This window comes from Monodon monoceros, unplaced genomic scaffold (assembly GCF_005190385.1).
Source record: "Monodon monoceros isolate NGI ecotype Baffin Bay Population unplaced genomic scaffold, NGI_Narwhal_1 Super_Scaffold_11, whole genome shotgun sequence".
Classification (NCBI taxonomy): domain Eukaryota; kingdom Metazoa; phylum Chordata; class Mammalia; order Artiodactyla; family Monodontidae; genus Monodon; species Monodon monoceros.
Window position 1 is genome coordinate 70,788,491 of NW_021703767.1, and position 110,966 is coordinate 70,899,456.

Consider the following 110,966-nt stretch of genomic DNA (forward strand, 5'->3'; position numbering starts at 1 on the left):
AGTTCCCCCACCAGGGATTGAACCCGGGTCCTTGGCAGTGAGAGTACAGAGTCCTAACCACTGGACAACCAGGGAATTCCCAGGAACCATTTTTAAATCAGAAGACTATTTTATTAATTTATTATAGGAGAAATAGGTATCTTCTTTCCAGGGTCAGATATGTATCTGTTATCCTGTGCCCTTTTCCCAGTTTTGAGATACCCAGGAAACTAAGTCCTAGAGCCATTGGGATAAGTGCTCTGTGCTGGTGACTTGAGCATCTCACTCTGCAGTGAGTAGTGTTAGAAAACAATATTCAACTGAGTAAACTTTGAAGATCTTGTTGGCTTTATTCAACAATTCATGGAGCAGGCAGCATCCCATGTTGCAGATAGGCATTCCAATGAGCTGTACAAAATGAAAAACTTTTATAGGAGGGAATGGGGGCAAGGAAGTTATACTAGCAAAAAGTGGATTGGCTGTGGCAAGGACACTTTCCTTTAGGGGACGGCAGGGCTCTAACGAACAGATTACCTCACTAGTGCTGACCAAGTAGTTCCTGGTTGACTGGTTTAAGATTCCATTTCGGGGAGAGCTGAAACTATAATTAAGTTAAATATTAAGTCCCGGTTTGGTGATGTGTGGTTAGCATAAGTGACTCCATTTGGGGCCTGTTGTCTTGTTTTAAACAACTGGAACAAGGAAGAGGACTCGGGACTTTACAAAGCAATCACCTGAGGGGAGGCCACAGTGCTATCTGTGGTTTCTAAAAAAAACCAAACGAACAATAATACTAAAACAGAGTAGGAACATCTGTTTCCCCTTCATTCACACCTCTTTTTTTGTGTGAAAAAAAAAATTCAAGACTGCCTTTGAGAGGCCTCCCTGGTGGCGCAGTGGTTAAGAATCCACCTGCCAATGCAGGGGACACGGGTTCGAGCCCTGGTCCGGGAAGATCCCACATGCCGCAGAGCAACTAAGCCCATGTGCCACAACTGCTGAGACTGCACCCTAGAGCCCTCGAGCCACAACTACTGAAGGCTGCATGCCTAGAGCCCGTGCTCTGCAACAAGAGAAGCCACTTCAATGAGAAGCCCATGCACCACAACGAATAGCCCCTGCTCGCCACAACTAGAGAAAGCCCGCATGCAGCAACAAAGACCCAACACAGCCAAAAATAAATAAGTAAATAAGTTTAAAAAAAAAAAAAATACAGGGCTTCCCTGGTGGCGCAGTGGTTGAGAGTCCACCGGCTGATGCAGGGAATATGGGTTCGTGTCCTGGTCCGGGAAGATCCCACATGCCGCGGAGCGGCCAGGCCCGTGAGCCATGGCCGCTGAGCCTGCGCGTCCGGAGCCTGTGCTCCGCAACGGGAGAGGCCACAACGGTGAGAGGCCTGCGTACCGCAAAAAAAACAAACCAATATCTAACAAGATATTTTTAAAAAAAGACTGCCTTTGATATCCATTTTAAGTCGTTCACCTAGATATAACTTTGTTCCTGTATCTTCTTAAGAATGGCCTTGAAGAGACCAAATTTGAAAAATCAAAAGGGTGTTGAAGTGTCTAAAATAAGGATAAAAAGGATTGCATGTTCATTTTCCCTTATCTCATATACATATAATACATATTCATTGTGGGAAAATTAGAAGACAGTTATGCATAAAAATAAAAGCTATCCATGCTCCCACACCCAGAGATAAACACTTCACATTTAACATATATCCATTCAAATATCATGCACATATATAATAAAAATGGAACCACACTACAATGCTAATTTATAATTTATTTTATTCACTTAGTACAGTAAGAACACCTTTCCATGCAATTAAATATATTTCTACAGAATCTTCTTAAAGGTTACACTTTTGTAAAAAATTGTAAAAAATTTTGTATTGTAAAAAATTACTATAACTTATTTTATCTTATAATCCTCAATAGTTATAATTTGATTCTAAGCTTGACTTTTACAAACAACACTGCAGTGACCATCCTTTTATATAACATCTTTGAGTACCCAACCAGTTATTTCCTTAGGCTAAACAGGCATTGGAAGATTTACAGAAAATTTCATTTAAGCTCTGATAGTACCTGAGGAATTATCTCTGCTCTATTACAAAATAATATATTTCTTAAAAATTGACATTTGTGGGACTTCCCTCGTGGCCCAGTGGTTGGGACTCCTCGCTCCCAATGCAGGGGGACCAGGTTCGATCCCTGGTCAGGGAACTAGATCATGCATGCTGCAACTAAAAAAAAGAGATCCCAAACGCAGCAGCAAGGATCCCACATGCCGCAGCTAAGACCTGGCATAGCCAAATATTTTTTTTAATTATTAAAAAAATTGATATTTGTATCCACTAGATAATACAGCTTACCCTTGGGGCTGCCTATAAGCTAACATTTTTTTTTTTTTTTCTGGCCGGCTGCTCTGCCCAGCTTGCAGGATCTTAGTCCTCTGACCAGGGACTGAACCCGGGGCCCTGGCAGTGAGAGAACCAAGTCCTAATCACTGGACCACCATGGAATTCCCAAGAAATTCTTTTTAATAAAGAGACAAAACTAGTGTTTATGTTAAGAGCCTGGGGTGGGAGAAGAAACGGTATCTCGAGCTTTTTAATGGGTCCATCTTTTGGACACCCTATCTTGAAGTTTTTATGTGCTTGGCACTTTACATACATTTTCATGAAATGTCCCTGCAAAGCAGGCATTATTTTCCCCACTTCACAGAGGAAGAAGCAGGCTTGGGTAATATTTGACAAGGTCACATAGCCAGCAAATAAGGGGAAGACCTGAGATTCAAACCCAGATTTATAGGATACCCAGTATCCAAGCTCTTGGGCCATGCTGCTCTGGATGGGGGAGAGGAAGAAGAGAGATTCTTCTGGAAAAGGAGGCAATTGGCAGAAATCGAGGGTTCATTCCTCACCTGAAAACCCAGAGAGAAGAACATTTCCTTGGATTATGAAGGAAAAGTCACTTCACTGGCTAAAGTCTGGGAAAGCCCAAAGCCAACTCCATGGAGATTTACAACACAGATGCTCTCTGTTCTTCTGATTCAGACAGGAGGAGGATACCCACTCCAGCATCCCCCTGGGGGAGGGCCTCAATGGGAAAAGTCTCAGGAGCAGGGGTGACCGGCCAGGGCGGCTCTAAGGCTGAGTCGCCTTCTGGGTGGACACTTTCCCCACCTCATCCAGCCAGAGGAACTTCAGTCTCTTATATCTGAATAGCATGATTTAGGCTTCCATTTTGTCATGAGTTTAACGAATATTTACTGAGCTCCTGTGTTAGCCTAGAAACTCCATGTAACACCCATTCTCTGCTCCCCATCACCCAGGTTCTGTCTCCCCTCCCCAGGATTCTCCTCCTGTGTCTGGCTGGCCCCCCAGGGTCTGGGAAGGTCACGTTCTTGCTCTGAAACTACACCCTTCGCCTTGACCAGCAACCAGCCCCAACCCCACCCCGTCTCTCATTTTAGTGTCAGTGTGGGTGACATCTGCTTCATGTATTTTGAAGATGTATATTAGGTACATACACACTCATGACTGTTATGACTTTCTAATGGAATTGGTATTTTATCATTGTGAAGCATCTCCGTCTGTCTGCTGCTACTCTTTTTCTTAAAGCCCATTTTGTCTGATATCAATATGGCCACACCAGCTATATAGTGCTTATTGTTTTGTTCGCATGGTAGATCTTTTTCCATTTTGTTATCTTCAACCTATCTGTGTCTTTATTTAAAGTTTCTCTTATAGACAGTATAAGTGGAAGGGGGAGAGGAAGGCTGCATTTGTGAGAAAATTTAAATTACCATCAATCAGTTTAAAACATTTATGTCTTGCGTGGAATCTTCTACTTGGAACTTCTGGTATCATTTGCCCCATGCTGTGTGGACTGCCATACGGGAACGCTTCGCTGTCATTTATCAGCGGCACAGCCCTCCTAAGGGGGACCTTATTCTTCTTCAGCCAACTGGCCAACCCCTCCTCAGCGGTTGAGCAGGGTAGCAAAGCAAGGGGAGGGGCATGGCTGTGAATGCGGACACTCAGGAGCAGAATTAAGGGAGGGCAGGACACAGGAGACAGGGAGCAGCATCTGGGATCTTCCCTCTGCCTGAGAAGCATCCTGTCCAACACACGTTCAGAAAGGTGAGCAAGAAACAGGCAAGGGATGTAAGCTTTTGTGACTGATGACCTTTGGGTAGCTTTTAAATTGTTTCTCCCTAAACTATTTTGCCCTTTTAATTGAATCTATAGAATAAAGGACTTTCCAAAAATGAGAAATAATTGTAAGTAAGTAAATTTATACTGAATGTACTTTGCCCTGTGTTTAGACTGGTTGTTTTCTCGACTTGGGATTTTTCCATGACCTCCTTCCCACATACTCATTAACCCTCTTCATTGAAGGCTGTCTTTTTTCTGTTCTGGTACTTCTCATCTTGTTTACTAGCTCTGTCTGTCTCCTCTTCTGGGCTAATGAACTCAGCAGTAAGAATGGGGTGGGACATGCCTCACGTCTCTGTGTCCCCTGCACTCAGCATATAGGTCTGCTGAACTAGTGAATGAGTGGGAGGGGCGCAGCATACAAGGCAAAACAAGCAAACAAATAATAGCCAACCACACTTTTACTTATGAAAGCCAGCCAGGCCTGCTTACCCTAGCTCTCACTGTACCAAGCAGGCCAAAAGAAAGCCCATCCAGCTTCTGCAGGCAACTCCTCACACAGGAATTCTCCCTGAAACTGCGAGGAAGGGGGAAGGTAAGAATGGTAGAATGGTTACGGGTGGAATGCTGGCCAGTGCTGTCTCCTCTTGCATCCCTTCCCCAATCCCAAGGTGGGCCCTCCTCCCTAGCCCCTTCCCCACGGGCTTGGTCCTGTGAGGACCCCAGCTTGGACCCTGAGAATCATTTCCTTGAGATTGAGAGGCAAGCAGCAGGAGTCACTGTGTCCCTGTCTGCAGCTGGGCCCTAATCAGTCAGATCTCTGCTTCTACCAGGAGTGTCTCTGAGCCGCCCTACCATCCTCACCTCTCCCCTTTGTTAGGAAGGAAAAGCGCTGACACTGCAGAGATCTGAGTCCACTGATTAATCCCAGAAACCACCAACTTCAGCCCTGAGGGGAATGGCAGAGGAGGGTTTTTTTTTTTTTTCTTTTTTTCCTGTGTAAATAACCCAAACTGGAGATCATAGGTAAGATATCATCTCAGAGATCCTCTAATCCAACCCCTTCATTTTTCTGATGAGGACAGAAAAGCCCAGAGAGGCAGTTCAAGTTGCCCACAGTCACTGCTAACAACCAGTTAGTAGCAGAAGGTGGTTGGGACACAGCTCTGGTCCCAAACTCTGATTGAGGGGCAGAGAGTGCCTGATTCAGCTTCTTCTGAAGGCCAGGTGAACTCTCTCACGGGAACAGCCATTTCCTTGCCTGGAGGGGTGGAGGAGGGGGGAGTTTTTTCTTTTCCACTTGAGGAGGGATGAGGTGCTGGGGACACAGCCACAGGTATCTATCAGCCAGTGAATGAATGAACAAATTGTGGTATATTCCAAACAATGAATTCCTATTCAGCAATACAAAAGAATAAACTATTGATACACGAATCAACATGGATAAATCGCAGAATAATTGTATTGAATGGAATAAGCCAGACGCCCTCCCAAAAGACCATATTGTTTGATTGTTTATATAAAATTCTAGAAAACTCGAACTAATTTATGTGACATAAAGCAGATTAGTGAGGTAGTGGGTTGAATGGTGATCTCCAAAAATCACCACTGGTGATTGGTGACGTCCTGATTTCTGGAACCTGTGAATGTTACTTTACTTAGAAAAAGCGTCTTTGCAAATGTAATTAAGGATATTGAGATGAGATCATTGTCTTGGATTATCCTGGTGGGCCTTAAATCCAGTGTCAAGTGTCCTTATAAGAGGATACCAATACAAGTAGTCCCTGGAAATGGGAAAGAGGTGGAGAGAGGGGAGAGGTGGGAAGGAGAGATTACAAAGGTGTAAAGAGTAAACTTTTGGGAATGATAAATATTTTCATTATCATGATTGTGATGATGTTTCATGGATGGAGACATATGTCAAAACTTGTCAAATTGTATACTTTAAGTCCATTATACATTAACAAAACTGTTAAAAAGATGAAAGATCCGTGGGTCTAAAACAAGATTCCACTCGCAATATTCTGGCTTTTTGGAAGTAGTCCGCATAACATTGATATGTGGTGCGTTCTCAGAAAACTGATCATGAGATGAAACACCAACATATGAAGAACAGCTGAATAACCCCAGAATATTAAAATTCGGATAACTGATATATATATTAATATATAAAGTAATCAAATATATTAAGTATTGCAATGTACAAAACATTCTCATCTTATATGAACTTCATTAGAACTGAGACCAATGACATCCTTGTAGTGAGATAGATTTTGATGACCCTCTTTGACTTCTTCTGTTGGATCTTCTGTTTTTCATGATCTCTTATCTTCTCCAATTCCTGTTGTTGTTGCTTTTTTTCCCCCTCTTCTTATGTTTTGCTGGAGCATGTACTTTAATAGCTTCCAGAAAAGGAAATGCTGGCATAAACGTTTTTTGAAATCTTGCATGTCAGATTTGTCTTTTGGCTGGGGACAAAATGCTAGGCAAAATTGCTCTTTTGTCTTTTAGCTTTCAGGGATATTATTGAGAAGGCTGATGCCATTCTCTTTTTAGAATCTTCTCTTTATCTTTAGTGTTATGAAATTTCACCATGATGTGCTTTGGCTTGGGCTTTTATTTTTTCTCTATTGTGCAGGGTATTCATGGCATTTCAAATGGATTCCCATCATTTACTCTGGGAAATTTTCATAAATATATACATACACATCATACACACATATACATATATCAAAATAGTATCATCCCTTCCATTGGTTTTCTTTCCCTGGAATCCCCACTAGTTACATGTTAGACTTCCTGGATTGCTTCTCTCATTTCCGTATCATTTCTCTCCTATTGTCCATTGTTCATTCTTTTGTTCTATTTGCTGAGAGCTTTTTCTCACTTAACTTCTAGACCATGTATTGAGTATTTAATTTGAACTATCATATTTTAAATTTCCAAGACCTGTGCTTGTTCTCTGAACAGTCCATTTTAAAAATAGCATTTTGTTAATGTTTCGTGAAAACAATATCATCTCATCTGCCTGAAGATTTAATTTTTTCTGAAGTTACTTCCCCTGACTTCCTGAATTATCTGCTTCCTCTAATTTCTTTTCTCCTGTTTGTTTTGATCTCTCTTTTATTCATGTTGGAAGCTTTCCTCAAACGTCTGCTGATCCTTAGCTATTAAAACAAGTCATGATATGTTGTCTATATATACAGTGTGGTGGACGATGGATATGTGTAATGTATTGGTGAGAGGGTGGAGGGTTATGTTGGAGGAACTGCTGACTTGGCTTTACTGTAAAGTACTTAACAGGGCTGTCAGCTGAGCTTTTTGCTGGTGGACCCTTCAAATATATTGTAGGACTTTTTTTTTTCTGGAGTTGTTCTCCTAAAAGGGATCTTTTAATCTCTCACCGAAGGGTATAAGCCTGACTGTCAATATTTTGGGAATGGGATAGGGGAAAGGGCTGAAAGATCTGAATTGGTTCAATCAGAACCAATTTGTTCTGGTTCAATCTCTCCAGAGTCTCTTGTAGGGTGGAACAAGGGTTAGTCACCTGGATGCATTGTTTGGGGCTTCTTATGCAGACTTTGAACCAACCCTGTTGTTTTCAGCTCACTGCTCAACTCTGCCTTCCACATTACTTAGGTATCACTGATGCTTTTCTGGGATTTGGAAAGACCAATAGCCTTGCCTGTGTCAACATCCCATTCTCAGGAATTAAGTTTTAGCTTCTTCCCTCATCCAAGTCTCTGAGGATAGGGAGAGTATTTGCCACATCAGAGTCCAATGCACCACCCAGCCCCAAAGGAATACTCAGCAGATATCTGTTGAATGAACGAAGGTCTAGCTAAGTGACTTGAAGTGAGCACTAAACTTTCTGAGCAATAATTTCTTCATCTGTAAAGTTTGAACAGCCATCCCTGACTTTCCAATTTCACAGGGCTGTTGTGGAGTGAAGGGACTCAATACTTTTCTTCTTCTTCTTCTTATTTTTGGCAACAAGTAGGTATTAGAGGTGATGTTGGTTACAACTTGCAGAATTCAGTGAATCAATATGTAGATGCCATACCTTTCCCAAAACACAATCTAAAGGCCAGAATTTTCTTTTCTTTTCACTTCTAGTCTTGGACTTCTTAACATACAATTCCTAATAGCCAGAAGGAAAGTGTACATTTAAAACTTTGGCCCAAAAGAGAGAGATACAATTGCTACAAAGACTTGTTTCCCTGGCCAAATATTAACAAGGTGTAGATTAAAAAACAAAACAAAACAAAAACAAAAACAAAAACCAGAAAAGGCCTGTACCTTTTGTTAAGTGAATAAGCTGCAGCAGATGTCAAGAAGACAAGGACAAGGTAAAACAGTTACCCTAAAGTGGTATTATTTCACTCCTGTCAAGGGGAGGAGATTTCAATTACTCATAAATGTACTTTTAATAAGAGTTTTAAAAAATCATATTTCAGTAATTCTTAAAATGGTTCAAAAATTCAAAGAAATAAATGGGCATTCAAACGGTTCAAAGAACAAAACAAAAACCTCTAGTTTCACTTTATATTCTTGCTCTATTTCCAGTTTATTTAAAAGTCATAAAATTATAACATTTTAATTTTAAAAAATTGTTATTAAATTTACTCCCTTATTTCCCTAAGAGATTCCTGAAGGTAAGGATTTAAAATCAATGTCCTTCTCGAATGAACAGGGCAATAACTCCGCTAAATATAAACTTTCTATTTCTCTCCATTCATAAAACAGACAAAGGCATCATTGTTCTCTAGTTTTATTATTTTTTAATCTTCCCAACACATGAAATATAACTCATTTTGAGATTTTTTCAGTGCATTTCACAGCAAAAATGAACAAGGGAATCATTAAAATGGTTGTACATTAACCAATTATCTTCTTATAATTTACAATTTGTTGAAAAAAATTATTATTTTGCTGTTTTCATCCTATTAGCCCCCTTCAATAAAACACAATTTATCAGAGCACAAAGCTTAAGCTTCTTATGATGATGCAACAGATACAGCCACTCACAATGGCTGATGAATAACAGGTGTATGTTACACACACTGATTGGAAGACCACATCAGAAGAAACAGAGTAAGGCACCACTCTTGGAAAATTAAGGTAGCTTGAAGTAACAAGTGTTGAGCACCATAAGTAGGTGCTAAATAAATACTTGAATGAATGACGAAAGCCATAATTAGCACTATTCTTTTAATTGCCAGCAATTCTTCAACCTCAATAAAATACTTATTAAAAAAAAAGACTGTACCTGAATATAACTTCCTGATATCTTTTTTCCTGATACCTTTTTATTTCATACTGTTTCTTCAGCATTTGCGTTTCCTTGAAAAAACAAAACATACCATACATGCACTTAGTCACATATATAACTTCTGAATTACTGACAAATATGAATAGTTGTTTTAAATTTTGAGTGAACAGAGGTAAGATAAAGCATACTTATCCAGAGGGATAGCACGTAATATTGGATATTAACCTACAAGTGAAAAAAAGGTAAGGAAAACAGTAAGTCTTATTTTTTAATATTTGCTTGTTCTTTAATGCCTCAGTTCTTGAGAAGGGCCAAAATCTCATCATACTGACATGACCACATTTAAAAAACTGTCTCTCAAGTATAATATTTAATAAAACTAGGTATTGAAAAATGCTCTGAAATTTTTCAAGTCAATGTTGTTTTCAAGTATATTAAAATGCTCAGAAGAAAAAATTCTCCATGGTTATAATTCTAATCAATTTATAAATATACTTTTTAAAAGAGAGTTCTAACAGAGGTGGATAATGGATAAGTTCCTCAGACACAGGCACACAGTCTCTTTGAAGGAACAGAATGCCTTGTTATGACAACCTGGTTGACTTTTTTTTTTAACACTGATTTCAGGCACAATGGCTGAAGCCACTTCTGGGTCATCTTCTTCCTCCTCTTGATTTGTTGTAAGAGTAGTGAATACTTCAGTTACTGACAGAAAGCAAAGCACAAACTCTGAAAGAGACTTCAATTTTCACTACAAAGAAATCAAAATCACTGAGTTCTCACTGTTGTGTTTATCTGCTGCCCCCATGCAAAAAGAGGGGATTCAAACTTAGCTTTTGGAGCAGGAACTGGATAAAAGATTAATCGTCTAATAATTCAGGTGAAAGGGCTTCAGATGATATTGCTCACATCACATGAACGGTTTGGTGAGAGGTCCATCGTGCTTCTTCAACACTTTGGTCTTGCTGCAGTTCTATGGTGCCCTAATTGGTACATTCGTGTGTAGTTAGTTTCAGTCTGTGCAATCAGGAAGCAGGTCACTCAGTGCAATGACTCCATTCTGAGAGAGTTTAGGGTAAATAGAGAAGTTCATTTGGTCGAGTCTTAGACAGTGTGTGTCACTCTGCGGGTTGTACTGTTGGAACTATTTTCCAAAGGGGTCTGTGATAAACCCAGGCATCTCCCTGAAACAAGTAGAAAAATAAATTAAAGAACCATTCCTTTATTATTTTCAGAATCAGTAACCAAAACTAGATGCAATGCCTTCATTGAAATGGAATTCTGTTCTCACATTTAAAAACAAGAGTTTGTGAAGAAAAAGCCTCGGTGCTTAAGACACCAAAAAATATGTGTGGTTTAGCTAGGATTAGGTGAGAAGTTCCGGTCTGGGAAGACCTAGTTTGTGCTCCACGAATATTTTACTTTGCAGAAGTCATTTGTAGCAATTCTGCCAATTTTGCCAAGAGGCTGCAGATTGAGCCCCACTGATGGAGTGACAGGCAGCAGGTGGAGCATAGGGAATGGTCACCAAGGTACGAACTGTTCTCTGCATCTCAGCTGGCACCTCTAGGATCTGAGTATTGTCTCCTAGTTCTTCTCTGACTCTACCCTATTAGTTTTCCCTGGTTCCTGTGAATAGAAGGATACCAAAAGGAGATAAAGTTAGTCAAAGAGTGAAAGAAAGACAGGAGAAGACCGAGTGAGGAAAAAAGTGCTGCAGCAAATGCATGAAGCAGCATACTGGGGTGAGAGCTTGGCAGAGCTGAGGTCACAGTAGCTAAGACTGTAGTTCAGTGTTTATGTGACTAGGTGAAGGAAGTCAGATTTGAACCTCTGTCCGTAACCCCTATATCGCCCTCAATTTATTTGCATTAAAAAAATTTTTTTAGGGACTTCCCTGGTGGTCCAGTGGTTAAGACTTCACCTTCCAATGTAGGGGGTGTGGGTTCAATCCCTGGTCAGGGAGCTAAGATCCCACATGCTTCATGGCCAAAAAACCAAAACATAAAGCAGAAGCAATATTGTAACAAATTCAATAAAGACTTTAAAAATGGTCCACATCAAAAAAAAAATCTTCAAAAAAATATTTAAAAATATATATTTACCCTACCTTACTCCAAAAATGGCTTACACCCAGCAATTACGTGGGTCATAGTGACGAGGACTCTCTCCTTGACCAAACTTTAAAAGTTAGACTCCTCTGTCTCTCTTCTTGACTAAGCCTCATCCTAGGCCTGCTAAACTCAGTTTCAGCAAAACAAAATCCTGATGAACTAGTTTATCAAGAATTCTCTCATCTTCGATATCCAATGAAACTCTTCTCCTCACACTTTTGATCTAATCATGTGCCTCCCCCGACCCACCATCCTTGACACCTGACCACGTTCCTCTTCGTAATCTTCCATCTACTCCCTCATCCTGCCCATTGGCTATAAATTCCCACTTATCAACACATTCAGAGTTGAATTCAACCTTTTTCCTCTACTGCAATATTCTTGAATAAAGTCTTCCTTTTCATTTTTAATAAGTGTCAGAATAATTTCTCTTTAACAACAGAAACCATTATGTTGTTTAACTTAAATCACCTGGTTGATAATTATCACAAAACACAAAAGATGTCTCCTAACCACATTACAGAATGCTAGGTTTAGAAGTTAAGACGTGCCACCTGACCATCTCACTTCACAGATGAAGAAACTGAGGCTCCGAGAAGTGAAATGAGTTGTCCAACTTCACCCAGGAAGGGGCAGAGTTCTTTTCATTGCACCTTCTATATAATTACCTACATTTTACAGATGAGGAAACCGAAGTTAGAAGTGGTAAATAAACTATCCAAGGTATGACTGACGTTCGAGCTTAGCACATCTGACTCCAATGTGGTCCACTATTCTGCAAAAGCCTTCTTGCTTGCATTTATATACATCTTAAGCAATTTTAAACATCCACTCAAGAGGATATGACCAATAGATCCTGATGGACCAATTATCCTGATGGATAATCGCAAAAGGGAGGAAATGGAAGATCTAATAAATTAAACGTCAATGAGAAATGGTCAGGAAAAGAAGGTAGGTATTATCAAATGATACTAGAAACACTTTAAGTTCACCTATACTTTCTCAGGTTACTCTACCTCCTCTTTTTGTATCAAGTGACTCTACTCCTCCATCTAACTAAAGCCAACTCCAAACTGGTCTGTTGGTTTGACAGCAATAATGAAAGTACGAAACAAGTGGAAAAGCTCTTGTCACTCATAACAATAAGTACGAAATATCTACTAAGTGCCCAGCACTGTGTTTAGGACCACAGGGGAGACAAAATTGACTTTTCAATAACGTATGATTCTTCTTAGCAAAGAGCCATACCTGATGGCAACAGCGCCAAAGTTGTTATGAACTTCGTGGTACCAGTGTCAGCTAACTACCATCCTCATCAGCCTCACCTCTACTCTGTAGTGCTTCTTACAGCACAGTCCACGGTCCTGTCACACACAGGATGTGACGTGACGGCCCCATGGGCTTAGGCAATCAGTATATGACACAAATCTAACCCATCTATCATTGTACCACTGTGTCATGGCACACCATTTAGAAAGCCATCTTACATCTTACCAACTAAAAAGGCCCAAACCTGAGCCAGCATCTCCAATCTACTGTTTCATCAGGCAGTTAGTGAAGACTATCTAGGCAGAAAGAAATTCACTACTTTATTAGACAACTGCCCTATCTTGCTATCACTTTCTACATCTGTCTATCCAACATCACAAAGTATAATAAAGGGACTAAGTGGTAGGTTCTTAATAATATCTGTCAAATAAAGAATACATGACAAGTAGCACGTTTACATGTCATGTTAGTTGCAAGAACCAGGAGGCCTATCTTTTAAAATCAGTTGCATCTTTTACCCCTTACAGCTTCTTGCTCTCAGCCCCTAGAGTTCATTTTTAATGATTTATAGAAGCCTTCCCTTAGAAAAATTCTCCTCTTTAGAATCTGCTTCTGGTATGCTATCTTAATGAGCTTGAAATGAAAAAAAATCTAAGGTTACAAGACTATAATTTTGCATAGTAGTTACAAAGGTTTATCTTTTCATATAAAAATGAAGAGATGTAAAGTACTTTTCCTTGAATTCCTATCCATGTAAACATTTGGGGGACTTCCCTGGTGGTGCAGTGGTTAAAAATCCACCTGCCAATGCAGGCGATACGTGTTTAAGCCGTGGTCCGGGAAGATCCCACATGCTGTGGAGCAACTAAACCCGTGCGCCACAACTACTGAGCCTGTGCTCCAGAGCCTGTGAGCCACAACTACTGAGCCCATGTGCCACAACTACTGAAGCCCGTGCGCCTAGAGCCCATGCTCCACAACAAGAGAAGCCATCGCAATGAGAAGCCCATGCACCACAACAAAGAGTAGCCCCCGCTCACTACAACTAGAGAAAGCCCGCAAGCAGCAACGAAGACCCAATGCAGCCAAAATGAAAGAAAGAAAGAAAAAGAAAGAAAGAAAGGAGGGAGGGAGGGAGGGAGGGAAGGAAGGAAGGAAGAAAGAAAACAGTTGGCATTTATATTTCATACCCAAAGATGAGAAAAATTAAAGCAATGAAACTACTACAATAAACTGTGGGCTTTTAAGGGTAATAACTATGCAAAATTCACAAACTGTTTTTCTAGATTCTTCCTGACAGACCAATATTAAAATTCAATGAGTTTCCTTAGACTTGGCTATGGACAAGAAAACTTTTCTTGGCATCAGCTCTGGTCCATTATTCACCTTACTCTGAGTTCTACCAGAAATTAATAAACAAAATAAAACAAAACCTTTAAATTTAGAAAAGACTTTTAGTAATCATTCTGTCTTACCTGCAAAACTAGTGAATTAAACACTTCTACATAAGCCATGGTCTCTTACATGAGTCTAGCGATGGGGAACACATTACTATAAAATGTACACTTGTCATTATTGGATTTTTAAAAAATTTTTATTGTTTTATTTATTTATTTTTTTTGCAGTACGCAGGCCTCTCACTGTTGTGGCTCTTCTGTTGCAGAGCACAGGCTCCGGACGCGCAGGCTCAGCGGCCATGGCTCACGGGCCTAGCCGCTCTGTGGCATGTGGGATATTCCCGGACCGGGACACGAACCCAAATATTTTTTATTGTTATACATTCCTTCTTATGTTAAGCTCAAAATGCTTCCTGGTAGTCTGGGCCTAGCTCAAGTCTGCTATTGGAGCTGATAAGAAACTTCTACATGATAAGCCTAACCTATATTTGAAGAAAGTTATAATGAATGGCTCCAATGATCTGTTTTCCAGCCTAAGTACCCCCCAAATCACTCTTTTTTCCTTAAACAATGCAAAGATTCTAGTCACTTCTCACTATCCTCTGTGTAGCCATTTAAGTTTTTCATGCATCCTTAAAATGTGGTCTCTGGAAGTGAACAAAGAGTTTCACTGTGGTACAAAAGGCAACAAATTGTCAATTGCATATTCTGTTATTGAGATTAAAGATTAATGTCGGTATTTTGTGGCCAATCTAAATCCCCAAATCTATTTCATCTGAACTGCTGGTAAACTATTCTACTTTGACAAACTGAAAAGCTCATGGTTAAGCTGGACTATTTTCAGAAATAAAGCTATATAAGTGATAATTCAAGAAAGCCTACTAAGCTAAAGTTCTCACTAAGTAGATAATGAGTTTTAGTCTGAAGACACGTAGGACATGTACCTCTTTAATAAAATATTTGGTTTTCCAAGGTGTGCCTGTTTCAGTACGATGCCTTTCTTCAGTCCTCTGGCGTTCTTCCAGGGTACGTTTATGCTCTGTGGCCTTATCAATATCAGATTCCCTCAGAGAGTCTGTCACATTTCTCCACAATCGCCTGAAATCCGAAAACCACACATTTTACATTCTTCAAAAAAGATAATTAAACAGAACTGATACCCTCAAAATTAACAGTAATTTTAATAAATTACATTTCCTGAATCAGATCTAGAATTTCATGCCTATGAGTTACAAGAATGCTGACACTATGTTGCTGATGTTAATGTCCAAGATGCTGCTGCTTCTGCTTCTTTTTAAATTAAAAGTAATTTATATTTTCCCAAGTTATATAACCAAGATTTTTATTTTTAAGAAACTTAGGAAACAATAAGCAAAAGGAGAAATAAATTTTTTTAAAATAAATTGTTTATTTTTGGCTGTGCTGGGTCTTCGTTTCTGTGCGAGGGCTTTCTCCAGTTGCGGCGAGCGGGGGCCACTCTTAATCGCAGTGAGCGGGGCTCTCACTGTCGCGGCCTCTCCCGTTGCGGAGCACAGTCTCCAGACGCGCAGGCTCAGTAGTTGTGGCTCATGGGTTTAGTGGTTCCGCGGCATGTGGGATCTTCCCAGACCAGGGCTCAAACCTGTGTCCCCTGCATTGGCAGGCAGATTACCAACCACTGCGCCACCAGGGAAGCCCGAGAAATAAATTTTTAAAAAGCTGAAATAGAAGAGACCACTTGTGCTTCTGGACGTGATTAAATAATGGGCACCAGATTTACCCTCCTGCTTTTAATCAACTATAGAGCCAGACAAAATATAATGAAACAATGGTTTTCAGATGTCGAACAAAAGGCAGCAGAGGACAGTGACTCCTGAGAGCAGGCAAACAAATGAGGGGGTCCTATGAGTGCTCCAACTGATGAGTTAGAGAGCTTGCAGGCACAGCATGGGGGCAGGGCGGGGGGAGCTCAACAAACTCCAAGCCAAAGAAATCTGCCAAGACAATTCTCTGGGGAAAGTATAGTCTGTCCAACAAATGGTGCTGGGACAGCTGGATATCCACATGCAAAAAGGTGACTTTAGGCTCTCACCTCACAATAAAACTTAGAAGATAAGAAAACACTGATAATCTCACCTCATCAAATAAAAACTGATTACTGAAATAAACACCATTAAGAAAATGAAAAGATGAGCAAGAGACCAGGAGATAATATTTACGAAACACATACCCAATAAAGGATCTGTGTCCAGAATTTACAAAGAACTCCTATAACACAATAAGACAACAAACAATTCAATTTAAAAAATGGGTGAAATTTATAAGCAAACATTTTAACAAAGAAGATATACAAATGGCTAATTAGAACATAAAAACATGCTCAACATCATTAGCCATTAGGGAAATGCAAATTAAAATCACAATGAGATACTATATCACACCAGCTAGAATGGGCATACTAAATAAGACAGGCAATAACAAATGTTGATGAAGATGAAGAGAACTGGAACCTTCATAGGTTTCTGGCAGGAATGTAAAATGGTGCAGCCAGTTTTGAAAATAGTTTGGCACTTTCTTGAAAAGTTAGACAAAACTACCACCAACCAGGAATTCCACTCGTAGGTATTTACCCAAGAGAAGTGAAAACATGTCCACACAAAGATCTGCACAAGAATGTTCACTGCAGTATTAATCATCATAGTCCAATACTGCAAATGTCCATCAGTTGGTGAAGGGATATAGACAAAATGTAGTATCACATAATGGAGTACTATTCAGTAATAAAAAGGAATGAAATATTGATACATGTTGTACCATGAATGAACCTCAAAAACGTGCTAAGTGAAAAAAGCTAGGCATAAGAGATCACATACTGTATGATTCCATTTATCTGAAATGTCCAGACAAAGTAAAATTATAGAGATAGAAAGTAGGTTCCCTGGGACTGGGGGCAGGAACAGGGATTAACTATCAATGGGCATGAAGGATCTTATAGGAGGATCAAAGGATTCTAAAACTAATTAACGGTAAAAACTGTACCACTAAAGAAAGCTACCAAAATCACTGAATTGTACACTTAAAACAGGTGAATTTTATGATATGTAAAATATATCTCAATAATATTTTTAAGTGGCAATTTTAATATTAAAGTAGAATTCAAAGCAAGAACTATGACCACGGATGGAGGATCATCTCATAATGGCCAAGGGCTGGGGGCAATGCAGCAAGAGGATGTGCAATCTTTTCAGGGTCAGCATTCTGGAGAAACAGAGTGTGGTTCCTATTTACCAGGAAGCTTGAGGATGTTTCCAACAACTGTGTTACCATTCCTGAGAAAAGGACATATAATCTTAAATGTGTATGGCCCAAACAACAGAGGTCCAAATAACATGACACAAAAACTTATCGAACTATAAAGAGAAATATTCCATTAAAATTGGTAATTTCAGTAACTGATCTCAATACCTCTTCTCAACTGATAGAGTGCACAGAAAATCAGTAAAGATACAGAGGACTAGAAAAATACGATTAATCCACTTGATCTAATTGACATTTACAGAATAGTCTCACCTAACATCAACAGAATACACATTCCTGTCGAGTGCACACAAAACATTTACCAAGATAGAATGCATTCAGTGCTATAAAACAAATCTCAATAAATTTAAAGTATTAAAACCACACAAAGCACATTCTTTTACCAAAATGAAATTAAATTAGAAATGAATCCTGAGAAGATATCTGGAAAAGCTCCAAATATTTGGAAATTAAACAACACATTACTAAATAAGTTCAAGTCCAAAAAAAAAAAAAAGAGAAAGAAAAACCCACAAGGGAAATCAGAAAACACATATCAAAAAGTTCAAAAGGTAGAGGCCAGATCAAGATGGCAGAATAGAAGGACATGGAGGTCACCCCCCCCGACAAAGACATCAAAAATACACCTATATGTGGAAAAATTCTCACAAAATACCTGCTGAATGCTGGCAGAGATCTCATACAACCAAAGCTGCAAAAAAAGATCACTAAGTAGTTGGGATTGACATGTATGCACTGATGTGTATAAAACTGATGACTAATAAGAACCTGCTGTATAAAAAAATAAAATTAAATTTAAAAATTAAAAAAAAAAAGATCACTAAGTAACTGGGCAGGACGAAAGAAGAAAAAAAAAAAAAAGGAATCAGGACAAGACCTGTGCCCCTGGGAGGGAGTTGTGAAAGAGGAAATGTTCCCTCACCCTGGGAAACTTCTTCACTGGCAGGGAGATCAGCCGGGATGGAAAGAGAGTTTCAGAGGCTTGAAGGAGAGTGCAGTAGCCAGCTTGTGGCATGCAGAACAGAGAGAGACCTGCACAGAAGGTCCTGGCCAACTCCATGCACTCCCTAGCCCAAGACGCATGTCTGCTGGTGTGTGCAGGGGCTGGGTGCTGAAACTCAGGCTTCAGAGGACAGACCGGGGGAGCGGATTGGGGATGGCTACACAGAGACAGCGTGAAGGGGCAGGAGTGAGGCCCAAGCCACAACCAGGGGTGTGCAGAGGAAAGAGCCTGGGTCTGCCACTGAAGCCCCATTGTTAACATATGCGTGCAAAGGAAGGGGTGGGGCCTGTCATAGCAGCCTCATCCTCAGTGTGCTCACAGCAGGATGGATCTGCCTCTATGAGTTCTGGGAGCACATAACCACACAAGGAGGTGGGGCTGAAATCCGAGCCAATCCCCAGGGACTGCATGACTTTAGAAGCAGGGCTGAGATCTGAGCGTCCCAGCAGCTGTGCGATCTGCAGATTTACGTGCTATGGGTGGCTTTGTAAACTCAGTGCCTGTGGGACATCTGAGAAGATTACTGGTGCATCCATGGCCAGGGTGGGTCTGGTGGCAGCAGCTGCAGGCTCTGCAGGTACACACCAGGGGTGGGGCCAGGGATCTGGGCTGACTCAGTAGCTCCCATGGTGGGTCTAGGTGTGCGACTATGGCAGTGCTGGTGCCTGACTTCAGCAGTTCTGCACCAATGGATCTGTGCTAGTGGCTTTGTGAGCACAGAGCCTGAGGGACCGACTGGCCTAGATGGCCGACTGCCTGAATTCCCATGGTTGAGGCAGGGCTTGAGGGCAGTGCCAAAAACAGTGTACTCTGTGAGCCTGCACAATGGGTGACAGGCAACACCACAGAGCTCACTTCCTAGGGGACAGCTCCAATGGAGGAATACTCAGTGGCTCCTCTCCCAGAGGACGCGCTCCAGTCCTTCCTACCTCATACCACAGATCAGAAACAGATCTGGGGGTGTCTGCTCCACCTATTGGGGAGCAGGCCCTGCCCCCAACAGGGCTGTGACAAAGAGGAGACCCTGCTCAACATCCATTGCAGGCTCTGGTCACCACAACAATCACACACCCCATCAATGGGAAACAGCCAACACACGCTGAGGAAAGATGTGGCAGTCATACATACTAAAGACAGCCCTTATCCCAAAAATATTAGACTCACAGAGGCTACACCAGGACACTCCCACAGAAAAACAGCCCTTCAAGACCACAGTTGATTAACTGTTTCTCCTAAACTCACAGTCAGAGAAATACAAGTAAAATGAAGAAGCAGAGGAACCACTCTCAATTAAAAGATCAAGGGAATTCCCCTAAAGATGACCGACATCTCCAGTATACCCGATTCTGAGTTCAAAAAGGAGAGAATGAAAATACTGAAGGAATTAAGAAAGGCTATAGATAGAAGTGCAGATTACTGTAAAAAGGAACTAGAAACTATTAAAGAGGTACCAATTAAAATTAGAAAACTCAAAAAAAAAATTAGAAAACTCATTTGCCAAGACAAAAGCTGAGCTTAAAGGCAATAAATAGCAAACTGGATAACTCAGAAGAACGAATAAGTGATCTGGAGGGTAGAATAATGGAAATCACCCAATCAGAACAGCAGACAGAAAGACAAATTAAAAAAAAAAAATGAAAGCAATATACGAGACCTAAGGGATAATATAAATCATGCCAATCTACGTGTAATAAGGATCCCAGAAGGAGAAGAAAGAGAAAAGGGGATCAAAAATGTACTTGAAGAAATTATGGGACTTCCCTGTTGGCGCAGTGGTTGAGAGTCTGCCTGCCGATGCAGGGGACGTGGGTTCGTGCCCCGATCTGGGAAGATCCCACATGCTGTGAAGCGGCTGGGCCCGTGAGCCATGGCCGCTGAGCCTGCGCGTCCAGAGCCTGTGCTCCGCAACGGGAGAGGCCACAACAGTGAGAGGCCTGCGTACAGCAAAAAAAAAAAAGAAATTATGGCTGAAAACTTCCCTAATCTAAAGAAGGAAACAGTTGTTGAGGTACAGGAAGCACAGAGGGTCCCAAACAAGATGAACCCAATCAGACCTACACCAAGACATATTATAATTAAAATGGGAAAAGTTAAAGAGAGGATTCTAAAGGCAGCAAGAGAAAAACAAACAGTTAATTAACAAGGGAACCTCCATAAGGCTATCAGCTGATTTCTTTACAGAAACACTGTGCGCCAGAAGACAGTAGCAAGATATATTCAAAGTCTTGAAAGGGAACAAGGTGCAACCTAGGATACTCTACCCAGAAAGATTATCATTTAGAATAGAAGGAGAGATAAAGAATTTCTTAGACAATCAAAAACAAAAAGAATACAGTAATACTAAACCTATCCTAAAAGAACTATTGACAGATCGTCTCCAAATAGAAAAGCAGCAAGAATCTACAGTAAAGAGAAAATCACAATTGGAAAGTAAATCACTTAAATAAGCCAGTACACAGATTAAAAAGATTTTTTTTTGGAAAGCGATGATAACTACAATGAACAGCAAAAGGATAAACATGAAGATGTAAAAGAGGACATCAAAATCATAATATATGGGAGAGGAGAGTAAGAAAATGCAGATTTTTTATTTTTAAGGACTGTGTTTGGGCCTATATGACTACCAGTCTAAAGCAAGTAGATATAGTAATAGGCTAACATACTTCAAAACCAGGGTAACCACAGATCAAAAACATACAATATATTCACAAAAGCCAAAAAGAACACAAGCATAATACAAAAGAAAACCACGAAACCACAAAAATAAAAAGGAACAAAGAAGAAATACAACATCAACTGGAACACAAGGTTCAAAATGGCAATAAATACATATCTATCAATACTTATCTTGAATGTTAATGGACTAAATGCTCCAATTAAAAGACACAATGCGGATTTTGCTGTTGATCCAGTGGTTAAGACTCCGCACTCCCACTGCAGAGTGTGCGGGTTCAATCCCTGGTTAGGGAACTAATATCCCACAGGCTGCACAGTGCAGGAAAAATTTTAAAAAAAGGACAGAGTGGGAAAAAAAAAAAGACAGAGTGGCAGACTGAATAAAAAAACAAGAGCCTATAATATGCTGCCTACAAGAGACCCCCTTTAGGGCAAAGGACACACATAGATTGAAAGTGAGGGGATGGAAAAAATAATTCATGCAAATGGAAATGACAAGAAAGCGGGGAGAGCAATACTCAGACAAAAAAGACTTGGACTTCCCTGGTGGCGCAGTGGTTAAGAATCCGCCTGCCAATGCAGGGAACATGGGTTCAAGCCCTGGTCCAGGAAGATCCCACATGCCGCGGAGCAACTAAGCCTGTGAACCACAACTACTGAGCCTACGCTCTACAGCCTGCGAGCCACAACTACTGAGCCCATGGGCCACAACTACTGAAGCCCATGTGCCTAGAGCCCATGCTCCACAGCAAGAGAAGCCACCACAATGAGAAGCCTGCACACCACAATGAAGAGTAGCCCCCGCTCACCACAACTAGAGAAAGCCCACACACAGCAACGGAGACCCAATGCAACCAAAAATAAATAAATAGATAAGTAAATTTATTTTAAAAAAAAGAAGACTTTAAAACAAAGGCCATAAAAAAACAAAAAGAAGGACACTACATAATGGTAAAATGATCAATACAAGAAGAGGATATTAAACTTGTTAACATATATGCACGCGATATAGGAGCACCTAAATACAAAAAACAAATATTAACAGAAATAAAGGGAGAAACTGATGGGAATACAATAATAGTAGGAGACTTTAACACCTCACTCACATCAGTGGACAGATCTTCCAGACAGAAAATTAATAACATAACAGAGATCCTAAATGATACAATAGAACAGTTAGACTTAATTGATATTTTCATCCAAAAAAACCCAGAATACATATTCTTTTCAAGTGCACATGGAACATTCTCTAGGATTGACCACATACTAGGAAACAAAACAAACCTCAACAAATTTGAGTAAAGAAATTATTTGAAGGACTTCCCTTGTGGCACAGTGGTTAAGAATCTGCCTACGAATGCAGAGGACATGGGTTCGAGCCCTGGTCCGGGAAGATCCCACATGCCGCAGAGCAACTAAGCCTGTGTGCCACAACTACTGAGCCTGCGCTCTAGAACCCATGAGCCACAACTACGGAGCCCATGGGCCAGAACTACTGAAGCCCATGCACCTAGAGCCTGTGCTGTGCAACAAGAGAAGCCTGCACACTGCAACAAAGAGTAGCCCCAGCTTGCCGTAACTAGAGAAAGCCCACGTGCAGCAAGGAAGATCCAACGCAGCCAAAAAATAAATAAATAAATAAATTTACAAGCAAATAAATAAATAATTTCAAGCATGTTTTCTCACCACAACATCATGAAACTAGAAATCAACCACAGAAAGAGAAATGAGAAAAAACAAGAGGTTACATGGAGATTAAATAACATGCTACTAAGAAACCAGTAAGTCAGGGCAGAGTCAAAGATGGTGGCAGGGGAGGATGCAGAGTTCGCATCTCCCCACAACTAGGGTGCCTGGCAGATGCTGGTGGGGGACCTCAACACCCAAGGACACGGGAGGAACCCGAGTGACCAGGTAGGATGAGGGGAGGAGTAAGGGGGGAGGAAAAGTAGAGTCTAGACAGCACCAGGCACCTGAGGGGTGGCTGGGATTGTGGAGGGGTTCCCACTCCTGAAAGGACACTCGGGGGCTCGGAGGATCAGTCAGGGGAGCATGCCTAGCATGCTGCCCAATCAGGCCCTGGGAAGCCTGCAGGGCTCCCAGGCCTGGTCCTCTGCCCTCCAAGGCCCCTTCTGGCTGTGGGGGTCCTAGGGGCGTAGGAGAGAGGGAGGAGGGGGGAAGAGGAGAGGCAGATGTGGGGGACCATCTGGGGCCAGGGGATTAGGGGAGGGGCCATGGGAGTTTCCCTGCCCACTTGGCCCTGGGAAGCCTGTTGGGCTTCTGGGTCTGGTCCCCTGCCTTCCAGAGTCCCCTCTGGCTGCGTGGGTCGCAGGGATATAGGAGGGAGGGAGGGGGGAGAAGAAGAAGAGATGCCAATGAGAAGGGGGCCACTGGGATTGGAGGATCGGGGGAAACACGCCTAGCATTTCCCCCACCCACTCGGGCCCAGTGAGCCTGCTGGGATCCTAGACCTGGTCCTCTGTCCTCCAAGGCCAGAGGCACGCCTAAGCCCCACCCCCATCCCCTCAGGGCCTTTTCCTAAGCACAGGTGCCACCTACCACCTAAACCCCACCCCTGCCTAAGCCCCACCCCCCACCCCCCACCCCCCGCCCAGCCAAGGCCTTCTTAGGCTTTTTTTTCTCCTCTATTTTTTTTTTTACTATTGTGGTTCTTTTTTACATTCAGTTCATTGTTTCATCTATATTTTTATTTTTTTATTCTTTCTAACATCTGTTAGTTTTCTAATCTAATTTTATTTTTTACTCTTTGTTATTGTTCTGCTCCATTTTTTCTTTTCTGTTTTTTTCTTTTCTTTTTCTTTTTTTTTTTTTTGGCACCCCACATGGCTTGCAGGATCTTGGTTCATGAGCCGGGGGTTGGGACAGAGCTCCTGTGGTGGGAGCTCCGAGTCCAAACCACTGGAATAACAAAGAACCTCAGACCCCAGGGAATATGCATCGGAGTGAGGTCCCCCAGAGGTCCTCATCTCGACACCAAGACACAGCTGTACCCAACAGCATACAAACTCCAGTGCTGGAAGCCTCAGACCAAACAACCAGTAAGACAGGAACACAATCCCACCCATCAAAAACAACAACAAAAAAAGAAAAGAGACAACAAAAAAATATGTCACAGATGAAGGAGCAAGGTAAAAACCTACAAGACCAAATAAATGAAGAGGAAATAGGCAACCTACCTGAAAAAGAATTCAGAGTAATGATAGTAAAGATGATCCAGATCTCGGAAATAGAATGGAGGCACAGACTGAGAAAGTACAAGAAATGTTTAACAAAGATCTAGAAGAACTAAAGAACAAACAAACAGAAATGAACAACACAATAACTGAAATGAAAAATACACTAGAAGAAGACAATAACAGAATAACTAAGGCAGAAGAATGAATAAGTGAGCTGGAAGACAGAAGGGTGGAAATAACTGCCGAGGAGCAGAAAAAAAGAAAAAAGAATGAAAAGAATTGAAGACAATCTCAGAGACCTCTGGGACAACACTAAACGCACCAACATTCGAAATATAGGGGTCCCAGAAGAAGAAAAGATAAAGAAAGGGTCTGAGAAAATATTTGAAGAGATTATAGTGGAAAACTTCCCTAACATGGCAAAGGAAATAGTCACCCAAGTTCAGGAAGCGCAGAGAGTCCCACACACCAAGTCACATATTAATCAAACTAACAAAAATTAAATTCAAAGAAAAAATATTAAAAGCAGCAAGGGAAAAGCAAAAAATAACATACAAAGGAACCCCATAAGGTTATCAGCTGATTTTTCAGCAGAAACTCTGCAGGCCAGAAGGGAGGGGCAAGATATAATTAAAGTGAGGAAAGAGGGGCTTCCCTGGTGGCACAGTGGTTAAGAATCCGCCTGCCAATACAAGGGACACAGGATCGAGCTCTGGTCCAGGAAGATCCCACATGCCGTGGTGCAACTAAGCCCATGCGCCACAACTACTAAGCTTGCGCTCTAGAGCCTGCAAGCCACAACTACTGAAGCCTGCACACCTAGAGACCATGCTCCACAACAAGAGAAGGCACCACAATGAGAAGCCTGCACACTGCAATGAAGAGTAGCCCCTACTCACTGCAACTAGAGAAAGCCCGCGCGGAGCAACAAAGACCCAACTCAGCCATAGACAAACAAACAAACAAACAAACAAATAAATAAATAAAACTAAAAACTGATGAAAGAGAAAAACATACAAGCAAGATTACTCTACCCAGCAAGGATCTCATTCAGATTCAACAGAGAAATCAAAAGCTTTTCAGACAAGCAAAAGCTAAGAGAATTCAGCACCACCAAAACAGCTTTACAACAAATGTTAAAGGAAATTCTCTAGGCAAGAAACACAAGAGAAGAAAAAGACCCATAAAAGCAAACCCAAAACAATTAAGAAAATGACAATAGGAACATACATGTCAATTATAACCTTGAATGTAAAAAGATTAAGTGCTCAAACCAAGACACAGACTGGCTAAATGGATATAAAAACAAGACCCATATACATGCTGTCTACAATAGACATGCTTCAGACCTAGGGACACATACAGACTGAAAGCAAAGGAATAGAAAAAGGTATTCCATGCAAATGGAAATCAAAATAAAGGGGGAATAGCGATACTCATATCAGATAAAATAGACTTGAAAATAAAGACAGCTACAAGAGATAAGGAAGGACACTACATAATGATCAAGGGATCAATCCAAGAAGAAGATTATATAATTATAATAATAAATATTTATATTATAAATAATATTTATGCACCCAACAAAGGAGCACCTCAATACATAAGGCAAATGCTAACAACCATAAAAGGGGAAATCAACAGTAACACAATAAGAGTAGGTGACTTTAACACCCCACTTACACCAATGGACAGATCATCCAAACAGAAAATAAATAAGGAAACACAAGCTTTAAATGACATAATAGACCAGATAGATTTAATGTATATTTATAGGACACTTCACCTAAAAGTGGCAGAATACACTTTCTTCTCAAGTGCACACAGAACATTCTCCAGGCTAGATCACATCATGGGTCATAACTCAAGCCTTGGAAAATTTAAGAAAACTGAAATCATTCCAAGCATCTTTTCTGACCACAATGCTATGAGATTGGAAATCAATTACAGGAAAAAAAACTGTAAAAAACACAAATACATGGAGGCTAAACAGTGTACTACTACATAACCAAGAGATCACTGAAGAAATCAAAGAAGAAATTAAAACATACATAGAAACAAATGACAATGAAAACAGGACGACCCAAAACCTATGAAACACAGCAAAAGCAGTTCTAAGAGGGAAGTTTATAGCAATTCAATCTCATCTCAATAAGCAAGAAAAATCTCAAATAAACAATCTAACCTTACACCTAAAACAACTGGAGAAAGAAGGACAAAGAAAACCCAAAGTCAGTAGAAGGAATGATATCATAAAGATCAGAGTAGAAATAAATGAAATAGAAATGAAGAAAACAATAGCAAAGATCAATACAACTAAAAGTTGGTTCTTTGAGAAGATAAACAAAATTGATAAACCTTTAGCCAGACTCATCAAGAAAAAAAGAGAGTGGATGCAAATTGATAGAATTAGAAAGGAAAAAGGAGAAATCACAAGAGACACCACAGAAATACAAAGGATTATAAGAGACTACTACAAACAACTATATGCCAATAAAATGGACAACCACGAAGAAATGGACAAATTCTTAGAAAGGTACAATTTTCTAAGACTGAACCAGGAAGAATTAGAAATGTAAACAGACCAATCACAAGTAATGAAATTGAAACTGTATTAAAAATCTTCCAACAAACAAAAGTCCAGGACCAGATGGCTTCACAGGCGAATTCTATCAAACATTTAGAGAAGAGCTAACAGCAATCCTTCTCAAGCTCTTCCAAAAAACTGAAGAAGGAGGAACACTCCCAAATTCGTTCTATGAAGCCACCATCACCCTCATAGCAAAACCAGACAAAGATATTACAAAAAAAGAAAATTACAGACCAATATCACTGATGAACATAGATGCAAAAATTCTCAACAAAATACTAGCAAACAGAATCCAACAACACATTAAAAGGATCATACACCATGATCAAGTGGGATTTATCCCAGGAATGCAAGGATTCTTCAGTATACGCAAATCAATCAATGTGAAACACCATATTAACAAATTAAGGAATAAAAACCATATGATCACCTCAATAGATGCAGAAAAAGCTTTTCACACAAGTCAACACCAATTTACGATAAAAACTCTCCAGAAAATGGGCATAGAGGGAACCTACCTCAACATAATAAGGGCCATATATGACAAACCCACAGCAAACACCATACTCAATGGTGAAAAACCAAAACCATTTCCACTAAGATCAGGAACAGGACAAGGATGTCCACTCTCACAACTCTTATTCAACATAGTTTTGGAAGTCCTAGCCACGGCAATCAGAGAAGAAAAAGAAATAAAAGGAATACAAATTGGAAAAGAAGAAGTAAAACTGTCACTGTTTGCAGATGACATGATACTATGCATAGAAAATCCTAAGGATGCCACCAGAAAACTACTAGAACTAATCAATGAACTTGGTACGGTTGCAGGATGCAAAATTAATGCACAGAAATCTCTGGCATTCCTATACACTAACAATGAAAAATCAGAAAGAGAAATTAAGGAAACAATCCCATTTACCACTGCAAAAAGAATAAAATATTGAGGAATAAACCTACCTATGGAGGCAAAAGACTTGTACTTAGGAAACTATAAAACACTGATGAAAGAAATCAAAGGTGACATAAACAGATGGAGAAATATACCATGTCCTTGGATTGGAAGAATCAATATTGTGAAAATGACTATACTACCCAAAGCAAACTACAGATTCAGTGCAATCCCTATCAAACTACCAATGGCATTTTTCACAGAACTAGAACAAAAAACTTTACAATTCGTATGGAAACACAAAAGACCCCAAATAGCCAAAGCAATTTTGAGAAAGAAAAACGGAGCTGGAGGAATCAGGCTACCTGACTTCAAACTATATTACAAAGCTACAGTAATCAAGACAATATGATATTGGCACAAAAACAGAAATATAGATCAATGGCACAGGATAGAAAGCCCAGAGATAAACCCATGCACATATGGTCACCTAATTTATGGCAATGAGGCAAGAACATACAATGGAGAAAAGACAGCCTCTTCAGTAAGTGATGTTGGGGGGACTTCCCTGGTGGCACAGTAGTTAAGAATCCGCCTGCCTATGCAGGGGACATGGGTTTGAGCCTTGGTCCGGGAGGATCCCACATGTCACGGAGCAACTAAGCCCGTGAGCCACAACTACTGAGCCTGCGTTCTAGAGCCCACGAGCCACAAGTACTGGGCCTGTGTGCTGCACCTACTGAAACCCGTGCGCCCAGAGCCCGTGCTCCACAACAAGACAAGCCACCACAATGAGAAGCCCGTGCACTGCAATGAAGAGTAGGCCCTGCTTGCCACAACTAGATAAAGCCCATGCACATAAACGAAGCCCCAACGCAGCCAAAAAAAAAAAAGTGGTGCTGGACAAGCTGGGCAGCTACATGTAAAAGAATGAAATTAGAACACCACTTAACACCACACACAAAAATAAACTCCAAATGGATTAAAAACCTAAATGTAAGACTGGACACTATAAAACTCTTAGAGGAAAACTACTCATTGACATAAACCACAGCAAGATCTTTTTTGACCCACCTCCTAATGAAAATAAAACCAAAAATAAACAAATGGGATCTAATTAAGCTTAAAAGCTTTTGCAGAGCAAAGGAAACCATAAACAAGATGAAAAGACAGCCCTCAGAGTGGGAGAAAATATTTGCAAATAAAGCAATTGACAAAGGATTAATCTCCAAAATATACAAACAGCTCATGGAGCACAATATCAAAATAACAAACAACCCAATTAAAAAATGGGCAGAAGACCTAAATAGACATTTCACCAAAGAAGAAATACAGATGGCTAAGAAGCACATGGAAAGATGCTCAGCATCACTAATTATTAGAGAACTGTAAATCAAAACTACAACGAGGTATCACCTCACACTGGTCAGAATGCCCATCAAGAAAAAAATCTACAAACAGGACTTCCCTGGTGGAGCAGTGGTTAAAAATCTGCTTGCCAATGCAGGGGACATGGGTTCGATCCCTGGTCCGGGAATATCCCACATGCTGTGGAGCAATCAAGCCTGTGCACCACAACTACTGCACCTGAGCTCTAGAGCCCACAAGCCAAAACCACTGAGGGCACATGTCACAACTACTGAAGCCCGCGCACCTAGAGCCCATGCTCCGCAACAAGAGAAGCCACTGCAATGAGAAGCCCGCACACTGCAACAAAGAGTAGCCCTTGCTCACCGCAACTAGAGGAAGCCCGCATGCAGCAACGAAGACCAAACGCAGCCAAAAATAAATAAATAAATTTCTTTTAAAAAAATCTACAAACAATAAATGCTGGAGAGGGTGTGGAGGAAAGTGAACCATTCTGCACTGTTGGTGGGATTATAAATTGATACAGCCATTATGGAGAACAGTATGGACGTTCCTTAAAAAACTAAAAATAGAACTACCATATGACCCAGCAATCCCACTACTGGACATATACCCATAGAAAACCATAATTCAAAGGGACACATGTACCCCAATGTTAACTGCAGCACTATTTACAATAACCAGGACATGGAAACAACCTAAATGTCCAACAGTAGATGAATGGATAAAGAAGATGTGCTACATATATACAGTAGAGTATTACTCAGCCATAAAGAGGAATGAAATTGGGTCATTTGTAGAGATGTGGGTGGACAAAGAGTCTGTCATAGAGAGTGAAGTAAGCCAGAAAGAAAAACAAATGTTGTATATTAACACATATATGTGGAATCTAGAAAAATGGTACAGATGAACCTATTTTTAGGGCAGGAATAGAGACGGAGCTGTAGAGAATGGACATGTGGACACAGTGGGGGAAGGGGAGGGTAGGATGAACTGGGAGATTAGGTTTGACATAAATACACTACCATGTGCAAAATAGATAGCTAGTGGGAACCTGCTGTAAAGCACAGGGAGCTCAGCTCGGTGCTCTGTGATGACCTAGATGTGGAGGAAGGGGGGGACGGAGGTCCAAGAGGGAGGGGATATAGGTGTACATATAGCTGATTCACTTCATTGTACAGCAGAAACTAACAACATTGTAAAGCAATTTTACTCCAATAAAAAAGAAAAAGGAAAATGAAACCAATGGGTCAAAGATGAAATCAGAGAGGAAATTTAAAAACACCTTGAGACAAATGACAATAAAAAGTCAACCATACAAAATCTATGGGACGCAGCAAAAGCAGTTCTTAGAGGGAAGTTCACAGTAATAGAGGCCTTCCTCAAAAAACAAGAAAAATCTCAAATAAATAACCTAATCTACTATCTAAAAGAATTAGAAAAAGAACAAACAAAACCTAAAATCAGCAGAAGGAAGGAAATAATAAAGGTCAGAGCAGAAATAAATAAAATAGAGATTAAAAAAACAATAGAGAAAAATCAATAAAACCAAGAGCTGGGTCTTTGAAAGGGCAAACAAAATCGACAATCCTCTGGCCAGGCTCACCAAGAAGAAAAGAGAGAGGACCCAAATAAACAAAATAAGAAATGAAAGAGGAGAAATAACAACTGATACCACAGAAATAAAAAAAACCATAAGAGAATACCATAAATAATTATATGCCAACAAATTGGACAACCTAGAAAAAACAGAGAAGTTTCTTTTTTTTTTTTATTCAAACAGAAAGTCACAAAAATTATAATCATCCTCATCAGTTCACTCAGTCCCATGTAATTAATTTTTTTTCATCTTGATCTTTTGTTAGCACTTTTATGAATTCATCAGTTTTCCATTAGAGTTCTGAAAATGCTTATTCATTCAGTTCAGCAGTATCAAATTTCTAAAAACATTCAGCCCACCAAAACTGAATTGAGAAACAGATAATTTGAACACAGCAATCACTAGAAGTAAAATAGAGTCTGTAATTTTTTAAAAAAATCCCAGCAAACGAAAGTCCAGGGCCAGATGGCTTCACTGGGAAATTCCACCAAACATACAAAGAAGAACTTATACTGATCCTTCTCAAACTCTTCCAAAAGATGGAAGAGGAGGGAACACTCCCAGTCATTCTATGAAGCCACCATCACCCTGATACCAAAACCAGACAAAAATAACAAAAAAGAAAATTACAAGCCAGGCCAGTATCTTTGATGAAGACCTAAACAGACATTTCTCCAAAGACAAACAGATGGCCAATAGGGACATGAAAAGATGCTCAACATCACTAATTATTAGAGAAATGAAAATCAAAACTACAATGAGGTATCACCTCACACCGGTCAGAATGGCCATCATCAAAAAGTCTACAAATAATAAATGTTGGAGAGGGTGTAGAGAAAAGGGAACCCTCTTATACTGTTGGTGGGAATGTAAACTGGTGCTGCAACTATGGAAAACAATATGAAGTTTTTTTTTTATGTGGACCATTTTTGAAGTCTTTATTGAATTTGTTACAATATTGCTTCTGTTTTATGTTTTGGTTTTTTGGCCCCAAGGCACATGGGATATTAGCTCCCTGACCAGGGATTGAACCTGTGCCCCCTGCATTGGAATGTGAAGTTTTACCACTAGACCACCAGGGAAGTCCCCTGAGATCTTAAAAAACAAAAAATAGAGTTGTCATATGTTCCAGCAATCTCACTCCTGGGCATATATCCAGAGAAAACTATAATTCAAAAATTGGATGCACTCCAGTGTTCATAGCAGCACTATATACAGTAGCCAAGACATGGAAGCAGGGGACTTCCCTGGCGGTCCAGTGGTTAAGACTCCATGCTCCCAGTGCAGGGGGCACGGGTTCAATTCCTGGTTGGGGATCTAAGATCCCGCATGCTGCAGGGCATGGCCAAAAATAAAAAAACCCACAAGTGTGAATAAATAAAAAAAAAAAGGCATGGAAGCAACTTAAATGTACATCTACAGATGAATGGATAAAGAAGATGTGGTATGTATATACAATGGAATACTACTTAGCCATAAAAAAGAATGAAATAATGCCATTTGCAACAACATGGATGGGCCTAGAGATTATCATACTAAGTGAAACAAGTCAGAAAGAGAAAGACAAATATCACATGGTATCACTTATACATGGAATCTAAATAAAAAATGATACAAATGAACTTATTTACAAAACAGAAACAGACTCACAAACTTAGAGAACTACTTATGGTTACCAAAGGGGAAAAGGAATGGAGGAGGGATAAATTAAGAGTTTGGGATTAGCAGATAAAACTAATATATAGGGCTTCCCTGGTGGCGCAGTGGTTGGGAGTCCGCCTGCCGATGCAGGGGACGCGGGTTTGTGCCCCGGTCCGGGAGGATCCCACATGCCGTGGAGCGAGCCATGGCCACTGGGCCTGTGCGTCCGGAGCCTGTGCTCCGCAGCGGGGGAGGCCGCAGCGGGGGAGGCCACAGCGGTGAGAGGCCCGCGTACCGCAAAAAAAAAAAATAAATAAAAAAAACAAAAAAAACCTAATATATATAAGATAGATACAAGGTCCTACTGTCTAGCACAGGGAACTATATTTGATATCCTGTAATAATCCATAATGGAAAAAAATATGAAAAACAATATGTATATACAATATGTATAAACTGAATCACTCTGCTGTACACCAGAAACTAACACAACACTGTATATCAACTATACTTCAATAAACAAATAAATAAATAAATGTTCAAAAGTTGCAGGATATAGATAAAGCAGACCTAGAGGGAAATATATAGCATTAAACATTTATATTATGAAAGAAGAAAAATCAGTGATGTAAACCAGGGGTCAAACTATGGTCCGATGCTCATTTTTGTAAATAGGCTTTTATTTTAATATAGCAACATCTATCCGTTTCCTGTCTGGCTGTTTTCACATTACAAAGGCTGAATTGAGTAGCTGTGGTAGAAACTATCTGGCCCATTAAGCTTAAGATATTTATTCTCTGACCTTTTACAAGAAGAAGTTTGCTGACCCTGACCTAACTTCTATTTTAAATTTATTTATTTATTTATTTTGGGCTGTGTTGAGTCTTTGCTGCTGAGCGTGGGCTTTCTCTAGTTGAGGTTAGCAGGGGCTACTCTTCATTGTGTTGCACAGGCTTCTCATTGTGGTGGCTTCTCTTGTTGCGGAGCACGGGCTCTAGGTATGCAGGCTTCAGTAGTTGTGGCACGCAGGCTCAAGAGCACAGGCTCAGTAGTTGTGGCGCACAGGCTTAGTTGTTCTGCGGCATGTGGGATCTTCCCGGACCAGGGATCAAACCCATGTCCCTGCATTGGCAGGCGGATTCTTAACCACTGTGCCACCAGGGAAGTCCCTAACTTCTATTTTAAGAAACTAGAAGAAGGAATAGCAAATGATGCAAAAAATAAGCAGAAAAAAGGAATTAAGAGCAGAAATCAATGGAAAACAGAAATATAGAGAAAAGTCAATGAAACCAAAAACTAGTTCTTTAAGTAAAATTAATAAACCTTTAATCACGCTGATCAAGAAAAGAAGTTATCACCAATACAAGGAATGAGTGTGGGGCCACTACAGATCCTACACATATTAAAAGAATAAGGAAATATTATGAAATACACACCAATAAATTTGAAAAATTAAAGGAACCAACTCCTTGAAAGACACAAACTACCAAAACTTGCTCAAGAAGAAACCGATAGGGCTTCCCTGGTGGCACAGTGGTTAAGAATCTGCCTGCCAATGCAGGGGACACGGGTTCGAGCCCTGGTCCGGGAAGATCCCACATGCCGCGGAGCAATTAAGCCCGTGCGCCACAACTACTGTGTCTGTGTTCTAGAGCCTGCGAGCCACAACTACTGAGCCCGCGTGCCACAACTACTGAAGCCCGCGTGCCTAGAGCCCACACACCACAACGAAGAGTAGCCCCCGCTCGCCGCAACTAGAGAAAGCCCGCGTGCAGCAACGAAGACCCAACGCAGCCAAAAATAAATAAATAAAATAAAAAAATTTATTAAAAAAAAAAAAGAAACTGATAACATCAATAGCCCTAGGTACTACAGATACTAAATTTGTGGTTAAAAACTTTCTTCCAAAGAAAACAAAAGACCAATAACCCCCAGGAATGTAGACCAAAATCTATAATAAAAGTTTAGCAAAGAGAATACAGCAGCATCTCTTAAACATCTGGCTCAATAATAGCCAGATTCTTATATCTGCTTCTACATTCAATCTATTGTGATACATATTGTTTTAGTTAAAGTATATAAGGAAAATATGGCTTCACACAGACATATAGCTGGAAAATGGAAGAATATTTTAATAGATATTTCAAATAACTCAGTTCTTTGATACCATATTAAAACTCAGCAGTTTTTAAAAGATTAGCTGCAATGTGGAAACTGAAAAATGTCAATGAATTTTTCATGCTCTGTGACATGGAAATCCATTGGTCTAATTTGCACCTTGAATGGAATTTTTACCCATGCATAATTTTGTAATAACATGCATTGGTCATCTGAAAAATGATCTTCCAGATTTTGACATATTTTATCATATTTTAAAGATCACATTCATTAGTTTCACCACCAATTTCATCAGAAAACTCTTTACTAGGGAAGTTTTCAGTTTATTGTGACAGATACAAGTTTTCCAAACTTTTGATTTCTGTCTTTAAACCTCCACTTTTTTCTCCAGTTTTGTTTTTTTTTTTTTGGCCGCGTCAGGTGGCACTTGAGATCTTAGCTTCCCAACCAGGGATTGAACCCGCACCCCTCTGCATTGGAAGCGCAGAGTCCTAACCTCTGAACCACCAGCGAAGTCTCTTTTTCTCCAGTTTTACTGAGATATAATCGACATACAGCTCTGTATAAGTTTCAGGTGTACAGCATAATGACCTGACTTACATATATTGTGAAATGATTACCACAGTAAGTTTAGTTAATCATCATTCATCCTCTCATATAGATGCAAAATTAAAGAAATAGAAAAAAAACTTCTTTTCCTTGTGATGAGAACTCTTAAGATCTACTCCCTCAACAAATTTCAAATATACCATACAGTAGTGTTAACTACAATCATCATGTTGTACATTACAACCCCAGTACTTATTTATCTTATAACTGGAAGTTCATTCAATTCCTTCACTCCTTACCCCACACTTCTGGTAACCACAGTCCGATCTCCTTTTCTGTGAATTTTTTAAATTATTTTTTTTGTTAAGGTATAGTTGACATGTAACATTATATTAGTTTCAGGTGTACAACATAATGATTTAATATTTGTATTACTGTGAAATGTTCATCACAATAAGACTAGTCAACATCCATCACCGTACATAATTACCAAAAAAGTTCTTTTTCTTGTGATGAGGAATTTTAAGAACTACTCTCTGAGCAACTTTCAATTATGCAATACAGTATTATTAACTATAGCCACCATGCTGTACATTACATCCCCATGACATTTATTTTAAAACTGGAAGTCTGCACCTTTTGACCTACTTCATTCATTTCACCCACTCCCCAGCTGCCCACCTCTGGCATTTCAGAAATACACCAATCTCTGTTCTCTGTATCTATGAGCTGTTTGGTTTTGGTTTTTGTTTTTTTGAGATTCCACATATAAGTGAGGTCATACAGTATTTGTCTTTATCTGTCTGACTTAATTCACTTGGCATAATGCTCTCAAGGTCCATTCATGTTGTCTCAAATGGAAAGATTGCATTCTTTTTATGGCTGAGTAATATTCCATTGTGTGTGTGTGTATATATATATATATGACATTTCCTTTATTCATTAATCCATTTATGGACACTTAGGTTGTTTCCATATCTTGGCTATTATAAATAATGCTGCAGTGAACATAGGAGTACATAGTTTTTTGAGGAACCTCCATACTATTTTCCATAGCAGCTGCACCAATTTATACTCCCATCAACAGTGCAGTGTTTTTTATTTTTCCCTTGGATTCCATATGTAAATGAGATCATACAGTATTTGTTCTTTCTCTGAGACTTGACTTCACATAAAGCATCCATCCATATTATCACAAATGGCAGGATTTCCATCTTTTTTTTTTTTTTTTTTGTGGTATGCGGGCCTCTCACTGTTGTGGCCTTTCCCTTTGCGGAGCACAGGCTCCGGACGTGCAGGCCCAGCGGCCATGGCTCACGGGCCTAGCTGCTCCGCAGCATGTGGGATCTTCCCAGACCAGGGCACGAACCTGTGTCCCCTGCATTGGCAGGCGGACTCTCAACCACTGTGCCACCAGGGAAGCCCAGGATTTCCATCTTTTTAAGGACTGGATAATAGTCCATTATACATATACATATATATATATATATATATATATAAAATATATACCTCACAACTTCCTTATCCATTTATCTGTGAATGGGCACTTAGGTTGTTTCCGTTTAAATTTTATTATTAGCAAAAAATACTGCCAGGCTTCCCTGGTGGCGCAGTGGTTGAGAATCTGCCTGCTAATGCAGGGGACACGGGTTCGAGCCCTGGTCTGGGAGGATCCCACATGCCGCGGAGCAACTAAGCCCGTGAGCCACAACGACTGAGCCTGCGCGTCTGGAGCCTGTGCTCTGCAACAAGAGAGGCCGCGATAGTGAGAGGCCCACGCACCGCGATGAAGAGTGGTCCCCGCTTGCCACAACTAGAGAAAGCACTTGCCCAGAAACGAAAGACGCAGCACAGCAAAAATAAATAAATTAATTAATAAACTCCTACCCCCAACATCTTAGAAAAAAAAAATACTGCCAATTGTTTTCCTTGAAGTGCCATGTTCCCATCGTTCATTTATAAGGAAAACGTCTGCCCAATATTAAAATTAGAACAGCCTTAGTTTGTCTGTCGATCATTTAAGTAAAAATAGTGTTTTCAAGAAAGGGTAATTTGCTTGTAACTCAAACAACTGAACAAGTGCTCTTCCTCCAGATAACCACTGTACTTCTTTATAATCTAACACAAGTGCTTTATGTACACTTCAAATTTGTCATGCAGAATATTAAAAAAGACAGGTGATCAATGTTCCAGATTTAATAAAACTAATAATCTGTACTGCTTTTCAAGCAGATTTTAAAAAGAAAATGGTATTTAAAAAAATTGCAAGGCTGAAAAGAAAAAAATTGCATGGCAGTGAGGAATACCATGACTACTTGTACAGTTTGGTGCCACTGCTTGATTGGTGCTAAGGCCCAGCAGTGCTACCCACCATTGCTTTTGTATCACCAATGCACGTGCAAACAGACAGAAAAAGGCAAATAATATCTTAGCATTATTATGAAAGTTTTTTCAACTTGAAGACCCCCTGTACAGGTCTCAAGGGCCCCAGGGGTCCACATACCAAACCTTGACAAACTCTCCTAAATAAATCCTAAATACACCCGTAGAAGAATTTTTTTCAATCATTGCTGTTTTATTTTTTGACCGAATCTGAGTTTTTGGTTAAAAGGTATTAAATCCCTTTACACATCTACTTATAAATTGTTTGGTTTCATTTATGTGATCTTAAGATGTTTAATGCTTCCTTGTATTTGATACAGTAATACTTCCGTGTGACATAAAATTTAAACAGTACAAAAGGGCATTCTGTGAAGAGTAAGTTTTTTTGTGTTTTTTTTGCGGTACGCAGGCCTCTCGCTGTTGTGGCCTCTCCCGTTGCGGAGCACAGGCTCCGGACGCGCAGGCTCAGCGGCCATGGCTCACGGGCCCAGCTGCTCTGCGGCATGTGGGATCTTCCCGGACCGGGGCACGAACCCGTGTGCCCTGCATCGGCAGGCGGACTCTTAACCACTGCGCCACCAGGGAAGCCCGTTAAGTCTCTTTCTTATCCCGGACCCCAGTATTCCTCTCTGGAAGCAACCACTGCCAATACATTTTGGAGACTACCTTGTTAACACATATAGATCCACTTCATTTACTTTTAAAGGCCTATGACATATATTGACAAAATACCCTCTAGGAAGGCTGTAGCAATTTACCTCTCTAACCAGCAATGTGAAAATGTCTATTCGCTCATACTTTTTCCAAAAGAGATACCATTTTAAAAAATGAATTTGTCTTATTGTTTAATTTATATTTCTTTAAATTCTAATTACACTAAACAATTTTTCATTTTCTTATTGGGCATTTTTTTTTTCTATTTTTGTGAACTACCTCTTTGTGTCTTTGCCCATTTTTCTACTGGGGTACCCATCTTTTTGTTAATAATTTGGAAGAGTTTTTATGATAAGGATAGTAATCCTTTGACTACTAAATGTTAATATTTTTGCCCAGTTAATGTTTTATTTTTACTAAAATGTGACTATGTATCACATAATGTCATAGCTGGTACGGGGTTTAAGAGCATCAGATCAGACCAATACTTTCAATGTATAGATGAGGAAGCTGATGCAAAGCCGTGAAGTGACTTGCCCAGGGCTGGAAGTTAGTGAAAAGGCTTAGATCAAGATCCAGAGTTTCTGACTCTTTCCTGGATGGATGCAAGGATGACATACCTGGATTCAAATGGGTCCTGCTTCTCCAGAGGTCTTACTCTTTTCTTTGTCACTGCCAATTTAGTCAAGTCCACGTACTTTGTCTCTCCATTGCTGTAAGTGAACTCAAGAACACTATTCCATTCCCCTTGTACTCTGCATACAACAGTGTTGGTGATGTTGTGCTTTACTTCACCTGTAACCCTAGAAGCAGACAGAAAAAAAAAAAAAGATATGCTCTAGTAAGTAATATTGCTTATTTCTTAGGAATTCTGAAACCCAGAATGTACTTTGTGAATTCTGTTTAAATTAGTTACACATATCACTTCAATTTGTCAGCGCCAAATTCAGTTACAATTACAAGTCAATTTGTCAGTTACAAAGTCTTTGTAAATCCGTGGTAGTTTCCTAGATAATTTTTTCAAATAACATCAATTTAATTTGAGAAAGAATACTAGGAATCAAACTGGAGACTTAGTTACCATAAATCATCACAAAGTGTGGTATTTTAAATGCTTGCTATAAACAACCATTATAATATTAAAACTAGGAATATGAAAAACATTAACATTTCTTTTTTATTACAGAATAAAAATGTTACAACACTACAGTCTATTCAACTTTTTTTCAAACTAGTCCTATTTAAAAGTTTAGAGTCCCTATATTTTAAATTCTGGATATACAGATTCTGTATAAAACCACATAAGCTTAATTTTAAATTAAATATAGAAACCAGACAAATCAGTAAGAGGTAGAAAAAAATAAAAGATACATTAAACATTTGTTAATTCTCTTGACAGAAAGAGCACTGGTATACAAAACTGATCACTATCTACACAAAACTCAGAGAACTCAAGCAGTAATGTTGTTGAAAGTTTAATGAAGAGTTATCTGGCTGGATTATCAACAGACAGACAGGATCCAGCTCAAATGAAGGCTGGAATAGAAACAGGTCTAATTATTTTTAATGAAGTACTTTATGTTCACTGTCGGACACAAACAACAACAGGGTCAGATTCGACAGAGGTTCAGAACTCAAAGAATAGTGGGCAAATGTTAGGTTCTGGTCAGTGTGCCAGGGATTACGGTTTATGTGGATTCAAAAGAGAATCCAGGGACTTCCCTGGTAGTCCAGTGGGTAAGACTCCATGCTCTCAATGCAAGGGACCCAGGTTCGATACTTGGTCAGGGAACTAGGTCCCACCCACATGCATGCCGCAACTAAGAAGTCCGCATGCCACAACTAAAACCAGGCTCAGCCAAAATATAAAATGAATGAATATTAAAAAAAGCTGTGTGTGGGGGAATCCAAAGGACCAAAGCCCAGGTTCAGGTGACAGCTCAGGAACCATAAATAGCATTTGCCAGATATAAGCCAAGGGCCTGGGAACCAGAAGGTTGTAGTTGAATTTAGGGAGTCCATAGTTTTTAAGCAGGAGAAGTGAATGGTCTACAAATTCAGAGCTCAAGGCAGAGGTGTAGGAGCCAATAAGCAAATGAGCCAGATCTTAGAGATCAAGGTGTACGAGGGTTTGGAATCAAGAGCACACCAAACATCCAAAATTAAACGTTAGGCATAATTGTAGCTCACTGGACACAAAGAACACCGTGACTACAAGTCTGCTTGATTACAGCAGGAGTGGGAACTCTAGGTTATACCTCAAAGCGTTTGAACTTAAATAACTACACTGCTAAGGGTTTTTGCCTGACTGAATGTTTTTTGTGACATCCATGTCTCCTCTCTGATCCCACTTGCCAACATTGTTTCCTTCCTTGAAAATTTATCTGTAACCAAACATGATATGAAGAGATGACACTGAACACTTACCTCTTCCATCTTCCAACCACATATACCCAGAACTATATTCTGTGAACTGAGGAATAATAATCCGTTTCTCACTTGATCTTTCTTTTACTGCCACAATCTCTCAAGTTATCATTATCTCCTTCACAAGCCTTTCCACTTAAAAAGTAACAAACCCTAGGTCCCTGTCCATGCGTGCTGGGTTACACGGGGTCTTTGCTGCTTAGTGCAGCTACACACAGCAAGAGCATCGTGATGAGAACTGGGGCAGGAACAAGAATTGCACATGCTAGAGGCAGGCCATGAGGAACTTGCAAAAGGAGCATAAGGAGGAAGAAGGGCCTTGCCTCATTTTGCTTATAACAATTCTTCTTAACAGTCTAATGCAGAGTTAGTGAACGTCTATAAAGGACCAGAAAGTAAATATCTTAGGATTCGTGGGCCAGGCTGTCTCTGTCACAACTTGACTCTGTCACTGTAGCAGGAAAGCAATCACAGACAATATGTAAATGAATATCTAAATATCTAAAGCATATAAATCTAGGTCTTGTATCAAATAATGATATGAAATACGCTGCCTTTAAAATACTTACCAAAGAGTTAAATTTTAAGTTGCCATCCTACTCATCTCTAAAGTGAGGATAACTGATAACCGATAAGGCATTTACTGTCTCACTTTCTAAGAACGACATCAAGTTGTTGTTTTTTTCCATATTTACTTATTTATTTGGCTACGCAAAGTAAGTCTTAGTTGCAGCATGCAGGATCTTTGTTGCTGTGTGCAGGATCTTCGTTTCGACACGCAGGATCTGTTCCCTGACTAGGGATCGAACCTGGGCCCACTGCATAGGGAGCGTGGAGTCTATCCACTGGACCACCAGGGAAGTCCTCAAGTTGATGTTTTAGATTATCTAGACCCTGTCTCTATAGCTATTTAGAATACCAGAAAATCACTGGATATATTAACTTGGCTTCATACAGAAAAATTTTACTTAAAGATTGAAAGTTAAGACTTCAGCTTTGGGTTTTACTGATGTATATGTAAGAAATACCACATGAAGGGAATTACATCTTATGCAGAACTAAAGACATTGTTCTATTATGTTACTCAATGCCACTACATAAGAATACTTGATACAAATCCCTTCAAAATTTAATACCAGGAAAGTAGTTTATCTCTCCTGAAAAAAGTGATAGGCGTCCTTTATCAGACAATAAGAAGTACGTTGAGCATCATGTTGCTCTTTTTACTTTAGCAGAAGAGTATTTTCGGGTACAATAATTACCTAATCCCAGGTTCACAGCATTATTGTCCTTTTCCATCACTATGGTTACTATAATAACAGACTTTATTTTTAATTGTCTATTATACATGAGTTTTTCCTAAAAGCCTTATAAATGCTTTCCAAAGATAGGGTCCTGCATTCTAATATTAGACTAAAACCTTAGGCAGAGATCGTCTTTTTACTTTTCTATATCTTCAGTGTGCAGAAAAGTATGCCACTTAGCAGTTAGTTAACATAAATCTTAATGACATTATACTGTTACATATATTTAAAAAATCACCATCCTAAAGTGAGTGTGGAAAATGGGATCAGGAGATGGACAAGGACATGAGGAATAGTTAACTAGGCCTGTTTGGCTCCATCAGAGAGAGTTGCGGAAAATGAGGGAGTAAGGAAAGACAAGTGGAAGATAATATATTTATATCAAATGCAGACAGCAGATAATGTGTCTGCTTGATTGCAGACAGCAGTGGAAAAACTAGGCTATGTCTGAGGAGGGAGGCATGGTTATTAATAAAGACATGAAAGAGAGTCTTAGTTAAAATATTCTATAAAATTGAAGAAGAAAAGATATCAAAATAGAGAAGTCTGTTTCAAATATGAATCTTTTAAATGAGAAATTAGGTAAAACCATTGGTCTTAAGGGAAATCAGAGTGGAAAAAATGAGGAAACTTTGGAGTCAGCCAAAAGTATACTTCCAAGTAACAAAAAGATCCAATACTTGTGGCCTTGTGGATAGGTAAAAAAGTATGAAGGGAGAAAAGAAGCCAATTTAAATAAGAAATTCAAAGAAATAAGATGGCAAATATAATGACTGATCACTAACAAACCAAGGATATCTATCTAAAATTATCAGGAGTCTTAAAAAAGTCAAAGTATGAAAACCAAGAGAAAATTTCTATGCAGGATATTTGCAGCAAGGAACCATCTAAATGTCATGGCAATGGTAAGATTTGGGGGATGAATTTTGATTCTCTAAATTAAGGTAGTCCTGGCAGTATGATAAATTATAGCTTATATTTATTATTATAATTTAAGGCAAGATAAAGCACTGATTCAGGACAAAGGTTTGGATATTTTGCATTTGACAAAAAAATTAACCTGAGCTCAAAACTATAATGAGTTTTTATAAAAGGACATTTGAAACTTAATCAAGACTTAAAAATTAATCAGAATAGCTATCATATAGTTGAGCTGTTACAAAATTTGAAGAAAATTCTGAACATGCAAGTGAGGTAACATTATGTGTACTAGATACGAAATAGGTGTTAACTGAAAACTATCAGAAAACTCATATGTAGAAATACAAATGAATGTTATGTGGGAAAGCCTTTAACAGCCTCTTATTTCCTTCTTGGTAGCAGAGATTTAATAATGGAAAGGAACCCACTGAATCATAATAAATATGGGAAAGTTCCCACTCATGGCTCAACATGTGATAACGCATATGGATAGAATAAATATGGGAAATCCTTAAAAGGGATTTTATCTCTTAATCAACCCAAGAAAGTTCACAGAGGAGAGGAACCTTATGATGAATAATAATGATTTCAAAAAAGTCCACAGTCGTGGACTTCCCTGGTGGCCCAGTGGGTAAGACTCCACGCTCCCAGTGCAGGGGGCCAAGGTTTGATCCCTGGTTGGGGAACTAGATCCCACGTGCATGCTGCAACTAAGAGTTTGCATGCCACAACTAAGAGTCTGCATGACGCAACGAAGATCCCACATGCCGCAACTAAGACCCGGAGCAGCCAAATAAATAAATAAATAAATAAATATATATATATATATATATATATATTTTTTTTTTTAAAAAAGATGTGATATATATCTTAAAAAAACAGAATATTACTCAGCCATAAAAAAGAATGAAATATTTCCATTTGCAACAACATGGATGGACCTAGAGAATATTACGCTTAGTGAAGTAAGTCAGATAGAGAAAGACAAATACTATATGATATCACTTATATGTGGAATCTAAGAAATAATATAAATGAATGTATATGCAAAACAGAAACAAGACTCACAGATATAGAAAACAAACTTGTAGTTAAAAGGGAGAAGGAGCGGGGAGGGGCAAATTAGGGGTATGGGATTAACAAACTATTGATACTACATATAAAATAGATAAGCAACAAAGATATATTATATAGCACAGGGAATTATACCCATTATCTTGTAATAACCTATAACGGAATATAATCTGCAAAAATACTGAATTACTACGCTATATAGCTGAAACACAATATTGTAAATCAAATATACTTCAATTAAAAAAAAGAAAAGAAATTCATCAATATCATTGTCAATAAAAAGTGCTGGACTTGGAAAATTTTTCACTGTAGTTGTGTCCCCTAAGCATTTGACTCAATTATATACTTTGAAGAATGGGTTCACCAATGCAGGAATGTTACAGGGATATAGATTTCAACTTTAACTTCATATAAATAAGGGGTGTCTGAAAATGGAATAGGCTGCCTCATGCATTATGAGTTCTGTACTAATGATAAGGTACCAACACAATGAACAAATCAGTTATCGGGTATGATGCAAAAGGATTTAGACACCTAGCAAATGTTGGTGTAGTGACTTCTAAAGTCCCTTCTAAATGTAAAGTTTGAATCCTGTGATCACTATGGTGAGAGAAGTAAGTAGAAGCACATATAACAAAGTGTGAACCATATTAAAACCTTCTCTAAGGATAAAAGGCGACTATTCTGACAATCTCCAGTGATTTTGTTTGGGTGATCTGTAATTTTTTTTTTTAATTCTCTGCTTCAGTGTTTTTGAAATCTGTGTTTTTTAAGGCCATTCAATGCCTGGGAGCCAATAAATCTTTCTTTCCACTTCTAAGATTGCTGAGTACCAGTTGTCCGGTGAAGAAGTAAAATAGCTATATGCACTGAAAGTCTCATACGTGACTGAAGAGAGTGCATTTTGGTATAACCACGTAAGAAAACTGTTTGGCAGTAATAAAGTTAAAGTTTCATTCCCTACAGCCCAGCAATTCCACTCCTAGGTATCTACCAAACAGAAATTCATACATACATTCACAATGTTCTAGCAGCACTATTTGAAATGGCCCCAAATCAACTTCTATACTTTTGTATGTATGTTATTCTTCAATAAAAGCTCTGTAGAAAAAGAAAACTATCCCTACTTAAGGACAGACAGAATAGACATCAAAAGCTTAAGGAAAGAGTCAGTATCCTTTTGAGGATCCTATTAGAAAACTTATCTTCATGGAGTTGGGTGATCTGGACGAGTGCTGAAAAGACCAACAAGCCACTAAAGGGGTATAATAACTGGCCGATTCATAGATGGAATTAGAACAAAGCCACATTCAATACTGGTGCCTAAAGATATTGGCTTCCATCTTGTGCTTCTTGAACTATTTCTTATGATTAGATGTATTTTCATCCTAACTTGTAGTGACACTACCTCTACTGAGGTCTGGATCCAAGTCTGAGTCCCTTTAAAGGCAGAAATTGGGCCAGAAGCTACATGTCCATTTGTTAGGGTTCTAGTTTACAAGAGAAGATAGATCTGTCACTATTTTAAAACCAGATCGTGATTTCCAGAATGCCTTCAAAGATCAAATATATTAAACAAAAAATAAACATGAATAAAAATCCAATCCCATTTCACATAAAACAAAGCAGAAAAAGAATAAAGAGTTATAATACAAGATCAAACTGATAGAATAAGAGCCAGGTATCACTAAAATATTCTTACCGGTGCAGTTTGCCACCATAAAATGGCTTAGTATGAAAAGTGATGCTGGCTGAATACCCAGTTTTTGCACAGTTGACACTGACTTTGCCACCCAGTTCTACCCAAGGAACAGTTAAAATTGACCGGGCATATGCACAAGGTAGAGAAAACGTATACTCTTCTCCATGCTCTAGTAGACTGAGGATTCCTGAATGTGAAAACATAAAAGTGGTTAATATCTTTAAAAAAAAAAAAAAAAGACAGCTATGAAAAATCCATATTAAGTTTTTCTCCTGCCTGGTAAATGAACATCATAATTTTGCTTAATTTTCTTTTAGCTTTGGATGAAATTGGCTTCATTTACAATTGTATTTGACAACAATTCCTGGTAATAGTGAATCGAGGTTACTTTCATTATGACTTTTTTATCCCTTTGGGGTTCATGGGACCAGGAAATGTTGCAGTGGAAACTGTTTAAGAGTTCTCTCTAATGCTCCTAAAAGTAAAATAAAACCTTAAGTCAGAATTTAAGTCCATGCTATACTGTATCATTATAAGATCTGATCATTAGTTAGTACTAATAATTTAAGCAGTTTTTGGAATAACTAAATATCTAACATTATAGAGTCACAGACCTTAATCTCAGATGGTATGATGGGGGGGGCGAGGGTGGGGAGAAAGTGTTCTTCATTCTATTCTATGCATATTAAGAAAGAAAAAAAGTAATTTTATGATATAAACTAAGGTCCTCATAATAATTTTGTTTGCCAAATTCTGAAGTATTTAAGGTGAAGCTACAAGAGTTAGAAGTGGTAGTTTTCAAACAAATATTATTCTAATGGGGCTTGTTCCATATTAAGTGATGCTATAAAGACGGCTTTAAAAAACATATAAAAAAGGGAATTATAAAAAAAGGGGAATTACATAAATGAATAATCAATCTATCCTAGATAATTAAGAGACATTAAGGAGACTTGAGCTACATTACTAACCTAAGCTCATTACCTAGTTCACCATAAAAACAAATACCAAACTGGATGTGTACTACTAGTCTGAACTATGATGGCATGTCTCTCTTAAAGAATGCTCATTAACTACTGTGTTCTTAATGTTCACAAATAAGGGCAAAAATTATGATAAATATTTTAATATAGTCTATTTTTAGGATAAACAAATAGACAGACTGAGATTCTAAAGTAGTCTACTTTACATAAAGCAACGCCAACTATTAATTTGTATTGCCCTTAACAGTTTTCACAATGGGCAACAATTAATATTGAGCCATTTGAAAAGGAACATGGCTCTGTATGTGATATATTTATATATAATGGGAGCTGTCAGAAGACATACATAACATACTTGGTTATATTTCAAGTATTTAATAATAACTGTTGATTAATTCTAAGTTGGAAAGGATATCACATACTTTTCTAAAAACATTTGGCCTTATAAACTAGATTCATGATCTTTGATTTCTAGGAATATAGTTAACATAAGTAATATTCACTACGGAATTTAACATCTAATAAATATATAATCAGTTTCTACTGAATGGGAAAATAAGACTAGTTAGGATAACTGAGATTCAAAGTATTCTAAACTCTCATTTATCTGATAATTAAACAGAATTTTCCCCTACTTTTCAATAAAAACATGGCTGCTGACAGAAGCAAAATAAACTGTCAGAAGTTCCATTCTCTGATTTAATTTACTTTCTGTTGAGAGTGTCAATAGCAATTTAATTTAAAAAAGACAAATCCATGAATATATAACTAGCAAATCAAAAAATAACTATCATATACATCCTTCTCAATGCATGGTTAAGATATTAATGCTTTTCCTCATTTCTTGAGGTATTTCCTTTCTTGGAGTGGGAGAGGATACTATCACCAGATATTCTCTGTTCCATGAACTGTTAAGAGTAACTGTCCTCGGGGAGAGTGTGTCAAAGAATGAGGGTCTAAATCCGACTATGCCTTAACTTCTATGATCCTGGACACATCCCATCACCTCTAGGCTTCAGGTTTTTCATTTCTAAAGTAAGTAAACTGATTTGTGAAGAGCCTAGGGTTAATGTGATGCAGCTTATAACTGGAGATAACAAACTTTTTTTTTTAACTAATAAAATATCTTCTAATGTTATAAAAGTTTTGATTAGTTTGAAACATTTGGAAATTGGTAAGACAGCACAACAGGAGTTAAAGATGAGGAAAGCTTAAAAAGGGGATAATATATTTTCTTCAAGGCTAAAATAACACAATTTCAAAATGTTAGGGTCATAAGCTTAATTATGCCATGCTTACACTGTAAGTTTATATTTAGAACAAATTTTCCTATGCACGAGAGTGTTCCTTAACATTAAAATGGCAGACCATTATATTTTCATTAACTCTGCAATGATTTCTGTGGAGATATTTTTGTTATTGTTAATTTGTTTTTTCTATTCTTAGCCAAAAAATATTGTATTTCCTTAAATTGTTTTTTCATAATCATTTGCTGGAGTAGATATAAAGTTTGGCAATATATTTTAAAATATTCTATGAATATCTCCTATGAAATACAAAAGATGTAGATATAGATTCACCTAGAAAATATTTCTTGAGTGCTGTTTATAATAAAAACATGTTTTAAAGCATTATTAATAACTTGGGAAAATGAATATCCAGTGCAAAAAAGGACAAAAAACTACATAGAGAGAATCCTAATTTTATAAAACTAAAAGTATGAACATACACACATAGAAAAAATACAAAATACTAGCTAAATTTATCTATCTCTGGATGAAGGGATTAGAGATACTTGTATTTTCTCCTTGATACTTCTAAGTTTTCTAAATTTTCTATAATAAAAATAATTTACATTTAAAATCAGAAAAAAAAGTTAAAAAAAAAGAATTTATATTTGTTGACAGATATGCCCCCACATAGCAGTTCAAATTTATAACTAATATTTCTCTAGCTTCCCCAAATTTAAGGTTATAGTTTGATATTAAAAATTGGAGAATAATTTTTCTACTTACCTTCCCCAACCATTGTCACACCTATCGACATGCCTAAGAATTTGCTCTTAGTCCAGACGTGCACATTTACACACATCTTCTTCTCTGCACATTCTGCATAAAATCCTGAGACTGGAGGATGATGGGAAACCTGCTCAGCAACAAATCTGACTGTGTAACAGTCTGATCCCACCTGGCTCAAAGCCTCCTCTGATGGAGGAGCATGATTTGTGACAGCCTGGGTGGAAGAGCTGCTAATGACACTGGATGCTACATCGCGTTTTGGTATCCTCCAGGAACAGTGAAACGTTTCTCCAATGATAGGATTGTACGGTTTCTTAGCAATGGCTCCCTTACGGCCTTCATGAAATGAGGTAAGGTAGTATTCAACAAAACGAATCATTCTGTCCTCAGCTGTAGCTCCATTAGAGACGGCTATAAACAGGTCTGGATGAGACATAAAGTCTGCATACATTTCCAACAGGGAACGCTTCTCTAGGATAAATGTAGGCAGCACCACCTAAAACAACAACAACAACAACAACAAATCAACCAGAGAGAGCAATACAAAAAAACAGTAATTAGTATCTTCAGATAATTGAGGGGCTACTCTTTGTTGTGGTGCACAGGCTTCTCATTGCGGTGGCTTCTCTTGTGGCGGAGCACGGACTCTAGGCACACGGGCTTCAGTAGTTGTGGCACGTGGGCTCAGCAGTTGTGGCTCACAGGCTCTAGAGCGCAGGCTCAGTAGTTGCAGCACACGGGCTTTGTTGCTCCGCGGCATGTGGGATCTTCCCGGGCCAGGGATTAAACCTGTGTCCCCTGCATTAACAGGGGAATTCTTAACCACTGCATCACCAGGGAAGTCCCTATAATATTACTTTTAAAAGAACAAAATAATGGGGAAAATGGCTATTACTTATTCACAACATGCAAGCCAGGACCACAGTCACCTTCTTGGTTGCTGTAGCCCCAGCACCTAGCACAGTGTCTGGAATATAAGAGGGGCTTAATAAACATCTGTTGTATCAGTGTCATTGTTAGACAGGAGGTATATGTGACTGCAGTTTAGTCACCAGGTTCTTTAATGTTGCTCAGAAAGTACCATTCTTTTAAATGTTATATGGCTGTTCATAATTTGTGATCAGTTAATGCTAATGATTTTATATATAAACACAATACATATGTATTTCTTCAATTAACAATGCACAAATGTGGGGAAACAATATTAAATTCATTATTCATGTCAAGAGAGACTTTACCATCTGGATTATTATCACAGAACATTCTTTTCAAATGTTCTTATGCCTCATAAACCCCAACACTGTTCTTATGCCTTACAAACCTAAATCTACTAAGGGACAGCAGATACCATAATAACCAAATAAACTCCTTACCTGACTGCTCATTTTAACCTATTTTACAACTAATAGTCTTTTCTGAACCACTAATATAAAAAATATTTCTAGAATAAAAATGATACCTGGGCTTCCCTGGTGGCATCCGCCTGCCGATGCAGGGGACACGGGTTCATGTCCCAGTCTGGGAAGATCCCACATGCCGCGGAGCCGCTGGGCCCATGAGCCATGGCCGCTGAGCCCGCGCCTCCGGAGCCTGTGCTCCGCAACGGGAGAAGCCACAACAGTGAGAGCCCGCGTACGGCAAAAAAAAAAAAAAAAAAAAAAGATACCCAGTTGAATACTAAGGTTAGATGAAATATGAATGTTTAAATGGGTTTCTTTACTCCTAAAACGTCTGCTTCTTAGTAGGCTCTTAATTCAATCAATTTACTTAAAAACCCTCCTATAATTACTATAAGTCTAAGTAAAGAAAGAACTGTGTTTTTGATTTTGAAATGCTTCAAAGTGAATGCTAAAGGAAAAATGCTTTCTATTTAAGTTGCATTTTCAGGTGAGTAACTCACTGGAATCAAACAACCTTTTAATATACACTTCCACTACCTTCAAAAACCTCAATTTGAAATATACCTCGCAAAGTCAATTTTGAAATCCCACACTAATGCAAAGTAGTGTCAATAGTAACTCAAAGTATGTAATTCCACAGTAGTAAATGTTTGACATACATAGGTTTTAAACCTTACTGGCTTTTTAAATCAATGTCATGGATTAATTGTTAAAACAAATTAAGGCACACTAATTTGATAAACTGGGAATGGAGAAGATGGGCCTAAAATTAAAAACTATAGATCAGTGCTTCTCAAACTTTAATGTATATATACATATTACTGAAATGAAGATTCTGGTTCTCTAACTTAGAGATTGGGGGCCGAGATTATGCGTTTCTAACAAGTTCTCAGGTGATGGTGATGCTACTGATCTTCAGACCACACTTTTTTCTTCTTTCAGTTTTATTAAGGCATAATTGACAAATAAAACTAAGATATTTAAAGTGTACACTGTAGTGATTTGATATACACATATATAGTGAAAGGGCTCTCACTATCAAATTAATTCAGGCCACACTTTTAAAGTAGCAAGGCTGTAGACCAGGGGTTTGCAAACTATGGCCTTTGGGCCAAATCTGGCATCCTGTTTGTGTAAATAAACTTTTGCTGAAATACATCCATGCCCATCCAACATATTATCTATGGCTGCTTTCACACTACAAAGGCTGAGTTGAGTACTGCTGATCCTTAAACAATATGGGTTTGAACTGCAGGGCCACTTATACATGGATTTTTTCCAATAAATATACAAAAATATACATGTAGAACATCATGTGCAAGACTTGTATTGAAGTGTATAGTCTATTCTTACACAGGCTTAAGGTGAGTAGTATGTAATATAAAATGAATAATATGTTAGTTTTCTTACTGTTTTATAACCTCGTTTTCTTACTGTTTTATAACCTCGCTCTCAGAGAATTACATTAAAGTACCGTACCTCTCTCACGATGAGAGAAAAACTGTGTATTATCACAGGTATGTGGGTTTTTTTAAAAAATGTAACAATGTTTCCAATATTGTTTCATGAATATGACTGCAATACTGTATGTCATAAAAATTTTATAACAATTCATTCATTAGTGTATAGGCTAGGCTACCATGAAGCAGATTACACTGGGCTACCATAAAGCAATCATATTGCTGCTTCTTCATTATCAATGCATGAATCATTATATCTGTAAAAAAAATTTTTCACATTATCTTTTCATTTTTGATGTCTAGTATATACTAGTAATACATATACATAGAAACAAAATTTGCATTAATTGAGTGTTTATGTTATTGGTAAGGCTTCCAGTCAACAACAGATTATTAGTAGTTAAGTTTTGGGGGAGTCAAAAGTAATATGCGGATTTTCAACTACATGGGGGGGTTGGCTACCCTAACCCCTACATTGTTCAAGAGTCAAGTATAGTTCCAACAGAGATCTATGTCCACATAGCTAAAAATATCTACTATCTGGTCCTTTACAGAAAATGTTTGCTGATCTCTGTTATAGATTAATACCCAAAACACTATCCAAAATGGGAAGTAAGAATAAAGTAGAAGTATCAATGACTTTAATGGTTTTGTGGGATTATATCCTTTTCTTTAGATTTTCCAATTCTGTATCCCAATGGATCCCTTTTACTTTGTACAGAAACAAGACTATAGGTCCTTATTTGCCATGTGACTTAATGTTGCACAAAAAACCTATCACATTTTTTATGAAAATAAATGCTGATCAAGCAACTAAGAAACCAACTCATAAAGATTAAAAAGCCCTGACAACATTAACAATCATAGGTATAGTCCTAATCGAATGATCTCCTTAGACTGTTTATCCCATTACTTACTCTTGTTAAGTCCATGCCCAGCTTGAGCTGTGATAAGAGATGTAGAATAACACTGCGTTGCTCTTCCACAGCTCCCAGGTCATCCTCCTTGTTGTCACAGGTATCCTGCACCTCATCATCTGCATTTATTTCTTCAGGTTCCTTGATGCAAAATAAAGCAGAAGTCTATTGTTACTAGTGCTTATTGAGAGAGTGGCACGGACATATATACACTACCAAATGTAAAATAGATAGCTAGTGGGAAGCAGCCACATAGCACAGGCAGATCAGCTCAGTGCTTTGTGACCACCTAGAGGGGTGGGATAGGGAGGGTGGGAGGGAGGGAGACGCAAGAGGGAAGAGATATGGGAACATATGTATATGTATAACTGATTCACTTTGTTATAAAGCAGAAACTAACACACCATTGTAAAGCAATTATACTCCAATAAAGATGTTATAAAAAAGAATAAAAGTATAAACATCAGATGAAGACATTTATATTGGGCCTAAATGAATCTGAGAACAGACAAAAATCTTTCTGAAAATACAACTTCCATCACTTGGCCATGGAACAGATTTCCTTCAATGAACCCATTATCACTGACATTGAACATATTGTGGTTTTGTCATAAATATCACACATAAAACACACAATATTTTGTGAAAACAGGATTTTTCAGAAAGAGTGAAAATGTCTCACCTGAAACTTAGGCTTTGCAGGCTTTGACTACCTGCCAGGGGACCCTACCACTACCTATAATTTAAGATGTTTTGAGAATTAAATATTTGCCCTATTTTTAAGCTAACACTATAAAAGTAAAATTTTAAAGTGACTATACATGTCAAGTCTAACTTCTGTAATCTATATTTAGATATTCACGCATCCTTGGAGTTGTCAGGAAGAAACTCTGGGGATGAAGAGAATTCTAGGTGCAGGTATAGAAAACTTGTAGTTGTTTATGCAGTCTTAATGCCACAAAATGTTCTCTGCATAGTTCTTCAATCAATAAAACAACCCCTTGATAAACCAAAAATGTTTACTCTCATCTCAATAGGGTCTTCGCTCCAAATAACTGGTTAAGAGAAACCTAATTTCTTATTTCTATTTAAGCAACAAATAAAAGTTTCAAATCCCAAGATTCTATAATCTTATCAGATGTCACTTTCTGGGCTTCCCTGGTGGCGCAGTGGTTGAGAGTCCGCCTGCCGATGCAGGGGACGCGGGTTCGTGCCCCGGTCCGGGAGGATCCCACATGCCACGGAGCGGCTGGGCCCGTGAGCCATGGCCACTGAGCCTGCGCGTCCGGAGCCTGCACGTCCAGAGCCTGTGCTCCGCGGCGGGAGAGGCCACAGCAGGGAGAGGCCCGCGTACCGCAAAAAAAAAAAAAAAAAAAAAAAAAGATGTCACTTTCCATGTTTATGTGGGGATGGTGTCCCATCTCTCTCAGTGGTACCTCTTTTCATTACCTTTGTGCAAGACAGACTTCATGAGTATATTATCTTTGGTATTGTATTAAATTTTAAGTTATGAGGATTTTAAAAAGAAAATGATTCTGCTAATGTCTCTGCCTTTAACTTTCTCTTCCCATAACCAAATCCTGTCAAACAAGAAGCCCATCTGTTCTATGTAGCCAGGCAAAGAAAACCAATCCTAATCAGGTATAAAATCAAGAACTTAATGTTCTCAAAATATTAAAAACAAAGTACAAAACTTGGTGACACAGTTAAAGAAGAATGGGTTTCTCGTTATTCTTTTGCCTTTGTTTTTCTCCTTTTTCTTCTCTCTCCTTCGAACAAAGAAATCTTTACTAGCTCAAATTCTGATAAATCAATTAATGGTCTAGTTCATTTCTTCAGAGACCAAACACAACAACTGTGTATATCAGAATTATTTCTGTTTTTATGACCTTGAGGAAAGATCCCAAAGGCAAGTTTTTCAATTCCCCTTTTCAATGGCTAGTAAGTCTATCAGGAACTATTTCCTGTTTTCTACCCTAAGTCAGATGCACAATATAGTTTAAGTATACCAGTGAATGTTTACTCATTATGAAACAGGGGAAAATCTGATCATCCCTCTTTATATATATGAATTCCAAATATAACAATTTTTCATTTGAGAAATGTTGAGGGGAAAAAAACTAACAGATCTTAATTAAATAATGTTCTCCAACCTTCTGAAAGGTACCATTACATTTGAGGTCAGAACCTAGGACACAGATTAATAATGCAAATACAGCCTTAAATATTATTATACACAAAGTTTACTTTGTGGTTTCCTCTAATGAAAATAATATTAAACTAATGAGATAAAATATAATCTGGTATGGGGATGTATGTATACGTATAGCTGATTCACTTTGTTAAAAAGCAGAAACTAACATACCATTGTAAAGCAATTATGCTCCAATAAAGATGTTAAAAAAAAATCTGGTAGAAAAACTGAAAGAATACAGTTTTTGTTGTTTTTATAAAAATAGTCAAACCACTTACTAAAATAGAAAAAAAAGGAATTCTATTCACGATTAAATACTGATTCTAAAGCATGATGTGAATGGAAGAATTTGGAAGCTCTCTTTTCTTTTTGAAATGGCTCTCCTTAGAGATTGTCATGCCTTTCTTAAAGAAAAGCTTAAGGTTAGGGCTTCCCTGGTGGCGCAGTGGTTGAGAATCTGCCTGCTAATGCAGGGGACATGGGTTCAAGCCCTGGTCTGGGAGGATCTCACATGCCACGGAGCAACTAGGCCCATGAGCCACAACTACTGAGCCTGCGCGTCTGGAGCCTGTGCTCCGCAACAAGAGAGGCCGCGATAGTGACAGGCCCGTGCCCCGCGATGAAGAGTGGCCCCCGCATGCTACAACTAGAGAAAGCCCTCACACAGAAACGAAGACCCAACACAGCAAAAATTAATTAATTAATTAATGAACTCGTACTCCCAACATCTTCTTAAAAAAAAAAAATCTGGCAGAAAAACTAAAAGAATACAGTTTTTGTTGTTTTTATAAAAATAGTCAAACCACTTACTAAAATAGAAAAAAAAGGAATTCTATTCACGATTAAATACTGATTCTAAAGCATGATGTGAACGGAAGAATTTGGAAGCTCTCTTTTCTTTTTGAAATGGCCCTTCTTAGAGATTGTCATGCCTTTCTTAAAGAAAAGCTTAGTAAGGTAGGGCTTCCCTGGTGGCGCAGTGGTTAAGAATCCGCCTGCCAATGCAGGGGACACAGGTTTGAGCCCTGATCTGGGAAGATCCCACATGCCGCAAAGCAACTAAGCCCGTGTGCCACAACTACTGAGCCTGCGCTCTAGAGCCTGTGAGCCACAACTACTGAGCCCACGTGCCACAACTACTGAAGCCCGCTCCTAGAGCCTGTGCTCCGCAACAAAAGAAGACACCGCAATGAGAAGCCTGCGCACCACAAGAAAGAGTAGCCCCCGCTCACCACGACTATAGAAAGCCCATGTGCAGCAATGAAGACCCAATGCAGCCAAAAATAAATAAAATATAAAATAAAATAAGGAAAGCTTAAGGTTTAAAAAAAAGCATTACAAAAATTCAAATAAACATGCTCAAACATATAAAATCCCTAAAAACCCAGAACGGTTAGCAAATACAGTGGCAAGGCCTGTTGAATTTCTAGGAATTCGTACTATTTGGAGATTGCATGGCAGAGGGAAACCCCAATATTCTGCAAAACTCATACTAATCCCATTTTTTTGTCTTCCTGATTTCTGACTTGGACACTAAGGAACTGTGAGCTTCATTCTAGCCTCACTGAGGTTTACCTCCTCTATCACTTGACAGCAAAATTTCCACTACTGTAATGTACGTTTCGAGCTTGCATTGACAGTCATATTCCAAACAAGGCATATGTGAAATTTTTGAAAAATTCAGGTCTTTTCTGGTATGCTTGAGTGGAGTCTAATGTCTTTTGTAATTTAAAAAATAAAAAAATCTATGCACTTATTTTTTTCTATTTGCACTAGGTCATACACTTGGTCTACTCAACATTTCAAAAGATTTGGAAATTCAACGATCCTCTCCTCCCCACCTCTGTGCCCCATCTCTAACATATGCCTCTATCCTGACCTCCAACATGCTTTGTACTCTCATTTAGAAGTATGAAAATGTTGGAGTGTATGACCTATAGTTTATAACTTTTCACTTGTAAATTATATCTCTAGTCCTGATCTCTCTCCAAAGCTTTGGTTACATCATTTCCAGTTGCTTTTCATATACATTAACAATATGTCCTCTTCTCAAATAAAATTCAACATGTTCATAAACCATACTAAACCTTTTCTTTCAAAAAGCTCTTTCTTCCTAATTTTGCTAGCTTTGCGAATGGCACCACAATTTTAATCATTTAGTCTCAAAAACTTGGAGTCATCTTTGATCCAGCCCTATATCCAGTCAATCACAAGCTCAATTGATTTTTCATTTGAAATGCACATTACCTATTCATTTGTCTTCATTTCTACTTCCATAGCTTTCTATCCACACTTTAATTCCAAGTCATATCATATAACAATCTTTTTAAACATATCGCATCCCTCCCCATGCTCATGATCTCATTATGTATCACACTAAGACTAAATTCTTCTGCATGAGTTTTATGTTCCTTGGGGGCACAGTTTACACTGTATTCTATGGAGCAGTGCTCAGGGGATTATCATTCCACATAGCATGCAACATGAATGGTCATCTGGATTTGTAAAATCCAACAACCCTGGGGTCATTTTCCATAAACCAGGTACTCTGCTGAATTTATTTTATCTAAATAACAATCTTATAAGGTATTACTACCCCTGCTTTACAGATGAGGAAGCTAAGCATGGTTAATCAATTGGCCCACATGTTAGTAAATGACAGGACCTGGGTTCAAAATCATCAGGCAAGCCTTTTCTGCAATAAGTACACACGCCTTAGTATCCCTGCTTGTGTTACTCCCCCATCTTGAGATTCCCTTACTACTATTCTTCTCTTCAAACCTTGTCTCCTTTCAAAGCCCAGTTTCAATTCCACTTTCTCTCCAAAGCATTCCTCATCCACTCTACTCATATACCTCTCTTCTTTCCCTGAATGCCCATATCCCAAGAATCTAAGTGATATCTATTAAGATGAAAAAAAAATTAAAAATACTGCTTTATGTTATCATCTCATTGTTTCAGTATATATGTGTTGTGACTCTAAATAGATTTTAAGTCTCTTCAGTGAAAGAACTGTCTTCTATTTTTGTGTCTCCTCTAATTCTTAATGTTGGACTTGTCACATATTAGCTAACTTAATGAATACTTACTAACTTCTTGACTCCACAGATGAATTAGTCAAAAAGCTATAGGAAAAAAAGGATTTTTTTTCTTTCTTCTCCCCCACCCACCCTACTGCCACTGCCTGCCTCACTGAGTCAAGACCTTTGCCAGCTTTGGAAGTCCCTGTGTCATATGTTTCTCTTAAGAAGTAATTTGCTGTTATAAAAATAACCATAAACCGTGCATTACTCTTGACTCAGTAATTCTAGTTGGGAATATAACCTAAAGAAATAATCCAAATAAAGGGGAGAAAAAAAAATAAAGCAGTAGACAAAATGATAGATCATTATTTATAAGAACAAAAAATAACAAACAACCTAGACATTCAATAGCCTACTTCAACCTAAAAACTTTTATTATATAGGCCAGAATAACATATAAGAAAACTTATGAGAAGTAGCAAGTAAAAAGAGCTTAAAACAAAACTATCTATGTAATTATGATAACCACAAATATAACAGATGTAAACTCAAAAGGCAAAAAACCAGTATGATTTGTTACAGTGGTGGAACTATGAATAGAAGAAAACACTGTTTAGCTTCTGAGAAACGTGGACTTAATATTACTTTATAAAAAGATTAAACCCTAAGACTGTGTGCTATTTTAAGTAGACTAACACTTTTAAAAATTGGTTTGGTAAAGTGCTTACTATCAACAAAACCTTAATGTTAAACTTTTAAACTTATGAACTTAATAGTAAACACCTAGTAAATAATGTTAAATTAAGAAATGTAAGAGATAAATATCATGCGAATAATTTTCTATTAGAAAAGCGATTTTCCAGAAAAAGAAAAACATGCAAATTTCATTTTTTAAGTACATTTATATGAAGCAAAAGTAAACTAAAACTAAAAAGGCCGCATAATTTAACCTGGAAAACTATGTACAAGTTTTACACAATAGACCCCTTCCAAAGCCAGCGCAGTTTAAAGTAGAACAACGTCTAGAGTATGCTCTCATTATGTTGATTTGCATGTCCTGACAATGAAAAGATGCTTTTCAGTGCTTTCTAATTTTTACTCCAAAACTCTATGTTCATATTACCTTACCCTTGCTAATAGTCCAGATTCTGCAACGCACTGCTCTTCTGGGACTGTCACTGGTTTACTCTGCTCAGTTGCAAAGGGCTGGTCAGCTCCATTTTTATAGTGGTTTGATAAAGGTATCTTTGGTTCTAACCACTCGATTGTCGTTCCTGATGAAGTAAGAGAAAACTTTCGCTGAAACTTGCTCATAATCTGGAAAGTTCAGCAAATGTGGATTTTATTAAACAATTTTCTTTTGAGCCTACAAGACTAAAAGCAATTCAACCTGTTAAGAGACTCTGCAAGACAGTGACTTGTAGCTCATTAGCATGAGCATCACGATTGGGTATTTTACAACACAGCAACCTGCAACTTGAAATCAGATACCATTTAAATGAATCAACCCTGAATAGGACTAAACTCACTTCTTATGCAAATCTATGAATCATAAAGTGTATTCCTACCCTAACAGTTGATTTGCTGGCCTTTCTGCATGAACCCTGTCCCTCTAGTATGACTATGCAGTTAGGCTAAAGGAAGTCACAATTACAGGAGGAACCTGGGACTAAGAAACAATAAAATCTGCTTCAATTTGGGGTTGAACCTTACTCTCAGTAGCAATTTTCTAACTAATCAAGATCTTGATCTAATTTAAGAATTGCAAATACATGCCCATTATGTTTTTTCCAATCATATAAAAAAGCTCCATATACTTTTAAACTGAAAGGCTCTCCTACTGAATAAATAATAGCTGACCTAGTGAAAGATAGTGGTCACATTTAGAGACCTGTCATCTTCTCAATTAATGACTCAATGTCTCTTATTACCCTCAACTAGTTTAACGAAGTGGATTCTATGCCTAATCAATAATGGAAAATGTTCCATTTGATTTCAGAGGCTGATCTAGGTTTCACAGGAAACTTGGTTATATAGTGCTACATTAAGGGATGCTCCGACTACCACAGCAGAAATTAAAAGGAGTATGGAATTTACTTAGTCTATAACAAAATCCCAGACTTGAGTAGAGGAATTAATTACAAAGTACCTATCAGGCTACCAGAGCATCTTGCCTTGCCACTCAGTTCAGTTTCACTTGGCACTGGCAGGGGGATTCATACTTAGGGGAATGCCCTCATGGGGTCTCTTTCAAAATTCCAAAGAAATGAAACCACTTTGTTCCTACCTCGAAATGTTTATTTTTAATATCAATATTTAGATTTCCTTATTTCTCGAAATAAAATGCACACAAACACCAGACTTAAGAGATCTGTTTTAAGAGATCATTCAACTGATAAACCATAACAAAACTCTTAATCAAACCAATCATTTGGTCTCAGGACCCTTCTACATCAATAATCACTGCTGTGCTTTTGTATAATATACATTAAGACCTCATGGGACTAAACACTAATTTTTATCCAGATTTCATTTCTTGGATCATTTCAAAATTTGAGTGGGAAGGTAATTCAGTTTTTTTTCTTCACAGTTTTATCTTCATTCTCAACTGACAAGAATAAATTTCTACCTACTTAATTTGGAAAATATGACAATTTATGGTGAGAAATACCAGTATTAGTTAATTCTCTCAAATACCCATAAATCTGTGCTCCAAAAAATAGTGATATGGGAGAATACCTTTTACTTCAAACACTTCTATAAAGTTTACAGTGTGTTTCGCATTTTTAATTAAAAAAATACAAATTTATATTGGGCATGCTTCATTAATCACAAAGCAATCATTTAAAAAATAAGACTATTAATTTAAACTACACAAATGAAATTCTAAGAATTTTTAAAATTACACAGTATTTAATTAATCAAGTATTTATTTATTTTTTTAACTGAAGTATAGTTGATTTACAATATTATATTAGTTTCAGGTGTACAGCATAGTGATTCAGTATTTTTATAGCTTATACTCCATTAAGAGTCATTATAAGATAATGGCTATAATTCCCTGTGCTATACAATATACCCTTGTTGGTTATCTATTTTACAAACACCTATCTTCAAACAACTATGAGGTAAAACAAAAATTAAAAAGAAAGAAAAGCCTGGTGGGGAATGTACTAATATATTCACAGGGGCAACTTCTGCTTGGTAAGATAACATATGATTTTTCTTTCAATTGCATGGTAGTTTCTAAATTTTTTATAATGAGTGCTTTATAACAGGAGAAAATTTATATTGGACTACTTATAATTCCTCTAAGACAACAGTCCATGCTCACAATGCACAATTTAGGCTTTTCTATCTCTTTGGAATGCCCTCTCCCCTACCTCCCACTCCTGAACTAATTGGTTTTCTTAGCTTTTCTGTGCCTTTCCCAGACTTTTTTTCTACCAGAAGTATTAGTCCATTCACATGTTCTCCCACAGTACTTTGTTCCCATTGTAAGTGGCACTTTACATATTATAGTTAACTATTTACATTTCTTCCCCAAGTGGACCATGAGTTCCTTAAGTGGAACATACATAACTTATTGGCCTCTGTAATACTGCCCTGACCTATATCTACAATTGCCATTAGCTTGTTATTGTTAGCTTGAAATACTGAATTTAGGCACACGTGAGGATGGGATTCATACCCTATCCATATCAAGATCTGACTTGGTAAACTTTTTCCTGCACAAAGTCTCAACATCTTCCTAAAATATCTTTCTTCCACAAGCAAGGGGAGTTCCTTGGATAAGAAAACAATGAGTATTGGGAAATACTAAGTTACTACTATTAATACAATGTGATGGGAGTGGGGGAGTTGGGGAGATGTTGTTAAAAGGGTACAAACCTGCAACTAGAAGATGAATAAGTCCTGGAGATCTAATGCACAGCACAGAGAATGTAGTCAACAATACTATATTAAATATTTCAAAGCTGCTAAGAGACTAGATCCTAAATGTTCTCACTACAAAAAAGAAATGACAGGAAATTCCCTGGTGGTCCAGTGGTTAGAACTTGGCACTTTTACTGCCCAGCCCTGGGAAACTAAGGTCCCGCAAGCTTCACGACATGGCCAAGGAAAAAAAGGAAGAAATAAATAACAATTATGCGATGTGATTGAGGCATTAGCTAACACTTTGGTGGTACACAAATATATAAATGTATTAAATCAACATTTTAAACTTCCACAATGTTATATGTCAATTATATCGCAATTTTTTAAATGATGAGCTTATTCATCTCATTTAATAGAAAAACTCATTTTTTGTTATCCCATGCAATAACATTCTTTTCCCCAGTAAATTAATTTCAACAAATAGGTGCTCTCAAATACTAGATGTACATCTTATTTTTCAAACTGAAAGGTGACTGATAGACTTTATTTTTTTAATTATTTATTTATTTTGGGCTGTGTTGGGTCTTCGTTGCTGTGCGCAGGCTTCTCACTGCGGTGGTTTCTCTTGTGGCAGAGCATGGGCTCTAGGCGTGCGGGCTTCAGTAGTTGTGTCTCACAGGCTCTAGAGCGCAGGCTCAGTAGTTGTGGCACACGGGCTTAGCTGCTCCGCGGCATGTGGGATCTTCCCGGATCAGGGCTTGAACTCGTGTCCCCTGCATTGGCAGGTGGATTCTTAACCACTGTGCCACCAGGGAACTTCTAGACTTTAATATATATATATCTCAGTATGGAAATAATGAATAGTGGACTAAAGCAAAACTCAAGGAATCATTCCAATGTTTCTACTTTGATCGTCAAGAGTGATGCCACCAACTTTAACAGAAATATAGAAGACGTGAGTTTTGAGTTCAGTTTTTGACATGTTGAGTTTGAGGTTTCTAAAGGGATGTGTAATTATATGAGACCTAAAATGGTTTTAGATTTGAAAAAGGACACAGTTAAAAAGACTTTGTATAACATTAGTGATAATTAAAAAGCCAAGAGGCTTGCTGGTTTTCTATTCGTTTCGTTTTGATTAAGATTTTCTGGAGTAGAATTACAAAAGATACAGTTGGTCCTTTCCATGTTTTGACCTGCAATGTTAAGTCCTACCTTTAAGCAATAACTTACCTGAAGGCAATGAGCCCTTCTGATGTGATGCATGCTGCAACTGGAGAATATGAAAGCAGTCGTTTAAGCAGTTCATAGTTGCCATGGAAGTAGCCTTGAGCATTAAGAGATCCTGGTCCAAGGAACTAAGATGGCCAGAAGCAGGAAGGCATTCAATTCCTCTAATTAAGTCTCTTTGTTGTCCTTCGGCATGAGACATCATCTAAGGAAAACAACAATTCTGTGTGTCCCACTCAATTTCTGTGTAACATGTATACATACAGTTGCCATTTTAATAACAATATTCTGTATAACATGTAAACATACAGTTGCCATTTTTAGGGCATATTACGCCTAGAAATCTATTTTCAATTTGTTTGGCTATTCTCAATAAGCATTTAATAGTGCTTCTCAAAAGACAGTAACTTTTATTGGCAGCTACACTTTTTCTTTGGCAGAAACAAAGATCAAAAGACTTCCATCTTTATATAAATTTCTTTAACAGTATACATTTATATAAGTCATCAGAAAGAACATTCCAGATCATTTTTCATAGCAGCATTAGATATTTCACTCCAAAGTAAAAATAATTCCCAGTCTGGGCTCTCAACCACTTTATTCACAGCACATCTGGACAGGCTCAATTTGAACCTACAGTGAAATCATGATAGTTTACATGCTTCTGCTTTCCCAGTCTAACTTTCTGGTCCCATTAGGTTGATTTTAAGCAAATACTGGATATAAGCTTTTCAAGTTAAAAGAATTCAATACGCTTTTTGATTAGGAGGCCTATCTATACAGTTCCTAACAGAGTCAGTGGAATAACAACGACGATGAGCAACCCAATTTTTAAAAATGAAAACTGAATTTAGGGGCTTCCCTGGTGGTCCAGTGGTTACGATTCCATGCTCCCACTGCAGGGGATTCAGATTTGATCCCTGGTGGGGGAACTAAGACCCCGCATGCTGCCACATGGTGCGGCAAAACAAACAAACAAAACCCCGGAATTTATTATGCTTAATTATTTTCAATTGTGAGCAGAAGGTTCTCAGATTGCCCACCCTTTGGAAATTATTTTAACTCACAAAGAAACTCTATAGTGGAGAGACTCCTTTAGATTTCAGAGACTTTGTTCCAGACAATTTTTAATACACTTCATTGGAGGGCTAGTGAAAGAGAGATGCGAAATGACCCTACCAAGCAAATTAAGTGTGTCATACATGAAACAGCCCCTGAAAACACATGCATAATACTGGATCAAACAGTCACCCTTACCAGAAAAAAGGGTTATTAAATGAAAAGTGTGGGTATGAAGGTATCTATACAGATCTTCCTCCACTTACAATGGCGTTACACCCCAATAAACCCATTATTAAGTTGAAAATATCTTAAGTCAAAAATACATTTAATACACTTAACCTACAGAACATCATAGCTTAGCCTAGCCTAGCCTACCTTAAGTATGCTCAGAACTTTTACATTAGTCTACAGTTGGGCAAAATCATCTAACATAAAGCCTATTTTATAATAAAGTCTTCAATATCTCATTTAATTTATTGACTATTGTGCTGAAAGTGAAAAACGAATGGCTGTATGGGTACAGGAAGGTTACAAGTGTATTAGTTATTTACCCTCATGATCACGTGGCTGACTGAGAGCTGTGGCTTGCTGCCTAGCATCAGGAGACAATATCGTACCACACATCACTAGCCCAAGAAAAGATCAAAATTCAAAGACCGGTTTCTACCGAATGTGTATCACTTTCGCACCATTGTAAAGTCAAAAAATTGTACATTGAACTATTGTAAGTTGGGGACTGTTTGTGTGTGTGTAAATGTTTTTGTATATAAATGCTAAGACTAACTCCCAATAATCCAAAATTATGAATAAGTACAAACACTTTGGAAAACAGTTTGGTAATATCTACTAGAGTTAAATATATAGAGCTAAATAAATATAATCCATGATCCAACATTCTTAGTTACATAACCAACAGATATGTATGTATATATGTTCATCAACTCAAATGTCTATCAACACTGGAACGAATTAAAAATATTAAAGTATATCCATATAATAAATACCGTGCAGCAGTGAAAAGAAAGGAACTGCTATACTCAATACGTAAGTAAATCTCCAACATATGCTGACTAAAAAGAAGCCATACCCAAAGGAGCACATACTTTTTTTTTTCATCTTTTTTTTCATCTTTTTTTCATCTTTATTTTTCATCTTCATCATTTATTGGAGTACAATTGCCTTACAATGGTGTGCTAGTTTCTGCTTTATAACAAAGTGAATCAGCTATACATATACATATGTTCCCATATCTCTTCCCTCTTGCATCTCCCTCCCTCCCACCCTCCCCATCCCACCCCTCCAGGTGGTCACAAAGCACCGAGCTGATCTCCCTGTGCCATGAGGAGCACATACTTTTTGATTCCAGTTTTAGAAATTACAAAAATGGGCAAAATAAATCTATGGTATTAGAAGTCAGGATAGTGAGGAGGGTGTAATGATGGAGAGGCATGAGAGGGTCTTCTAGGGTGTTGGTAATATTTAATTTTTTGATCCAGGAGGTAGTTACATGAAAATTACAAGATGCACACTTGTGTGTCAGGTTCTTTTATACATGGATACATGCTTAGAAGGTTAATTAAGAACTGGGATGAAAATCAAGGGAAGGGGGTCAAACAGATCCATTAGGTTTACCTCTGGTCTAATGAAAAGAACTTCTATGGCTAATTAAACAGAGCAGAAAGCCAGATAAGAAACTGTAGACAAAATTCTATAATTAGTTGAGGCATAAGTTCCAAATTTCTAGAGACAGTCCTGGTTTATGCTTAGAGTCCGCTGTAATTATATCTAAACCTGTTCCAGTTTGAAGACCAAATTACATACTTACCCTATTTCTTCATTCTAAAAGAACTTCTTTGTATGTAATTAGAAATGGGAAGCTTGTATTATGCCTCTTTTGTATTTCTCACTGGTCTAGGGGTCTTTAATATAATTGCTCTTCCCCTCTGCTTCTAGCAATGTTATGAGCAAATACTAACTTTTACACTTGCCAGATTTCTTAAAAAAGTCACAGTAAGAGCTAGTATTGCTGAGGGAAAAAAATACTGCTCAACTATATCTGAAACCAAACTGAATTTATTACTTTCCAGGCAAGGAAGAACTGTTCTTCCAGAACAAATCAAAGAGCTAATCTTATACAGATTTTTTGGGGAATTACAACATTCAAGGATGAGTTGACTTTAAAAACAAAAGTAACAGAGTGGAGGAAGTATGGCCTTTAGGGATTAACATTCAGAAGTAAGTATACTAAAACAGGGCTGTTAATGACTGAATTGAGCTGGTTAAACAGGCTCCATGTTACTTGCTAAGAGTTTCAATCTAGAGCCAAACAAGAGGCTGTTTTTCTCTTTCTTTCTTTTTTTAAAATTATTTATTTATTTATTTTTGGCCGTGTTGGGTCCTCGTTGCTGCGTGTGGGCTTTCTCTAGTTGTGGTGAGCGGGGGCTACTCTTCATTGCAGTGTGTGGGCTTCTCATTGCGGTGGCTTCTCTTGTTGTGGAGCACAGGCTCTAGGCGTGCGGGCATCAGTAGTTGTGGCACGCGGGCTCAGTAGTTGTGGTGCACAGGCTTAGTTGCTCTGCAGCATGTAGGATCTTCCTGGACCAGGGACTGAACCCGTGTCCCCTGCATTGGTAGGCAGATTCTTTTATTTATTTATTTTTGTTGCGGTACACAGGCCTCTCGCTGTTGTGGCCTCTCCCGTTGCGGAGCACAGGCTCCGGACGCGCAGGCTCAGCGGCCATGGCTCACAGGCCCAGCCGCTCCGCGGCATGTGGGATCTTCCCGGACCGGGGCACGAAGCTGTGTCCCCTGCATCGGCAGGCGGACTCTCAACCACTGCACCACCAGGGAAGCCCCAGGCAGATTCTTAACCACTGCGCCACCAGGGAAGTCCCCTCTCTTTCTTTCTTGAACTTAGAGAATATAACTTCTTATTCTCACCATAAGAAAAACATTTGAAAAACTGGACATTTAAATTAAAAACACCTGTTCACTTGACTACACTCTCCAGAGAGCATAAAGGAAAAAGGAAAAGATGTACACTTATTATCTGTATACTTTTCTATATTATGTTATAAGCCAATAAATGTTTAATAAAGGAAAAATCATAAGCAGGATACTGACAACATAAATAATCAGCTATCACAACATAACACTTAAGAGAAGAAAGTGTTTCCTTGTGCAAATGGCCCAAAAAAGCCACTTGCTAGTGCTAATGTTAGAAGTCAAGATGCCTAAGAAAGTGATGTTCTCGACTAGAAAAAATAAACTTTAAATTATAATTATAGCGCAAATGTTAAAATTTGGTTATGGTTCTTTCCAGAGCGAACAAATGAGTTGATCATGTATTTACAATGAAACAGAACTGATCGTGTGAAGCTGTTTCAGTGATTGTTCCTGACAGTATGAAACCAGTTCCTCAAGAAAGAAAAAACGTCAGGAAAGCTGAAAACTTGCTTAACCTGTGTTTTATAGCTAGATATGGCAAATATGGTGATAGTGTACATCACTTAAGTGGCATCTAGTTTGTCTGAAAACCAGATGAGAATCATGATTTTATTGCTTGTATTTTAAATGTCTGTCTCCCTTACTAGACTGGTCATGTTAGCCCCTCCCAGGGTACAGCATAGTACCAGCATGAAGCATGCACTGATTAATGGAGTGACTGATAAACTGTACTAATAATAAACAGTACATACTAAAATAGATCACTTTAACACTTTAGTAATAAATCTATGTTCAAGCACAATATGACTCTATTCTCAATAGTCAGTTGCTTTTGCCAACTGTTACTTTAACTATTGCCGGACTTACCCATGGACTTTGATTAAAATACTCCTTTCAAACTCACTTTGAATTATATCTTTGCATTACAACCTCCTGGAGCTGGATCACTCTAGAACAGCATCTCAAACAGTGCTCTGCAGATTCTTGTCGGACTCTTTTCGGGCGGTCTATGGAGTCAAAACTATTTTCACAATAATTTTAGGAAACTAATTTGCCTTTTTCACTTCGTGGCATTTGCACTGATGGTGTGAAAGCAATGGTGGGTAAAACTGCTGGTGTCTTAGTTCGAAGGAAGGCAGTGTCATCATCATCAACAGTACTAGTCATTGTATTCTTCACTTCCACGCACTTAAGGGGGGGCGGGGAGCGGGGGGGAGCCAGTTTTACTTAAGAATGTTCTTGAAAAATTAGTAAAAATTATTAGTTTTGGGCTTCCCTGGTGGCACAGTGGTTGAGAGTCCGCCTGCCGATGCAGGGGACGCGGGTTTGTGCCCCGGTCCGGGAAGATCCCACATGCCGCGGAGCGGCTGGGCCCGTGAGCCATGGCCGCTGAGCCTGCGCGTCCGGAGCCTGTGCTCCGCAATGGGAGAGGCCACAACAGCGAGAGGCCCACATACCACAAAAAAAAAAAAAAAAAATTATTAGTTTTACTATATCTTGACTCTAGAGTACACATTTTTTAACAGTCTATATGAAAAATGAGAAGTACACTTCCGTTGCATATCAAAAAAAGTGCACTTCTGCTGCATACCAAAGTACTGCGGTTGCCTAAGGAAAAGCACTTGTGAGACTGAGCTGCAAGCTGAACTAGCTGTTTTTTCCACAGATCACCATTCTGACATGAAAGAATCCCACCTCTTCCTGGCACACAGCTCTTAAAACCGCTGTAATTTCCTAAGTGATCAGAGCATAGGGGCATCTTCTGTTACAATATTTGGTTTCCTGTAATAGCTTCAGAGCATAAAGGTGAAATGTGTCCTTTGTTATTCATAACAAACCGCTTTCAACCACAGTAGAGTTAATGGAGTGATTTTTGCAGAATCCCTCGATGGGGGCTGATTGCCAGGAGACTCAACCCTGTAGATTAGAGGGTTGGAACTTTCAGCCCCACCCCCCAACCTCTAGGGAGGAGAGAGGGGCTGAGGTTGAATTAATCACCAATGGCCAGTGATGGAGTCAATCATGTCTAAGTAATAAAGCCTCCATAAAAACCCATAAGGAGGAGGTTCAGAGAGCTTCTGGTTGGTGAACACATGGAGGTGCTGGGAGGGTGTGCAACCGGAGAGGGCATGGAAGCTCTGCATCCCCTCCCCAATATCTTGCCCTACGTATCTCCTCCTCTGGCTGTTCCTGAGTTACAGTCCTTTATAATATACTGGTAATATAGTAAGTAAACTGTTTTCCTAAGTTCTGTGAGCTGTTTTAGCAAATGACCCAACCTGAAGAGGGGTAATGGAAACCTCCCATTTATAGGTGGGGTTACAAACACAGGTGACAACCTGGACTTGCGAATAGCATCTGAAGTGGGGGCAGATACTATCTCAGATAAATAGTGTCAGAACTGAATTGAATTGTAGAACACCTAGGTGGAGTCTGCAGAGGGTCAGAGAACTGCTTAGTGTGGAGGAAGCCTCCATACATTTGGTGACCGGAGGACAGAAGTATAGGGTGTTGCAGTAGAAAAGAGGAGAAACACAGGGATGTTCCTCCTTGACATAAATAATGACTGTTAGAAACTATGGCTCTTCAGGCTTGGGAGTATGTGGTGGACACCTCAAATTAAACAAAATGACTTGCCACTTCAAGAAAAACAACTGACAGTATTTGTGGCCAATTATAAAATCTGAGCTTTAAAATGAAATTACAATCTTGGAAAACCTATGTCAGTTACCATGAGCTTGACAGGTTTCCCATACTAAAAGCCTTTTCTGATGAGATTAGTGGGGATCTTAATGAATGTGAATTTTTGATATTGTATACCAACATCTGTAAGACCTGCATAACTCTGAACTAATATTTTCCAAATGACTAATGCATAGTGTTACAAAATTGTGCATAGGTTAAAGATCCATTCAAAGTGCAAGATGAACCAATGTATTTTCATGAAACAGAATATGAAAAGTTCACTGATATATATTAGATTCCACACTGCATCTAACACTTAAGAAACTGCCACTGTCAAGTTTTGGTGGCATATCAGAGAAGAATAGCCACAATTATCTTAAAAAGCTATTAAAATATTCCTCTTTTTTCCAACCACGTATCTGTGTGAGGCCAAATTTTTTTTCATATATTTCAATCAAAACTACATATGGCAATAAATTAAGTGCAATTATTTGGGAAAAAATAGTTGTTTGACATAAAAATATGTTATTTATATTAACATGTATGAATTTATTAATTTTTATTTTAAAATAAAACATTTAAAATTTAAAATAAAATTTTAAAACAAGTATTTTTGAAATACCTGTTTTTATGTATAGATAACTAATAAAAAATAATAAATAAAATACCTGTTTTAATTTCTAATAAGTTAAATATTGGTAAATTTAACCCATGTAAAACAAAAGCTCTTTGAGGTCCTCAATCATTTTTAAGACTGAAAGGGATCCCAAGACCACAAAAAGCTTGAGAACTCTTACCTGGAACCATAGGTCAGCGTGGTATCAAAAGTTTTCTCAATGTCTTTGAAGAGAAAAAGGATCTGCATAGTCTCAAAGTACCTCCCCAAGATATTTATTAACTACAGAGGGAAAGACAGCAACTTTACAGTGGAGAAATCCAGTAGAAGCTACCCTAACCAAGTGATCAAGGCCAACATCACTAGTAATACAACATACTGACACCATGAACTCCTTGATATAGGTACTAAGGATACATATCTTCTAGGGTATTTTTCCCAAAAATGTATAATCTCACTCAAATACTAAGAAAACATCAGATAAATGCAAATTTGGGAACATTAAATAAATATAACTGGATCTTCATAGGTGTCAAGGTCATGAAGGATAAGGAAAGACTGAGAAACAATTACAGACGGAAGGAGACTAAGTAGTAATAACAACAACTAAATGCAACATTTTAGGACAGGATCCCAAAACAGAAAAAGAATGTCAGTGGAAAAACTGTTAAAATTTGAATAAGGATTATAGTTAACAGTATTGTATCTATATAATTTCCTGGTTTTGATACTATGTTATGAAAGATGGTAACATTACAAAAAGTTAGGTGGGGGATATATAGAAACCCAGTACTACTTTTGCAGCTTCTCTGTAAATTTAAAATTAGTCCAAAGTAAGCATTTAAAAAGTGTTCTTGGACTTCCCTGGTGGCCCAGTGATTAAGAATCCACCTGCCAATGCAGGGGACATGGGTTCCATCCCTGGTCCGGGAAGATCCCACATGCTGCGGAGCAACTAAGCCCGTGCGCCACAACTACTGAGCCTGCACTCTAGAGCCCGCAAGCCACAAATACTGAGCCCAAATGCCACAACTACTGAAGCCCACGCACCTAGAGCCGTGCTCCACAACAAGAGAAGCCACCACAATGAGAAGCCCACGCAACGCAACAAAGAGTAGCCTCCACTCGCTGCAACTAGAGAAAGCCCGTGCACAGCAACAAAGACCCAACGCAGCCAAAAATAAATAAATTTATTAAAAAATTTAAAAATTTTGTCTGAAGGACAAAAAATGGTATAAACTCTCCAAATGCACTATTTTCTCACAAATAGAATTATTCCATTGGAATACAGAATGTTCCTAATAGAGTTATAATTTTATAATTTGACCTGTTGAGTTCTTAAAAGCAAAAACATCAACCTAGTGAAAACACAGACACTCAACTAAAACTTTTTTTTTTTTGTATGTGGCATTGGCACAGAGATTGCCAAACAATGGTCAACCCTCAAATCCTAGGATAATTACTGGAGCCATAATTCAGGAAAGCTGCCATTAAATTAGTCAGTTCTGTAAGTAAATACCTGTCCTTCCTAAAGAGGTAGTTGTGAAACTTTGGGGACACACACTCTCTACATACAAGTGTCAGAGTTACATGCTAAACATTAACATGCTATCACAATGATATGAAAGGTATATTTAAAATCACAGAACATTATAGTGTGGGTACTGTAAGAAATTACCCCTGAGTGTGAGAATAACAAAAGAACCATTAGAGCAAGAAAGAGAAGCGTGGGTGATTAAAGTCATCACAGTAGAAGAGAAGCTGAGATATGACAATAGTCTCAGTACAGCAGGTCCTAAAGATCCAAGCACAGCCAAGCAGAGGTCTCCACAGACAGCTAAAATCTCAAATACAAAAAGGTTCCTTTTCCGTGAAAATGTGCACCAAAATTCATGACAACTTCAACTACATGCGTTTTGCGTGTTTTGAACTTTTTACTGAAGTATATATACTGATATACAGTATTACAGATAGAAAAGTACACTTCTCACAAGTATATAGGCTTTGATGAATTTTCATAAACCAAACACACCCATGTAACCAACACCCAGATCAAGAAACAGAACATTATCAGCATCTCTGAAGAACCCTCAAGCTCCCATCACTAGCCATGATCAAAGATTTCCAAAAATTTCATGGCAGCCTAATTTTTAAGGGTTAAGGAACACACTATGATACAAGTCTGCCCCTAGATATTTTTCTTTATTCTATCCCTTATCTTAACCATTTTTAATATTTCCTTTTCCTTCACTGTAGATTAATATATCAGTACCTTGATTTCCTTAGGACATAAACACCAATATTTATCAACAGATTGAATATCATCAATATAAATACTAAAAATGTATTGTTTTATGAAAAAAGGTATTTATAATTGTCACTTATTTATAACAGGACTAGAAAGTGAGTCAAAGCTATTGTTTGTTTATCTCAAGGATGTTACTTCATCTCTTTAAATCTCAATTTCTTCATCTATAAATACAAACCAAAATAACTTGATAGAGGGAACATCCTCCCCAGCTTCCTGCCTTAAATCATTTGGGTGTGATTTATAATATTATTTTCACAATTCACTACACAGATATTTATAAGCTCTACCAAAATTAACTCAGTAAAATACACCCAGATTATTAAGAACCTAACAACTGCATTCTTTATTAACTAGAATTATTTGGTACTCAGTTTGAAAGAGAATGAAGAAAATGGTGAGATAAGGCAACATCAAGGATTTAACTATTCTATTTTTGTGTGTGTGTGGAATTCTCTGTTTACATGTACCAGTTAAAGAAAACAGTCAGTTGCTTGACCATATAGTCTTTCCACTAGGCTTAATAACCCTTTTGATCATAAATTTTACATTAAAGGAGTCTGTACTCTTACTTAAGAAATGAAAGATGCAGACTTTTGAAAGATGACAGTGTACACAGAACCTAGTTGACAGGCTTGAGGAAACTTAGGACACCTAAAGAATCAGGGACTCTTTAAGACTTAAACATTGAGGGCCCCAGAAGACACAGGATTTAAAATTTTTGTGTGTCAAAACCAAGCAGTTACGATTATTTTATGCATTTTAACTTGATTTCAATTCATACTTACTTCTCTGACTTCCACAAGATGGTCTGGAGGTAAGTTAGTTCTTTTGTTCACTGATTGTAGTTTGGAATGTCCAACATTAAAAAAGGAAATGGCATTTTGACTGGGTCTCCTCTGGGATATAGGAGAATTACCACTAGATGCAAGTGAGAAGCTCCGTGATTTCAGAGGAGGATTATTCTATTAGACAAACAAAGAAAATCATTCCTTTTTTAAACTTCAGGTTAACCCTCAACCTATACTAAACTGGAGTCTTTTACACACAGTTTTAAAAATAAAATTAACCTCAAAATTCACTACAAGAATAGCTCTGAAGATGATAAAATTTAAATCCTTCAAAGTTTAAGTATTTCACACATCCCATAGTAAACTGGTAACGTAGTTAGAAAATTAATTCCAGGTCTGTGCTATCAAGAACTCTTTTTATCCACGTTAGAATGTATTAGGATAACAAGAAATTTCTAATTTCAGATCTTTAAACATCACGATTGAAGCAAAAAATATACTCAGCAATACTCAATATAATGTTCTAATGTAACATTCAAGTATCTTTGAAACAAACTAGCACCTTCTGGTCACTGCCAATGCTTAGAATCTTGTAGCACAAATAAAGCTTTTATCCTGGATTTCAGACTATAGGCCTAAATCACAACTTTAAAAAATTTAGCTATGGGGAAAAACCACTAGGAAGAAAAAGAAAAGTAGGTATGGAATCCTTTAACTATGCTTCCCTATATTATTTTTTAGACATTTCTAACCTCAGACTTCAAGTACTGAGACCCTCCTTTTCATCTTAAAAAATAAAACACCCCAAAGGAGATACACAAATGGTCTATAAGCACATGAAAAGATGCTCAACATTATTAGTCATTAGAGAAATGAAATCAAAACCACAATGAAATTCTACTTCACACTCATTAGGATGGCCATAATAATTGTAAAAAAGGACAGTAACAAGTATTGGTAAGGATGTGGAGAAATTGGAACCCTCATGTATTGCTGGTGAGAACATGAAATAGCTTGACCGCTTTGAAAACCAGTTTGGCACTTCCTCAAATAGTTAAACAGAGAACTACCATATAACCCAGTAATTCTACTCCTAGGCATAACCTAGAGAACTGAAATCATGTGTTTACACAAAAACTTGAACACAAATGTTCACAGAAGTATTATTCATAACAGCCACAAAATGTAAGCCATCCAGGGAACTCCCTGGCGGTCCAGTGGTTAGGACTTGGCGCTTTCACTGCCATGGGCCCGGGTTCAATCCCTGGTTGGGGAACTAAGATCCCGCAAGCCACTCAGCATGGCCAAAAAAAAAAATAAAACAGGGCTTCCCTGGTGGCGCAGTGGTTGAGAGTCTGCCTGCCGATGCAGGGGACACGGGTTCGTGCCCCGGTTCGGGAAGATCCCACATACCGCGAAGCGGCTAGGCCCGTGAGCCATGGCCGCTGAGCCTGCGCGTCCAGAGCCTGTGCTCTGCAACAGGAGAGGCCACAACAGTGAGAGGCCTGTGTACCGCAAAAAAAAAATAATAAAATAAAATAAAACAATCCAAATGTCCATCAACTGATGCATAAACAAAATGTGGTACATCCATACAACAGAGTATTATTTGGCCTTAAAAAGGAATAAACTATGATACATGCAATGACATGGATGAACCTTGAAAACACTGTGCTTATTGTAAGAAGCCAGACCAAAAAAGCACATATTGTATGATTCCACTTACATGAAATGTCCAGAATAAACAAATCCACTGAAACAGAAATTATATTAGTGTTTGTCAGGGGACTGGGAAGAGGGGACTAGGGAGTGACTGTTGATGGATATGGGTTTTCTGGAAGGTGATGAAAACGTTCAGGAATCAGACAGTTGCAACAGTTGTACAATCTTATGAATATACTAAAAACCATGAAATTGTACACTTTAAGAGGATAAATTTTATGATATGTGAATACTATCTCAATTTTAAAATGTAAAAAAATAAGTTAAAAATCTTTTCCCATTTTTGTGCATTAATATCATATATGAATCCACATACCTTGCCAATAGCTTCAGTGTGGTGTTGTGTACATATCTGAAGTCTGCTAACCCAATGCTGTCGCTCTTTAGCATCTGTGGCTGATAAAAAGTATCTACAAGTTATTCACTTTTATATTTATTTTTAGAATACAATTAATTGTCTATAGCATGAAGAATAGATCACTGAAAATCAGGGATTGGTCTTACTCTCCCTAGAGCAAATGTCCCTGACCAGAGGGAGGTAGGAAAGAGGCCAAAGCATCAACCTTGTTAGGTAACACCATAGCTGGATGTGGATACATTAGGAGGATAAATTACATGCAGCTAGGTGGGCATATGACATGTCTTAACTTTCTCATAAAAATATGCTCTTCCTTAAAGAAATAACCTTTATTAAGCATTTAATGTATCCTCAGTATATTCCTTCAGATCTCTAGAAGCATGCTCAATTAGGGTTATCATTATACTTTATATGTATTAATTAAATAAAAACAGAAACTTTATATATACAAATTAAATGTATCTAAACAGACGTTATACTTTATTTTAATGAATATGAGCATTTTAATAAATCTCAATTATGTACATGAGTCACTAAAAACCACAGAGCATACCAACCAAATCAAGAAAGGGGGTAAAATACAAATCCATGGAAGACATAAAAAAAAATTTAAAGACTTGTTCACTGTGCCACTTAAAAAGAGTCATAAATTAAAACAGATTTCATAAATCCTTAAAGCAATTCCAAGGTTTAAAATATTGTATCTATATCATCAATGACAGCAGTTTCTATTTCCAAAACCTAAATGAAAGCAGGGAAGTATACCAACTTCTCAAGGAAGAAGAAAATCACACTATTAATTCTCATATTTCAGTCATACCTCTGAGTTTATACTGTTCCCCACTGGCAGCATTTACAGTGAAGGTGTGAGAGTCCTCATCACTGGGTGATATTACAGCTCCTGCAAGCTGCAAAGTACCTCTGGGTTTTTGATTTCTAGACTGTTCATTCACAAAGTACTCCAATAGCCCAGCTTCATTGTTTAAAACAAAAAACCTGTAATGATTTTTAAAAAGGTCACAATTTTAAAATATTTCCCCTAGTCAAACTAAAGCAAACCAAATTTTAATCACACATTTTTGAGTTTTTGCTATAAATAAAATTCAAAAGCATCTCAAGAAGTGCTTGGAAACACTAGATTGAATTTCCTAGCAGTAAATGTTATTGAAAAATTGAATGAGTTTAATAAAAGATATAAAACCTTCAGCTGTGAAAGAGGCATTTAATAGGGAAGAGGCATACTAGACAATGCAAAAAGGAAACAAAGATACAGTATCCTTTCAGAGGAAGATTTCTCTCCAGAATTCATTAACAGGGAGGGTAAGTTGCCCAAGGCAAATGGTAGTACAAATTTTTATTTAAAATTCACTGGAAACAAATCAAAGCATGAGCTCTGAAGTTAACAAATGCTAGGTAAGAAATGAATCTGATTTAAGATTTAATCAGTGAAATAAACAATAAGAATAATGCCAAGGTATTAAGATTTTGTAAACGTAACATTAAATAGGTCACAACTAAAGATTACTTATCCTCTTTAAAAATGAAAAAGCTGCAACTGGAGATGCAGAAGCAAGGAACTTGAAACTAAATGATGAAATACTGATACACTTTGGAAAAGAATTTGATGTTCTGATTTGGTTTTAGATTAACTACTTTAGGAAATATGTTAATTCGGATTCCAATTTAAGTAGTGCAATAGTTCTTTTCTTTAGGGAAAAAAACCTAAAAAGTTTCTATTTCAAAAAGTTAATGTTTGGGTTTAGAGCAATTTGGCATTCGACATGTTAGTGTGTTCTGTAATAGAACCAGGTAGACAATTTGATCCAGTTCAAGTTCCTAGAAGATATTGTCTTAAGCAACATGGCAACCATATCAACCATACCAAACTGGAAGAGAATGGGATCAGCCTTTTATTCAGGGAAAGAAAAAGAAACAATGAGAAGAAAATACAAGTCGAAAGCGGATGCCTGAAAAGGGAGATGGGAAAGCAAGACTATTTCTCATTCGTCTTTTAGCATGCTTGTGATTTTAAAAATTATGTTCACATATTCTGATGATATTTGATAAATTAATTTTAATATTTTTGAGAGCTTTAAACCTCCATTTCTTTAATTACTAGAGGAGTTAAACATTTTTCAATGTGTTTATTGACCATCTGTAGTTCTACTTAGTGAACTGCCCCTCACATTTCTGCCTATTTTTAAAAGGGCTGTTTAACATTATTTTCCCTAAGAGTTGAAGAGATTATTTTAATTAACACAAAAATAGCCACTGAAATCATCTTAAATTCCTAAAACATATGAAGTGTCCTTAGTAATCTGCCATGGTCTGAATGTGTCCCTGCCAAAATTCACATGTGGAAATCCTAACTGCTAAGGTAATGATATTAAGAGACGGGGCCTTTGAGAAGAGATCAGGTCATAAGGGTGTAACACCCTCATGAATGGGATCAGTGCCTTTATAAAAGAGACCCAAGGGACTTCCCTGGTGGTCCAGCAGTTAGGACTCGGTGCTTTCACTGCCATGGGCAGGGGGTTCAGTCACTGGTTGGGGAACTAAGATCCCCGCAAGCCATGCAGTGAGGCCAGAAAACAAGAAAAAGAGAGAGACCCAAGAGAGCTCCCTTGGCCCTTTACAGCCATGTGAGAATACAATGTGAAGTCTGCGATCCAAAAGAGGACCCTTTCCTGACCATGCTGGCACCATAATCATGGACTTCCAACCTCTGGAACTGTGAGAAATAAATTTCTGTTGTTTATAAGCTATCCAGTCGGTGACATTTTGTTATAGCAGCCTGAACAGACTAAGTCATGAATCTACTACAAAAAATTCAGCAAGCAAATGGAAAGGGCCTGTTAGCAAGAAAGCAGTCTCTTGAATATACTAAAAATCACTGAGTTGTACACTTCAAATGGGCACTACATCTCAATAAAGCTGTGAACAAAGGAACAAATGAACAAACAAGCAATAAGGAAAGGAACAAACGAAGGAAACAAGAAAAGAAAGAAATCTCTTCTGACTGTTCTAAGCAATAAGCACAATTCATTTCAAACAGTTAAAGGAAAAAGACTGGTCTCTTCTCTTACAAGCAGTCACTTCAAAGAAAATTTAGAGAATAACATGTTTGGAAATCTCAAGTTTGCTGTGAACACATATTTCTTATCCCAAAAGCATTACCGTAAATTTACAACATGGGAGGTACTCACCTAGATATACAAAAGGAGGGATTGGTAAAATGATAGAAATGAGCCAATAACTGCATACCTTTCTAACACCAAGATGATGTTATGGACCCACTGGCAATAATAGAGCCCTTTGGGCTGTCTTTCATCATACATAAATTAATTCAAATGTTCTTCCTTCACCAATTCTCTGGAGATATTTTACAAGATGTATACATTGGGGACAGAGAGACAATCCACATAGTGAGGAAACTTAATAAAGCTATTTTGCCCAGAAGGGTACGAGACTCTTGATTATAGTATTTTTATCAAGTTGGCCTAACCAAAAAGCTAAAGAAATGCAGAAACAAAGACTTAAGATTCAGCATCTATCTTTACATGCAGAGAAGTCACCTACGTTGTTAAAAGGAAAATTAAATAATTGTTTATTTTTTGCAACTTCAAAACAACAGACTGTCAGTTTGAGAAAATGACTAATCTTCAGAATAGCCCACAACTTAAGGTGAAGTATCATCAAACGGAACTTTAATCTAAAAAATATTCTGACTTGGAAGTATGTCTTATGATGGCAAAAATCAACTTTAGTGAAGATTCTGGATGGAAGGGCACCCATGTGCTTTGCTCTGACCATCCTAGACTTCAGTGCTGAGCATGTATAGAACTCCTAAGCCAACTGAGAAGTGATCTCATCTTCAGGAATTAGAGTTGAAAGTGAAAGGAAGTGGGTTCAAGAGAGGGTCTTGCTCATTCCTAGGGCACTACATTCCAAAGCAAGCAGTTATTTATAGAGTACGCCCATGCTGGATTTCTCAAGCTGCTCTAAGTTGCCCTTAGTCAAACAGAAATGGATTGCAGGGAAACTGCCTTGAATATCTGGCACAGGTGCAATGCTTTTTTTACTTAAGCTTTATCTGCAGCACAGCTACAAAGTGGCTAGGCCTGCCAAAGGAACTGAGCTCTAAGCCTAAGGTCCTTTAACATGGTCTTAAACTTTCTGTTCCTCTTTTATCATTCAATCTGCACATTCCAGCCTGAGAACCCAGTATATCTCTGCTGTGCCACAAGCCTCCAGCCAGGCTGGCAGAAAATGGAAGTTTTTTCTAAAGTGGTCTTGCAGCAATCAAGTTGACAAGCTGAGACCTCTCTGAAGGGGCAAGTTGGTAAAAGATTCTGTGTTCTCAGTGGCAAACAGGGATGGGTTGTCTTCATCCCCACTTCCTGCTGCTGCTAAAACTGGCCTTTTAGACAGCTGGAGGGATCACATGGGCAGAGGCAGTGCCCCTCCCTAAACTGGAACTTTGGCTTGGATCTCTTAGCTAACTCCTCAGGCAACCAGTGGCCAATGGATCTTTTTGGAAGGCTCCCTCATACAATGACACAAACACCTGCCCCTTCTCCCCATGGTCTGAAGTTGCCACTGACCTGAAACGCCATCATTAACATATATTAAATCTTATAAGCTTGGGTATATTTTGGAGCTTTCTTACTCTGTTCCACTTCTGAGACTTTCTCAATAATATAATATGAATGAAAGTTGTTGAATGTCATGGGGGAGAAAAGTTAACCTGTTTCCCTTTTTAAAAAGAGAACAAAGAATAGTGCTAAAAGCAGAGTGACATAAATTTTAAAAAATATATATTTTATATGTCATTTAAATGTATAAGCTTTTAAAAAATTACATAAAAACTGAGGTGGGAAAATGCAAAATGAAAAGGCTCCCTTGACTTTGCTCTTTTTAAAAAAAAAAACAAAACTGAGAACCTTAGAGAACTACCCTTTTCACTTCAACAGGAATGATTCCCTTCTATGGGTTCACATCCAGCTTTGACCTCTCATATGACCTCCAACTTCCTGCATATCACTCCTATTTGAAAGCCCTACTGTTACTTCAAACTAAACATGGCCCAAACTGCCTTCTCTTTTAATAAATCACATGTTCATCATAGCGCTTCAACTATTTTTTGAAAGTCTGAAAACCATTCTTTCATATACTATGTCCCATTTTCTAGTTGTTTAAGGTAAAATGCAAATTCAGCTCCAGTTATTCCATCATGCTTTTGACCTAGCCGAAAGCAGAGGTCTCCAAATGACATGTGAATAAGAAGCAGCATGTTATAATGCCAAGAACATAGACTTCAGAGTCAGAACTATTTGGGTTCAAATTCTAGCTTTAACATTTATAAATTTAAAATCCACAGTGAGATACCACTTAACACCCATTAGGATGGCTATTATTAAAAAAACAAAACAAAACAAAAAAACCCACAGAAAACAGAAAGTAACAAGTGTTGGGAAGATGTACCGAAATTGCAAGTCCTGTGCATTGCTGGTGGGAATGTAAAATGGTGCAGCTGCTATGGAAAACAATATGGAGATTCGCCAAAAAGTTAAACACAGAATTACCATGTGATCCAGCAATTCTATTTCTGGGTATATACACAAAAGAATGAGAGCAGGAACTCCAACAGATATTTTGTACACCAATGCTCACAGCAACATTATTCATGATTAGCCAAAAGGTAGAAGTAACCCAAATGTCCACTGACAGATAACTGGATAAACAAAATGTGGTATATACATACAAGGGACTACAATTCAGCCCTAAAAAGCTAGGAATCCTGACACACGCTACATAGGTGAAACTTGAGGACATTATACTAAGTGAAATAAGCCCATCACAAAAGGACAAATATTGTATGATTCCACTTTCATAAGGTACCTAGAGTAGTCAAATTCATAGAGACAGAAAGTAGAATAGTGGTTGCCAAGGACTCAGGGCAGGGGGAAATGTGGAATTATTGTTTAATGGATACAGAGTTTTAGTCTGAGAAGATGCAAAAAGTTCTGAGATGAATGAAAGTGATGGCTGCATAACAATGTGCATGTATTTAATGCCACTGAACTGTATACTATAAAATGTTTAAAATGGTAAATTTTATGTTATGTTTATTTTACCACAATAAAAAAAAAGGTTTAATACCCTGACCTACAACTACCATTTCCACACAGTATTTAAGATAGCTGGCTTTGCTACTTATTGAGTGCTTGTTTGACCTTCGGCTGGTTATTTAAACTCTCCAGGGTCCCAGAGAACTTTTGAGAATCCTGAACAGGCACCTAATACAAATCTCTTTGCCGTCTCCAAACCACCCTAAAAGCCTCACCACTGCAAGTATGCATAAGGCAAGTGGACAAATGATTCTAACTTCTGAGGCATTTGGAGGCTGCAATTTGGACAGATGTTAACTCCTCCTACCCCTTAAAAAGGAGAAGAAAGTCATTAGACTTTTAGAAAAAACATGGTAAATCTTTCTCTAACATGTTTCCCAGCCATATTTGTACTGAAGTAATATCAGAATATAAAATTATCAGCCCCATTTCTGGTCTCTTGGGAGAGAGATGTGACAGAATAATCACACTTACCTGTATTGCCACCCAGTGACAAGGTTGGTGTACTTCATTAAATAGCCATACACACTTTCCATGTGATCACTGTTTCAAAAAGATCAGAAAGGGCCAAAGTCAGTGAAAATTAGAAGAAATTCCAGGAAGTTAACTGTACAGTTTAAAAAATAGCTGTAGGGACTTGCCTGGTGGCACAGTGGTTAAGAATCTGCCAGACAATGCAGGGGACATGGGTTTGAGCCCTGGTCCGGGAAGATCCCACATGCCATGGAGCAACTAAGCACGTGCGCCACAACTACTGAGCCTACGCTCTAGAGTCCGTGAGCCACAGCTACTGGGCCTGAGCGCCACAACTACTGAAGCCCACGCGCTTAGAGCCCGTGCTCTGCAACAAGAGAAGCCACTGCAATGAGAAACCCACGCACTGCAACCAAGAGTAGCCCCCGCTCACCGCAACTAGAGAAAGCCTGCGCGCAGCAACGAAAACCCAATGCAGCCAAAAGTAAATAAATAAATTAATTAATTAAAGAAAAAAAAGCTGTAGACACATACTTTTCTACAAATACTTCAAACTTACTTCAGAAGTAAAATTTATAGGTTAACAAATAGAGCTATTTAATCCCCCATATTTTATATCCATAGGACTTTACCAGAGTTCTTCAAAGCAAGTGTAATCCCCCATAAATCACTATACAATATTCATATATAAAGTCATTATATACGTATAAAATTACATAAATATGAAACAAATATACTATACATATAATTATAAATAAAAATATTTTATAACTTAATTCAATACTAAACAAAGAAAATCCAGTTTTATGGTTCTAGAATAAACTAAAAAAGGTCTCCAGGTTGAATAGTTCTTCCTCAATCTGGTGGGACGTGTTATGTCTTTGATTCTTTGGGCTTTCAAAATGAAGATCCTGTTTTTGATGAGTATGACACCTCACTCCCACTTCCCCACCCCAGATAGGCATGCGGCAAAGTGCTCATTGCAAGTCTTACCACTGGAAAGATTTATTTGGGACCTGTATCGTTAGCCTTACTGAAAGTGAGTTTCTTTACCTCCTGCCCCCTTTTTCTATTTATCAGAAATGTTCTGTTACAGTGGTTCATAGAAAATGCAGTATCTTATTGATACTTTGTTTCCAATATTTTAAGGTTCCTTATACTTATGAAAAGATATTAAAGCTTCACCTACATTGATGTATCTTTTTGATATATGGGCTTCATTTTTCATTTTGTAACTTACATTAAGAATTCTTTTTAAACTCATCTACTCTAAAGTTTTAACTTTAAACTATAAGATGCAAACGATATTAAACATTTATTTTCTCTACTATCCCTGAATCACAGAGCTTACTTGGTAAAATTTCAGCTAACCAGCATCTAGGAAATGGAAAGTATAAGACAACTGGCAACCTTTAAAACATGGATATCAAAAACAAAATCAAGAGAGAGCGGACACGACCAACAGAACAAAAATTTTTAAAGACTTAGGTTGATCTGAATGACAAATGAAAAGAGATGAAGATAAAGATACTCTCTTACACAAACACACAACAAAATGCCCAAACTGACTATAAGATTCTAGTAGCTATTATTACTGGAGAGCAAGTAGGAGAATGCCTCAGGGATAAACTCAATGTTGGGTGCCCTTCTAATCTCATTTCTTCAAAGTGCTTGGAAGTTGGGTGCCCTTCTAATCTCATTTCTTCAAAGTGCTTGGAAATAAAGAACTGATCCCATGACTGAGTATATGTTACTTTTTTTTCTGTATTTTTCTTCCATTCTAAGGCTAGCAAACAACACTGTTTACTAATATTAAGTGAAACGGCTCATGTCCTTTTGGTTTCATACAGTCACTAATCTCAAGAAGACAAAGGCTGTCAACCTCTAAACTGCCAACCCAAAGTTATGATAATTATACATGTATTCTGTCATGTTAAAACTGACAGTACCATTTGAATTCTCATTTCAGTAATTTCTAAAACCCCCATCTAGAGGAAGGATTCTTCTCTAGAAACCCAACCCATTGGATTTTTGCCCTACTTCCAGCCCTATGTCACAGCAAAGCTATTTCTTTCAGTTCCACTGGTACTTGAAAAGGCAGAGATTTCTAGTCTGGCACTCATGTTTTCCCCAGGCTTCAGGCTTAAACAGCTTTTGGGGGCCAGAGGAATCCCAATGCCCCTGGACTCTGCCCAAAAATAATTTCCCAAAGAGTTCCTCATCTGTTTTAGATATTTAACATAGAGCTTAGCTGTCTTGAACTGTTCTTGTCCTCAAAACTTATTCCTTCACTTATATATGGAATCTAAAAATAGAAACAAAAAAACCCCAAAACTCATAGAACAGATTAGTGGCTGCCAGTGGTGGGGGTGGGAGGTGAACAAAATGGGTGAAGGTGATCAAAAGACACAAACTTGCAGTTATAAAATAAGTCAGTCCTGGGAATGTTATTTATAGCATGGTGACTATAGTTGATAATATTGTATATTTGAAAGTTGCTAAGAGAATAGATCTTAAAAGTTCTCATCATAAGAAAAGCAAAGTGTAACTGTGTAGTGATGAATGTTTTTTAAAATTTTTATTTATTTTTTATTTATTTATTTTCGGCTGCGTTGGGTCTTCATTGCTGTGCACGGGCTTTCTATAGTTGCAGCGAGCGGAGGCTACTCTTTGTTGCAGTGCGTAGGCCTCTCACTGCAGTGGCTTCTCTTGTTGCAGAGCACAGGCTCTAGGTGCGCAGGCTTCAGTAGCTGTGGCACGTGGTCTTGGTAGTTGTGGCTCGTGAGCTCTAGAGCGCAGGCTCAGTAGTTGTGGCGCATGGGCTTAGTTGCTCCACGGCATGTGGGATCTTCCGGGACCAGGGCTCGAACCCGTGTCCTCTGCATCGGCAGGCGGATTCTTAACCACTGCGCCACCAGAGAAGCCCAGTGGTGCATGTTAACTAGACTTATTGTGATCATTTTGCAACATATAAAAAAAATTATATTGTGCACCTAAAACTAATGTTATATATCAATAATATCTAAATTTTTAAAAAACCTTATTCTTGGTCTATTTTGTCCTGTAGCTTCATAACCTGAATATTTATTTACACTCTGTACCAATCCACAAAAGGCCTAGGGTGTCACATAACCTAAATTAAATATTTCCCCAAAGTACCCAGATATTCCATAATTCAGCATTTTTAATTTTCCCCTTTAATCTAGGTTCTCTACACCAAGCTTTCATTACTAGATAAGAATCATTTCATAGCTATTAGCATGCTATAAAAACATTACAACTCAGTTATAGTTCAATTCCTCTGGTTCTAGGACTATATATATTCTTCAAATGGATATGTGAACTGTGCAGAGAATGTTTATTAAACTTCAAATAAACTATCTACAACTGAGAAAAACAAAATCTTCATTTCAAAGCAATCAAAGATTATGCCTCATGTCCCTTATTTTTGTTTAGTCCCTCATATTATTAAAGGTATTCCTCATTTTGGTCATATCTAAGTTATTTATATCAGTCATTTAATGACTATCAATGAATTTTTAAGAGTATAATTTCAGTAGCATCATTCATTAAATAAAATGAACGTGTATCCTCATATTCCACAGTACAGTAATGTTTTATGTTTAATTTTTAGTGTTTTAATATTTTTGATACTTGCATCTAAAGAGTTAACCTTCTCACAAAAATCACAAGAGGGATACTGACATAGTTCATTTGGTAGTAGCATAAGGCCAGCTTCAAAAGAAACAAATTCAAATATGTACTTATAAACTGCTGGCCTGCTTTTACTACAGAAAACAGACATCTGAGGTTACAAAGAACCAACTGAAGAGCAATCCATTCTTGGAACAGCTGGTTGCACTGTCCCTCTCTCATCCTTCCCCTTCTCTAGTCAGTACAACCAGCTGATGTGGAACCACTGTGCCATCTGGTGGCCAGCATAAAAAGCTCTGTGAGTGAACATCTTTCGTTCCCTCTCCTTTCTTCTCTCTACTTCCTTATAGTTATTATGTAGTACTTCTAACACTCATGCTTTGCTCCTATTTAAAATGTGTAAATTTAATAGAAGATTTACCTGTTAATATGAATAAAACCTAGTTGTTAAAGTGGGAATATACCATATATCTGATTATATCATACTAATATTCTGTGTTCTATGAATTAGAGATGACGGTTCAAAAGACTAATACACAGAAGAATAAGCTATGAAAAAGTTAATTTCTTCTTCAGTCCTTCAGCAACTCCACCACTCAACAAATTGCGTATATTCTGATCTTGTTAACGTTTTATTGAAATTAGCGCTCGAAGCTGATAGTCTATAAATACAGTTGATTAACTGAACTATATGCCAAGTGGCATTATTCTGTTTAATTTGAGGTTCATCACCTCCTAGGTATCTTAACAGTGACTGCTTCAATTCCTAACTCTTCATTACTATAACACACATTTCTTAACCCTTCTTTATCAGACTTAAGGAAGATATGCAGAAGCTTTTAAAATTAAACTACTTTTTCACCAACATTGAATTCAGTTAAAAAAGTCTGTTTCCATGGTTAGACCCCGGTAGACTAAACCCTGTATTTTGAGAACAGAGGTTCCGATCAATATTATATGTAGAGAAACGGCAAGAACCTTGGAAGCCACAGAGACTGCTCTATTCTTCACTGATTTTCTTTCTTCATTTATTTTTAAATGTTAAGCATTTATTTGTATTTTAATAAAAACAAAATTAAATAATATATAAAATTAAATATGTGAAAATTAAACAGTTTTAAAATGAAAAAAATAAAATAAAATTAAGCCACTTTTTTTTAACAGTTTCACATCCTTTTATTTCAGTTCAACACTATTGCTCAGTACCTTCTAAATGCAAAGCACTCTGAAAATCCACGGAAAAGGATGGGGAAGTAAAAAAGGCGATTCCTCTCCATCCCAAATCCATTACCTAATGTAAGAAAAATGTACCTCCTTGAAGAAAAAGACAATGACCTACTGGGACTCTCTGCTTTTAGCTGTCATACAAATGAAAAGGGTAGTTTTTCATTTGTAGAAAGGGTAGAATCCTGTGTTAAAGACACAGGATTCATTAAACAAAGACACAGGATTCGATAGTGATTAGGTTGAAACGATGGACAGGGACTTGACTTATCAGATGTGGAATGAGAATGAGAGTGAGAGAGAAGTGACAAGGGGAACACCCAGATTTCCAGCTGGCACAACTGTGTAGATATGAACAAACGCCTTTATGGGGATCATAAAGGAAGTTCTGGATTTGTTCCAATTTAACATGCTGAATTTAAGGGACCTGTGGGACATAACACAGGGAGATATGCAATAAGGTAGCACAATTTGGACTGAACATACAGATTTTGGTAGTGATCAGCATATAAGCATGTAACTGGTATTTGAAACGATGAGAGTAAAGAAAATCACCCAGGAAATATTATAAAATGACAAGAGAAGGGACAGAGTCTAAGAGAGAACCCTAAGGAAAAGTTTTAAAGGCAAGAGGAGTACAGAGAGGAGATAAGTAGATAAGTAGTAGGAAGAAAATCAGGAATATTTCAAGTAAGTTTTTGGTCAAGAATGTTTAATACTATTGAGGGGTGAAGGAAGATGAAGACTGAGAAGTTTCTATTAGAGTTAACAACCAAGGGAATCCCCTGGCAGTCCAGAGGTTGGGACTCGGTGCTTTCACTGCTGTGGCCCCTAGGACCCCACAAGCCATGAGGCACAGCAAAAAAAAAAAAAAAAAAAAAAAAAAAAGATTTAACAACCAAGAGATAACAGTTCCAATTTAATGATGAAGGCAGAGCCAGATGGCAATAACTGAAGAGAGACTGGGAGAAAGAGAAGTGGTTAAGGTGATATTATGGGCTTAAGGCAACGGTAGCTGTAAGTGCCTGAGAGGCAGGATATAGTAACGAGAAAAAGGCTCACCACAACTCAGGAGAGTGATAGAGGGAAATGGGGGAGAGGTGGGCTCCAGAGCCCAGGTAGAGGAATTAGAGATGGATACCTTAAGGCATTTAATTACAGGCAGAAATTTATGCAAGCCGTAGTAAAGGAGGTGCCAGTCAAGCCACAGTTCAAAATTCTTACTTTCTACTAGGCAAGAACTATCCTCCAAAAAGGCTTAGTTTTGGTTCATTACCTTGTAACATAAATAGCATGAAGGGAGGGAGCAGTCTGCTTAGCTGAGGAAAAAGCAACTGACAACAGATGGGAATGACTGCAACACATGTATCTCCTGGCGCTGTAAAAAGATATTCCACAGAGCAGTGACTGCTTCTTACTCATCCTAGCAGTCCACACAGCACCTAGTGTATAGCCTGGGATATAAACAGGTGCTCAATACATCTCCACTGAATGAATTAGGCAATGGGAAGACAGAAGCAGAATTTTTCTATAAAACCACAAGACAACTGAGTAGCCTGCAAAAAAAACCAAAACAACAAAAAAACAAAAAACAGCAACAACAACTCAATTCACAGCCTGTATACTCAAATAAATCCCAGCTAAAACTAATTCTAATTTCAACTGTGTCTTAATCTATACCAAAAAGTATACAAGTCAAGGGAGACTCCCTCCCTTCTGCTAAGAGTCTTAAAAATGTTAATGCTCTTTGTTCCAAGAACTTCACTTCTAGGTATCCAGACAGACGATTAGAAATGTAGACAAACATAATATGCAAACATGTCCAATGTAGCACTATTTATAATAGTAAAAAAAATTAAGTGGAGAGACAAGGAAATGAATGGAGAGGAAAGGAAGAAAAACAAATAAGCTAAATGAATGGCATTAAGAAAATGATTAAGAAATATGACAGAATAGTATTCACCAATTAAAATGTTTATGAGTTTCTAACAACATGGGGAAACGCTTATTAATAGCACTAAAAGTACAGGTTACAGAATTTTATATAGTGTGTAAAATATATGCACAGAACAAAAGTACACAAAACAGTTAACTGTGGTTATCACTGGATGGAAGAATTATGAATGATTTAATTTGCTCCCTTTACTGTTTCACATTTTCCAATTTTAATATATTATTTTTATAATCAAACAAAACATTTTTTAAATGTTCAATTACATTGACTAGGTGGGACAGTCCAGGCACAGAGCTATTTATACTTATTAATAGGTATGGATTAAACTTTTTAAAACTTTCCTATGTGACTATATGAGCATTGCTCTTTTGGGATGTAGAACTGTGTTTCCTAAAAACCCTTACTTCTCAAATTAGGTTACACATATCCAAAACTGGGCTAGGTGGCTAGGAGAACAGGGTAAAACTAGACTATCTTTCTAAAGCAAATTTACTTGACTATAAGAAGTTAAAGCCTTTTTAATGTCAAAACTCACATAAATGTTAAGAAACTTGCTCCCTCCTCACATATTTCCATGAGGAGGACTTCTCCAGAGAGATCCTATCCTTCTCTCCCCAGCCTTCCCCTCACTCTTTCCACAGCTGGGTATGAATGAATGGCTCAGCCCGTCCTAGGCTCTCTTCTTTGTATCTGCCTGCCTACCCAGAGAAGATATTTTCATCTGCTCTGATGGAAATAAGACCTGAGTATTCCAAGCTGCTTGTGACGAGGTAGATAGGCATGACTAATTACAGGGTGAAATATTAGCTAACCTATTTAACCCATGTTAAAGGCACTTTCTTCAGTGAGTTTTTCCAGTAATAAAACAATTTCTTCACACCCATTAGTATGGCTATTATCAAAACCAAAACCAAACCAAACAAAACAAAACAGAAAATAACAAGTGTTGGTAAAGATGTAGAGAAATTAGAACTCTTGTGCATTGCTGGTGCAACTGTAAAATGGTGCAGCCACTGTGGAGAACAGCATAATGGTTCCTCAAAAAGTTAAACATAGAACTACTATATGATCCAGCAATTCCAATTCTGGGTATATACACAAAAGAATGAAAGCAAGAACTCCAACAGATAAAAATGTTCACAGAAATATTATTCACAACAGCCAAAAGGTAGAAACAACACTGGATAGTCCCATGTAAATCAATGAAGCTAGAACACACCCTCACACCATACACACAAATAAACTCAAAATGGCTTAAAGACTTAAATATAACACAAGACACCATAAACCTCCTAGAAGAGAACATAGGCTAAACATTCTGATATAAATTATACCAATGTTTCCTTAGGTCAGTCTCCTAAGGCAATAGAAATAAAAGCAAAAACAAACAAATGGGACCTAATCAAACTTACAAGCTTTTGCACAGCAAAGGAAACCATAAGCAGACTGCTCCCTCCCTTCAAGCTATTTATGTTACAAGGTAATGAACCCAAACTAAGCCTTTTTGGAGGATAGTTCTTGACTAGTAGACAACCTACGGACTGGGAGAAAATATTTGCAAATGACACAAATGACGAGGGCTTAATTTCCAAAATATACAAACAGCTCCTACAATTCAATAACAAAGAAACAAACAACCCAATCAAAAAATGGGCAGAAGACCTAAAAAGACATTTCTCCAAAGAAAACATACAGATGGCCAATAAGCACATGAAAAGATGCTCATCATTGCTAATTATTAGAGAAATGCAAATCAAAACACCACTTCATACCAGTCAGAACGGACATCAGCAAAAAGTCTACAAATAATAAATACTGAAGAGGGTGTGGAGAAAAGGGAACCCTTTTACACTGTTAGTGGGAATGTAAATTGGTGCTGTCACTATGGAAAATAGTACAGTGGTTCCTCAAAAAACTAAAAATAGAGTTGTCATATGATCCAGCAATCCCACTCCTGGGCATATATCCAGAGAAAACTACAATTCGAAACGATACATGCACCCCTTATGTTCATAGCAGCAATATTTACAAGAGCCAAGACATGGAAAAAAACTAAATGTCCATCGACAGATGAATGGGTAAAGAAGATGTGATACACACACACACAAATACACACACAATGGAATATTACTCAGTCATTAAAAAGAGTGAAATAATGCCATTTGCAGCAACATGGATGGACCTAGAGGTTATCATACTAAGTGAAGTAAATCAGAAAGAGAAAGACAAATCCCACTGATATGAGGTACTTAGATTTGTCAAAATCAGAGACAGAAGGCCAAACAGTGGTTGCCGGGGGGCTGGGGGTGGGGTGGGGTGGATGAGGAGTTATTAGTTAATAGGTACAGAGTTTTAGTTTGGGATGATAAAAAATTCTGGAATGAATAGTGGTGATGGTTGCATAACAATGTGAATATATTTAATGCCACTGAACTGTATAGTTATAAAGGGTTAAAATGGTAAATTTTATGATATGTACATTTTACCACAATAAAAAATAACCTGACAATTTGATTGCATCCTGTCTGATCCCTAATGTTCTCTTTCTCAACTGGTCCTGAACTCATGATATTATTTATAGACCTCTGAAAAACCCAATAACAAATATATTACAGAGTAGAATATAAAATCCTCATGAATTTTGAAGATACTACAGATAACTCCCAAGAAAGTGATATCAGTCATGGGCTGCTTTAAATCACAAACTGCATCCACTGGGGGTACCTACTGTCTTATGCAGTTAAGAGAGATTTCATGAAGAAAGTTCGAGAAGCACAGCTGTAAAATGGTTGCCTATACAGACCAAAAACAGAAGAAGTCCAATATATAATCTGATTGTTACAGACAACTAAATTTGAGAAATCCCTCATGGAGATAACTGGCCATTTGAAGATGGGACAGAAGAAACTTCTACATGGAAGAGCAGAAAGTCAATTCTAACTCTTCCAGAAAGTTAGGAAGTGGTTTATTATAATGGGAAAAGCATGAGCTTAACACACACACATGTTTGAATCCCAGTGTGACTTTACGCAAGTAACACATCCGGTCCTATGTGTCTTTAACTGTAAATGCGGATAAGAACATCTAACTTCAGATTTATAATGAGGAAATAGGAAGAGATAATATATTTCAACCCAAATATATTTGAAGTACCTTTCAACATGGTAAATGCTCAGCAAGTATTGGTTTTCTCCCACTCCAGGGAGTCGATTCCTCTGTGGGGAAAGGGCTCATTTTCTAGATCAGTGCTTTAGATCTCTCTTACCTTGTCAGCCTGACATTTTCAAGTCAGAATGATGGGACCTAAAAAGCCCTGAGTCTCCCACTTCTTTATTTAAAAAAATAATTATTGTATTTTTCCAGTAAGTATTTTGTCAAGAACTATGAAGGGTCTGAGATGTCACCCTATTTGTAAGCTAACAAGTTAGCTTGCCAGTTTCACGGATGCTGGCAGGATACATGAAACTCGTAAGTCAGAGACAAAAGACTTCAGTAGTCACAGCAATATCTCACACAGGGCAATGCAGAGAGGGCAGGAGATGCCTGCACATGTGGTAGGTTGCGGTACAGAAAAGGAACCCTGAGTGTAGGGAACCCAAATCTTTTAAGGACAGTAAGTCTACCTGACCTCCATGGCAAGGAGACATTATGTTTATTATATTGGACAGTAAACAAACCTGACTTTTGCTCAGGAGGGAAATACTATCTCCAACCTTCAAGACTGTTTGCTATACAAATATTTTCGAAAAAACAGTAAAGAACAAAGGAGAGTCAGTACCTCTGCTAACAACACAGGCAGAAACATGAAAGACCCATTAAGAACTGTCTCCTAATGAGTATTACATACATATACTGAAAAGTTTCTTTCCTTTTTTTTTTCAATAAATTTATTTTGGCTGCATTGGGTCTGTGTTGCTGTGCGTGGATTTTCTCTCGTTGCAGCGAGCGGAGGCTACTCTTCGTTGTGGTGCGCAGGCTTCTCATTGTGGTGGCTTCTCTTGTTGCAGAGCACAGGCTCTAGGTGCACAGGCTTCAGCAGTTGTGGCATGCGGGCTCAGTGGTTGTGGCTCACAGGCTCTAGGCACGCGGGCTTCAGTAATTGTGGTACACGGGCTTCGTTGCCAGGGAAGTCCCTACAGTCAAGTTTCTTATCCAACCTTGTCTTCCAGCCACCAGTTCCCCTCCTCAGAGACAAGCACTTCTCTCAACTTTTTATGTATCTCTTCAGAGGTATTCTATGTACCTACAAGTGTGCACGTGCGCACACGAGCACACACGCACACATTTTTTTTTTAAATGGTTGTGATTAGGGACTTCCCTGGTGGTCCAGTGGCTAAGACTCCGTGCTCTCAAAGCAGGGGGCCCAGGTTTGATACCTGGTCAGGGAACTAGATCGCACATGCCGCAGTAAGAATTCACATGCCGCAACTGAAGATCCCACACGCTTCAACAAAGATCCCACGTGCTGCAACTAAGACCCGGTGCAGCCAAAAAAAAAATGGTTGAGATTACATACACTGTACCTTGCTTTTTTCAGTTTTCTTAGGGATGATTTCATTTTGGTCTAATTCATTCTAGCATCTGCATAGTAATCCATTGCAAAGCAGTATTACTAGTCCCCCTAGTGATGGACATTTGCTTCCAGGCTTTTATTATTACAAACAATACTGTAACAAAACAAGTTACACATATATCTTTGAGTACATCTGCGAAAAATGAAATTGCTAGGTGAAAAGTACATGCATTTTTAATATTTATAGATATTGCCAACCTGCTCTCCAAAGGCTACAACTAATATAACTCCCACCTTTCCATATAAAAAAAGGGCCAGTTTTTTCATACCAGCCTATAGCACCATTGTTGGCCAACAAAAATAGGGTGAATTTTTACCTATAAACAGGACTTCCAGACATTACTAGTGGACTTTTCAATACCGCTTATGTTCAAAATTAAGTTTCTAAAGCTTAAGTGTGAGGTAGTGTTATACTGTGGAATGCACACCTAAAAGGGATGGATAAAGGACCTAGTTCTGACTTTCCCACTGACTAACACCATGAATGAGGCTGACCAAATCACTTAATTTCTCTGGGCCTCAGTTTTCTCATGCTTTAGTTAGATGACCCTTTCAATCTAAAATGTGTGTACATTACTCATTACTCAAAATTCTAAAGGTTTTTTCTCAAAAGAAAATTATTTCAAAAGGAAAGTTTGCAAATAAGAACATCATATTTCACATTTAAAATTTTTAGAGAAAAGTAGGAAATTTTTTCTTGTTCACATAGTAGCATTTACTTATCCCTCATATACTCTCAAAAGGTCTTCGCAGTAAGCCATTTCAATGAGACCAAGACAGCACAGACCAAGAGAACAGCAGGGTACTAAAGTCCACTGCCACCCTCCCTATCTGTATGTCTATTTTCTTTTTCTCTTTTTGTATGTACCTCTCTCTGGTTTTAAACCATACTTGGTTCCAAAAACACATTTAGAGTAACATTTAATTTCTGTATAATTCAAGAAAGAATGTTTTCTTCCCTTGTGCTAATTCTTTCAAAATTGAAAGTATAAAGAAAAAGCAGAAGGCCATTTCACTTCCTCCACATTTGAATAAAAAAGGGGGAAAAAAGGTGACAACCACACAAGAAGCACCAAGCAATGTTTATTTTCATATATATATACATATATATATATAACCTGACTAAAGAGTTGATTCTTCTTTTGAAAATTTTACACTTATTGCCTAAGTAACAACAAATTCAAACGCTCAAGTTTTTTTCATTAAAGAACCTATAAATATTAATTATTCAAAAAACAACACAAAATGTTAAAAGTTCATTCTACTACTTAAATAAAAGAAAAATCTGGGCATTCCCTGGCAGTTCAGTGGTTAGGACTCTGCGCTCTCACTGCCAAGGGCCCAGGCTCGACCCCTGGTCAGGGATCTAAGATCCTGCATGTTGCCTGGCACAACCAAAAAACTAAATAAATAATCTTTTTAAATAATAGTTTCATCGTAATTTTTGGTGGAGATACATATATATATATATATATATATATATACACATATATATATATACATATATATATATATACGTATATATATATACATACATATATATAATCTTCAAACTCTCTATTACTACTAGGAAGTGGATTACCTCCCAATTACAAATCTGTATAATCAAATGATTCCATATCTTGTATAACTATAAAATCACATGAAATTTTAAAAATATGACTTCAAAACATACAATGTATACTCTAAGATGAAGCCATGTCTCTGAGCTACCAAGAGTATAATAAGAAAAAAAATTTTAAAGGCATAAGTATATTTTGTATAGACTTTTCCCAATTGCTGATTTAAACTAATTCACGATTTACCATGATAGCAAAACAGGATAAAATCCCACTCAGAGGCTGTCGCTCTCCAACACCAGTGCCAGCTCTAGTTTGTTGAGCACCAGCCAAAGGAGAAGGTGGGTAAGTAAGAGGTCTCTATACCATGGCTCATACAAAGCTGCCTGCCTGCAAATCCACCAGTGGTAAAGCACCCAGGAAGCAGGGCTACAAAAGCCGCTCGCAAGAGTGCGCCCTCTACTGGAGGTGTGAAGAAACCTCATCGTTACAAGCCTGGTACTGTGGCACTCGGTGAAATCAGACATTATCTCAAGTCCAGTGAACTTCTGATTGGCAAACTTCCCTTCCAGCCTCTGGTGCGGGAAATTGCTCAGGACTTCAAAGCAGATCTGCACTTCCAGAGTGCAGCTACTGGTGCTTTGCAGGAGGCAAGTTAGGCCTATCTGGTTGGCCTTTTTGGAAACACAAACCTGTGTGCTATCCATGCCATAACAATTATGCCAAAAGACATCCAGGGCTTCCCTGGTGGCACAGTGGTTAAGAATCCACCTGCCAATGCAGGGGACATGGGTTCGAGCCCTGGTCCGGGAAGATCCCACATGCCCAGGAGCAACTAAGCCCGTGTGCCACAACTACTGAGCCTGTGCTCTAGAGCCTGCGAGCCACAACTACAGAACCTTGCGTGCATAGAGCCCATGCTCCGCAACAAGAGAAGCCACTGCAATGAGAAGCCTGCTCACAGCAAGGAAGACCCAACACAGTCAAAAATAAAATAAATTTATTAAAAAAAAAACTTAGCTGTTAATTGCAGAAAGGATTTATTCATTAAAAAAAAAAAAAAGACATCCAGCTAGCATGCCGCATATATGGAGAACATGCTTAAGAATCCACTATGATGGGAAACCTTTCATTCTTCTAAAAAAAAGAAAATCCTCTTCTTCCTGTCACTGGTAGTTCTGAACATTAGATATTTTTTTCCCATGGGGTCCAAAGGTACTTAAGTATATGATTGCTAGTGGAAAAATAGGGGACAGTAATCAGGTACTGGCAGTTTTTCCATTTTCATTTGTGTGTGATTTTTTTTAATGATTTAATTTTATTTATTTTTGGCTGCATTGGGTCTTCGTTGCTGCACACAGGCTTTCTCTATTTGTGGCGACCAGGGGGGCTACTTTTTGTTGCGGTGGGGGGGCTTCTCCTTGCAGTGGCTTCTGTTGTGGAGCATGGGCTCTAGGCGTATGGCCTTCAGTAGTTGTGGCACATGGGCACTAGAGTACAGGCTCAGTAGTTGTGGCACGAGGGCTCAACAGTCGTGGCTCACAGGCTCTAGAATGCAGGCTCAGTAGTTGCAGCGCATGGGCTTAGTTGCCCCACTGCATGTGGGATCTTCCCGGACCAGGGCTCGAACCCATGTACCCTGCATTGGCAGGCGGATTCTTATCCACTGAGCCACCAGGGAAGTCCCTGAATTTTTAATATAAATGTGGGGACATAAAGCATTAATGCAACTCAGAATGTTTCAGTGAACAAGTTTCAGCAGTTCAACTTTATTATAATCATAAATAAACCTGTTAAATTTTTCTGCAAAAAAAATCTCATTCAGAATTTAATACTAAAACCTCACTCATAATAAAAAAAAAAGAATCAAAGTAAAACTACACTGAAGTACCATTTTTTAACCTATTAAACTTTTAGATTTTTGCCAATCTAATAACACATTACACTGAAGAGGCTGATGGGAAATAAGCACTCAATCATTGCCACTGTACACCCCAATGAGGAGAAATCTGATGATAACTACTATCAAAATTACAAATTGACTCAGTAATTCCAACTCCTGGGTATTTTTCCCACAGATATATTCATATGCTTGTGAAATGTGCAGAAGGTTATTCACTGCATCATTATTTATAACAGCAAAATTTTGGAAACAAATTAAATGTCCATAGATAGGGAACTTATTAAAGGTGGACTGAATTGTGTCCCTACAAAATTCATATGAAGTCCTAACGCCCAATATGATGGTATTTAGAGATGGGGCCTTTGGGAGATGCTTAGGTACAGACTGGGGCCCTTATGATGAGATGTGCCCTTACAAGAAAAACCAGAGAGCTCTCTCACACCTCTCTCTCAACCTCTCTCTCTCTCCCCCACGTCCCCCCCCCACCATGTGAGCCCACAGTGAGAAGCCCCCCCAGCCCACCCCTCTGCCATGTGAGGATACAGTGAAAAGAAGGTCATCTGCACACCTCGAAGACACCCTCACCAGAACCTGACAATGCTGGCACCCTGATCTCAAAACTTCCAGCCTCCACAACTGTGAGAAAATAAATTTGTTGTTTAAGCCATCCAGAGTACAGTATTTTGTTATGGCAGCCTGAACTAATATTACATACATATGTGTGTGTGTGTGTGTGTGTGTGTGTGTGTGTGTATGTATGTACATACATACACACACACACATAGTATGATATCATTTGTGATACAATTAAAAGTGGGACAAATGTATACTGTATTTACTTAATTCTTTTTTTAAAAATCTCTGAAAGCACACACAGGAAGCCAAGAGTGTGTACTCTCTATTTTTAGGTGGAAGGAGTCCTGAGCAGGTGGAGGATCGGGTGGAAGGAAGATTTTCATTACACACCTTTTAATATTTTTTTGGATCAAGTGAACATATTACCTATTCCCCAAAATTAAATTAAAAATACTTTTCATTTATGTTGGTTATAAAGTGAAACATCTACAAAATTGTTAAACAAGTAATTCTTTATAGAATTGAGGGTATAGGCTCAGGCAGTATATTAAAAAGGCCTCTATCAAGGTTAGGAAACCTGTTCCAGAAGCAACATTGGTGGCATTTCATCTAACCATTTATATCATTTTCATTCTGTCCCTTTCTTCCCTCCTTCACTCTCTCTCTCTCCCTCTGTCTCTCTTTGCTATGTCCTTTTTCTGTCCCTGTTTTCCCTCCTGTTCCTTTTCTTTTTCTCTCCCTTCGATCCCTCTGACTAAGGTTTCCAGCTACAGCCAGTAGCAACCATAGACTTCAGTCTACCCCTCCAGGGACCTTCCAGCCAACCTCAATAGTAGCAATGGAAGCAAACCGCAATGGCAGCCAAACTCAAGTACAGGGAAACTCCAGGTGCGAAATCATGTTTTGTTACAATATCTTATTAACCAAAAAGAGAATCCTTTCTTTCACCAGCAAACTGAACTACTCTATAAATTGTCCTAAAACCCAGATGGTAATGCCAAAACACTAATGTGACTGTTTAATCACGCAATTTCGTTTTAAGTTAAACCTGAACAAGTCTGGACACAAATCATTTTATTAAACAAAATCAGTACAGTGGAAGATTCTTAGCTAGGAAAGATTTTCCCTCTCTCAAAGTAGTATAATTTACATCAAGAATATTCTCCACTATTTCCAGAGTTCAGAGTGCTAACCATTACACCATGGGCCCTGCTATCTCTACTATATTCAAAACCAAAAACAAAAGACATAATTTCCCACAAGTCTATTTGATGGACAATTACCTCTGGGACCTAAATTACGTGACTTATTCAGAAAATACTAAAAAAAACCCTAATTTGTATGTTCTAACATTAAGTTGTTTGCATAGTTTTTTGTTTTTTTAAATATTTATTTATTTAGGCTGCACATGGGATCTTCATTGCAGCATGTGGGATCTTTTAGTTGTGGGCATGCGGACTCCTTAGTTGCGACATGCATGTGGGATCTAGTTCCCCAACCAGGGATCGAACCCAGGCCCCATGCATTGGGAGCGTGGAGTCTTACCCACTGGACCACGAGGGAAGTCCCCTCTTTGTATAGTTTTAATACAGTATCACTTCTAGGAAAATATGAACTCAAATGGATTATATTTAAACTCTTAAAGCAAAAATATAAGAAATCACAGTATACCATAACAAACCAAAATCTTGTTCAAGGCTTGGGTAGAGTTCTCACTAGATTTCTGGAACAGTATTTTACTGTTTTCAGTTTCATGCCTGTAAGTTGTCTTTCCCTTGTTTTTATTATCATCTGTAGCAGATTTCAGATAGGAAAACAAAATCTAGGGTACAGAAATATATATCCAACTTCCCTTTAACCCCTACAGAGAAAAAAGCAAACATTTACGACTTTTTCTTCAAATCAACCTCAAAAGAAGTGGTAAAATCTCAAAGACAGCAAACATTAGGTTATATTTAGGCAAATGTCATTTCCCCATTTGCAAATGGGTACTTTTCCCTGTAACAGAGTATTTAGAGTGGAAGATACCAGGTCTGACCACAAAAATTATTTCTATACTATACATTTGCAGACTTCTACCCATTTACTGAAATGCATACTATCTGATGATGAAGAAAAGAGATCTGTCTGTTTGTTAACAGAGGTTAACTAGCACAGAGCCCCCAAACAGGAAAAAGCAGGCCCATCATACACCCTAATTTGCTTCCCGGTTCCTCCTCTGGGTAGATCTCATCTGTCCATTTTAAATAAACAAGTGGCAGATTTGCAGATTTGAAAATTTTTCTGAAAGCTGACATGAAGAAAAATAATAGAAACACACACATTTTATAAACTTTGAACGTTACTATGAAAAAGGAAGGAAGGATCTAGAATTAAGGAATCTAAAAAGAAAAAGAAATCTATTTTTATTTTAAACGGTGAATATAAATCATATGAGTATAAATTACTCTGGATAGAAGAAAATGTAAGGCTAATCTAATAAATTCACATCTCAGCTTTGGTTTTTAAAAAGTCTGTCATGACATATTTTGCATATGTAGTTGAGGCTCTTCCCTTTTCTGATTCTTTTTCATGACCCTCCCAAACCAAGCCTTGGGGTCCCTACTTTCATTGTTCTGAGAGCACACGTTAATTTGGAATTAACTAACAGAGGGCTTCACACATGGTAAACGCTCAAAAGTATTTGCTGCATGAGTTAAAACACTAGTAAATGATGAAACCACCATGTTCTAAACTAATTATTTATCAATAATTATTCATTCCTTTAGACAGCTCATCTATTTTTAATACCTTTATGCAAATAACTACCTAGGAATAAAAGTTCTTTCACTTACTAGGTATATAACCCTGGCCAACTCATTTTGATTTCCGTTTTCTTCAACTGTAAAATGGGGATAACAACGCCCTAGATGCCCTATCTTCGTCCAAGAGGATTAAATGTGATAACAGAAGTGAAAACATTCTGGATACTACAAAGGCAATTATCTACATTTCTAATGCACCATATCTCTAAGGTCACTTAAACATTCTGGCAACTTAAGCTGAACATACCTAAAAGCAAATGCATCATTTGACTCCCCCAAATCTGTTTCTCCTATAGGCTTTTCAAAGTTTTATATCTGGATAACTGAAGTCAATTTTTACTTCCTTCCCTCACTACTACCTTCTACCCAATCACCTAATCAACCACCAAGGTCTGTCACTCTTCCTCTAATGATTTCCTTCTTTTCCAGCCTACTAACACCTTCCCTTTATTAGCTCATGTCTAGGTCATTGCAACTAATCTCCAAGTAGCTCCTCTTATTCCCCAACAGTCAAATTCAGCCTCCAACTCTCAGCTTTACTTCCAACTGTGTACTTGTCAAATCTATCTCAATCACAGACGACAATCTTGAGTCCATTCATACTAACATTTACGACGGGCACCTTCTTGCATGGCTTGCATTGATCCCTACCTGCTGGTATTCACACCTTTGTGTGGGCTGAACCTCATCTTTCTTCTAATGATTAGTGAAAAGTGATGTGACTTCACTTCCATGCCTAGGTTACGAAATATTGTGACTTCCTTCTTGCTAGCACTCTTCTCACTTCCTCACTCTGAGGAAACAAGCTGCCAAGTAGTAAGATGCTACGTGGAGAGGCCCATGTGGCCAGGAACCAAAGGAGGCCACCAGTGGTCAGTTCATGAGGAACTGAGGTCTGTTTCCAACAGGCCAAAAGAACTGAATTGTGCCAAGAGCCACAAGAATGAGCCAGGAAGTGGATCCTTCCCAGCTGAGCCTCAAGATGACTGTAGCCTTGTGGAAGACCCAGAGCCAGACCACCCAGCAATGCTGCACAGACATTACTGACCCACAGACACTGTGAGACAAAAAAACGCTGCTGTTTAATTTGGGGATAATTTGTAACACAATAATAGATAACACACTATCTCATATATTTCTAAATAAACTCCAGGTGGATTAAAATTAAACATAATTAATTATAATTAAACATAAAAACCACTAAATCATCTTAAAACTAAATGAAAACAAATATTCATAAAAATAATTTTCTATTATTTCTAATATTTTATATTATTCTGTGCTGAAAGTAATTTCATCAAGAAATTGAAAAGATGGGAGTTCCCTGGCATCCCAGTGGTTAGGACTCAGTGCTTTCACTTCCATGGGCCCAGGTTCAATCCCTGGTTGGGGAACTAAGATCCGGCAAAACACGTGGCATGGCAAAAAAAAAAAAAAAGTGAAAAGACAACCCACAGAACAGGAGAAAATATTTGCAAATCATATATCTGATAAGGAAATTGTATGCAGAATACATAAAGAACCCTTACAACTCAAAAAAAAACCCCAAAATCCAAATTAAACATGGCCAAAGGACATCAACAAAAAGTCTACAAATCATAAATGCTGGAGAGGGTGTGGAGAAAAGGGAACTACACTGTTGGTGGCAATGTACGTTGGTGTAGCAACTATGGAGTACAGTACAGAGGTTCCTTAAAAAACTAAAAATAGGGGCTTCCCTGGTAGCACGGTGGTTAAGAATCCACCTGCTGGGACTTCCCTGGTGGTGCAGTGGTTAAGAATCCATCTGCCTCCTGGGTTTCGGCACCAAAAAAACAAAAAAAAACAAAAACAAAAAACAAAAAAAGAATCCACCTGCCAAGGCAGGGGACACGGGTTCGAGCCCTGGCCTGGGAAGATCCCACATACTATGGAGCAACTAAGCCCGTGTGCTACAACTACTGGGCCTGTGCTCTACAGCCCACGAGCCACAACTACTGAACCCACGTGCTACAATTAATGAAGTCCATGCACCTAGAGCCTGTGCTCCGCAACAAAATAAGCCACCGCAATGAGAAGCCCGCGCACCACAACGAAGAGTAGCCCCCGCTCGCCACAACTAGAGAAAGCCCGCGCACAGCAACGAAGACCCAACACAGCCAAAAATAAATAAAAATAAAGTAAATTTATTTTTTAAAAAACTAAAAGTAGAGTTATCATATGATCCAGCAATTTCACTCCTGTGCATATATCCGGAAAAGACAAAACTCTAACTCAAAAAGATACATGCACCCCAATGTTCACAGCAGCACTATTTACAATAGCCAAGACATGGATGCAACCTAAATGTTCATCAACAGATGAATGGATAAAGAAGATGTGGTATATATATTCAATGGAATACTACTCAGCCATAGCCATACAAAAAAATAATGCCATTTGCAGCAACATGGATGGACCTAGAGATTATCATACTAAGTGAAATAAGTCAGGCAGAGAAGAACAAATATCATATGATATCACTTATATGTGAAATCTAAAAAAAGATACAAATTAACTTATTTACAAAACAGAAACAGACTCACAGACATAGAAAACAAATTTATGATTATCAAAGGGGAAGTGGGTAGGGATAAATTAGGAGTTTGGGATTAACAGATACAAATTACTATATATAAAATAAACAACAAGGACCTACTGCATAGCACAGGGAACTATATTCAATGTTTTGTAATAACCTATAATGGAAAAGAATCTGATATATATATATATATATATATATATATATGACATTTGCTGTATACCTGAAACTAGCACAATATTGTAAACCAACTATAGTTCAATTAAAAAAAAAATGGCCAAAATCTCTGAACAGACATTTCTCCAAAGAAGATAAGACAAATGACCAATAAGTACATGAAGATACTCAACATTATTATTCATCAGGGAAATGCAATTCAAAACCACAATGCACCACCACCACCATTTCATACCCACTAGGATGGCTAAAACCAAAAAGACAGACAATAACAAGTGTTGATGAGAAGGTGAAGAGATTAAAACCCTAACACACTGCTGATAAGAAGGTAAAGTGGTGCAGCAGCTTTGGAAGATGGTCTGACAGTTCCTCAAAAAGTTAAACAGGGGCTTCCCTGGTGGTGCAGTGGTTGGGAATCCGCCTGCCAATGCAGGGGACACAGGTTTGAGCTCTGGTCCAGGAAGATCCCACATGTCATGGAGCGACTAAGCCTGTGCACCACAACTGCCAAGCCTGCGCTCTAGAGCCCGTCAGCCACAACTGCTGAGTCCATGTGCCACAACTACTGAGGCCTGCACACCTAGAGCCTATGCTCCACAACAAGAGAAGCCACCTCAATGAGAAGCCCGTGCACAGCAACGAAGAGTAGCCCCCGCTCACCGCAACCAGAGAAAAGCCTGCGTGCAGCAACAAAGACCCCAAAATAAAATAAATTAAAAAAAAAAAAGTTAAACGGTTACCATATGACCCAGCAATTCCACTCCCAGGTATATATCCAAGAGAAATGAAAACACATGTCCACACAAAACTAGAACACAAATGTTCAAAGCAGCATTATTCATAATAACCACAAAATGGAAACAACCCAAATGTCCATCAACTGATGAAGAGATAAGCAAAACACGGTATATACATAAGTGGAGTATTATTCAGCCACAAAAAGGAATAAAGTAACGATATATATGACAACATTTATAAACCTTGAAAACATTATGCTAATTAATTTTCTAAGTCTGCAAAGCCAAAGCCCAGGGTTTGAACCACAGTCGTTACTAAATTTCAACCACTCCCTAAGACATAACCTGAAATCTCCATTTTTTAAAACGGGATGGTAGAAAATGACAGGTAAGCAGTTGAATTTACAGCTCTCAAGTTCCAGAGAGAGCTGCTGAGGCCATGGAAAAGACTGAGATAACAAACAGAAAACATGAGCTTAAGAACAGAAGATGATGAAGTATCACACCAGCTTCTAAAGGAAAAGAGCCAAACAAAGAAATGAAAAAGGAGCAATTAGACGACAGTTAGAGCAATAAAGGAGAAACCAAGAGAAAGTAATGTCCAAAAAGTCAAGAAAAGAATAATAACAGATACACTTACAGAGATATCAACTGGAATAGGAATCTAAAAACATTCATCATTTTTTACTCATATCCTTGGTAAGGACAGAGCCAACTGTCATGGGTTGAGCAATAAATGAGGGCTAAGGAAATGGAGGCAGTTTGAGTGTAAACTGTTTTTAAGGGGAAAGGATTTAGGTTAGTTTTCATTATTGTTGTTTTTAAAGTCTAGAGCTTTGGGCCTCACAGGAAGAAGCCAGGGAAGAAGGAGCAATGCAGGACAATGGATAAAATTGTTTGATCAGTATCATAGAGGACAAGGGGATAAATTCGATTGAGAGGTAGGCTGAAGGGTTAGCTTCGAACAAGCCTCATTTAAGTAAAGAGATATGTCAGTATGTAAATGCAGTAATGCGTTATATATCTGAATCCTTGGGGAAGAGTTCCACATAACTGAATTTTCCAGATACTCAAGCATTTAAAAAAAATTTTTAGCTATTTTCCTTGAAATTGTTCACCACTGTATCTTACAGTTCTTTGCTTAAACAGACTGTGCTTTCCTGGATGACTTAAGGTCATTGTAGCTATGATTATATTACTAGGAAGTAATACAGCTTAGTCTGCATGTTAACTTTTCAAATCTTTGACTGTCCTTTGCTGTCAGTTGCCATTTCCTGTTACACTTCCCCTGATAACTTTTTTCATTTGTGCTTCCAACAGATTCTAGTTTGAAAATTATATAACCAGTAAATAATACCCTAAGTAAGGGATAATAGGGTCCTGAATCAAAGTATAGGAGTAAAGTATATGGCTTTATGACAGTGTTAAGAAACCTGTTTCACTTTTTAATTCAATTAAGACTGGGTTTCAAAGAGTTGAGGATGTCAGAAGACTCACCTCTGGCTACATGAAATATTATTTTACCTTGCTTCCTTAAGTCATATCAAAATAACCCTGCTAAGTTATTGATAATTTTATATGGTTAGTCTTAAACCACAAAAGAAAAAGCATCATGCATTCCAAAAGTGAGCCTAGACATCTCACAGTAACTAAATATACTTTCCTGTCATATAATCACTTATCAATAAAAAGTTATACTCTTCTACACTTTGTTTCTGTGTGTTAATATAGTCCTGCATATTTCACATATATGAATATTATTCGTGATAAATGTATATCCTTCATGAAATCTTGACTTTAATCCCTTTCAAATTTCACAACTACAAACAGCACAAAAGCTAAAAAGAACCGAGAGCTAAGCACACAGGCAGTCGGTTAACCAAAATTTAAGAATTCATTCCTATAGTTCCAATACCATGAGATATTCCAATTTCATTCATTCTTAAGATTCTGAATAATCCAGCAATTCCACTTCCAGGTATTTATCTGAAGGAAAGGAAAACACTAACTCAAAAAGATATCTGGACCCCCATGTTCATTGCAGTGTTATTTACAATAGCCAAAACATGGAAGCAACCTAAGTGTCCATCAGATGGACAGTGATGATTGGACAAAGAAAATGTGGTATATATACACAATGGAATATTATCCAGCCATAAAAAAAGAAGGAAATCTAGCCATGTGCACCAACATGGATGAACTTTGAGGGCATTATGCTAAGTGAAATAAGTCACAGAGAAGAGACAAATACTGTGTTATCTCTCTTACATATGGGATCTAAAAAACAAAACAAAGCTCATAAATACAGAGAACAGATTGAGGGTAGCCAGAGGGAGGGGTGGGTGAAATGGGTGAAGGTGATGAAAAGGTACAAACTTCCAGTTATAAAATAAATAAGTCCTGGAAATGTAATGTACAGCATGGTGACTACAGATACCATATAGATACCGTATACTATATCAAACATTTGAAAGTTGCTGGGACTTCCTGGTGGTCCAGTGGTAAAGAATCCACCTTACAACGCAGGGGACGCGGGTTCGATTCCTGGTCAGGGAACTAAGATCCCACATGCCGTGGGGCAACTAAGCCCACATGCCACAACTACTGAGCTGGTGTGCCTCAACTAGAGAGCCTGCGTGCTGCAAACTACAGAGCCCATGCACTCTGGAACCCACGCACCACAACTACAGAGCCCATGCACTCTGGAACCCACGCACCACAACTACAGAGCCCATGCACCCTGGAGCCTGCGCACCACAACTAGAGAAAGGAAGCCCCACGCACCACAACTAGAGAGAAGCCTGTGTGCTGCAACAAAGAGCCCGCATGCCTCAATGAAGGCCCCGCGTGCTGCAACTAAGACCCGACGCAGACAAAAATAAATAAAATAATAAATAAATAATAAATATTTTTTAAAAATAAGAAAGTTGCTAATTCTCATTAAAAAAAATTAACTCTGTGTGGTGACAGATGTTAACTAGATCTATTGGGGTGATCATTCCACAATACATACAAATATCAAATCTTTATGTTATACACCTGAACCTAATATGTTACATGTCAAATATTTCTCAATTTGGCAAAAGAGATTCTGGATGGTTATACCCACCTATCCTTTACATATCAAAAACAAAAAATAAAACTGCCATTGCTTCTCCAGTACTCACTTCCTGTTCCTTCAGTTTTTTCATTCATATCAATAAAAATTAATGAACGTAGAATCTCTCAAAGACAGAGAGGTGTGAGTGGCCTGATCGAGTCAAACTGAAACATCTCACTAGTTTAGAGTTTCGGAGGCACTAGCAGTTGTACTTTTGCCTCTGTATTCAGATTATTTATGTACATCTCTCCTTCTAAATCGCAAACACCATGAGGGCGAGAATCTTTTCTGACTGAATGATTCCATCCATCACTGGATAAACATGTTTTGAGCACCTAGCATTTGCTAGCCTCCGGAGAGAGCTGAGTTCAACAGTCCCTACCCTCAACAAGGGAGGCAGACTTATTGTAAACAAATTACAATATAGGAAAAACAAAAGTGAGTATAGAATCAAATCAGAGAAAAAATTAGCTCTAGAGTCGTGGAGGAAGTTCAGGGATACATTTATGTGTTCTCCAAAAGGCCTTCAATAAATACCTGTTGAATGAATGGACAAATGAATGAATTAAATCTTGCTAATAAAGATGGGACCACAGGTCCAAATGTTATTAGTTACTTCTGAAGTTAGTGAAAAAACGTCATCCTTCAGCAACTGTAGGAATGCAGACTCCAGCACACTCCGACCTCAGGCTATCACCGTGGAGAAAGAGCCGTACCTGTACTGCCAGCCTTTGGCACTGCCGCCTCGGCTGCTGCCGCTGCTGCTGTTTCCACCCCCACAGCTGCTGTTGCTGCTGTTCTTGTTCGGGGTCGCCGCGGTGGCCAGGCCCTCCAGCCTTCCTTCGCTCTCGGAGACTTTCATTGTTGACACTGGTTCACCCCCCTGCATCTTAACTCCAAAGTCCATTTGCCCTTCTTGGGCGGGAGAGAACAACTCTGTAATTTTGTAAGTGATAAGATTTAAGATCTGATCTGAAGGTGATTCCAGTTGCTAAACCAGACGGCGGCTGGAGTAGTAATCATCAAATGGTCCAGGGGAGGAATGCAAGCATTCCCTCTGAAGGAAAACTTTTAAGAGGAGAGGGATAGCGATGAAGACAGATGTCCTTTCAATATATATCTCCTTCTGGGCAAAAGCAAGGAGAAAAAAAATCACCCTGCCAGAGGATTTGGTGGCATGCTCAAAGGAGAAGCAGGAGCAGCGTGGGGAGGTCGCGGACTCTAGCCAGGAGTGCTGGGCGAAGGACGGACCACGGACGGGTACCCGCGGCCTGACCTCTGCGCTGACGGACTGACCCGCCGCGCTCCCTCTGCTCCGGCCGGTCCTCAGCGGGAGGGTCCGGTCCAGCCCGCTCGGCGGTTCCCACCGCAGCCCTCAAGAAAGAGCTGGAGACGCCCGCGGGCAGCCCGGGAGGAGGGTCGGAGAAGGAGGCCGCCGAGGGCGGGACGCCGGCTCCCAGGGTCGCCTAGCCTCCAGGTAGAGGCGAGCTGCTCGGGGCGACTTCCTCCAACGCCCTCGGCCCTGGGTCCTCAAGTGGGTTCCCAGGGGCGGGACGAGTCCCTTGCCCTCTCTCTAGCCCGAATGTGAAAGCCACAGCTGCAGCCACCACCCCACCCACAGCCCCCCGTCAGGTCACCCGCCCGCCTGCTCTCTCCCCCCCACTTCCCTTCCGGAGTAGCGTGAGCTCACTTCCCCCAGAGCAGAAGCCCCTAGCGCCATCTTGGAGCAGGGCACGGGGCCCTGAAGGGGGCGGAGCCTCGGCGATGGCTGTACTGGGGCGGCGGACTCCGAAGAAAGGGAGGCGGTGGGCAGCAGAGGGAGGAGGCGGTGGGACAACCAAGGAGGGAGAAACAAAGGAGTTAGTGCCCTACTGGAGGGTGACTTCAGGCCTTCCTAACCCGGGCCAGGCCGTCCATTTGAGGGCCCATTTCAGTCATTTTAGGAAGAAAGCTTAGAAAAATAATCATTTCTATAAGGAATTACAAAACCATTTCTTCATTTTAGTTATTTCAAAAAAAAAAAAAGCATGATATTGGCATAAGGCAAATCAGTGTTATAAATGAAAAAGAAACTGTCCTGGAAATTAGAGCTCTCGGTATCAAAGTATCAAAGTATTCCTTTTAACCTCAGACAACTCATTCACCCTCCTTAGACCTAGATTTCTGCATTTGTAAAACAAAGAGTGTTTAGGTGATTTCTAAAGTCCCTTCTAATTGTAAATAATATTTTCTAACAATCGAATGTACACCATATGCGAAACACTATGGCAGAGGCAAAGAAGTATTACTCAAAGAAAGTAAATAAAGTAATAAAGTAGATACAGATATATAGGTAATTAAGGCCATGAGGAAAATAAAAGGAGATGATATAGAAAATAAGCAAGATGGAATAGAGAACTTACTTTAGAAAGAACAGTTGAGGAAAGTCATCTATGAGGAGATGGCATTTAAAGTGAGAGAATAAAGAAACGTGAGGAAGCTAAGGGAATAGCAAGCTTTACTTATTTTGGGAGATGAGAGACCTGGGACCTGGAGCATGGTGAATAAGAGAGTGGTGTGAAATGAAAGTGAAGAGATAGGCAGAGAAATTTGGATTTTATTGTAAGTGCAATGGAAAATCATTGAAAATTTTAATAAAGGAGGATTGTGATCTGACCTATGTTTTTAAAAGATCTCTCTATTCTTTTCAGCAGATGGTGCTGGGACACTGGCTATTCACATACAGAAGAATGAAATTGGACCCCTACCTCACACCATACACAAAAGTTAACTCCAAGTGTATGAAAGACATAAATGTAAGAGCTAAAACAATAAAACCCTTAAAAGAAAAACATAGGCATAAATGTCCACAACCTGGGGTCAGGCAAAGCCTTTTGGATACAACATCAAAGCGTAAGTGACAAAAGAAAAAATAGATTGGGTTTCATGAAAATTAAAAACATTTGTTCTGTAAACCATACCATCAGGAAGTAAAAAGCAATCCATAAAATGGGAGAAAAATATTTGCAAACCATATATTTGACAAGCGACTTATATCCCGAATATGTAAAGAGCCCTTACAACTCATTAATAAAAAGATAAATAACTAAATTTTAAAATGGACAATGGAACTGAATAAATATTTCTCCAAAGAAGATATAGCAAAGGTCAATAACTACATTAAGAAGTTCTCAACATAGTTACTAACCAAGGACATGGGTTCATGCCCCAGTCCAGGAAGATCCCACGTGCCGCAGAGCGGCTGGGCACGTGAGCCATGGCCACTGAGACTGCACGTCCGGAGCCTGTGCTCCACAGCGGGAGCGCCCACAGCAGTGAGAGGCCTGCGTACCACAAAACAACCAAACAAACAAAAAAAAAACCCACAATGCAAGAGCGCTTCACACCCACTAGGATGGCTACAATCACAAAGGTAGAGAAGGGAATTCCCTGGCAGTCCCATGGTTAGGACTCCACGCTTTCACTGCCAAGGGTGCGGGTTCAATCCCTGGTCGGGGAATTAAGATCCTGTAAGCCATGTGGTGTGGCAAAAAAAAAAAAAATATATATATATATATATATATATATAATATGTGTGTGTGTATATATATATATACCTTTTACATATATAAATATATACCTTTTATATATATAAATATATATATATTTATATATATAAAAGGTAGAGAACAACCAAACCAATGTTGATGAGGGATGTGGGGAAATTGGAACCCTCATACACAGCTAGTGGAAATGTAAAATGCGGTTATATCCACACAATGGAATATTAGTTGGCTATAAAAGGAATGGAGTGCTAACATATGCTACAACAAAGATTGACTTCAAAAGCATTATGCTAAGTGAGAGAAGCAAGAAAGCAAAAGCCACATATTGTGTGATTCCATTTATATGAAATGTCCAGAATAGGCAAATCTGTAGAGGCAGAAGGTAGATTAGTGGTTGCCAGGCCTGGGAGGAAGGAGGAATTGGGAGTGACTGCTAATGTGTATGAGGTTTCTGAGGGGTAATAGAAATGTTTTAAAATTAGATTAGTGGTGATGGTTGCACAATCTTGTGAATATACTAAGACCCATTTAACTGTACACTTTATTTTTTTTAAATATTTATTTGGCTGCACTGGGTCTTAGTTGTGGCATGCGGGATCTTTAGTTGCAGCATGCGGACTCTTAGTTGCAGCATGTGGGATCTAGTTCCCTGACCAGGGATTGAACCCGGGCCCCCTGCATTGGGAGTCTTAGCCACTGGACCACCAGGGAAATCCCTAGCTGTATGCTTTAAACAGGTGAATTCATGGTAGGTGAATTAAATCAAAATAAAGGTATGTTTTAAAAAACAAACTCTCTACCTGCCACATAAAGAA

The 110,966-nt window shown here is 38.3% G+C and overlaps 1 protein-coding gene across 1 annotated transcript; it reads right to left on the reverse strand.

Moving 5' to 3' along the window:
• Positions 1-8,905: 8,905 nt before the first annotated feature.
• Positions 8,906-108,189, reverse strand: OSBPL11 (oxysterol binding protein like 11). The gene is made up of 13 exons (XM_029214788.1): positions 107,323-108,189; positions 81,786-81,854; positions 76,001-76,176; positions 75,139-75,218; positions 73,098-73,274; positions 62,696-62,897; positions 58,715-58,860; positions 52,370-52,510; positions 48,590-49,088; positions 45,592-45,778; positions 38,784-38,966; positions 15,144-15,297; positions 8,906-10,603 (listed from the first exon to the last, which is right to left on the reverse strand). The coding sequence occupies exons 1-13, from the start codon at positions 107,511-107,513 to the stop codon at positions 10,538-10,540; spliced, it is 2,271 nt and encodes a 756-aa protein (XP_029070621.1). The 5' UTR covers positions 107,514-108,189; the 3' UTR covers positions 8,906-10,537.
• Positions 108,190-110,966: the final 2,777 nt, after the last annotated feature.

Bases quoted from the DNA above. Each gene is read 5' to 3' on its own strand.
- OSBPL11 (XM_029214788.1), bottom strand. From the start codon at position 107,513: ATGGACTTTGGAGTTAAGATGCAGGGGGGTGAACCAGTGTCAACAATG. The intron at 73,275-75,138 runs GTATGTGGATTC...TTTGTCTAATAG, and splicing joins ACACTGAAGCTATTGGCAAG to AATAATCCTCCTCTGAAATC. The intron at 58,861-62,695 runs GTAAGTTATTGC...TTACTTCATCAG, and splicing joins GAAGGGCTCATTGCCTTCAG to GAACGACAATCGAGTGGTTA.